The sequence below is a fragment of the Coloeus monedula genome (genome assembly GCF_965178545.1).
Source record: "Coloeus monedula genome assembly, chromosome: 4".
NCBI classification, from domain to species: Eukaryota; Metazoa; Chordata; class Aves; order Passeriformes; family Corvidae; genus Coloeus; species Coloeus monedula.
Window position 1 is genome coordinate 27213701 of NC_138784.1, and position 102162 is coordinate 27315862.

At 39.1% G+C, this 102162-nt stretch overlaps 2 protein-coding genes across 2 annotated transcripts; one reads left to right on the forward strand and one right to left on the reverse strand.

Moving 5' to 3' along the window:
- Positions 1–454: 454 nt before the first annotated feature.
- IFT56 (intraflagellar transport 56) lies at positions 455–46711 on the reverse strand (the record flags this gene model as incomplete). The annotated part of the gene is made up of 17 exons (XM_082280855.1): positions 455–720; positions 2126–2259; positions 4445–4551; positions 7004–7073; positions 9233–9316; positions 13167–13255; positions 20264–20327; positions 20750–20803; positions 22618–22673; positions 25743–25845; positions 27042–27116; positions 27522–27693; positions 28948–29093; positions 30735–30784; positions 40136–40250; positions 46145–46237; positions 46574–46711. 17 exons carry the CDS (start codon positions 46709–46711, stop codon positions 609–611), a joined length of 1662 nt encoding a protein of 553 aa, XP_082136981.1. The 3' UTR covers positions 455–608.
- A 10772-nt stretch (positions 46712–57483) lies between these two features.
- GUCY2C (guanylate cyclase 2C) lies at positions 57484–101118 on the forward strand (the record flags this gene model as incomplete). Its single annotated transcript, XM_082280630.1, has 27 exons — positions 57484–57694; positions 58612–58724; positions 59927–59994; positions 61881–62096; positions 64496–64617; positions 65486–65582; positions 68272–68401; positions 69601–69736; positions 71451–71536; positions 71963–72074; positions 75467–75548; positions 77856–77961; positions 78477–78539; positions 79092–79163; positions 80110–80214; positions 81346–81432; positions 85537–85669; positions 87451–87588; positions 91826–91914; positions 92633–92724; positions 94278–94436; positions 95815–96007; positions 96397–96571; positions 97484–97582; positions 98361–98455; positions 99053–99129; positions 100944–101118. 27 exons carry the CDS (start codon positions 57484–57486, stop codon positions 101116–101118), a joined length of 3231 nt encoding a protein of 1076 aa, XP_082136756.1.
- Positions 101119–102162: the final 1044 nt, after the last annotated feature.

Below are 102162 nucleotides of genomic sequence, written 5' to 3' on the forward strand. Positions count from 1 at the left end.
AGCAACCTGAGCAGATCTGAGTGTACCTGCCCATGGCAGATTGGAACTAGATGATCTTTAAAGTCCCTTCCAACCCAAGCCATTTTATGATTACATGATTTTATGTTACATATTTTGTATTATCTGGTACCATAGTGCCTAGCAGTATCACTGTCACCATCTCTATTTGCCACATTTCATCACTTGCTGAAGTAGGCTTGTCTCAGTCACGTAATAAATGATTCTTCTCCAGAGGCCAGAAGGCTTGCTGGAAAAAAGCCCCCACCATGCAGTTCAGTAACTCTTGTGGAGGAATCTGGGGAACATTTGAGGAGCACTTTAATTTTGTGGTCAGTTGAAATTACTATTGAAAAAATGAAACTTTGAGGAACAGAGTAGTGCAACAGAAAAAGCACCAATAAAGTTTTAACTAAAAAACCAAAACCCACCAACTTGCTGAATGTTTTGAATCTCACTGCAAGACACTCTTCCTCAGCTGGGTCAACCTGCTTGAATGTCTAAAGTCCTGCAAGGAAGGAGATACCCAGAAGGCATAGGAGAAACCAAGACACTTGTCTTGCAGCCAGACATACAGTAGCAACTGACCTGGTTCATTTTGTGACACTGACTTAAACAGGGACTCTGTTCTCCTTGGCCCACTTTTTCATGATGCGAACAATGTATTCTACTTGAGAATTACCAGTGCTCTTCAGAAGGTCCAGTACTTCCCGTAGAGTATCTCTACAAAGGTGAAAAGCAAAGATTTAAGTGAGGGTTAGACCCAATTGATACCAAAAAGTGCTCACATCAAACTATTTCACAAAACGTGGTCCTCTGAGACAGAGAGGTCCATTCATCTGCAGGGCCGGAACTGGTTAAAATGCACACTAGATGCAATCCCAGAGACAAAAAAACAGCCAATGAAAATGTCTTGTGTACAGCTGTAAAGAAATTATAAGTTAAAAAAACCCCAAACCAGCAAAATGTAATTAGTTTTGTGTATGCATATGTGTGTATTTATATATATAACCTCACTCTTGCAAAATAGTTCCCCAGAACAACCAAAACTTAAAAAAAAATCTTTAATGTTATTTGCTAGTCTTTAGTATGGCAACATCTAGCTTAATGCTGCAAAAGCACGTTACACATAACACAATACACAAATACAATACACATATACACAAATAACATGGAAATCAACATTTCTAATGGGATAAACCTATTATTATTAAACCTATATAAATCCTGCCGCTGTTTGCCAGCTAGTTTACAGTAAGAGCTTAATTGTACATTTTGAAAAACAGGCAAGCTATGTGTATTTTACTGCATCTGCTGCAGTGATTGCTAAAAGGACGCTTGAAAGTTATAGTAGTTAATGAGATTATTCCAGCAGAGAAGTGAATAGAAGGAAGGTGTAAAAGCCAAGATACACACCTACCAGTCATGTAGGAAACAGCAACTCTGGCCAGAGGACAACGGCCATCTGGCATCACAGCAGAATATTCACAAGCGAGCAGTTCTTAAATACAGCTTCACTACTCTCTCTCATTCCCCCATCCAGTGAAATGGGCCGAAAACAAAACTATCAGTAACACAGATGATTTCCTTTAAGCTTTCACCAAATAAGTGTATTTGTCTGAGATGGTCAGTGTCTTCAGAAGGCAAATTTTAATGAAAACACAGTCTCGTCTACTCACTGTTTAGAGAAATCATGTCCTCTCTACAGTGTTGAGTAAATGTTTTCTTAGTTCTGTTCTATGCACCTTAAAATGTCATGTGATAATTTTCCACTCTTACACCATCCACATGAAACGAGGTTGTTTTCCCCCAGTTCATGAACATACTACTACATTTATAACCTAGCTTTTCCTAGTATGATGACTAATGTATTTCGGTATTTTATAGTCCATAGCACTTGCTGGTAAGTTATTCTCCACCATATATTCTATAACTGTTGGTGTGGAAGATACACTTCAAGTTGAAGACTGCATATGGAGCCTCTGGACAGAGTGTCTATTCTCTGAAAGGCCAATAAAAAAATGGAAGATGATATGTAGTCCTAAAGCTGAGATTATGATTCTGGCTTACAGCTAGCTGAAAATAGGAAAAGAGCAGAATAAATTCAGATACAACACAGAATACTCACTTTGCTTCTCGGCCAGCTAGGATCATTTGAAATACACCCACACAAGCACCTCTCTTGCCTTCCCAGTATTCAGGATTATTGTCCAGTCTCTCCAGAATATCAAATGCTTTGGCCGAATAGTAAAACTGACGCATCTGCACAGAAAGTGAAACATTATTCCTGACCACCTTTCAGAAGGGGATTAAAAACACTGAGCTCAGTTTTCTGAAATCAGCAGCAGGTTGTAGAAGCAATGTGCATTTTCCTGTTTTTCTGCAGGCAGCAAGTGACACAGAACAGGGACATTTCAGCTGGGGAAATGGGGAAACAGGTGGTATTATAACACCTTTTTTTTGAGTTGCCCTTATCTAGTGTCGTACCAACTATACCAAAGCCCTTGACAGAGTATCAACCTCAAGCTAGTCCAGACGTTTGAAAATGAAACCACATTTCCTCATGCAGACATGGTCACATATTTGTTTATGTTATGGGTTCAACTTTTTTTTTTTTCCTTCACTGTTACAGTACAGTACAGTACAAAAGAAGATTCAGTGACTCTATAACCCAAAATTTTCCTTAGCATAGGAAAATCCAGTGTGTACCTTATCTTTTCTGCCTTAGGTTCTCTACTTGTAATCGGGAACCAGAAGCAAGTTGCTTGGCAACAGTCAATGCAAAAGGAGTGACCAGATTAACTGTGGCTTTTGAAGTCAGTATATCTCATGTGGGCTGTATGAGTGTTCTCCACTTGAGCAAGCCTGAATAACAATGTTGTTTGTAACTAGCATCTTCCCACGAGAGAGGACAGAAGGTAGACTGAGCACAACCTCCCATCCTTTGGTAGCTGGAAGCCTGCAGAGAAAAAAGTGCAGCCTGTGGGAGCTACATTTGGAAACTTTAGTCAGAGAAACACTGGTACTACAGGATGAGTAATAATTCTCTTTTTTTCACATAAATGTTGATTTTAACCACTGGTGACTAACAAACACTTAAATGGATGGGAATAAGGATAGTGAGTAAGAACAGTATCAGATGTGTCAGCTAAAAGGAAAAATTTGAACACTGATCTATCCAAATTAGTATCTGATCTAGTTCCATTAAGCAGGTACAGGTTTAATATTCTTCTATCTGACATAAAAGTAGGAAATGCTTCACCCCAAGTCATGTGCTGCTCCCCATATGGACAAGATGGGCAACTGCATAAAAAGGATCAAGAAATTAGGATGAAATCCTGCATGCCAGCTTCCTCACTGAACAGCTTGTATCAGCACAGCAATGAGGCATCCAGCTACACCAAGTCTCAGGACACTGTTGACCTTGTTCCATCCATGCTCATTGTGTTTTCTGTTGAGCAAAGCCTAATGCAACTGCTTCCTTAAGCTACATCTCTGGTGCTGTCTGTGGACCTCCAATATAATGTAATGTTTCAGAAACAATTGAAGAATGCTACATAAAATCAAACAACATGGACCTTGCCATTTCGTGCAAGAGGTATGAACAGCTGCTAGTGTAGAAAGACAAATTATAATACTAAAGTAACAATTTTGGAGCAGTCATTTATGACCATATGTAGACACATAATTAGGCTGCAAAATTCAGTTCTATAAATCCAGTTTTTAAGAGCTCTAGATAAATCCAAAATGTGGTGCTGCTTCTCCTCATCAGGACAAGAAGGTTTTGAGAAGAATTTAGACAAAGCAATCAACTGATTTAAGTGAGATTTTAAATGATCTAGAGAGAGATTTTACATGAGGTCTGATTGTCAAGTTGTTTTCACAAATTGCATCTATGGGAAACACCAGAGGCATAGCCACTTGCTTGAGCAACTAGACTTTTAGGGTGAGATGGTAACTGAGTACTTGAAAGATGTACAAGAGATAATTCTTTCAGTTTTAGAATAATGCTTTTGAGATCACAAGGAGTATCTCCCATTCCCATTACAAGCTTTAAGGAAAACATAATACTGTCCCGACTTTAAAAAAAAATAGCGGCACGAGGCATCTTGCTGAATCTATGCTAGATTTTTTTCCTTACAAGTTTTTTGTCATTTCTACCCATAATGAATCCCTAGTAGGAGAAGAAACTGTTATCATTCTTGATAGCTCAAGCATGCAGTAATTTACCAATGTTTTAATCGATGGGTTCTCTACCAAAAAGGCCTGTAGGTTAAAATACTGACTAATCCTTGCCCACTCATTCATATTATTAGACATCCTGCTGTTATAAAAGAAGTTCACTAGTCATGACAATGATAAAAGTATCCAAAGTATCCAAAAAATGACTGTTGGTACAATCACTGAATTAACAAGTCATACACCAAGCTCTAAAGAGAAAACTCACTTTGTAACAATCATTTGCAATGAGCTGCAAAAGGTTAAAGGAGTCCCCTGAGGTCTCCATCTTCAGATAGAGCTTCCAGGCCAGCTGTGGTTTCTTATTCATAATATCTGCAATAACAAGAAAAAGCTGGAATTGTGAAAAGAATATGCCACACACAATATTCAGTGGCAGGTGGAACAGATATTCCTGTATTTCTTTGTTTAATGCAAATGCATGCCTCAGCCATGAGCATGAGGCTGGGAAGGGAAACTTCTCCTTATCTTCTGTCTTACTAGTGGTAACAGCCAATTCAGCAGAGAATACCAATGTCAAAAGGAATAATTATGGTGTTTACATCTTAATTTATATTTCACAGATAAGCAATAAGAGCAACTCTCATGATTTCAGATGTGATTAAGGAACAGAATGGAAAGCATCAGAGGAGCTTTTTATGCAGGACAATTAACTATGGCAATCCATTTAGATGGTAAGATTTAGGACTGTGTGTTCTTACACACAAAAAAACTTAATTGGCACCAAACTTAGGTCTTTAATACTTGGTGCCCATGTCAGTCTAAACACTCAATTCCCATGATTCATAACAAATCAAAAGGAGAGGGCAGAGGTTGAAGCCCCTCCAATCATAACAAAACTTATCATTACACATTTAGTAGAAAAAATGTTTCTAAATTCCTGAGATCCTGTGCTGGTTTTAAATTTGCATATATGACTAGAATTTTTCATCGGTCTTTAACCATCTGGTTAACCATTGGTCTTTAAACATCATTGCTACACACAATTAGAAATAAATGAATCTGAATCTTCCATCTCGATGAGTAGAAATTCTACTAGGGTGTTTAAACACAAAGGTTCTATTTCCTGGCGATAAGAAGCCATTCTCTTGAATCTGAGGTTGGTATTTGTAATTCCAGGCTCATTCAAACAGTGGGAGAGAAGAAAATTAAATTAAGTTTTCCTTTCTTTTTCAAGTCTTAACAGCTGTTCAGAGAGTACCTGGCTATTCACACATGGATGAGTCTTGTGCTTTTTCAAAAGAGGGACTGTTTAGCTTGTTATATTTGTGCCCACTGTGTCTATACTTATGTTGCAGGTAGAATGGGTGGTAATCAACAATAAACATGTAACACCAAATCACAGAATTTATAGATACTTCTCATTTAGGAGGCAGCAAGACATCAAATTGGATTTATCTCTCATCAGCTTGAGATACCGTAAACAGTGGTAAACAGCCAGTTCTCAATTTCCAACACCAATCTATCTACCTAGAGCAATGCAGTTCTGTACTAATCCAATGGTTTTTTACCTTCTCTTTGGTAGAAATAGTACTATAATACTAAACAAAAAATTACATTCTGTCATGCAGAAAAAGATGCACCTCTGGTACTTTTTGCCCCTCGGAAATATGTCAGCATTGAATTGTTTATGACTCAATCCCTAATTGTACTCTGACATTAATGTATCATAATGTGATCTGTTAGTAATTTACATACTTGACACAAAAAGATAACTATATTCATCATTCCCATAAAAAATTCAAATAAAACATTCATATCTAAACCACTCAGAATCAGGTACTGCAGCTTAAAGAAAAAGGAAATAAACTGACACATCCTAAACCAGAGTCATAGATAGGCATCCCTATGTGTGATGTGCCTGTCTGGAAAGACCATGTTAGGAGATGTTTACTATATCTGCAATATGGCATAACATCCCAAAGCATACATATTTGCATTCCAGGTATAACTGCTGAAAATGGTTTGATAAGAAAACACTTTTGCATAGAGGCACTGTAAGGAAAACGAATTAGCCTAGGGAGTCTCAGACTTGAGTCCTTAGAAAAGCCCACTTCTATACTATTTTGTATGTGGCACTGCAGCTGTCTCTGTACTGAGGTGTACTCTGCAGTGTTTTAAAAACTGGTTCAGAAAAAGTAAATAAGATTTGCTAGAGAGCACAAAACACAGCAAACGTTTCCCGGCTTCAAGGAAATTCAAGGAAAGAACTCTTCTAAGAGTTTTCAGAAGAAAAAAACATGCTGGAGATTATAAAGGATATCCCTCAGACACAGGAGTTTGGACAACATGTAGAGTAACATGGTAGGAAGAAAAATACCATGTATGCTTGCCTGATTCTTCTCTTCCCTAGACATCTGACATTGGCTAACCTTGGAGGCAGACAGACCCTTGAGCCTGACCCAGTATGAATGCTTCTATTTTGTGTTTTACTCTGAACATTTTAGAGTTGTAACTCAGTCTTTTAAAACAGAAAGTCTTCACTCAAGCAATTGAGCAGACAATTGAGAAGAAAAAGGGTCACTGGTCAGGACAAAGCTGCATTGACAATACTGTAAAGCAGTGCACTGAAGCAGTAATTGCTTATAAAAGCCAGATGTATGAAAGGTGCAATAACCACCCACACTATAACTAGTGCCATCAGCTTTTCACTTTCATAGTCCTGAATCCACCTACAACATTAAATTCAATTAGGAAAGTGGATTGCCAAGACTGACGCAATAGAGGAAGATCTGTATTCTGCAATGTTGAGAGTAAAGTGACTCACAGCAGCGAGCCAGCCAGCTAAGGTAAACAAAATCACTTTTTATCTTCTCGCTCTGGATCAAAAGGAACACCTGCAGGAAGAAGGAAAAGAAAAGATTATACATGCATGTACTTTTAAACAAACAGAAGGCAAACGTTCCTCATTTCAACACACAGATAAGGTTTAAGTCACACAAACAACTGTTCATGAGAAGAGTTTGGGTATGCAAGTGCAGTGTAGGGGCATCCCTCTGTGTGGAGTAGGTGGAGGATTCACACAGTGCCCTGTTTGTCAAGGGACTTGTGCAGCTTCAGAACACCAAGCTGAGCAGAGGGTGCGGCCTGCCCTGAACAAGCGCCAGTGGGCGGCCATGCAACACAAACAGCACAAAGGAACACTGGGCCTGTGGGAAAAGCTATTTGGAATGTGTTTGTTTAGAAAGCAATGCAAGCAATTACATTAGCATCTTCTTGAAATACCAGAAGTTTCACATACAGATGAGACTTTCCTCCCATACATGTCAGAGATCATTCCAGGTGTGCAATAAGCCATTTCTAACCATTTCAGTTTCAGTAAGGTTCTGAGGCAAAGCACTCATCTTTTGTACCTTACTGTACAAATACAGGTTTGCTCCATTCTACATAAAAAGGGTTGTGTGTGGGAAGTTATACATTTTAAAATGTACTCTGGCTTTGCTCAAAGAAAAAAAGCTATTTATGCCTCTCTCAAGTATATTTGTAACTATATGGGATGCTACTGGCAAAAATCAAAATACCTTTATAGGAATAGATGTATGTACTGGAACAGTGAGTTACACAAATTACAGACATTTGTACTGCTTAAACATTGCTGATCCCCTAATTTAGGGGGGGGGGGGAGAAGAAGGAGTAATAGGGAAGAAACAAAAAGAAAGCAGTGTTATCACTGTAAGTAGCACTTTATCATACATTTTATTTTATTATGTCCAGGGAGGTGTGCTTTAAAATAACTTAGCAAGTGCTGTATGTAGATGTTTTACACGTTTATGAGACACTGGGGAAGGCTGATCTTTATATGGAATTGTCATCACAACCCAAGATCAGACACGAGGCCAGATAAATCAATGTAATGACATAATTCTGGTATTTAAATGCATCACCTATATAACACAAGTTTCTATAGAACAACTTCTAAAAACTAAGAGGAAAAATGTAGATTAACAGCAGTTTACAGCTTTGTGTTTCTTTGTTGCCTAGTTGCTGCTAAACTTACAGAATTATCATTTTTATGGAATTTCAGGAATCAGCATAGCCTGCTAGCATAGTCTTGAAAGATTTTCATGAGGCTAAGTGAATTGAAAGCTTGTTGAATTGAAATATATATCCATTTTTCTTCAGTCTTGGATGTTTTTCTTAAAGAGAGATGCAATTTTGGGTCACAGAAATTAAGGGGTAAGGGTGCTGGATGGGAGGGTTGGGATGCGGGGGGAGATGAGTTGTAAAACCAGGGGAGCTCTGTTATTGACAAACCTGGTTAGTTAAAAAGTTGGAAAGACTGGAAAAACAAAACAAAACATAAACCCCAAACCAACCAAACCTATATGATCCACTTTAGACTATGTGGTGTGGGATTTTCTTTGTGGCTTGTCTTCTTTTCTGGTCTTGTGGAAAATGTTGCTTCCATCTTCATAATAGCTATTTGCTTTTGCATATTTTAGTTGTAATTAAGTTTCTGCTGCACACAGACATAAAAAGTACTGGGTGTAGAAGTTAATCACTTCCAGCTGCATCTGAATGCTGCTGAATAAGATAGTGAGCACTTCCTCTTTTCCGCCCACATATCCCAGAGGAAGAGGGTTTTTTTTAAACACAAATTTCTAGGGACACTTAGAAGCTCTTAAGTATTCAGGGTCTTTTACTTAGCATGCCCTACTCAGTCTGAACAAAAAGAGTGCCTGGGATCCCAGACAAAGCGTAGAAAATCTGATTAAGAGGCCATTCTTTGATCAATTAGAGGTAGCTGCAAGCACTCTTGTGATGCACCACAAGCAGCATGACTCCCTGTATACCTCACATTACAAGATTAGCAAGATAATCTTTTCTGAATAGTGTTCACTGAGAGTTTCAGTTCCTCTAAGAAGGGGAAGAAGATGTTCCACAGAACCTGCTTATTTTCAACCAACATGAAGGTCTGGGTGAAGAAAAGGAAGGAAAGCGGGGGATATGAGGGAAAAGTTTCCATTGCTGTTTTTCAAAGAAAATAAATACATACCTCTTCAGCTTCACTAAAATTGCCCATTGCAGCTTTGGCTTGGGCATAGTTGAAGTTAAAAGTGTCATTGTTGTAGAAGTAACTCTGAAAAATATGGACAACCCCCAAATAAATACAACAAAAAAACCTCCTCCCATGATATAATAACATTAAAAATACCACCCCCTCCCAACCCCAGTCTGAGTCAGACCATATAAAGACAATGGGAAGGAAAAAGAAAATCCCACATTAGGAACATATGGTATTTATAAACAGTGGGCAGAAAAATTATGGACTAGATTTTCCATCCTACATTTGTGACTACAAGCACCGCTGAAACATTCCACAACATTAGCTATGAGAGATCTGGAAAATGTTCCAAGCTCAAAATTGCAGTGGCAGCTTTTGTGGGTATAATTTTCACTTGGGGCATGTGAAGACATGCTGTGCTGCCATGGTCTCTTTCCCCTCCCAAGCACTTAGTTCACCACTAGGGTGGGTAAATAGGCAATTGACTTCCTTGAGTCTTTAAGGGGAAGAACAGTTTGTTTTTCCAAGACTTGTCAAGGTTTATCAAGAGATCCTGGGCATCTGGTTATGTGATGGATACTAATCTGACAAAATGGATCTCATGATGCAGGTGGAGCCACAGTACTGGGCTGTAGCAGGCAGCACACCAGGTAACAGGACTTCTTTAAGCAAGCCTTGCTTACCGGTATCCTTCTCACTAGTTGAAGTGCAACACTAAGTTTTTCTCTCCCATAACACTAGACATGACACATCTGGTTTAGGACACACCAGACTGAACTAGCTGTTATCTTTTCTGAAAAGCTACATGGGTCAAAGCAGGAAATGTAACTCTAGGTACAGGTTAGGTTGATATTTGGGGTTGACCTGATCACAGTCAGACTGAAGTATAACTCAGATGACCAAAAGTCAGCTGTGTTCTACATTCAGCACCATCCCACACTGCTGGACCAGTAGAGCTGGCAGAGGTAAGATAGAACACAGTATCAGATGCAAGCACAAATGGGATTGAGGATTCCTGACCTGTGGATCATGCTTATGAAAGAGCATGGGAAAAAAGGAGGGTGGTTTATCCAATACCGTTACTGCAGGAAAGCCTCCCGGGGTGCCTAACAGCAAGGTGTAGGGAAGAAGAAATGTTTTTCCTTATCCAGCATTTATAAAGGAAACAAAACTTGTGTAGGAAGATCAAACTTTTGGTTTTTTCCCTCTTTTGAGTGAAGAGGAGGTAAAAAGCATAGTTGGGACTGTACTAAACATACAGGAAGCAGCGGACAAATCCCTTTCCCAGTAGTATCTTCTTTCATGATGTAGGGACACTGAGGAACCTCTTCCTTTCACTGTCACAGGCAGTCTACAAAGGGTACTGATTTAGTCCACCCACATAAATCAATCTAGTGCCTTGAAAGGAAAGGTGAGGGACTGCCACTTTGCCAAATGTCCAGGTTTCACCCCAACAGTCTATGTTAGGGTGCACAAGCCAGTAAATACAGCAAGCTGTGTGACAGCATGAGGATGAACCAATTGGGGTGAACCTTAAGCTCAGTTTGTAAAAACATTTCAGTATCCTTAGGGTGAACTAACGGGTTTCACCAGATGAGGATTACGACACTTTACTGCATTCTTTCTCAATAGTAGTTTCATGTGAATCAGCACAAGTCCCAGGTTAAGTAAAGCTGGTGAGCCAGATGCTAGTTTTACTATGTGAATGCTTTCTTCTGTTCAAATAGTCCCCATTGTATCTTTTAATTAAAATGGAGAAGCACCTCTGTCAGGAACCAAACTCAAAAAATGTGTCATTCTGTCCTGGCCATATAAGTACTAGAGACCAGACCTACGACAAAATCAAAACCAGGAGAAATGAACAAGTTCCCCTGATAGTACAACACATTCACAGCAGCTAGACAGTTTATCTCTTTTTTTTTTTTAAACCACATTATATGTACCGGACTTTACTCTCTTGTGGTCTTTTTAGAGTTATTCAATCTTTTAATAAAACCAACTGTCCTCTGAGTGATGTCCATTTCAATGAGATGCTCAGATACCCAGCTTAAAAATGAAGAATTCCCATTGTGGCCACAACTCAGCTGAGCCTGAATCAGGTTGTTTTTTACTCAGTTGATCCCTGACAGTGTTATAATGTCACTCTTGGGGCAGCTGGCAATACATTTATAATAAGGTGTCCCCTGAGACATTCTTATGCCTAAAGCAGTTTTAACTGCTCATGGATGAAGGTGGTGTTATCTTGAGAGAATATCAAGCAAATCATCTTCACAGAGGACAGCTCCATTTTAAGAGCTGCAGAGATTCTACTGAAGTTTATTCCTGTGAATGAAACACAAAGGTAAAGCCATGTAAACCTTGCCTGTAACATGGTACAGAAAGAACCATTTGCACCCCTGTGACCTTAAGAGAAGGGAAATGACTTAAGTAAATCTGAGCATGGCTAGTCTCAGCTGAAAAATTATGAGAAAGATCAATTATTTCAAAAGGAACAAGCAAAAAAAGTTTAGTAGGCAGTGAACTTTTGTCCCATATACCTTGGAGGTGATTTGTAATCACATTTAACTTTGACCTTTTCAGGTTAGAACTGGTTGTTTAAGAACCTTTTCAAGGAAATGGAAAGAGCTGAGCATATCTGTGGAGTAATTCATTGCAGTATAAATGTAAGAAATACACAGGATGAATTCTCTGGAAATTACCATCTATACCAGTCGGCAATAAACTGAGACCAGATGACCAGTTCTAACTAGAAATTCAACTTTTAGATGGCTCAAGTTAGGCAAAGCAATTCTTACTGTTAATTTCCTTTTCTTCAATTACACACACTCTCCAGTTTGGGGTGGTGGTGGTAGTGTATCTCTTCATTCCACTACACTGGAGCCACTCCAGTGGCTAAAGCCACTGGGATGTCTTCAAAGGTCTCTTTCCAGACAAAGTTTAAAAACACTACGCCTTCACCATTTTTCACTCATCAGCTGCTTTTGGGCACCATTACAGCCACATGTTTTTCTTTAGATCTCATTTTCCTTAGAACATTGTAATTATGCTCATCTTGTATCTCTCCCAATTCTTTTAATAATTTCTTTTGAGATTCTCATTCCTCTTCCCACCAAATACAGAGTTGTTTCAAGTCAAGTTTCAAACCCCTGGAACAAGACTGCAATCATTTAATCCATAATCACAGTCCAGCTTCCCTCTTTCCTCACATCTGACTTTAACTGTGTATCTGTAAGTTATACCCATTCTATCCATTGAATACTGGTGATCTGATAATGTTGCATGATGGTGATTTAAAGCTTCTCTTATTTTGAAAAATGCAACATTGTCTGCAGGGTACTCAGATACTTCTGCAAAAATAACATTCCTAACTTACTGCTTTGGTAATACTACCCTATTTCAGCCCTTCAGTGACTGCTTTCTCTGTAACATGTAAGTCTTATTTCTTTCAGAGTCCTTCACGTCCTATCTTCCTTATGCACTCTCGTTCACTAAAATGTTGTCCCCAATTATTAACCTGTGTCAATAATCGCCATCACTCACTTGGTAAGTCTTAAAAAAACGTGGATTTTTTTTCCTCCATGCTGCCCACCCCCTAAATACACACTTTTTTTCACTGTCTTCCTTTAATTATATTCTTTATCTTCCGTGATGCCACCAGCAAGCCTGATAATGGTTAGATTGCAAGTGCAATGAGTCCATCATGCCCATCATGCTGCATGGGACCATTTTCTAAATTGCTTCTTTACATTTTAATCCATTTATTGTACTGACCACTTACGTCCCACTATCACTCCTGTGTTTTATTTTTACTATAAAAAAGGATAAATTTCTGTATCTTTTTATGTTTCCATTGTGTCTCACATAGTACAGTCTAAAAGTAGTGATTCTGTGCATTACAGTACTACCAATAATAAATAGTACTAACCTTGATTGAGTTGAGGTAAATTAGGACATTAGGAAACTGTCTAAGAAGAAAGAAGCAGGAGGACATGCACTGTCTCCCTGGAATGGTATCTAAAATTCAAAAGAGAAATGCAAATTTGTAGAATTTAAAAACACATGGTAATGGAAATCACTGCCAAGACTGCTGGCACCTATGAAAGCAGCTAGTTTCTAAAAATAGTGTAGCTTGCCTTTTCAGGCAAAGGACCATACTGGACATTAGAAAAAACCATTAGTTCATCTTGTCAACTCTCTCTACAGCATCCAATAACTATTGCAAGACTTTATTCAATAGCAACAAGTCTTTTCTGTGACACAATTTATGTAGTATAATTTTACCATTAATTATTCTTACTCTTAGGAAATGACACTTTATACAAAGCCTGAGTTTGCTATTCTAATGCCATTAGCCCTATTTCTTCAAAATTATGCTTTTCAGTTATCCTGGACAAAGAAACTCTACTTATTTTAATTTTAGTTTGAGCAAGAGAGTAAACTTGATATATTGAAAATATTGTTATAAAAAAGAATTAATACAGGAACAGGTAAAATACTCAGCGATATCAGACAGTATGGAAATTATGTCCATGCATTTGGGATTGCCACATTGCTCATAAGAGGTAAAGCCATAAACAAGTTAGACATATCAGTTCAAATGAGTGTCACTAAAGTTTGCTGCTATGTCATCATAAACTTTGTTGCAACCATATTATGCTGTCACCTACTCTGACATTGCAAGCTGTGTTAGTGAAAACTATTTCAAAGCTTTTTTAAAGATTCTGAAGTAAGATTACTAGGACTGATTTTTGTTAGGCCCAGCCAGCAGACACGGATGAACCCAAGCAGCAGGGTTCATCAGGGTTCATTATGCAAGTGATGTCAAATCTCTACTATTTCACTACACCAAGTGATCATCAGAGAGGATGCTGCTCTGCGCAGTTTGGAAAGGTGACAAAAGGTAAGATCCTAAGGTTACCAACATCCCTGAAGTAATCTGCTCCTGAATGTTAGTTACCATCAATCCATCCTCACCAGAAAATTAAAATAACTTTTCTGTATATAGAAATTTCATGTAACTAAAGACCAGTCTTTTGACTCCATACCGCCACACAAAATTGAGCGTTCAACCAGAAACTGTATATTCTCCTTTAAACATAGTAGGTAGTAATTATTACTGGAAAGCACTATATAAGATGTCAAAATATGTTTCAAAGGAAAGCACAATATTCTCATTTTTTATCTTTTACCATTAGGAGATACTGAGCTTGGATGTCCTGTCTTTTCCATATAGAGACAATCAATCCTTATCTATGTCTGAAAGAGACAATCAATCCTTATCTATGTCTGAACCACACCATTCAGTTCTCCAGCTTCAGAACATTATTTGGTTATTTATGAAGTGTTCACTTGGGAGGAGAAACTGGCCTAAATATTCATCTGTTATTTTTTACATGCAGGCATAGTTTTCATGACAAATATATGCCTTTACAGAACAATAACAGGAACAGTTTTATAAAAAGGAGCCAAGAAACACTGAGTAACAAAACTACAGATAACTCAAAAACGTCCCTTTTCTCTGATGTTTGATTTTTGAAGTTCATAAATTCATGATTTATTTTGAACAAAATTTTAAAACATGCAAAGAAAATTAAAACTGACGACGCATTTTTAGTAAAAATGAATCACAGTAACAAAATATTAGAAACACAATACTCCCCTAAATGATTCGAATGTTTCTAAATTTTAGTATTTATTCTTATGTCCACATTTTGGCAGAAAGTTTTATTATCCCAGCACACAATCCCCCACATATTTATTGAAAGATTTCATTAAAAAAACCAAACAAGTAAAACATCCGTGTATCTCATACAACTCAGCAATGAATGCTACCAGTGACAGAAAAACTAGAATTTTCTAATTCATCCCATGTGACTCATGCAGAAACAGGAAAAATTTGTCATTTCAAAAAATTACTTAGGGTGACCTAAGAGAACCTCAAAGAAAAAACTGCATGAAGTTCGGAAGAAATGTTCCATTCCTCCCATCCAACATCAAATTTGCCTGAGTTGGTCCTTAAAGAGGACCACTGAAAACAAAAGGGTGCTCTTTTTCATTATGCTTGCAGTGTTTCTGGGTAGTTTGTAAGACTTACACTAAGCACCAGAAGAACTGCATTTAATGGAAATGTTAATGTTAATTTGTTTTTACTGATGTTCCTCTTGCCCCATTTCCTCCTTAAAAGAAATCTGATCTGTTTAATTTTCCACCCAGTTGAGACCCTAGTAGAAGAGAATGAGAACTAAGTATAAAAATCTAGTTATATCCTCCTTCGTAATGTCTGTTCCATTTCAAGTCATTAGGATTAACAATTTTTATTAAGCTTAAAAAACCCCCAGTAACCAAGCTGCTGTTTGGGTGTTATTTATTGCTGCTAGAGAATGAATGTTGAATCCTACACTCTAAGTGCTTCCTGTATTTTTTTTAGTTTTTGTTTTGTCTGTCCCCTGTTAAAGTGCACAACATCCAACACGAGATAAAATGTGTACGTTTAATGGAAATGACTTGCACATTAACTTGGTTTTCTCCATGTTCCTTGAACATCCAAGGCAGAGATCTAATTAAAAAAAAGCAAAGGGCTTAGCTGATGACTCCAAATGACTTTACAAATAAATGACACTGTATTCTTCCTAAACTCCTATTGCTGCTTTTTCTTAATGCAGTCATGGGATTTCTACAGTTAACAAAAGCAAGTCAGAAAAAATATTCCACATCTTCATTTTGATCCATTATTTTTTGATAACCCACATTAAAATAAGACGCCTTGTAGACTGTTGTGGTTTAACCCCAGCTGGCAACTAAGTACCACTCAGCTGTTTGTTCACTCCACCCTTCTCACCCCGACAAAAAAAAGTAAAACTTGCGGGTTGAGATAAGAAGACTTTGATAATTGAAATAAAATATTATTAGTAATAATAATAATGAAAAGGGGAGAGAGAGAGGAATAAAACTCAAAGAGAAACAAATGACCCAGAATACAATTGCTCACCACCAACTGACGCATGCCCAGCCCCTCCCCAAACCACAACAAGCCCCTCCCAGCCAACTCCCTCCAGTTTATGTACTGGGCATGGTGTTCTACAGCATGAAATAACCCTTTGGCTCATTCAGATCAGCTGTCCTGGCCGTGCTCCCTCCCAACATCTCATGCAGTTCCTCACTGGCACAGCATGGGAAACGGAAAAGTCCTTGACTTTGCAACAACTAAAACATCAGTGTGCTATCAACATTATTCCCATACTAAATTCAAAATGCAGCACTGTACCATTCTCTAAGAAGAAAATTAACTCTATCCCAGGCAAAACTGGGACATAGGCCCAGTTGCAAGCAAAGACACAGCAAAGGATGTCCTCACTCTAGCAAGCAACAACCTAATTCTGTATTACAATCTGCAAAGCAGCTAAGTAACTCGATAAAGACCTTAAAGGTGTTGGCAAGGACTGGCCGGGTGGGAAGTGCTGAAGCATGATGTACACGCTTGAACAGCATGGCTGGCTACTTAGGGAAAGCCCAAGTATACAAACAGCAAGAATTCTGTTCTCCATTCTAAATCCAGCAAAACAAAGGGAGCAGATCAAAAATGACCACAAGTATACTACATAGTGGCTAATATGCTAAGTTACCTAAGAACATATAAACTAAGAACATATAAACATTGGATCCAAGGTTTGCCTAGTTCAGAGTTTGCTGAGTAAGAATATACAGCTATAGAAAGAAGATATTCTGATTTCACATATAATCCACACTGTGGTATGTAATGGCACTTCTGCTGAAGTTTATCCCAGCTTTCAACAATCTGCACTGAAGACTTCTTAATCGTTGCTGAAAAATTTGTGTTAAACAGCCAATGGACGTTTCATCTACAAATTTCTTTATACACTGTGGTTCTCACAAAGTTTCTCTATCAAATAAACTGTGTTATGTGAAAAAGTAATTATTGCTGTTTGTTTTAATCGTCTTGAGTGATAATTTATGTCCATGTTCCTTGATTTTTGTATTGTGCAGTAAACAATTCTTCTCTATTCCTCTTTTCCTTGTCATTTATGATGTACATAATCAAACTCAGTATTCATTTTTCAGCCCATGTATTTTCCTTTATTTAATCTCTCCTTCTCTCCTACTTCAAGAATCTATCCCCTTTCTCTGGTCATCCTTGCTGTACTTATTGCATCCTTTCTTGACCTACCATGTTTTTAAAGAAATGTAAGAACTGGAACTGTAGACAGTATTCAAGGAAAAAAATCACACCTGTATACAATGACCCAGTAATTATTTTTGTTTTCTCTTTCCTCACTGATTCTTAAGATCCTCTTCAATTTTTCTCATAATTTTGCTAAATTTAATTTGCATATTATTACCCAGTCTTATATAGTCTTTCGCATCTTTCATCATTATGGAAGCTTTTATTTTTACTACTATGGGTAATTTTGTACCATTGGTAAACGTAGTCATGTCATTATTTGTCTCCTATAGCTCATTAATTATGAATACAAGCCCTTTCTTTAGAGAAACAAAAGGTTCTTTCAAGTGTTCAAATCAGGTGCATTTTATCCTTTTCACTGCTATTTCACTGTAAATTTTCTGCTAGAAATGAGAAAGGTTATTATGTAGCTTCTCAGGGTTGGTTTTTTGAGGTATTTGCTAACACACGGATTTTGAATTTGATTATACTCAGATGACTGTAGTGGAATTGTAGTTGCATAATAAAATTTCAACTCAGGTGCTACATAATTCAATATTGGTCCAGAGTTACCTGTTCACTTGTGCTTTCTCTAAGGAAGATAGAAACAAAAAGTTCATGCTGTTTATTATGCCATGTAATTGCATTTACTAGGTCAATATGGGCAGAACAGAAGCCTCCAACTATTATTTATCTTTCTATATAAAATCTGTAACCTGTTTAATATGCCACTCACTGTTCCCATCCAGGCTGGCTGGTGAATGATTTGGCTTCAATACGGTGAGTTGCCTATCTAAACATGTAATTGAAAACAACATCATTTTACTCACTGATAAAGGAAAGATACTTATTTTGAGAGAAGTTTTCTATAATTTCTCAATTTTAGATAATTTCTACCATTTCTCCAGTGGCATCCTCTATTATCTATGCTTATTTATGTACAAGCTATGTCTATTTAATGTACAATCCCCATTGTACATTAAATAGGAACAATATCCTACATGTCACCTTCCTCCTATCACATAAAAAAACTATTTTAGTTTTTAACTGCCTCTTCTAAAACCAGGCGTTCCACTTTATCCATCTTCTTTAAAAACATCTAATAAAAACACTTACATTCTTGGGCTTCATGTGTTTGGTTTTTTGTTCTATCCTACCTAAATAGAACTGTTTGCCTCTTCTATTTCCTATCTACAGTTTGCTGACCTCCATCTGTTCTTCATTTGAGGTTCAGCAAAACCCGTCACACTATTTTACCTTTAGAGGAGTTACCCTGAACTGTGTGCTCTTCTGTATGGCAGTTTCCTCCCATAAGCTTTTAAGAAGATGACAAAGCAGTTTTTACATGGAAGTACCAAGAGGGCAAGATGCTCACAGTACTGACGTTTCCTTTTACCTCTGGAACCAATCCTTACCACAAGCTCATTTTTTTCAAGTAATCCACCTTCCTAATTGTACTACATTTCTGTTGCCATTTTTCTCCCCCTCAGCCATAGAAAGGTTGAAGTCTCAGCCTCTCTATTTTTATTTTGCATATGAGTTTAAAAATATTTCACAGTAAAATTCAGACTTCTGGGTTCCTAACAATTTCAGTTTTGGTTTTGAGCTATTATCTTCACAAGAAATCCTTTCAGGCTATCTTTTCCCTGACTATCTCTGTATTAATTTTATCCATGTGTGCTCTGGTCACTCGTCACACCTGCATGACTGTTATAGGCATTAAGATATTCCCACAAACCGAGTCCTCCACTGCTATAGTTCACAATGTTTCTTCCCATTTTCTGGGATCCCAGCTCTGAAGGGATAGCTTCAATGCAAAAAGGAATGAGTTAGGGAAATCTCATCTATGGAACCACTTTCAGCCTTCCAACATGAAATTCTCTGCTGCATGACCTCAATAGTACCAGGGCTGCGAGGGGAACAGAATAGAATGGCTCAACAGTATTTCTGAAACTTTCATCAGTGATGCCACTCTGTCTCTGGAGCTCCTTCTCTTTAGTCACCATGGACACAGGAGACAGCATTCTGTCTCTGAGGGCCATGAGCTGTCTGCACCATTAACACGCACAAGTTACCCACCTAAAGAAACTGTACTAAGTGACAGTGCCTACAGAGGAAACTGGTAAACTCCATTTAGTCCAAATTTCTATGTTACAACTACTGACTTTTTTTAATTCGGGATTTTTAGTTTTGGCAAAGAGAAGGGAAGAGAAGATCTTGGTTTGGTCTATCATTGAGTCAGTAAAACTAAATATTGAAAATATACTGATTTTGGGGGGTGGCGGTGGGTGGGTTATAATACCTCCTTTTATTTTTTTCTCTTATTCAAGCAAGAAGTTAGTCCCAGAGCTTCCATTCCTCCCTGTATCCAAATTCCTCTTTACATTTTTATGACCCTCAGTTTCAGGGCATGCTCCATGCTAGGACTGTGTGTACTTGAGGGGATTTCATTAGTGGTCCTTGATTTGTACCTGTGTATCTCTGCCTGTGAGGTTTCAGCCACTCACTCAATCTAATTAATTAGGTTGCTGTCTTCTGTTTCTATAATGGGGATTACTAGGCAAAGGCAAGCTGCCACTGAGTCTCTCACTGAAGACTTGGAGTTTGCAGTACAGCCTCTTTTCCAGGCAAAGTCATATAGTAAGGTTTGGAATTAAGACTTCTAATTTAAACTTGCAAATTTGTTTTAGATAACAATTTTGACTTTCTGAAACTCATCCTATAGCAACAAAATGCCTAGCAACATTCCTGCTAACAGTCAGCAGCTAGACACAGATATGGTGGTACATATTTGGATATTTTAAAATGGGTTACTTAATGGAAAAAAACCATTTCAAACATACCACATTCACTGGCTGATTCCCCCACCAACTGGAAGAACTGTTGAGCAATTTTCAGATGATCTCTCTGGAAGAAGAATAAAAAAGCAATCCAAGATGAGTTCTAGGGTTAGTGCTACAATACACTGTGACAATATGTTCTGAGGAACACTTGGGGAACAACTAACAGAAAAACTGCGGCTGAAGCAAAAACAGAAAAGGTAAACGTGCCACTCTATGTGCCTAGATAAAGAAGGACACTGTACAAAGCAAACAGGGTTTTTGGAAACAGGACAGAGAAATCAAATTCATCTTGATTTACTATCAAGGCCAGCAACAGAAGTATGCATTTCACTCATTCTGGACCAACTGTTGTACAGAACGAGGTTAAGAGACTCAGAGATCCTGCAATCTAAGAAATGACTGCCTCTTTCACTCCATTTCAGTTCCTACAGATCTGTTCACATTCTATTGTTGGAGAAGCTGGAGAACCTCATGGGCTTTACTCACCGAGCCCATTTCTTGTCCAAGTGCTGCATTTACCACCCCTTTGAGAATGTACTCCTGGGAAAAAAAAAAGTTAAAGGGGATCAGAGAAGACACAGTGAAGATTTCAGAAGACACACAAAAGCCTATGTGTACATTATTTTCTTCATAAATTGAACTCTTTCACAACTGAGTTCAGTAGGTAGCTGATTACTGTGGTAGTGCTTAAGCACAGCACAAATTTAGGCCCCCAAAATACATTCTACCTGCTATGCAGTCACTTCTACTAAATATGCAAAGATGCTACTAAAGATGCAAAGGGGTGCTGTGTTTTCTGATAAGTCTTACAGTCAAAGACAATGCACCAAAAGGAACATGGTAACATCCTTTTATGCCTTCTTCACCATCATATCACCAATAAGTCCACTACTGTTACACTAAAGCACAGATCCCCTTTCAAATATGCACACTGATTAACCATAACCACTGACATCCTTGCTGCAAAATTCAGTGTTTCTCATCAGGACAAAAATGTCAAGAAGTTTGTGCTCTGTGTCCACGTTACTCTAGTGAAATTAGGAACAGAAGCTGAGTACCCTGTAACCTCTAGTATGAGAAACAACTACAGTTTAATTCTTCTCTGAACAAATTTTTCTCGGCATGTAACAGACTCTTTTGTCTTACCCAAATCTTATAATTTAAGACTTGTATCTATGAACCTGTTGTAGGAGGTACTCCTGACAAACCAGGAGGTAAACACAGAAGGAGAGACTTCTTTCAAGAGACCAAGAGACTAATGACAGAATGTAAAGAAACAATCTGAGAGTACTAGCCAGGATAGTAAGTAATCGTTTTAGCACACCAACTGTTTTACAGATGCCAAATTACTATCCTATGGGCATTGTGACAAAAAAGAAATTTAAGAAGTACTCAAGGAGATTTTACAAGTAGTTTTGCAAGTCTTAGCAGGGAGTTCCTTACAAGTGTGAGTGAGAAATGGAAAAAAAAAAGCACAAAGATTCTCATTTCAAAATGTGATCAAGAATTATTAGCCAAGTATATTGGGACAACAAAGGCTACAATAGGACCAATAGCTGCAGAAAACTGTTCAAGTAAGTTTTGCTATACTGAAAAATGCAAGAAGTGTAAAGCAACAGCAGAAGACACTCCTCACTCCTCAGCACAGAATCACCGGATCTGTGTTTTTGAGGTTTTCCTTTTCCCTGTCTCCCTCCCTCCCTCCATCTAATTCCTCCCTCCATCTAATTCCTCACACAGACTCATGAAAGGTCCCTTTTATGCACAGCTATGTAACCTTTGGAAAATAAACAGTAAAGAGGAATAAATCAGAGACTAAAGATGCTGGAACAGCCACAGAAGAAAATTACAGTAGCAGCTAAGGGACACTGAAGTTTTCACTCATGGCAGCCAAAGTGTGATGGGATTAGAAAATACCATTTATTTAAGGTGTTTAATCTAATCTAGCTCATTTTTATTGAAATGGCTTCAGGACAAACTATATGAGCATCTGAGCTAGCAAATCTGAGGGATGAAAAGCCACCACCAGGCAGACAACTAGCTATAGTCGGAAGAGGGCTTTTACCTATGCAATAATGGTCCATTCCCCAAAATCAAGGCTGCACACAACAGAGCTGTGTTCTTAGTTGAACCCAGGTGGTACAGTAATAAACAGGCTAAGTACTCATATATGCACATATATAATACTTTATGCATGCACATTAAATTTATTGTTGGTGAAGGGATCAAAACACAAGAGTTTTAAGAGTGGGAATGGGGCAAGCTGTCCTCAGGATACCAGTTTTGTATGTGGCAGATTTCATAACAGTTTATAACCTCTGTCTTTATGTGTCATGACATCATTTTCCAATTACCTGTGGAGCTGTAGGTTCCAGGTCCTTAATCAGGTTATAAGCCTCCTGCACATCATCTGAAATGCCAGACATTAGAATGCATGACAACCCATAGCACACTGTATTAGAACAAGTCACTCATCCTCTACAACATTCCCCAAAAGACTAAGAAATAAACCATTTAGACAGGAGGAGAAAGGTAACTATAAATCATTGTGAATTTCTATCACAATGGTGATCGTTTTCTAGAACTCAAATAACAAACGCAGAGTGAGTAATAGCTTCTTTATTACTACAGTTTTCCTAGCAGAGATGGTTTGGCCCCTTTGCTCATAATCCAGTGGCTGCCTTCTCAACAGCATAAGGTCAAAATAATAAATCCATCATCTTCCTGTATTTTGTTTTCTCATATTTGTTTAGCCCTCAAAGAGAGTAGGGTAGCATGATGCTGTAGGGAAACTTCATCTTTTCCCTAGCAATATTTCAGCAGATCCTAATTAACAAGGAAAAAGCACTACTAGTATAGATGCTTAAATGGGAAGTTTGAAATCTATAAACAACTTCCTTTCCACACAAGAATTAGATAAACTGAATAGATCCTAAACTTTACCTAAATTAAAAAAGATGTTGGCACTATGGTTGGCTTTGTGAACCAACCTAGTGAAGATCCTCTGTTACTGGCAAAGTTTTGTTAATATAGCATTATACCAACTGCCCACACAAATAAGCCTTATCAAACAAAAATTTTTTTCACTAGAACATACAATCCATGCAGCCATTTAAGGCAATATACATTGGAGCTGCTAGGCTCCCACCCATCACCTCTGCTTTCTTATCTATTCCTTTGAACAGTCACACAGTAAGGCAGCACAATGTACTAGCCAAAAGTCATTACATTTTCTTCCTTTTTTTTTTTTTGTCATATTTTTGGCTAGCTCAGACCACCACCACCACAAAATGACAGTAACCCTTATTTTTATAAACACAATGTAGACCATCAACACAGAACTATGCTTTTCAGGCTCCAACAGAAGCGACTAGCAAATCTTACAGGAGCAGATTACAGCAGGACACCAACTGACCTCAAACTCTGTTGGGAGTCACTACTCCGAAGAGTTGAAAAAACCAGGATGCATGTTTATACTTCAGTCATTCCAGTTCAGAGCATGTATTAGGACAAGCCTAGCTTTATCAGAGACCTTTTCAGTTTTGGAGAGACATCTGTAGTCACTAGAAGTAAGAATTTCTCACTTTCCTAACCAATGCTGCTACCCTAGCAAGACTTAAAAATGGAAACTTAGCCAAACCAGAAAAGAGGTTTTAGTTCAAATTGCCCTTGACCTTCTTTGTCAGTATGCAAGTCATTAGTATATCATAGTGAAGAGCAGAACCTAACTCATGAAAATTACTGCAAGGTTAACAGCATACGAGTAAACAAGACTGATTTTTAACTGATGCATGAGATGCACTTTGTTTCCATTGAAGTAGAACTTAATTTGAAACATCTGTAATTATCAACAATATTACTGTGCAAAATAATTGGTAATAGTACCAATATTGCCTATAGTGACATTAGCAACAATAACACTGGACAGAAAGGTGGCTGGGGACAGCAGACAGATTTACCACTGCCAAAATGTACTCACTAATTCAAGGTGTGACTGGTTGTGTGAATAAGGGGATAATAGTTGATGCTGTATACCTTGACTTTAGCAATGTCTTTGACACGGTCTCTCATACAAACTTGAAAGACAGAACTGGCTAAGTAAGACTATAAGAGTATGGAAAACTGGCTGGACTACCAAAGGACAGTGATCAGTCGTACAAAATCCAACACGTGGCTCATTACTAATCGAATGCCCGAGGGACTGATACTGTTGAATAGCTTACTTTTATTACTGATCCAGATGATAAGATAGAGTACTCTGAGCAAGTCTGCAAATGATAAAAGATTGTGAAGAAAGCTCCCGGACACTGAGAAGCAGCTCCGTAGGCTGAAAAAAATGGGCTGAAAGAAATCTGATGAAGTTCAGTGGAGGCAAAATGCAAGTCTTGCATCTTGCTTGGTTCGAAACATGCCTGAGCAAGTCAGGTGGGGAGCTGACTGGCTAAAGGCAATCTGGCAGACAGTGCAGCCTTGTAGCAAAGGAGGCCAACTGCACACTGGATCATATTAGCATGAATGGAGCCATCGCAGCAAGGCAAGGAATTCTTTATTTGGCACTTGTAAGGTTGCACATGAGTCTTGTGTCCAGTTTTGGGATCCTTCAATCAAGACAGACATCGAAACACTGGAGTGAGCCCACCTGAGGGCTCCCAAGGCAGTAAGAGGGCTAAGGAGAAACTGAGAGAACTGCATTTGCTTAGCTTTCAGAGGAGAAAGGATCTCAAGGGAGATCTTATCACTGTCTACAATTAACTGATAGGAGGGTACAGAGTAGATGGAGACAGGTTCCACAGAGTGAGAGAAAGGCAGTGGACATCAGGTAGAACAGAGGAAGTTCTGACTGGATGCTTGTCTGGACAAGGCTTTAAGTGACCTGATCTAATTCGACCTGCCTTGAATCACACAGCCAGTCAACCCACTGTAGAATAAAAGAACACAATGGGAGAATATGAATAGCTCTGAAAAACTCAGATATAATTCAAAGAAGCTGGCAAACAAAGGAGAGATACAAGAAGAAAACTCTTACCAACTGATTCTGGCTACCTCCCTGCACTCTTTAAGAACTGTAAAGTAGATTTTAATGAAATATCTTGTTCACAGTCACTTTGGTATATATTTTGTTTGTACTGTATTTACAGAAATGGTTGTCCTTGCCTTCACAGTACATACGCCTACCATTCTCACATATTCAGGCAGAGGAGAGGCCCCCTCACTAGGAACAAATAAACACCACCATCCCCAATGCCATCTGCAACCCAAGAACCTCCAATACTCTGCTGAAGTAGGCTTTTTTTGACTGCACAGTATTAAAGATCCTCTCTGCAAGCCATGGGAACTTTCACTTCACTATTTTCCAGAGGAACAGAAAGTGAAATAAATTACATTTTACTGCAAAGAAAAAAAGCATTGAGTAAGTTGAGGTAAGATGAATTAATGTCATCCCTGAAGGTATGAAAGAGCCAGGGGAAGGTGTATTTACCTTGCTGGAGATAGTAAATCACAAGATTCAGTCTTGCCTCAGGAATAACATCAACCAGAGGAGGTAGGACCTGCAAAGCCCCTTCTCCTCCTCGGAAAACCACCTGCAGAGAAAAGAAGCATATTGATAACCATGTATCAGAATCTTTCCTATGATAAGTTAATTCAAGGAAATTAATCCTTAAATTCCTATATAAACAGTAGGAAAAGGTCAGTGGCTCTGGTATTAGCATAATTCCTGCTTTAATACAGCTATAGAATTATACAGTGTGACAATCTTTATACTGAAGAATACAAGGATTTAATCCATATGTAAAGATTAACTTATTTCAGCTTTTAGCAGCTCAAAAGAGCGACACATTATATATAAAAGATTTTAAAGAATAACATAGTCTGAGAGAAGGGAACACACACAAAATTACAAACTGCTTATGATGTTTTCATGTGAAAAAACTTAGGCTAATGATTCTACATTTATTTAGAATGACACAGGATCCTAAAATGATCAGGAGCAGTCGATTATACTCCAGTTTCACATGACCATTCCTCCAACAAGATCTAATGTACTTATACAATAAAGCACTGGTAAAATTGCCAATTTACAAAATAAACAATACTAACTTACAAAAGTCCAGTTTGAAAGCAGTTTTAACTCTCAGGGAAAGAAGTGTTAGCTTGTGACGACTGTTCTTGAAAAACGACAAAGCAAGCAACTGCCCATCATTAAATATGAGCAATCTACTGTTACCAGCTGTTCAGCAAAATAATAATACCACTGAAGAGTAACCATTAGTTACTCTTAGTGACTCTTACTGCAGAACACAAAAGTATTCTGGTTTTATAAGCATCTTTTTTTCTAGAACTCCTTGCTTAGTACTTTTCGGATGAAGGCCATTTTCATGAGCTATCTTTATTCCACTTAAATTGTTCTGGTGCTAAATAGAGTCCAAGGTCACCCTGACTTTTTTCTACTGTGTCTTTACTGAGTGGGCTCCACAAAACATCTTGCAAAGGTATTCTTACACAACATACATTATTTTAATACGCCTTCATGGCTAAAAGCAACAGTATTATTATTTTCTTGACACAGTCTGAAACTGTCAGGGAAAAATTCCAGGAAAAAAAAAATACACTTGATGGCACATTCATTATACTGGTAGGATTCCTAGAATGGGACTTATATGGCAGCAGAGACTCAATTAAGTCTACAATTTTTCAAAATATACCATTTCATGAATCATCATGAAAAGCTCTACAAATGAATGCAGTCCACATTAAATCCCAGAAATGCATTACTTACCAGATTGTGCTTAATGAGTTCCTTGCCAAACTCAAAAGATGATGAGGCACTGTCTGTCAAGTTCTTGAGTTCTGCCTGGAATTACATACATTCCAAAATTTTAACATAAAACCAAAAAAGCACAGAAGCCTAAGTGGAGCTTCAAATGAGCTTCAAAGCTGCCAGCAAGACACCTCCACTGATGCTGGATGACGAAAAGATTTTGCCTTTCCACTTCTATCTAACTGTTTTAGCAACTGATTAATACGTATAAACATAAGATCAAAAGGATACTGGGAAAATGGTTAGGCCACTGTGCACGTATGTGGACAGATGAGTAAATACCAGGGAAACTGAAATAGGTGACATTCCTAAAAGGACACAGTGACAAGGTAAAGGCCATTATCAACATTACTGATTAAGACAGATACAAAGGAAAAGAAACATGCATGGAATCTTAAACTAAAATAAAGGTGAGTTGAAGGACTGTCCAATAGATACCTCTGCAGCTTTCCCATTGAAAAGTCGGAAATGGTTACAAGCCTTAAGGTTAAGAGCAATGGTGCTGTCAGGAACTTGCTGAAGATAAACAGCTAGCACTTCCTGGGATACATCATAGTAATCCAGTTTGTAATAGCACAGGGCCACATATACATTCAGAGCCAGGTACTCCCTGCAGGAAAGAGGATTAAAGAGAACCTTTAAATCCCACCAGATAGTTTAACATTTCCCACTGCAGTGCATTAAAATCAGGAAATAAAAAGAAAGCTCTCACTTCTATACCTATTTTACAAGCACATCAAAACTGGGGTTTCTGAGAAATGCTTAGAGCTTCTCTAGTTTGTTTGCTAAGACAGATTCACAGTATTTTTTTCCACAGCAGCTAGTGCAGCTTTTAAGAATTACCAATCAAACTTTTGGTTTGCAAATCTGGGAAATGGTGGCAACTTCACATCGAGGAAATGTGCAGAACATGAGCACCGTAATTAGCCTGGCAAGAACATGATTTTCTGAGCAATACACTCAAAAACATTTAATATGTAAATAAAAGTTTGTACTGAGCACAATTATTTCAAAAAGTCCTTGTCATTACAAGCAGTCAAGCCAGAAGAACTAGACACAGAGAAGAGACAAGCACTTGTGAAAACTCTAACTAAAAGGGTAATTGTTATGAAGGTTACTCATTTAGCTTTGAGTGATTGTTTCTGCAGGACTTGGAGGTTAAAATCTCTTCCCCAAGCATTACATCGTGTACGCATTATGATGGATTTCTCTGAAACATTGAGGAGCAGATAGTACCAAAAGATAGCTGTATTCTGGGAAAGCAGTTTCTATTTTATTAAAAATACTTCCAGCCACTTAAGAATTCAGTTTGTTCCTTGTTAAATTCTGAACTAAAAATTTGCAGAACGTAACAGAAAAACCCACTGACAAGTGTCATAGAGGATAAACAGAAAAGGAAAGAATTTCAGTCTTAAAGGAATGCAAGGAACTCTACATAAAACCCCTGAACCCTTCTTAGAAAGGCTACGAGGTGAAGGAGGAGACAGTCATTCAAGCAAGGTCACAAGATTGGACATCAGAGGGGAAAAAAAAAAAGACAAAGCATATATCCATTACCTTATATATATCTATAACCATATATCATTTCAGAAGAAACAAGTAACAAAATAAAAAATATATCAGAATGAATTAACCAACAATTTCACTGAAAGAAAACAACAGAGAGCAGACTTATTTTTAAACATGGGGTTTTCCATAATACTTTGAATGAACAAAATTGAGGAGTTTCAACTGGTGCATATTCTGTGATGGGAAAGGGACATAGTAGTTGTGAAAAATGCCTACTTTCAGAAACCAACCAACTACTTGGAATTTAAATACCACCAATAACCTAGATGCTCCAATAGGGTCTAGAGGTGCGCACCGATTATCCAGCAGAATGCGCTTGTAGATATCAATAGCTTCTTGGTAGTGGGACCGCATGTAGTGGATAGATGCCAGGCTAAGCTGATCTTCTGTAACATCTTGCAGATTCTGGTGAGAGCTCATCAGTTTCTTTTCATCACTGAACTAAAAAGAGTGTGACACATTCTCAGAAGAGTTCAGCAAGAAAAACATTTTAATTAACCAGGTTAGTTTTGTTCTTGCTGGTAAACAGCAGGATTAATATTAAACATCTGGAAAACCTCTGTTACTTTAAAGTTAATTTGACCAGTGGAGAAAGACAAACATTAAAGAGGCAGATGAGTTCAAACTGGATAAATGTTCGGCTAAAACTAAGCACACATTTTCCTTTAAGGTGTGATTTAGATACAATTACATGTCATGTGCTTTGATGGATAAGAGGGAAAGAGCTGAATGAATTATTTCACAAACAGAATTTCACAACACAAAATTTCACTGTAATTATTCAAACCAGAAAAAATTTTGCTGTTTGTACATCCAAATCTAATGCCTCATGGATAGCAGAAAAACATGAGACTTGCAATACGCAAGCCCTAATTTTCGCAAGTCTTCTTTGCAGCACTAACAAATTCACCAGTCTCCAGTTTCCAGTTTAAGTAAATTATTTATTTTTAAAAGCATTGATGAATAGCACATAAAACACACACAGAGAAGGCTAAAAATAAGGAACAGAGTTAAACCTACACATTATATTTGTATTACAATAGTGAAGTTGAGGCTGTTTACCTAATCAATCTACTCAAATCACTTATTCCACTGCTTCCTTTTGCTGGTTTTCCTGATTCAATAGTAATTATGAATTTCTCTTAGACACAAATTCTAATATTATGTATTTGTTTTTCCACCTATCTGCTAGTTTTCTTCAAATCCTTCTCCTCCCTCTTTCAGCCAGTCACAAAATGATACTCAAGTTAAAAAGCAAGATAAGTTGCTTAACAGAACTAAAGGCAATGGGCTTCAAAGTTTTGGTAAAACCCTTTCTTTCCAGTGACTAACTAGATAAAGAGAAGTTGTGTAATTCCTAGTTCATCACAGACATCTGTAAGTGCCAATGCCACTGTAAAAATGGTTTAAGATTTCTCTCTTAAAACTAACATACATTTAAGCAAAGAGAATCTGACATCAAAGCTAACATTCAGGATTTATACTTCCTTTTAAGTCAGTGTCTTTAGTAGCAGAATACTTGTCAAGTCTTCTGTACAGGATAGTACAAAGAACTAATTTAGGGAAGATAGCTATGTGTGGTAAGTGAAATAAGTACTTAATTGTTGTTGAAATTAAAGTACATTTCATGCTATTAACAATATGACTTCCTGGATACTGAACTACTGAGGATCAGTAATAGCATATACACCATTTTGGTCAAATTGCTAAGTATAAGAGAGCTGCAAGTTAGGAAAACTTGGTACATTTAGGAAAAAAAAGTAAAATAGTGGCTTCTACATTTTTGATTCTATTAAGGTTTCATGCTACTTGTGACCAAAAATGCCATTACATTCCTATTGTATGAGTTACGTGAACTGTATTGGTAAGACTTTCCTTAGAAACATGTTGAGGGGATCTATTCTGAGATCAAGTTTTCACACTTGCTTTCTCCTCCACATTTTTATACAATAGGGTGGTTACGAAAAGTATTTGTTCTTCTGCCACCATAGGCATTTTAATTGCTCTGCCTGGTTGCCAGCATAAATGACACATTATGAAATTGAAAACAAAAAAAGCAGGAGTGAGGAAAAGACATCATACCTTATGTGCCAGGTGAAAGAGTAAACGGTTCTGGAGACCACTCTTAGGTGCTGAAAGGGAAATTCAGTACATATTACTGTAATGAACTACTCAGGGTATGTCTTTATATTTTTTACTCTCTCAACAGACATGAATGCATCCATATTCTTTCATTAACTAGGCCAAATACAGTTCTTCACTGAGAGCCCTTTGCAGAGTATGCCTCAGGGGAGGTTCTACCAATTTTAGAGTGGTTTAGAGGTCTTCCTCATTCCTATCTTCATTCCTTGACTATTTCTTTTGAAATCCCTGTTGAAAATAATTGTTCATTGGCCTCTACCTTCCCTAAGCCTTAAAACTCCTATGAATTGCACTATCATTTCCCTGCAGCGATTTCTGGGTAATTCTCTGGGGGTTTTTTTGTGACATACAAGCATAGCAGCTTTTCAAAATAAAAAGTAGCAACACATAAACTCAAAGCTCCTTCTGTGATGCGTCACATATGAAGTAAGTTGTGATCTATAATTCCAGGAATCTTGTCAACTTCTAGTGTATTGAAAAACCCAGTGCTTGCTACCGTTTTGTTAGATACACACATTACATTATACATTTAATATTTCTTCTGTCCTTAGGAACTAAAGGCACACCAAAGAATTCTACAGCCAGAGCAGGTAAGATTCAAACTAAGATATGGCAAGAGATTTAAGGGGGATATCTTCTTACTAGAGCCAGTAAAGTTAATGAAATTTCTTGCTCTAGCAGGATTAGGAATTCCACTGAACTCACTCCGTATGACACAAATTGTTAACTGCATAGTTTTAAGTCACTAGAGCCTTTTGCTTCACCAAGAGCGACAAATGTCCTTGTCAAAAAGAGCTATTAATTTCTTTTGCAAGCAATCTTCCAAAAAGCCTTCCCTTGTTTCCTGTACTTTTCCTAGCCTAATGAGCACTCTCATTCTTGCTCAGACCAACCAGCTGGCAAACCATGTTCCACAGAAGGGGAGTACATGGAATCTTTACAAAAAGCAGAATTACTTACTGTGTTTATAAGGCCACAAAAGTGCAGAGTTAGCACAGCAATAGCCTGTAACACAAGGCTGTAATTCTTCTGACGTTCTAAACCATGAAAGAGGGCTCAAACCACCAATCCCTCTTCCCCACCATTCCCTGAAGATGGAATTTATTTTTTTAAGCAATTTAGGGAGAGATTTCCAAATTTCTTACTCTTTGTCTGCATAGTAAGTAAACTTCATAACACAGTGGACAGTGCCAAAACCCAGGCCATTCTGAACAGACTGGCAGTGCAAGGCTGCCCACCTACTTCTAACAAGTACAGGAGCTATTTCTTCCTTTTTATCCTTAGCAAGCTGTATTATTTCACCATGTTCCTAGAAAAATAAGGACAGTGAATTGTATCTTTAAAGAACTGCTAGAACAGAAGTCCAAAATACATAGGTGCTATGAGAGTACTCACAAAACCACATCTTGTAAGACACTTCTAACAGAGCATCAAGTTGTTAAGAAGCTAAATGGTCTTCAGTCTGGGATATATGTGGGAAATCTCATTAGCCTAATTATTAAAGAACAGGAAGTTTTTCTGATCTACAATAAATATTGTATAGGCAACTGTAGTAGTATAACTGACATGATAGTATGGTTATTTCATCCACTGAGTCAGAAAGTGAGAGTACCTTAACTTAAATCCATGCTCTTCACTCTACATGTTCCCCAGCATTAATTGATAGGTTTTAATATCAAAGTTTAGAAGGGTTGCACATGGAGCCCACATGTGCTTTTGTGAGAAACTTCGACCACAACCACCCTTCACAATTCAAAACATTTGGTCATCAAAGACTCCAAAAATACAAGCAGGACACATTGTGGGATTTATACTGAAAATAACATATCATATAATCACAGTACTATGGGTAAAGACACCAATGTTCCTTTTTTGAGTAGGTTTTCCTTATTTTTTTTCCTTTTTGAGTGTGTTTTAGCATTAATTTCACTGTGAAAATTGACTTGCAAGCAGTACTGTCAAGAACCTAAACCAAGGATTTCTTGTTTCACTGGTCAACCAGTAAGTGCATGCTACCCTTGCAAACCTGGCATTTGATCTGACATCAAAAATATTATTTACTTCTTGGCAAAAGCTGGAGAGTTAGCACACATTATTTAACACCTAAAAACAGGCAAAAGATGAAATCTGAGTTTTGATGGTATGCATGGGTACATGGAGGGTGGAAAAATGTTCTGCTTTGTAAGATATTATATGATACTAGCTATCTGATATTCTTTTTAATAAGTTGCTTAAAACCCTACACATATATAACCCTCTCGATATAGTAAGCAGAAATATGGAAACATTCAGTATCTACAGTTTCTTTTCTCTTGGTGCCAAATGCATTCTTTGAGGAAGACAAGGAAACATATGAACAAGGTCAGATTAGTTTTCAGAAAGAATGGAGTTATGAATATTGGATAAAGATGTGTCAATCACTGGAGCAGGAAGTGATACAACTGCCTCATCAGAGATAATGATTTTTAAGGGACATTTAAGGGACATTAGGGTTATTCTTTTATTATTCTCTGCTGCTACTGAATTTCATTGTCATTGATCTATTAATGCTACAACGAAGCACAATCTTCTTTTCCTGTTCCACTTTTTCAAGACAATGACTACTTTTTTTTTTTTTAAATCAGCACTAAGCAATCTTGGGATCACAACAAACATGATGACAATGCTGCACGGCAACAAATTGGACCTTGCTTTAGGTCTAGTATTGGCCTTGTATTCAAGCACTGAAATAGCTGGATAGGATATATCTCTTTCCACCTATGAAACGCACTGATATTCCTTTGCTAGAATTTTTGTCGTGATCAGTGCTGTTTTTCCAAGCACTAAAGTCATAGCTGTCATGGATCTGAAAAAGTGTTCTGTGTATTTTCATGTGCTGACACTGACAGGCACCTAGTGAAGTATTTGCTAAAATATATAATAAGCAGCTACAGTAGGAATGAAGACAGTTGTCTTCACTAATTATTTGTACCGGTTTGGCCAAATTTAGAAATATATCCTCTGAGAGAAAGCAGGTTACCACCCCTCCCCCTCCAGGTTTGGGGAAAATAAATTTTCCTCAAAGGAAAGTGAAAGAGATAAAAATTATTTATTTAACAAACACACGGGAAAAGGAAAATAATGCTAAATAATAAAATCCCTCGCTATGGAGAAAAAACCTGGGAAAGTGTTCGAGTCCTCCCTTTGGTCTCCTCGGAGCTGGGGCTTGGCCCAGGGCCAGGCCCTCTGTGCCCGGTGGAAAGTCCTCCTGATGTGTTCTAATATTGAAGCAGTCCAGCAGAAAAGGGAGAAAATCCGAAATTGCAGGGAAGGAAAAGAAATCCAACTCTCAGTCTCTCTCTGGAGAAAAAGAAGCTGAACCACTGGCCAAAAGCTGACTGGAAAGCAGCAAACCGGCTGCTTCCTCCCTCCCCTGCCGTGGCTGGAAAAAAAAGCGCTATCTCTGTGTGACCTTGAACAAGCTGCAAACTGCTTTGAAAAAGTTTTGCTCAGTTTTTTCCTTCCCCCTCCCAGGCTCAGTTTAAAGGCATAGAAAGGCACAAAGTTAATTTCTGGGCATAGGGCAGCAACATGGGATACACATCATAAAGTCACCGCAAGACATTATTACACAAAAAGTTAAACTCACTAGAAATGGCAGCTGAGACTCTTGGTGGGTTCCATATTGCTGTCTCAGGCAGTAAAAAGATGATGAAATAGAGTCATGGGCAATCTGGCATTTGTGCCCTCTTATAAGAGTTCAAGGCACGGCTGGTTATGCATCCAGCATTAACAAATCCCATCTAGCACATAATGCATATGCTATAGCAGCCCTTCACACATCAACAGGCATAGAACACACCTTAAACACACATAGCAGGAGCTGGTAGGAATGAAGCATGGCTGAGAAGGCTCCATCCTGACGGCAGAAAATATGACCAGAGGAAATCTTACTCTCCTTGTCCCTGAGAGACAACACACTGCTCACCTGAACACAGTAGCTGAATGAAGCCCTCTGTGCCTCAAAACCAAAGTTTTACTGGTGGAGGGGAAAATGAAAGGGAATGGGAAAAATGTTAAAAAAACCCCATGGTCCAGCAGTGAAGTTTACACTTACACTCACTTGAATAGCTCAACTGTTCAGAATTTTCTTGAATGAAATTTACAGAGGATATTCTGAAATTTTCCTATTCCCGCAAAACTTAAATGGCAGTTCGGCTATGTTCAGTTACTTGCAACACACACACATTTCATTTCAGTCATACTAAGCACAATAAATTAAAGATCATCAAATTAATTGTTCCTGGGCTGTAGCTTCCACTATACTTCTAAAAACAAAACAAGAAAATAAGGTTATTAGCTTTTAAACATGATATTTTCACTTGTGTACTCTCAAAGTTCCATATATGAAATGGCTGGTTTGAAACCTCAGCTAAAACGCACCAAAAATAACTACTGTTCTCAAGAAACACAGTAAAACAACAGGCAGATAGTTTTTCATGTAGGTGAACATGCAATCCTAAGGGAAAAAAACCCAGTAACTGTTCCATGCCTGCTTGTAACTGCACATTTTAACTGGTGACAACTATTTCACACCGGAGAAACATCACTTCATGAATAAGCAAAACCGGTTTGGAAAATGCCATTGTTCTTCCTAACCCATCTCTGTTCTGCTCTTGTACAATATTGCTCCTTGAATATAGGCTGTAAAATGAGTTCTCTATTCAGTTAAACCACATTCAGATCTGACACATACAGAGATGTGAAGAAGCAAAGAAATTACAAAGCTTTTCCCATCAAAAATTGGAAGGGATGAAAAAAACCCCCAACTTTAATGAATGGTTCAGCAATACAACCCTGTCTGTGCATGAATCTTAAATTTAATTCTAAGATTCCATTTATCCTAAAAAGACTGTTTTTCATAACAGACTTAACTGCAGCCCCACTTATGTGCACATTTTGTGGTTTAAAAGAACAATTTTAGTTCTTATGTTTTAGTTCTTAGTTTCTTTCTTAATGTAAGCCAACAGCTTCTGAGAGCACTATGCAGGCTTCTAAACACTCAAATCAGTTGCCAGGATCACAGTCCAAGTGTGCCAGGCTGAGAGTCTGTTCTTTGGCCTTTGCAAGGCACAGGAACTGTGAATGCAACATGAGAGTATTAGTTCTTATAATGAAAAAAATAATAATTTGCTATTATTATATATTAAACCAAGATCAGTACTTTAAACCTCATTCTCTCAAGACAAGATTGGCTACACACAGCACAGAAAACGTATGTTCAGCCAATGTATGAGAACACAGATGCAGAAGGAGTAAACAAAACATCACTTGGCAGCTTCACTATGGGATGACTACAAAACAACAGTAGCTGACTTGGAAGTAACTCTACCTTCACCTCAGAACCAGGAACATTAGTAACTGCAATGTAAGCGGACAACAGGGAAAAAGGAGAAGCCAGAAATATCTGAAAGGAATTTGGAAGAAAGCCCAGAGGAGGTAAAATACAACTGTAATGAAAAACCTTCAAGGAAGGATTTTTCTTTATTGCCTTTTTGCTCTACTTCTTAGGTTATATTTGCAGTAATTCTTTCTTATACGACTTTTGATATTCAGATTTATTCTTTCCTGAGAGAATCATAGAATCACAGAATGACTTAGGTTGGAAGGAACCTTAAAGACATCTAATTCCAACCCCCCTGCCATAGACATGAACACCTTCCACTAGACCAGGTTGCTCAAGGCCCTGTTCAGCCTGGCTTTGAACATTTTGAACTTCTCTGGGCAACCCCTCACCACCCTCACAATAAAAGAATTTCTTCCTTGTATCTAATCTAAACCTACTCTCTTTCAGTTAAAAGCCATTCCTCCTTGTCCTATCACTACATGCCTGTGCTAACGGTCCTTGTTCAGCTCTCTTGTAAACCTTGTCTAGGTACTGGAAGGCCTCAATGAGGTTTCCCTGAAGCCTTCTGTTCTCCAGGCTAAAAAATCCAATTCCCTTTGCCTTTCCTTAAAGGTGCTCCATCCTTCTCATCATCTTGGTGGCCTCTGGACTCGCTCGAACAGGTTCATGTCCTTCCTATGCTGGGGACCCCAGAGCTGGATTCACCACTCCAGATGGGGTTTCACCAGAGCAGAAGTGAGCAGAGGGGCAGAATCCCCTCCCTCACCCTGCTGTCCAGCTGCTTTGGATGCATCCCAGGATACAATTGGCTTTCTGGGCTGTGAATTCACATTGCTGGGTTATGTCCAGCCTCTTGTCCACCTGCACTCCCAAGTCCTTCTTGGCAGGGCTGCTCTCGACCTGTGCATCCCCAGCCTGTGTTGATACCAGGGGTTGCCCCAACCCAGGTGCAGCACCTTGCACTTGGTCTTGTTGAACGTCTTGAGGTTCTCACAGATCCTCCTCTCAAGCCTGTCCAGATCCCTATGGAGGGCATCCCATCCTTCAAGTGTGTGAACACCCCTACTCAGCTTGGTGTTATCTGCAAACTTGCTCAGGGTGCACTTGATTCCTTTGTCTGTGTCATTAATGAAGATATTAGATAACATTGATCCTAATATGGACCCGAGGGATGCCACTGGTCACTGATGCCCATTGGGACTCTGAGCTGTTGATCTCTACCCTCTGGATCTGACTGTCTGACCAATTCCTAATCTGCCTAACAGTCTACCCATCAAATCCATATCTGTACAATTTAGAGAGAAGAATGTTGTGGGGAACCATGTCAAAGAAGGTAAATGACATCTGTAGCCCTTCCCTTGCCCACTGATGGAGTCACTCCATCACAGAAAGCCACTAGGTTGGTCAGGCAGAACTTCCCCTTGGTGAAGCTGTGCTGGCTGTCCTGAATCACCTCCCCATCCTCTCTATACCATAAAGTTTAAATTAAGTAACAACAAGCTAAGAGATCAATTCACATCTATTATAAAATAAAGATAAAACCTTCCTCCACAAGAGATTGTGGACTATATATCTTGTAAGAATACATTAATTACCTCATGGCTTTTTATGATAATTTCCTAATTTTTAAGTATCCTGCATATTTTTCTGCATTAATGGAACGATGGTTAACAATAATTTCCTTAAGCAACAGCAACAGTACATGGCAAGAAGGAACTTGATTTGATTTATAGATATTTACATGTTTGTGTGGAAAACCTATTCCAGAAAGCTTGCTGATATTTATGTTCCCTTTCATACAGAGATTCTGTCACTGTAGAAATTTAGAATTATAGCTGAAACTAAATTAGTTCTCCTTAATTTGTTTTAGCACTATGCTACTTTCAGGAGCTTAACAAAGGTGTAGCAATAAACAGTGTGCACTATGCAAGAATTTAGGCAAAATAATCCCAAAATAGCAATGGTAAGTAGCCTAACATTAACACTACCTGTCATCTTTTCTGTGGTATTCAAGGCAGTATTGGATAAATGGTGTTCTTCTAAAGCCTTTACCTGTTCAAAGGAAGTATTTTGCTTCTTCAAGGTATTTGCAAAACCATGGAAGAGACCACAAGATGATATGGGCTCAGCAGTCAATACTATATTGCCAACAGCCATCACTGATGCAGTCCTAAGTTGTTAAAAAAAACCTAAAAGAGGATCTGACTTAAGCAAAAATAAAAAGGTTTAAACTCAATATAGGAAAGATTGAAAGGGGAGTATACCACACTTGGAAGCTTTCAGTGGAGAACAGACAACTGTTACAAATCTACAGCTGTGACTGCTTCCCCACTAAGCTTAAGTAGCCAGAAATCACCAGTATTACAGTACCCACAAGAAAGGTTTAGCACCTCATTATAAAAACTGGCATGCTGTCCTTCTTAAACAATTACATAAAATCAGGAACTGATGAGGAACTGAACTAATGTGACCACTCAGTTATTTTCTGTTCCCTCCCTCAGCTACGCTCCCTCCCACTCTTGCTTTCTTAATATTCCTACCCTTGCCTCCAGCACCCAAGTACCACTAACTGCACCCCCTACTCTGCTACTCACCATACTACTATTAACTAATCTGAAGGGGCATGACAAACATTAACCTTCCCTCACCCCCAGCTCATAGATAATAAATGTGCATGCCCAGCTGTGTATATGTCATCTCTAGAACGGATCACTGTAATTCACAAGATGTGAAGCGGATGACAGTGGCTCCAGCTGGTACAGGATGCAGCTGCTTGCTTCCTCCGTGGTTTAGGTCACAGTGACACCTCAAGCTCTATTGCCCATTTATTTTTAGACTCACTTCAAGTCCTATATTGCAATCTCCAAAGCTCAAATTTGTGGTACATTAAAGATTAAATTACTTGTGAATATTACAAATTTACACACCTCTTTAACAATACAAATCACAAAGCTCTGCGTGAGATTTTTTTTTATAATTGAAAACAAAAAACTTTTCCAGTTGTGGGATTCAAACTCAGCATGATCTTTCTGAGGATTTTAAAGGGATATAAGAACCTAATTATTTTTTTAAAATGCTACAAAGCTGTCCTTTTGGAAGGCACTACTTCACATCACAAGAAAAGTACACAATTATTTTCTTCCTACCCTATTTTCAGCACAAGACAAGAAGACTAATGAAAGAAAGAAGAAAACCCATCCTTCAACAGGAGTTTTATCCTAAGAAGGCAAGAGTCAGAGGTTGACTGAGATACCATTACTATTAATTCTACTTAAAAAGCACTGAGATACTATGGTTATAGAAAACAATATAAATCCCTAAGATACATAGGAAGTGATGGGCAACAAAATTAAACTATAGAAACATTTTTAGGCAGTAAAAATTGCCTTGGAATCTAATTCCCATTTCTCCTCTTTAAATGATCCCATGCTTGTTCAGATTAAAGTAGAACTGTAATAATGTGACTGTTGAACTTCATCCCTTGAAGAATCAGATACCTAACATCTGACTTACAAGGCAATGAGACCACCTACTAAGTCATTCAAACTATGTAAACAGAACTCTTGTCTTCATCAGGGAGAATGCTGAATTCTCTCAGATGCTTATTTTTTTATAATTTCTCTAGCCTAATTTGCTTCATCTGCACTGGCTCAGAGACATGGAATCAGTCAAAAGAAAAGTAACCTTTTGTTGCTGCTTGGCATATGCTGGGTTTTTAGAAATTAATAAAAGAAATTATTTTCCAGATGCTTCTTTTAGTTCCAGCTGCTCCACATGCCCAAGGTATTTCTAGGAAGGAAACTGCATCATAATTCTCCTGTTAAATGAAAGCTAACAAAACCCCAACCCCAAAAAACTTTGGTCAAAAGTATCCTTTATTGCATACTTTTGCTGGAAATGACTTTAAGTGTTCAAACCAATAAGCAGTCTTTTCCAACAGAGTGATACAGCTCACCTTTCAAAGCTGCTTGTTCTGCTTGTGTGTACATCCCCAGAAAGAAGTACGTACAGGCAAGGTTCACCCAAACATCTGGACTGCAAGTTGGTTGCTTGGTTAAGGCCTCATATTCCTGTAACAGAACAAAAGTTGATTTTTAAAAAATGCGTGAGAGCACATACATGTATTAAATACCATTCTTTCTTCCACGATTTTACAATGTATCATTAAATTACTGAGATCAAACAATTTATTCTGAAGTTCACTGCAGTCCTTACAACAAAATGATTATGTTTTAAGCTATGTCCCTACTTCTTTGTTTACAGCAATATAACAGACCACAGGGACAAGCAGTGCCATAAATCATCACGTATGAGCACAACTTCTGTCAATATTGAAGTTACAGAGATATAAAACATATTTATATTGTAAATATATTATTAGAAAAATATTATTTACATATATAAACCCCAATATATGTAAGTTATAAAGGCATCAATATAACCGACTTCTGTTGCTTTCCTAAGTTTTCCTCCAGTCAAAGCCTGGGAGCCATAAACACCAGGGAAATCTCTTTGTGAATACTTACTGAAGCAAGTGCTAAATGTGTTTCTGTAAACTTGTAGGTAGTGTCTTAGTGTATATTAAACCTGTGCAAGTATGTTTTAAGTCTGAGGTTATGCAATATAATAATAACATCAAGTGCAGGAAGAAAAATTTTTGTACTATTAATAACTAAAATAAATATTTTTAAATAGTGCTTAATTTTATCACATCCTTTTTTAGCTCCTATTTTTGTGTATGTTTTAAGATTACATATTAGTACAGTGGTACATGTATATAATTTATAAATGTATAGGTGTGTGTATATACATTGGGGGTGCGTACTCGAAAATTTTTTACTGATGGGGTACAGCAAAAATTGTTTGGAGACCACTGCATTAAAATACAAGCCTATAAGTCGGTATTGCGCAAATTCAAGATTTCCTTATAGATAAAGATTAATAATTTGTAGTAAATATTAATAACCTGTTCCTAACTTTACCATTTCCCATTTTAAGATTTACAGCCAACAGCTATAGAAAGGCACTAGACACTGGATTCTGGTATTTCTTACACATTCACATTCATTACATATCCTTTAATTCTGCCACATAAACTGCTTCATTTCTTGTTATTTGTGAAACAGCAAAAACTTAACACTTTAATCTTTCAATCTACCTTTTTTAAACAAAACAAACTTTGCAGCCACTAAACAATTATATTACTGAAGATAAACTTCTTTTCTCACAGTAACAACGGAGTATTAAACAGGTACTAAAAACAGAGGCAGGGAGATCTCTCAATGCCATTTTTTTCCCTATGTCACATTTCTAATAAATTACTAGGAAGGACCATCCCAATGGAAGTGCCTACTGCTGGTACTCCTGCTCTTCATCCAGTCATGGAGACAGGCAGCATAAGGCAAAGCAGGCAGAGTCACGCAAAGTACTCACAAGACCTGCTGAAGGAATGTCATCCATATACTCCAGATCACCACAAGTCACTCATTCCTCCCAGCAAAACAACCCCTTGCTGACTCTGTACTTGTTCTCCAAACATAGGAATTGGAAGTCCCCTCTACCTAGGGAGAGTTTAGCAGACTGAGCCACTGTGGGTGGGAGACTTCTTACCTCTGAGGAGAAGGACAGATATATATACTGCACAAGATAAAATAAGCCATGCCCAAAGGACAGCAAATTTCAAGAACAGAAATATGCTGACAACAATAAAGTTTAGAGTTTTCAAGCATAAAGAATTTTTTTGTTGTTGCCAAGTAAAAGTAAACTGCACTCCCAGAGAAGATACTGGTAAGGAGCACCCTTAAAAGCCAGCTCAGTCTTGCTAGTACTTCAGGGACTAGCTTTCCAACAATATTTACAATAAATAAACATATATATAATAAAAATCATCATAATAATGATTAATATAATAAAAAAGAAAACATTCACGTAGAGGCCAACCTTTCCTACTGAGGTCAGTTTACGTAGGCCTGTCACGGAGCTCTGAGAGATAGGCCAGTGCTGTTTATTGGGACCATCTGGAATCTTTCAAAATTCATTCAGATTAAACACACCCAAAGGTCTCTTTCGGATAGGGCTTCAGGCAGATAAATTAGAAAAGACAAAGTGCATAAACACAAGTCATGTTCTGGCTTGGCCATTCAAAGCAAGCAATATATAAAGAGTGTTCTAGAAGAACCAACATGAATCTATGGAAACACAGAAAATAAAAATTAGGACTATTAGTGCTCCTTATCCTGTAGTTCTGGGCCATATGCCCAGACTATGCTGTTGCCCCTCTCCTCACTGAAAGCCATTCAACATCAGCCTCTCAAAGACTACGTCACAAAAACTTTCCCCCCTCCTCTCTAAGTAAGTCAACAAACCCAAACAAACTAAATACTCTCAAACCTGTCCTAACAGTCAAACTGTGGCATACTTTTGCCATCCAGGAGCATTAACAACTCCTTGCTATTTCACTCTCCTCCTCCTCATGCCCGTATCATAAGACACATGCAATTTTCCTCAAAAGCAGGCTGCCAGGTTGGTTGCCTACAACTATGGGCATGTACTGACAATGTGGAGGGCCAGCTCAATGCCTGTATTATTTATCTGGATTCTCCAAGCCCATAAACACAGATGCTCAAGAGCCAATAAACAAGCCAACATATATGGCTGCTCCACACGTGCTCAAATGAGATACTTATCATAACCTGGCTACAGCGATGAGAGAGAAGCCTAGAGAACTCCCAGAGCTAAAAAATCTGTTTTTTACTTTCTATCTTCAGCTATCAGGAACTGGAGTGTACCTGTATTCTCACATTTCCCACAGAATTACTCAAGCATGACCAGATACTGCTCATGGATGAACAATTACTCTACTACAGCCCTGTTCCTTCCATGATTTACTATTTGACTAAAATTACCCTGAGCCAAGCCAGCAGGAGGTCTTGTTCAGCGAAGTGGTGGAATGGCTCCTACTACTCTGCCAGGAGGGAAGTGGCAGATTGGAGAGACTGTCGCTGGCTGTATGCAGTTTGTAGGATTTTCACAGAACAATGCATTGAAGGCTCTGGCCCAGAGAACATTCTTTGCTCTCATGTATGCAGCTGATGGGCCAAAATGGCATTACCACGTCCACCAGCTGCACCACGCCAGTATTCTGTGTGCCTAGAGGCAGAGGGTGCAGACTGCAAGTGTGAAACTTGTTCTTGAATCCAACCAAGACATGCGCCTGCCCTTGCCAATTCATCTCGTACATTTTTTAAAATACCTCTAATATATATATACACACACGCACAAACATATATATAAATAATAATAAATCCTCACTTTCTTAAGGCCCCAGCTGATTCAATTTATAAGATTAGGCATCTCAGAAACAGAATCATTGACCTGATGCTCTAGTTCTGGTATGTGGGTGACACTGGGAAATTTCTCAGAAAAGCTTTAAGATTAGAGCTATGAACAAGTGGCAGCTGCTGAAGAAAGACAGATGTTTTCTTCTTCATTACAGACAGTAGATGTGGAAGATTCCAGAAAACTAATTAGATGCCACCATCTACTAGGGAAGCTCTGGTTGTCATATGATGCCAGGAAGACCCAAGCTACCCAGTAAAAATAAGTTTGTCCATGAAGGAAGCTAGTCAGTCCCCAAGGAAGCATTGCATGACTGCCAAGCCCATTGCTGTACCATTTATAAAGTGGGGTACAGCAGTAGGGATGATCCCACCAGACCAGTGTCAGTGGCATAACCTTTGAGAAAGGCATCTGCTGTTAAGAAAGGGGAAAGTGTAACCCTAGTGAAGCTGAGGTTAGTGCTCTACCTAGAGGATACCTAACTGTTGTTGTGTTTTGTTGTGCCTGTGATAAGAGAATGTGAATTCTCTCACATGAATGTGACAGAGATTTTGCTGTCATTCCCTCTGAAGATATTCCTGGAACCGGATGCCTGTGTGTTTTTCACTTCTTCCCCATTTCTCCCATGACAGCCACCTCACCGCAATTCCCAAGTTTCTCCAAAAGTTGCTATGCAACCAATACGCCTGGCTCGCTAGGAAAGTATCATCATTAATAAAAGCATTGAACAGCGTGATTTCTGGAGACCCTCATCAGGGACACGGAATACAAACCATGAACTGTGAATACAGTGACACAGACTACGTGTTGCCACTTGCAAGAACACACAGGAGTGTGAATCATTTAGATTGTGTGCAATGTCATTCTGGAGAATTCTGCAGAATCTTTGACCCATAATATTTTATTTACAGTGCTGTTGGCACTCCCAGAAGAGTGCTCCAAGATCTCAAGGGTATAGATTATCGAGGAATTTGTCCTTGAGAATACAGCAACAATACCTCTGTAACATAGGAGAAGAGATAACAGCATTTTACACTTCAACATGGAAGCTGATAAATGAAAGGCAGTTCAGTCTCCACAGTGCAATGAGACCTACAGCCTTAGAAACTAAAACTAGAGTGTTCTGTCCCCGAAGAAACTAGGTTGGGATGCATAGGCTCATTTCCCACATCACCACAAAATGACAAAGCTATCAGGACTCATCACTGTGCAAAAAACCAGTATTACATCTGAAAAGACAGGCCCTGTGATCTCTCACTTAAAACAGACACAAACAATCAAACTACAGATCGCTCATACAAACCTTTCATTGTCCTTTCTTGGGTAGAAAAACGTGAAAAAGACTATGTTGCAGTTTTTAAAGGCCTGAATCAACAGCATCACCTAGTGGTGACTCAAACACCACATGCAAAAACTAATTAGAAAAAAAAGGCAGTTGCCTTTTTGTTGAAAGAAATGTACAGTCTGCTCTGGCTATGAAAGCATCTACTGGGTATTTCAAAAAGCAGAATTTATTTCAAATGTATTTTCAATTTACTTCTTATTTCAAAGAAATTGCAAGTTATTTTTCATTTGTACATGAACACTTTTTTTTTTCTAAACTTCCACTTGCTATTAACACCTAATGCCTAGATGTAAATTAACTACAGCAACTGATTGTTCTATTCATAATATTTAAATTCCATAAGTCTACACATGAATATTAATTGACCATGATGTCCTGTACTACTATTCTACATTCTATACTGTGCATACTGTCAATTTGATTCACTGAGCATTTCTAGTATCTCCAACAGATGTTTTTCTCTTCAGTTTTTTAAAGGGCAGAGTGCTTTGTGCCTTTCTTACTTGGAAGCTTTAGAGTTTTCACCTCATGGATGCATCTTGTGCATGTGACCATTTATCTAAGAGAGAAAATATCATCATTGTTCTATAATCCATTTATTTTCTTTTTATTATTTTTTCTAATACTTTAACATCTGTTTTTAATATTGATTCTGGGGAAAGCAAGTTCAAAGACTGCAAAACAAGTTATACTTCATTTATACATCATAGTAAAGAGACACAACAGAACTCTAAGATGCAAATATTAAAAGGTACATATTTGAACAATTAACATATATTTTAGTGACTTAAAGCTTTTGGAAAATAAGACTATCTCATTTAGTTGAATTACCTAATACAAGAAAATGCAGAGAAGAGCAATAAAGTACATTAAATGGCCAGGGGCATCAACGTCTAAAGAAAGAATTTTATCATGCATATCACAGATAAGCTACACAGTGAAGACAAAAGCATTATCAAACCTGAAAATCGAAACTGTGGAAACCTAGATGCAAAAAGGGAATGATGGATTTAGGACATGAACTCTGACATTCAAGAGAACAAATTAAGTTACTGAACCTAGTATCAATTCAGTAGATAACATTAAAAAAGTTCTATTTTCATAAGCAAACAGCACTTTCTTTTCCAATCCAAACTGCTTTCCACAGCATCTGCCTTATTGCTGTACATTTGTACCTTAACTGGCTAGCAGGGCTGTTCCGTGTTACAGACCATCTTCCTCCAGTTGTCATTGCTCTACCACAACATCCCAGCCTCGGGAAGCACGATTTCTCCAGCTTACCTCCAGAGCTCTCTTGTAGTCACCCAAATGAAACGCACAGTATCCGATCCAAAGGTTGCCATCCTCCTCCTCCTCACCCACGTGCTGTTTAAACTTTGTAGGGAATAAAGAATGTAAGAATTTTGTCAGCTGCCACAGTTTCTAAAGCCCCACAGATAACCAAAGCAATACTAGGCCATCACATATCGCAGATGATTTGACAGCTGTGGATGCTACTGGGGTGGAGCTGCTTTCACATTTCGGAGGGCAGCAGCAGGCAGCCCTCACAGGCCAACCCGGCTCTGTGAAGCGGGGAGCAACAGATGCCGCTGCAGGGCCCCCAAGGGTGCGAGAGGGACACAAGGAAGGGGAACGAGTCCTCTCGCCCCGCAGCCCTGAGGGCACAGGGCTGGAAGCGACGACACCGCTCTACCGAGGAAAGCCCGTCACCTCCAGCAAGGCGATCGCGCCGGTGAAGTCCCTCTGGGCCAAGAGTTCCTCCAGCTGTGGCACCTCCTTCCCTTTCTTCTTCCGCCTGTCTCCCGCCGGCGGGGTACCCCCCACGGCCGGCTTGGCCCGGGAGAGCATCTGGGCAGAGAGCGAAGAGGAGCCGGGGTCAGAGCGGGCCCTCCCTCGGCGGTGCCTCCCGCGCCGCGTCCCCCGCCCCGCCGCCCCTCACCATCCTGCGATCCCTCACCGCCCCGCCGCCCCTCACCATCCTGCGATCCCTCACCGCCCCGCCGCCCCTCACCATCCTGCGATCCCTCACCGCCCCGCCGCCCCTCACCATCCTGCGGCCGGGCCCGGGCTCCGCGCTGCGCTGGCGGCGCCGTTGCCGGGGTAACGGCGGGACGGCGGAAAGCCGCGGCGAACGGGCGCCGGCTGACGACCGGGCCCGTCCCCAGGGTTCCGCCTCCGCTGCGGCGGACGGCGATCTCCGCGGCGGCTCTGTCGGTCCGAACCGCGCTGGTTCCTCCCCCAAACCCCATGGCTCTTCCTCTCCTCGCCTTTGGCCCTTGGCCTGAACATCCGGGTCCCGCTCTTGGCTCGCAACAGCCTCATGCAGCGCTACGGATTTGGGACAGAGTGGCTGGAGAGCGGCCACGTGGAAAAGGACCTGGGGGTGCTGGTTGACAGCGGCTGAACATGAGCCAGCGTGTGTCCAGGTGGCCAAGAAGGCCAGTGGCATCTTGGCTTCTGTCAGATAAAATGTGGCCAGCCCCTGTACACTCGTGAGGCCACATTTCGAATCCTGTGTCCAGTTTTGAGCTCCTCACGACAAGAACGACATTGAGGGGCTGGAGCGTGTCCAAAGGAGGGCAGCAAAGCTGCTGAGCACAAGTCTGGTTGTCCCAAAAAGGCTTTTTTTACCCTCTGTTCAAAACAGAGGCCAAACCACACAGAGTCAAGGTATTTAATGTATTTACAGTTCTGCATAGAAAGGATGCTGGGTGACAAGTCCACAAAGCCAGCATAACAACTACCAAAACTTTTCATTGTTTATACATTTTAGCAAACAAAGGCATTAAGGTCCATTGTCTGCAAGTTACATAGTTCTCTTAAAAATCAGTATTCTGTCTTCTATTAATTAATGATTCTCTAGCTTTTCATGCTAATTAGTACACATACTCAGCCTTTCTCTTCTTCTGGGTCGGTGTCAGTGAGTCAGTCGTGATTTACCCACTGCCAATTACCTTTTACCCAGCTGGGGCTGATTCAGCACAGTTGCTGAGTTATCTTTATTAGTTTCTTCCTTATTTTGGGGGTTCTGCCAAATGTTCTTGTGGCCTGTAAATTCTACATTTTTTTGTGCCCACTATCAGTGGTACATCCTTATTCCCAAGCTTTGTTAACCTCCCTTTAGGTCTGAGATCATTGAAACATGTCAAGCCCTAAACCTTAAGAAGGCAGTTCTACCACCGAGTCATTTGTCTTTATAACACCTGGACATCACTTAGAGCTTGCTTGTTAGCTGCCCTCTTGTTTCACAGATTAAATCGCTTTTTGATTAGTCTTGAAAATATACAAAGATCAAACATCAAAGAACATATTTTCTTAAGAAAATCTTTACATATTTCACATTTTGCAACATAACGATGAGTGGCTGAAGGAGTCTGGAGAAAAGAAGGCTCAGGATAGATCTTATTGCTCTCTGCAATTACCTGAAAGGGGGTTTTAGCAAGGTGAGGGTTGGTCTCTTCTCCCAAGTGACAAGTGGAAACAGCTTCAAGTTATGTCATTGGACGTTTAGATTGGGTATTAGGAAAAAATTCTTCATTGAAAGGATGGTTAAGCATTGGAACAGGTTCCCCAGGGCAGTGGTGGAATCACCATCCCTGGAGTGTTCAAAAGACGTGCAGGTGTGGCACTTAGGGACATGGGGAACTGACAGACCTGCAGTGTTAGCTTGATGGCTGGACTCGATGACCATAGAGATCTTTTCCAACCTTCTATGATTAGAAATGTCAGTGCAGAGGACTAAAACATTACACTACTGCTGACAGCTCAACTAACTAAAAAACACATATCCATGGACAGGACTAATGAACTATCTGTATTTCCACCTTTTTGCCTTCCTTGAGAAGAAAAATTATTTGAACTTTATCAGGAAAATAAAAAGCAGCTTTTTTTTTTTTTTTTTTGTATGAATAAATATATCCTGTCATCTTCCAATCATCTGTAACATAGACCAGCAGTAAAGAACTGTGTGTTGCTTCTTTAGAGTATGGGTTCCATATTCACTGTGTCCCAATCACTTCAAGATGGCTTTACCCAGGAATGATACACCCAGCTTGCAACTCCATCTGAGAGGCTGCTTTGCAACCAGGAACCACTGGAGCTAAACAGCACCGTGATGGTGTCCCTTGTTGATGAATGTGCTTTCAAATCACAGGCCACAAAGAAGGAAGGCGGATAATCCACTCTCCCACAAAGGATTTCTCTGCAAGAAATTAATTTTTAATTAGTCAAAGTGATAAAGAATGTTTGCCAGTGATTTTGTCTTCCTTTACAGCTCTTGTCTATTATGTAAGGTATTATTTCTGTCAGGAGAAAACTAATTTTCTGTAAATAATTCTGAAATTATTTGCCCTTTCAGAGATTTGATTTCAAGTGGTTGTGGTTTTTTTTAATATTGTGTGTATGGACTAATTCATATAATACAGATATCTATCCTCTTACCACTTTTCTAGGGTTTTCTATTATCTAATAGAAAAATAATTCCAGCAGGATAGAAGAGTGAAGTCTTCTCTGTAAGAACCTTGTGAAATCAAGAAAAACATCTAGATTGACAAGGATATTGTAAGATGCATTTTCCCTTTCGTATCTTTAACAATGCCTCAGAAGTACTTCAGTTCAAACTGAAAGAAAATAATAGTGGTTGTAAATACCTCAAAGTAATTTTCAGTAGTGTCATAGAATATTCTGGCTCTGTACAATAAACTAGGAAAACTGAAGATTTTGGGTTGAGACTCTTTTTTTACCATGCAAGTGCCAAAGTCTGTTGGGTAAAGAAGGAGAAACAGAAAAAGCACAAGGTGTCATTGATAAAGGAGTTATATTTTTGACTGAAATGCAAGCAAACAGACAGTACAATTAGGCAAGATTCTTTCGTTTTTTAAAGAAAAAGTAACTGAAAATTGCTTTCTTCTAGTTTTTTTACAGAGATTCTTTCAGAAGATCCTGTTGTTCTAAGGATCAACATAAATACAGCTAAGGTATTGACTCAAATGAAAGAGCTCTCAGCTGCTCCATTGGTTTCTTCAATTTCCAAGTGGCTCCTGAATTTGTATGTCGTGGATCTGAAGCTGGGGAATGCACAAGAGCTAACAGGTACGCAGTGCCAGTGGGTTAGCTGTGGGCACAAGAAAGACACTGTCAAACTGAGATAAAAAGTGATAGCAGCATCAAATTGACCAAAATATTTTTAACATGTCTGGTGTAGAAATTTTTACAAAGATTTAATACAAAGTAGGTGGAGATGTTATAATCATTTCTTCATATGAAACACTAAGATGACAATTCATAAAGACAAATCAAAAAGTTTGTCTATTCTAGAATAACACTGGAAAACTGCTGCAGTTCTTACCTTCACTATTCTTTTAGCCAGTGCCATTATCCTGAGTCTGTGAGCTGTAAAATGATTAATGACCATGTTTATTTCCACACAGAATTGCTGGGAGAATGGGAATTGACTTACACTGATGGCAGCAAAAGGGAAGTCAGACACCCTTGACTAAACACCAAGATAAGCATCAGAGAATGCAATAAGTGTTTAAATAAAAAATCAGAGCATGGAAAGTGAGGTCTAAGAAAAGAAGAGGAAGGAGGGGAAGGAAATAAAAAAAGGTAGAGAAAGCAAAAGAAAGAAGTGGAAAAAAAATCATCATCATATAACCAAAGCAAGAGGTTAGGACATGACCTTTGCATCAGCAACAATCATGTGCTTCAATTCCCACAATATCTGGGTAAGATCATGTTTTTTCAGTAATGATGCTTCACCATGTTCTGCATCTTGTACCTTTGAAAATGCATCTGACAACATCTGACTTCTCAAGATAAATGATACGCAAAAGTGAGAGCAATGAAATGCTCCCCTGCTACAGCTACAAAGGCAATCCCTCGAGAAGGGAAAAGGGGAAGTGATCCCTTTAAAAGCAAGGAACTTGAAGAATACTTGCTTCCTTTTTTATAGTGTCAGCAACTTCTGAGTCTTAATCTACCCTGGATAGACCACCCACGACGAGAGAAGCTGAAACACGTAAGTAAGCATGGATCATGTGTGCCTTTATGAACAAACATGCTTTTCTTCAGCCTCTATTGCCCAGCTCAGGAAGGCAAACAACAGCCATGTCGGTTAAAGACCTCCAAATGGTGACATGAAAATTCATCATTTTTATCTTTATTTGGGAAAGGCAAACTCGCTTTAGTTTTCACTTACGTTTATGTCTGTGATTTTTATGGGTCCACAGGAAACGCACCTTCAGAATTTTTCTGATATTTCCAGCACCCACCTGTCATCAAGATTCAATCAAGTTAATAAAAAAGCTGTCCTTGTATTTGATTTTAGCATTACATTTCGGTAAGTTTTTAGAAGTTTATGTATGTAGGACCAAAGGAGGGGAGGCAAGACAATCCACTGATCCAGTGTGAGTCAGTCAGAACTGAAAATGCAGCATGGTTAGCTGTGTCCCCACAAACTTATCCAAGCCAGAGAGCTACATCACTACAAGTGCTATGTCCCAAAGAATGCAGTTGTACTGGTTCAGGACGTGTGCTGATATATTTGCACAGTGTTCCACTACCATCTGGATTTACAGGATCAAGCGTGCACTAGCTTGAAAATCTCATAACTCCATCCCATCACATAGTATAAACATGTGTAATGTTTAACAAAAAGAGTTTAAAGAAACTGAAGTATATGTCCAAGACAAAAATTATTACATACTCAAGCCATTTACCTTTGTCAAGATAAACAGAACAGATGTTTGCCCATTAAGGATAGCTTACATTTGTCTCTTGACAGGGGTGTATCCTGCTGAGTGTAGAATAGAGGCAAACCGGTACGCTGAAAAGATAAATATGTCCTGTCACTCTGGAAACAAAGTCCTTCAGAGAAAGGAAAGACTTCCTACTATTTATTTTTGTAGTATACAAGTTAGGTGGATAAATAATATTCACATCAGAATGTCTATGTGTTGGGAAAGGGTTAACAGGAAGAAGACTTTCTTAATTGAGCTAGATATTTATGACACAACATATATTAGCTTCATCTTCTGGTATGTGGCAACATAATAGATCAATGGGAAGATGGGGCCACCACCCAAGCTGCTGGTAATATGATGCAATTGCACTTTTCTTATCGTTGTCTGTAGTGTTCCTCTTACTAGATTGGTAACTTCTGATGAGAACAGTCAGTGCTTTGCAGTGTAATTTCATTCTAATCTGTGTCAGCAACTAAATTATGGTAGCAACCTGAACTCTCAATAACCCATGGGAATGGCAGTATTATCATGCTGTACTATCAGGATCATGCATCACGTGACCCACGTGTTTTTATGTTGGTTTACTGCCTTGTTGCTTATCAGTTGCTGGTTCCAAGGAATAGTGTTTGCAAAATCTTTATATTCTTCTGTAGTAAATGAGAAAGAAAAAAAGATCAGTTCTGAAAAGTCAGTATAGCTGCTATGCAGCTGCTATACATGTTTACTATATCCATGTATCCATGTATACAACTGCTACATAGGTATAATATACAGCTAAGTTCATAATAATTATTGTCTTCTAAGTCTAGATAGTAGAAGTATTGTAAAAATAATTTAAAAGATGGAAAAACATTATTTCATGTCCCTGGTCTCCTCTCTAATATTGAAAGTTAAAGAAGACATCTTTATACTCTCCAGTTGAGACCTATAAGTTACTGACATTAAATAAACGCAGACATTACAGAGCTGTATTTTTTTCTTTTCTGTCTGTAACCGTATTTGTGATTCCAGCCTCTAACAAAACTGAGAAAAGGGAAACTGAAACATTTCTATTTTACTTTTCTTCAATCTGATTTTCTAAATCTTTTTAAAGACAGGGTAAAAGCTGTTAAAGCCCCGGACAATCAAAATAATTTGGAATCAGACTGAGTAATAGGGGGTAGAACTTGAAAACGACATAGATGTTTTTCAGCATTTATCCTGTTGGCTAAATATGAAGAATTACTACAACATATAATGTCTCATGCATATTTATTATTAAAAATTCTGTATTTTATGGAAACAATGTTGACAGCCTCACTTATTCAAAAACATAGACATGATAGATTTCAGGCCACCGAAATCAAGGAAATTTGTTTTCTAAGTAAGTGAGAATTAAGAACATAAATGCATCTACTGTTCTTTTTATTTATAATATTGTCAGACTTTTTTGTCTCTCCCTTTTTCACATTCCTCAGTTCTGCAATTCTGGAGACTTGCAGCATCTCTTTTATTTTAATGGAACCTCATATTCTTGTGTACTGTCAAAGTTCCTGGCTCTGATGAAAATAAAAAATAATGTGGAACTGTGAAAAACATAAGCTGATAGTAACAATAGTAATTAAATGACACTGAGAAGTAATTGTAGCAAATATTCAGGGAAAAATTCCATTTTAAAGGACGCTGTCAAAATACATTATTCTGCAAAATAAGACGAATGTATCACAATGCATGTTTCTTTACAAAATAGTGGCTTGAAAAATGCCATATTGGTTGTCTTTGGTACCAAAGAAATTGAAGACAAGCTGACAATATGTTTGTGTTATCTTCAGACTTATTAGGACTATTGGTACCAACTACTACAAGTAGCAGCTGGACTGACTGCAGGCGCTTGATACATTCACCCACTTCTTTGGCTCTTCTGAGATTTCTGGAATTTTCATTCCCTATATTCTCTCTATTTTCTCCTCTGTGAGTGGTCAAGTGGAAATAATGATTTGTAACTAAGTAAAAAATAAATTAGGCTGCATGCCAGTAATAAGATCCTAAAAACGAATGTGGTAAAGGTGTTGGAGATAGACAGTGCATCATTCAGTTGCAATACAATACGAGCTGATAGGCAGAGGGACTCTGTGGTGCCCAGGCTGGCCTATCATTCCCATTTTTCAGGACTTTCAGACTCTGCACAAAAGAAGAGAAGCCACTGAAATTAGAAAAACCCTGTCACATGCAGCATTAAAAAAGGAGTGGAAAATGTTCTATAGACCATAATCTTACATAGGCTGAGAGAGGAACAAGTCTTTGGTATTTTTTGCTCTTCTTTTTCTCTGAGTGTCCTTGAGTTTTCCAGAAGACTGAGAGAACTTCTCAGAGTAGTTTTAGATCAGGAAGTCAGTGCTGATTATCAGTTGTGAATACACCCTATAGTATATGGTTGTTTATTATCCAATAAATCCTAGGGCAGAACAAATACAGTGCTTTAAAGTGCTGTAGAACCAGGCACTAAAAGTCACTTTTCACTAAAACCAGTGATACAGTTCTCTGGTGAGTTAATTTGAGGTGGTATTTCTAATCTAACACAGAACTATAAGAATACCTAAAGAGAACTACTATGATGTTTTGTAGCTATGCAGTATATGGACAGGTAATGTTGGTGGTGAGGAACTGAATTTTTTTCTTCAGACAAATAAATACAGGGCCTTCCTATCCGAATCTAAATCATCCCTGTGCTGCTGAAGCCAAAATAAGTAAGAAACTACAGTGATTCAAGGGGAGACCTCCATGAGCTGTTAATCCTGCTAGGATTAAAAAAATGAGGGTCTTAAGTTGAAGTTCACCTAAGAACTGACTTCTTGGATAGACACTTACACGTAGTGAAGATATGTAATGCTGAGATCTTTTTTACCTTTCTGCCAAGATTATAGCAGTAGCTGATGCCTAGAAGCCACAGCTAAAAAGAATGCACTGGGGATGTCAGATGAAGATTTTTAGCACTTCATTCCTTAGACAGTGATTAAATCTCAGCCCTTTTAAGAGAGATTAAATAGTTCTAGAAGATGTGCTTTAAAGATGTTTTTGCATTTGCCTTTGGGATGCTCCCATTACCTGTAGTTCTGTTGTAAGCCAGTATTTCTAGTTAAAGCTGCAGTCACCTATAAGAGTCAAAAAGCTTTCTTTTTCCCTCCAACACACAGTTTGTCTTCTGAGTTTCTGAACTGGATCCTTGGCTGACTAATCTTGGAATTGTGAGAGCTGGCTCACGGTTGGAGAGAAGTTACTGAGATAGTGGAGAGAGTGTCCTAGAGAGATATGGAAGATTTCTTTGGGTAGCTGTCTGTTTTGTATCACTGTTAACCTCTTGGGTTTATAAACTGCTAAATCGGACATTATGAAAGAATTAGATGAGGTTGGCTGGGACCCTTGGGAGCTTAAGCGTTGTTCTGCAGCCAGGACACTGTGAATAGACTGGCATTTGTGTCTCGTCTCTTCTGTTCCTCAGGGACTAACAATGCCTTAAGCAGAGGCAGCAACAAACACAAACTTACAGAAGCTTTTGCTTTTGGCAAGCCTATCAAATTTTGTGCTTTACACATCCGACTCATTTATTTACTTTTTCTTCTCACCACCCTCATGAACATCTATAGTATCAGTAGCTATCATATTTACAGTACAACGACACAGCTTTTCTTTGTGTCTCTTACGCCATTAGGCAGATGTTACTGATCAGTCTGCCAGGCAACCGTGTTTGATGTCCAAAGCCTCAAGGGTCAAGGGAAAGTGTGGTGTTTGGCAGGTTTCATGGAGAGCTTGCTTCATCCTGGCTGCTGCTTCCTGCCACATTCCCTGCTGCTCCACGTCAGTGGCTGCTCCTATCATGGGAATTGGTATTGAGAGCTACACCTACCAGGCAGTTAAAAAGTTGAGCAGTCAACAATTAATTTATACCGTATTCTGGCTGGGGCTGTGGCATTGTGATGGTGTGGGACAAGAGAGAGAGTAAAAAGAAATGCTGTGATAAGACTATAGTTGATTTTACCTTGTTTTTAAAGGACAGTTTTAAGCTGCTATGAAAACCAAATAAATACATTAATAGATATGAAGCCAGGAAGACCTCAGTGCCATTACATACTCCCTGTGTGACCAGCTGTGTAAAATACTCAGTTCTAGTTGCATTATCCATGCTGTCTGTTTCTCCCAGATAGGCTAAGAAGAATATAAAAATGCAAATCCTGCTCTGCTGAAGTTAATGATAAATCTCTTATTGACTTATATGGGATAAGTTTCAAGGACACTGGAAATACCTATAAAATGAGCCAGTGATGAGCAGATGATCTCTGCATGAAAAACTGTGTTCCATTCTCAGTCTGTAGCTCTAGCCAGCCATACTAGTCCACATGTTTACATGACAGACTGCTAATTTAGAATTACTGTATTATTAAGTAAAAATGCTAGATTAAATATGTGGAGGTGTTTAAAGATTACTTTTAAATGCTGGGTCATGGTCTTCTCTGGGTATTAGAAAGATTCAAGTGATAGTAATTTGGTATTAAGATAGAATCACATAAAAAGATCTGTGCAAATATATCTGAGGTGTATTCAATACCTTTTAAATATAGGCTTTGAAAGAAACCATGAAATTGCAGCCTTGTTTTATACCAAAAGCCCTGTTACTTACATTGGTACATTGTTTCTGATTATTTTCCTTATTTGTCTTAAAATTATTTCAGGAAGGTAATAAAAGTTAACTGATTTATTATCTGACAGCCTCACTGTAGGTTTCAGTAGAAAAACAGAAGCTGTTGTATGTGTGAATAAACACCCCATATTCAGCAAAAGCACGCTCAATACTTTATTTAAATTTGTTTCCCTTGTGCCTAGAGCTTTCCATAAGGCTTGTGGGTTAGTGGGGGGTGGTTTTTTTGTTTGTTTGTGCGTGTGTTCGTGCTTGTTGTTGTTGTTGGGGGAGGGGGGGTTAGTGATGCCATTTAGAATTTAGCTTTGATCCTGCAGGTCAGAGATGTGGCCTTCAGCTTTGCTAATCCTTACCTGATGCAAGAGGTTCATCACACGAAGTGTGACTATCTAGGGCCCCCATTTGAGGAGGTGGGAATGGGTGCTGAGAGCTGTGCTGGCTGGGAGCAGATCTGTCTGGGGCAGACCTGGGGTGCTTTGGTGCACAGTGCTGGGTGACAATGAGTGGACTGAGCCTTGTACTGAGTCTGGAAGCAGAAACAAAGGCTTTGGTCTGAGGGACTGCAAGTGGGACATTTTTGCCAACACAAAAGGTATTTCAATGTTATAAGCTAAAGGAATGAAATTGGCAACTTACCACAGAAGAAAATACACCATTGACGAATGAGCTCAATCAGCAGAGTTGGTGTGGCAGTGCAATCAGAGATGTAGGGCAATGCAAACATGAAGTAACCATCTGTTTTCCTCTAGGCTTTAACAGACCTTATATTTTATTTCCATTTTGAAGAGTTGTCTTTATGGTTCATTTGTCCCCTCCCCTTTCTTCTCTCAGTTTATGCCTGTGATGAAGAGTTAGTGCACTTATCAGGCAAGGTTTCTGGTAATGTTTTAGTTTATAGCCTCAGCCTTTCCATAAGCAAACATTCTCAGCAACCTTTAGCCTCTCTTTTCCTGAGTTTTGCTGCTGCTAGTTTTTCACCTTGAAGTGCCAGCTAGTATACTGGAGGGACGGGCAGAGGTGAAGGCAGGGAAGGGGATAGGGAAGTGCAGGAGAGAAGGATTGCACAGCCTGCCTTTGAATCTACAGAGTGGAAATCTCTTTCATTCTATCCAGGAACAAAACCAATGTAGCATATCTGCAAGAAAGAGAGTTAGAGGATAAAAAGAAATGGGAGAGCACACACAATGGGTCTAAACTGAGTGATAATGAAGCAACGGGTGTTGGTGCTGGCCATTTGGCCTTTGTTTTCCGCACTGCAGCTGCTGAAGCAAGTGGATTCAAATCGGTGTAGCAACAGCAGTTACGTGATCAATGTGATGCTCATGAATTACTCGGATTTCCCATCAAGTACTGATAGTTTGAAGTTAGCTGTGAAACAAGCCTTGGAAAGGGTACAAAAGGAACTCCAGATGACAGGTAAGCCAACGGGTGTTGGTTACCCTCCTCTTGCTGTGGTTTCTTTGTGTCACAGTGTTATACTCATCTGACCTTTAGCAAGCTGCTTCTCGGACAGGCTGCTTGCCTGCCCATCTTATGTAGATCTTATGGAAATAATGACCTCTCTTTGTATAAATAGAAGTGCTCTACAAATGGGCAGAACCATATATGTTTTCAAGGTGTTTGGGCAGACTCTTCCTGCATGCTTCACTGGAGATGTTCAGCTGGGTTTGGTAACGCGGAAATTCTTGAACAGGATCAGACAAAACCAGTTATCCATCTAGTTCAGTAGTTGGGATGCCCTTGCTTTCTCTCCTGACTGGATTAGCCTCTATTTTGAAAATAATTTTCCTCTTGACCCGATCTGTTGATCACATCATGATCTGAAGTGTGAAGAATCTGCAGTCCATATTTTTCCTTCATTTAGAGTCATGTTGCTTTCATTTATTTTGATATCTTACCTCTCCTTTCAACATCCCCAATCTACTGTCACTCTCTAGAATATCATGGGAAAAAGAGGTTACAAAGAAATAATTAAAAAAATAGTATCTATTCCCTTTCTGCCCTCTAGTTTAAGGGATTTTGTCCAATTTTATTGGAAAGTGGTCTCTTAGTTACTTCCTACAGAGCCTTAAAAAATTTGTCTAGTAATGGCCAACACTAGAAGTACTTTGTACTGAAAGTACTAACACTCAACAGAAATCAGCAGTCCACACTGGAGCAGATTTCACAGTCACATCCATAGTGTGGGGGTTAGGTTGTAGGTAGACTTTGCAGAAGCAGGGAGACCTCTAAGTGTAAGACTGCTCACACCTGTGTCAGAAGAAGAGGGACAACAGTGTGTTAGTGGTTACCTGCAATTCATGACACTGTTTGCTTTTACGTTTGTGTTACAGGAGAAAATGTTACAGTGGATGCCATCTTTCACCCCTTTGCTTCATCACTCTATGTCTCACAAGGCTGCCGTACTAGCACCTGTGAAGGTGTGGAGCTCATCAAAAGCATTTATGTGAGTAGCAGACTTCCTTCATTCTGCCTGGGTGCACATGTATGTCTCTGTCTTTCCTTATTAACTTTTGGTCCTGTTACTCAGTTCCCAAGAAATTTGACAGGGAAGTGAAGTTTCCAAAGAGGAGATGTTCCTGTATGTTTTGTGAAAAGAAGTAGGCAAATACTGGAGATTCTGTGAATGCTTCCCAGAGACTGCCTTCAGCTTCTGGCTCCTTTTCCTATGCTTAAGTTGTCCTCCTTTTTATATTTGCACAACTCTTTGTGTCGTCACACAGCCAAAGCAATCCATTAAAAAAAACCCCAAATAACAATTAAAAACTGAAAAAACCAAACTAACAACTCAAACACTCAAAACAGCCCAAGCAGAGCGAAAAGGTCCATTTCCAACTGGATCAGATCCTGATCTGGTTCACCATCAGTTTACACAATACACAAAACAAAGAGCTGTGGTGAGGATGAGGACATGTGGGCAGAGAAATCATTAGGCTGGCACTGTTACCAATGAAATGGTTATGTGAACTATGCCCAAAGGGCAAAGATGAAGTGCTCGCTCCTCACTAGAAATCACAGAAGTCATGTGAGAGAAGCTATGTGAATACTTTAATATGAGGAAAAGCTTCAATTAAAATTGGTGCATTACAAGAAGCCGTGTTTCTGAAGATTTTCACACCTCTGAGTGAAACTTTGTCAATCCAATGTGAATTTTCAAGTCACTAATCTATGACTGTGCTCTAGTCTTTGCTAAGAAATTGTCCCTCATGACACACAAAGATACAGGTCAGGCCTCATTTGATGGTCACAGAAGGATTTTTTTAAGTACTAGTTTCATATGCACTTAACTAATAATTTTTCTGATATACGGGACCTTGTAATTCCAACCACCCTGTCTCCTGCAAATGCAAACTCTTCTGGGGTGTGTAATTTCAAATGTGCAATTTTAACAATATTTTAATCCTTGCTTGCTGTCTGTGTCTTAACAAATATTATACTCTATCTTTTTTTGGCTTTCTGTGATTTTTTTCCTGTTCCCCCTTATGTTTGTTCTTTTAAACTTTCTGTAGCTCCTTTCCTACTCTTTTCTTGCTTTGGCTAGGTAAATTCTGTGACTCCTCAAATCCTACAATTTTCTTCATTCCGTCATCCTCCTCTCTCTGCCAGACCTCCGCCCTACCCCAAATGACCCTTTTTGATCCCTTGCAGGATAATGGCACACTTGGCTGTGCTGTCATAGGACCCGCTTGCACTTATGCCACCTACCAAATGGTCTCGTAAGTACCAATTCCTTCCACTTATATTGTGATGTTAAAGATGTCAGCTGCTGAACAGAATTGTTTTGTGAACAACAAACCTGCAGAGGCATTGGTGTTTAGAATAAGTAAGACACCTTGAGTCAAGGCAGTAAGACTTTTATGCATAGCCACTCTGTTGGGTAGGTGGAAGAAAATCCCCTTCCAAAGCCCATTGAGAGAATCCCAGCTTTAGTAGGGAAACTTCTAATTCCTGACAGTAAGGTGAATGATTGATTGAGGAGTGGTTGGAGAGTAGCCCTGCAGGAAGGGATCTGGGGGTGCTGGTTGGCAGCAGTCTCGACAGGAGTCAGCAGTGTGCCCAGGCAGCCCAGAGGGCAAACCCTATGTGCATCAGACACAGCTGGTCAGGAGAGGTGATTATCCAGCTGTACTCAGCAGTGGTGTGGCCTTACCTTGAGCACCGTGTGTAGTTCTGGGCCCCACAATTTCAGAAAGATGTAAAGGTCCTTGAATGCTTACAAAAGTGGTGAAAGGGCTGGAAGGCATGTCCTGTGAGGAGCTGAGAGCACTGAGTTTGTCTAGTTTGGAGAAAAGGAGGCTGAGGGGAGACCTTGTTGCTTTCTACAGCTTCCTGAGAAGGGCAAGTGTAGAGGGAGGTCCTGATCTCTTCTCCCTGGGATCCAGCAACAGGACAAGTGGGAATGATTCAAAGCTGTGTATGGAAAGGTTTAGTTTGGACATTAGGAAGCATGTTTTTAGTGAGAGCATGGCCAAACACTGGAACAGGCTGCCTAGACAGATAGTTGATGCCTTAAGATTGTCATGTTTAAAAGGCATTTGGACAATGCAGTTCATAAGTGGTCTAGTGGAAGGTGTCCCTGTCCATGGCAGGGGGTTTGGTACTAGGATGTTTAAGGACTCTTCCACCCCAAACTATTCAATGATTCTATGAATAACATCCTTTAGTTTTTGGTCAGTCCTGAAGTAGTCAGGCAGTTGGACTGTGTGATTTTTGTAGGTCCTTTTAACTGAAATAATCTATTCTATTCTAAGTCTGTCAGAAAAAAACCCCTCACCTGTTTAATTAGTGAAATACTCTCACTGTCATTATTTATTACATCATCTATGTCTGTTTCTGTTGCAATAAGTAAAAACCCTGTAATTGGGTAAGTGGACTTTACCTGGAAAATGAAGTTTTGTCACAATAATGCCAACAACTCTTACAGTCATGGTTTTTGCAGGCAAAATTCCCTGTTATTAAAAAACACCATACAAGAACTGAAATCTTTTGAGTTTAGTCTGATAAAATCGCAGCATCCAGGAATATACTTTTGTCCTTAAAAGCTTACTGTCTCTGTGTATAAAATGATCTTTGTTTCACAAATTCCTTGTCAGCAGAGGGTTGCCTTAGTTTTTTCCTCCCTGACTGCTGCTGTTGTACAGCTCTGCTAAAATACACCTTTGTGAAACTAAAAGATTTTTCCTTTGAATTGTAGGAGTAAAGCTTTTTTTTTGATGGCAAAAAGCTGTCACCCTACAGCACTGTCCCAATAAGGAGATTAAATCCATCCCATGGTAATGGCAGCCAGGGAGCAGAAGCCTGTCTTGAGCCTTTGGACTCCTGTCACAACTCTTGGGGCTGAAATGGTGTGTGGTACCCAAAAAGGCAGGGGTAACTGGGGACAGTGAGAGAAGCTGCCTAGAGCAGTTCAACAGGGCTTTTTGGTGCCCATACAGACTTGAAATCTGCTTGTGTTCTTGAGGAGCCTTCTGGTTCAGGTTCAAATTGCTGCAAAACTAATTCAGGGCACAAGAGGAGAGGGAGGTGAGGATGGAAATCAGGTAGTAGCTGCCTTGGTGCAACAACAGTCTGTTCAGACTTGTCCTCTTATCTCTTCCTTTAGACTTGAAACAATACTGAGCCTGCCTCTGATCTCTGTAGGGAGTTTTGGACTATCCTGTGACTACAAAGTAAACCTAACCCGCCTTCTGACCCCAGCCAGGAAAGTGAACCAATTCTTCTATTATTTTTGGAAAGCTTCTAAGCTGCCGTTCAAAACCACGACCTGGGAATCTGTCTACATTTACAAGAGGACTGAAACCTCAGAGGCATGCCTCTGGTAAGATCTGGATCCACCTCTGACCCAACTGGTGATAAATGCTGTCTCCATCCTCAGACATGGTTTCTGCAAACTCTTCTTTCAGTCCTACACTTTGGGAGGTGCCTTACTACTACCAAGGAATGAGAGAAGGAAAAGATGAATTGTACCTTTTAGTTGTAGCACTTACCTGAATGTTTCTCTCAGCCTGTTTTAAATATTTGCAAGCCTTTGCTTTTCGTTTGGACAAGGTAGCTCACATGTTGTCTCTGATGAAAATACTTGTTTACAGCATCCTTGATATAAATAGTGTGACATGAGAGGTTCCTCCACAAGCTCCCCATAGATGCCTTTTTAGGTCAGGGGTCTTACCAAGCTCTTAAAATGTTCAATCTGTAGGCACTATTGTTACTCCAAAACATTTCCAAAATTCAAACTGTATCTTTCTTCAAACAGAATTACCCCAGTGATTGCAGAGTTTAAGCTATACGCTCATCAGTTTGGAGCAAAGGAGACAGCTTTCACTTTGTGACCTGAAACATCATGCTGTGCTTGATTCTCAGAAATGCTGGGTTTTCTGCTTGCCTGAAAACAAAGCCTCCTTTTAGACAAATAGACTCATTAATATGCCAATATTTATAATTATTTTTCAATTAATTAAATTAAATAAAGAGTTCAATTATTCAATTAAATAAAGAGTCTTATTTAACTTTCAGCTCATGTGAGTGTTTCTATGCTCCTTTGATTTTTTTTTCCCAATTTTGGGATATAAAAAGCTGAATAATTAAAAAAAAAAATCTAATATCTCCTACTAATTTTATAAACATAGCTGAAAGGTAGCAATGAGTTCATGGAAATAACTATTATATATATATTTAATTCATAACCTGAGGAACTTGCAGAATTCTAAGCAAAATTTGACTATGTTTGCTTCAGAGTGATAGAAGCAAATACTTATGCAATATTTTGGATACAGAATTAAAAGGGGTTTTTTTTCTGAATTAAGAGACCTAAAACCTGATCTCCATTTAACTCTTTTGTAAGTATTTATGGACTTTTATTGTTTTCTTCTTCTTTCTTAGTATAGATAGCAATTTGCTCGCATGCTGTAATTGCTATGGTTACCTCTCTTTGATGTTTTGAAATATCAGTGCACTTTGCTCATCTCTTACTACAATCCCATTCCTCCATGTTTGCAGCTGTAATTGCCAATGCACTATAAACACTTTAGCTAAATCCCTTTAATTCTGCAGGTTTCGTACCTTGCAGTGAAATAATTGCATGGAAGTTATTTCTGACCTTTCCAAGTGTTTCTTATTTCACCTTTTTTAATGCTTCTGATCAGGACCTTCTTTATGACTTCAGAATTGTTCAAGCCCTTTTATTGCTGAATTAACAAAAAAAATATTAATTTTGTATCTCTGCCCACCTTTCATCCTAATTTAGTTGTAAAAATGCATCTCATTCTGCCGTAATAGAAACTGTCAATGTGAAGGTTTTTGAACAGTCTAATTTAGGAAGATCCATTTTCTCTAAAGCACAAGTATTACTGCATGAACTAATTGTTTTTCCTATATACATATAAAAATAAGTGAATACCCACACTGATAGCAAAATCAGGTTATGTTTCAACTATGCAAATGTTTCTGAAAATTAATGGTTAATCATTCTGTTCCTGAAAAAAAAAGAAAAAAAAGGAAGCAGAAGGTATTTAGTAACTCATATGACTGAGATCTCAGTGCTGGTAGATCAAAGGTTATGTAGTTTGAAAACAAAGAGAGTTCTTTTGGTTTTCCCTCTGCATTAACTTTATTTCAGATAGAATATCTCTTCTCAGAAACAACATATTGAAGCAATAGTAGGATTCAGGAGTTGGCTGTTTTTCCTTAATCTTTTAGCAAACTTTTACTTGCTTGCTTTTTTGTCTGAGCTCATTTTTCCCTTCGAGTTTTAACTGATTCTATATAGGTTTTTTGTTATTACTTTTCTTACTTTGCTTCTCTCACAGTCAGGGTACGTGTGGTTTTTATCTCCGTTCTTTCTAGTTCCTGTTTAGTCCTTTGAACCTTCACATGTGCTTTCTAACATTACCACTGATGTCTTAAATAGCAGAGCTTCCTGGAATTTCCCCATATCTCTGATTTTTTTCCCTTAATTTTTAATGTCTTATTACATCATTGCATTTTCCAAATCCATCCTTTGTACAACCATGCTCAAATACCTCTGGTTGACTTTCCAAGCATTTCTGCATCTTTCATGCCAGGTATTGATTTTCTCACTTTTATTGCTGCAGAAAAGATTTCATACCAGCTTATAAACATTCTTGTGTGCTCTGAACAGCCTCTCTTGCACTGTGGCTGATTTAGGAAAATGTGAGGAGTTAGCAATTTCCTGACAATATCTCTGCTCCCTTGTGCCAGGTATATGAATGCTTTAGATGCTGGAATCACAGAGTTCTCTGAAAAACTGAAGTTCAAGGATATTTTAAGAACTCCAGAGCTGCTTAAAAAGACTGTGAAAAATCCAAATCGGAAAAGCAATGGTAAGGAGGGGTTGAGGCTGCACTGTCCCTGCAAGTGAGTTGCATTTCCAAGGAAATCAAACCCACCCCTTAGTTAGGTTATAGGGAAAGCCTTTCACCAGAAATGGTGGAAACAAAGATATACCATTTTACATGGATGTAAAGATAAAATGGCGCAAAGTTCCTAGATTCCTCTCTTCATCCTCATAAAATATAGGGGAATATCCTGGTTCCAGGGAGATTTTGCGGTAAATTATCCCATCTAGGCAAAAGCTCCATTTTGTAAGAGATTCAGAAATCCAGGGATCACAATTTCTCCTAAGAAGGGCTTTAAATACTACAAGAATATAGATACTGCAAGCTCTTTATCATTCATGTGTTTGCAGCCCTGGTACATCTATGGACCTCATTTTGCCATCAAGGGGCACTTCTGGAAATGATTCATCTAAACTAGAAAAATGAATGAATAAATACTTTATCTTCTCCTAAGACTAAGCACCTGGCATCAGCAGGCCAAATGAGTGCAAGAGTAAGCAAGCTAATGAAACCATTACTTGAAGGCTATTTAACCTGGAAGTGTTCATAGTGAGTAGCTGTTATGGCACCACAACTCCTAATGCTTATTTGAGTGAGATAATGGTAGTGCTCTGGTGCAATCAGACAGAAAATGGTGCAGGTGTTGAAGAACTTTTTACCACTTCCCCTCAGACATCCTGGTTTCACTGCAGAGAGGCTGTAGCTCTGTGCATGGGCCCCAGTACAGCACAGATAATGTGCCTTAGCCTGGAGTTGCTCTATTGCCTGCTACTCAAATATGGGGGAGGAGGCAAGCATCCTCTTCTTGTCGGTAAATCTCACCAATCTGTCTCCATTTTTGCCCATTCTGTAGTGATCATCATGTGTGGCTCTCCAGAGGACCTCAGCAGAGACCTAGGGACGGAAAAAGTGGATAATGACATCATTATCATCCTGATAGATCTCTTCAAGTAAAGTATCACCTTCACTTTTCTTCTTTTCTCTGCAGTTTGCTGATGGATACAGATAATGGAAATAGTCTGAGTCGAACTGTTTTGTTGAAGAAATGCTCTTTCACAGAATGTTTTCTATTGCCATCTTTCCTCATGTCTTTCCATTTTTGTAAGGTGCTTAGTGTTTAATTCACTGCAAATCCTCTACAAAATCCCATTTGGTTCATATAATAGTTTTCTAAGGCAGTGGCAGAGCAGGTAGCTTTAACATCCTCCTGTGGGCTCCTCAGTGCAGGAAACCATGAGAGAAGCACAAAGTCAGAATGGTCATGAGATATGGTTCATTTGAGATATGGTACATTTTTCATACACTCTGCCCAACCAGACAATTATGTAAATATGACTTACAGTATATTTTTCTAGACTCCATTTATTCAATCTTTAAATTAATTAGGTGATACAACTATTCTCCCACTTTATAACTCTTGCACTTTACAGCCATCTTTTTGGCATCTTTATAACCACAGAAATATAACTTCTCAGAGAAGTTTCTTAGTATACAACCCAAGTTTTCTGTTGTTTAATTTCCTCTTAATATTGCTAATTACAAAAATCTTTATAGAAGATGTCTGACATAAACTGGCCTTACCAATGGTATCCTCAAAAGCCTTCGCTGTATGTGAGGACTGAGAGCTGATCCCTGGCCCTACACCTAAGTGACACAGCAGAGATCACATTTGTACAACTAAGCATAGATACGTAAACCAGGTGGTTTTTTGGTATAGCCCCAGTTACCATGGCATGTCGCAGTCTGGAAGAAAGTTAATCACCTGGGACAGCGCTGGTGGTGCAATTGGATGGCTGGATGGATGGCTGGATCAAGGATGGAACAAGGCAAATGTGTGTGCCCATGTTTTGATGTTACTTACTTCACTGTTGATGTAGCAAAAAGATTCCATGACCTTCTAGGGCCAGTTGGACTTCCCAGCTCTTGTGTCTAAAGCTGTCTGTAACAAGTCAGTTCTGAGAAACTCTGGGTTAATGACTTCAGAGATTTAACCTTTGGTTCCAAACTGAATTCTGTGGTTCAGGTTCTAACAGGATCTTCTCTATCCTGTACACTTTCAGGTTCACCATATCTATTTTTCAGAAGTGCTTCTAAGAGCTTCTGACATTCCACAATTTTATTCAGGCACTAGGAATCCCCAGTTGCTTTACCTGAGGCAACTGGCCTCAACTCCTGTTTCTTTGCAAATGCACAATGGGAACTGTGTATATGAGTGCTTTAACACTGGTGTTGTATGTAGAATTGTTGTATTACAATAGGTGAGGGTGATTAGGGGATTCTTTGCTGTGATGTGCATCCTTCTGATATACCCAGCTGCCTCTGGCTGTTTTATATGCTGCCCTTCTTAAACTTTCTACATACCCCTTATTTTGCTGAGTATCTCAATCACATTTGCTTCTTAAAACAAACAAAATACAGACAGATGTATTAGATGAAAACTCAAGCTGTAGGAGGGAGAGTAGGCAAAGTCCCGTGCTTCTCCAGGAGTGAAGTGCCTCTGAAACAGTGATAGATTTAAACTTTCTTCAGCTCTAAGCTGTCTGGCAGGCAGGACACAAACACAGTCTTTAAGCCTCCCTCAAGAAAGGTGGGATGCTGGAGGATTATCCAGTCTGGTGGAATCTAATGAGGTTTCCTTTTCAACTGGCTAGTTCAGTCCAAGCCTGGATGAAAAACATTTTGAAATTCTTGAGGGTGAAAAGTGCTGTGTAAAAGTCAGAAGGTTCAGGGAAAGGCAGGGACAGGGCTCTGGTGTCAGAATCCAATCAGATGGCCATGGAGCAGAGCCCATGGTTTCCAAAAAAGTCTTAATACAGTACTGACTGACAAAATAAAACGATGATCAAACATGAATAATGAGAGAAGGCTCCTACAATTATTTTCTTTCTATCCATCTAGCCACAGCAATGACAGATGCTGACAGTTGACACTAATATCTATTGCTAAATTCCTCTTTAGCATGTGAATCTGGTGGTGGCCAGTCTGTGAAGCACTTCCAGATGGCCTGTCAGGGTGATGAAACCAAAGATACCTGAAAGCTACATCTTCTGCTTGTTTTAGCTGAGATTTCAAGTTGACAGTTTCCTCTGATCTTCCTATCTCACTGAATTAAACAAATGAATCAATAATCTGCTCTCTGCACCTCTGTGATTGTTTCACTCCTTCCTGTTAAATGCTTTTAGTGCAACTCCTGCTGTGCTCAATTCTAGCAGAAAATACCAAAATTAGAGGAACAAGCAAAAAGAGTGCAGAAGAGTTCAGAAACAGGCAGAGTAACATGAAGGAACTATGATTGCAGTATTGTGGATTCCAAGGAGAAACTGAGTTTTAATAAATATAAACTTTGCTTGAAAAAAAAGAGGAAATAAACAGGACAGCAAACAGTTACAATAATAACAGTAGTTCACAACAACCTTTGAGTGTCAGATTGGCAGACTGCCTTGGTATTACCTTTTAATATATTTAAGCACAAAAGTGGGCATCAGGGAATGAATGATATAAAGAGCTGTGCATGATGAAATTTTATTTTTAGAACTAGTTTTAACCTGTTAAAAAACAGTGGTCTTGGGAACAGAGGAGTGATTCTGTCATGGATACCACTGTTCAATGTCCATGGGTTTCTTGTGCTTTGCTTTGCAGTAACGTGTACTTCAGGAAGAACATCTCAGCTGACTACATGCACAATGTACTTGTTCTGACTCTGCCACCAGCTAATTACAGCTACAATACTGTAATTAGAGACTACAGTGAGACTGAGGAAAACATCCTGGTAAGAACACTATTTTATATCTGATTATTGCATTCAGTTCATTCATGTTCATGTACTAGGAAATGAAAACTAAAAATGCAGCTGTAATCATCCCCTGTCATGCTTCTAAGCTGATACTTCCTTATATTATTGCAGGATGAAATTTTGCCCTGCTGTAATGATGTAAAAATATAGTATCATAAGGCAAATCTGCAGCCTGTCATATTCCTGCTTTGTGAAGTTCAACTCAGACTTCTAATTTGTTCTGCAAGTGTCATGTTCACGGGGCATGAGGGAGACTTACACATGGTATTCCAGCTCCACATCTGAGTGGCTGAAAATCTTACACATAACTGCAAGGCATCACTCAAGAAAGATCTATATGTGTGACTGAGATGTGAGCATGGAAAGTTCAGAAGTAATAATTGTTGACTAATTTTTCTGTGCAGATATGTCTAAGAGATGACGACCAGTTCTGTCCAGCGGCTTTCCAGATAAACTTCAAAAACAGGAACCTTTTTTTTCTGTAGGAAATAAGTATTTTGATTATTTTCCAGAAAAGCAGAAACTATGAATATGCTGCATCTGTTTAGTGAAACTGATACTCCTGCCGTCTGCCCAGGAACCAGGTCCTTCATGTAGAGTTCCTCCCAAGATTTCTGGCTTCGAGCTTCAGCTCTCCAGCAGGCAGCCTGAAGCTTCTGGCTGGATTTACAGGGCTTCTAGATCCCCCAGCCTGGGCTCAATGGTTTTTTTGGGTGCCAGCTCTATGGCAGGCTGCTGGAAATTCTGGCACAGCTCCTTGCCCTTTAGCTGTGGCCACCTGGAAGCCCAAACTTGCTGGCAGCACACTGAATTATCTGCACAGAAACTTTAATCCAAAGCCAGGGTCTTTGGGACACACTGAGCAAGTTGGAAGTGCCAAGAACCTACAGTGTAGGATTTCTTGAATCCTTTGCACGAGGATCAGCATGACAGACCTTTACATTGGCCTCTTTCAGCACCTCCCTGTCTTCATACATCAAAAATATATTTTGTTTACCTTTATTTTTTGAAGTGACAATGCTGATGTAGTATTGACCATCTACTCACTCAGTGTTCAGCAGATTCTGGTCTTCCATGCTGGAGTTTCTGCCAAATGGAGCCAATCAAAGTTATTGTAGCTTTATGGCAGAAACATGAACTCTCAAACAGCCATTTTTTATTTTCTTTTGTTCTAGATGGAAGATGACTTTCTTGCTGGCTATTTTAATGCAGTGTTGCTGTTTGGACATAGTCTCAAGAAATTTGTCGTCTCCCAGAGCCCAGTGTCATCTCTCAGTTTAATCACTGAATTCCGAAATACCACTTTTGAAGGTAAAAAAAGTACAGTCCTGTGCAGGGTTCACTAAATTGATGAGGGGAAACAAATTTGATTTTAAACACTCTTAAGATAAGTCACTTCTACACTAAACAAGTCTGAGCCTTTCAATGAGTTTTATTCCCAGTCTTTTTTCTTTTTATATAATTTTTACAAGGATGTTATCTTCAGTATTTGATGTTCAAAATGACTCTGAAATCACTTGGCTAAGCTTTAATGAAGTAGTTTCAACCTTTTTCAGTTTACAAAACCATGTAGACCTGGGTGCCTGCAGTGTGGGTTTAGGCCAGCTGGCAGTCAGTTGCTCTTTTTAGTCAACTTTCTTGTTCCTCTCACAGGTTTTCTAGCACTGGTGGGCTTTTGTTTTGTAGGCCATGGGCTTAAAATAACAGAATTCAATCATTAGGAAAAGGCAGAGGCAAAACTTACACAAAGAAGTGAAAACATTACCTCTCTGGGAGTATAGTCCCAGTTTCAGTCACCAAAATGATGACTGAAAGTTTTGTGTATATATCCCACCTATATTCAGCAAATATGTGGGTAGAAGTTTCCCAGATTTTCCTAAGATAGAAAAGGTTCCAGGCTTATTTTTGCTTTAACCATGGTATCCCATACCTAGCAAAATACGGTTTACTAATTCCTCCTGGAGACAGCATCCCTTTCTGAATATCAGTAAACTCATCTCTTTAGTTTAAGTTTGAAAGTTAAGTTGCACAAACTTTTAGTCATCCAGAATACAGCACTGTAATGCTTGTCATAATTTATAGGTTTAGTTAAAAAAAAAAAAAAATCCTAAAAGTGATAGGTGTTGAATCACCTTCATTCTTTCTTGTGATGGAGTCTGGTACAGTAGGGATTTCTTACAGTAATTATTTTGATATTAAGAAGGTGGACCATGAAAAAGTTAGCATCAGTTTTTGATGTGAAAAGGGAGAAGGTAATTGGCCTTTTGTTGCTGTTGATGATGACTTGTTCTATTTCTCCTAAGTTCAGTATCAGCATTATTTTGGTTCAGCAATCTGAAGCTGATCAAAAAACCCTCCTGTGAAAAAAGAAGGGAAAAATGAAGGTGAGACTTTCAGGAATAGTGGATATTGGCTAAGCTTGTGCTTATGTTGAGGCAGCTGACTTCATGGGAGTGAAGTCAAGCTGTGCTGAGGGATTTGGGAAGTTCAACCTTAAAATCCTTGTAATGTGCTACACAGGCAATTTCTCAATGTGCAGATTTGCTGACATACAGAGGTAGGAGGCTAAAGGCAAAAAGGACATGGTTAAAACATTATTATTAGAGCTTTCAAAAGAGTAAAGGGAATGAAAGTATCCTTGTCTTTCCTTTATTGCTGATAGATTCAAACTGCAGGTGGAAACAGACTATTTTGCTTCTCACTTCTAAAGTGGTCTCTTCAAGGGTGGTGGCTCTGACATTCTTGGTATGCTGAAGAAATCTGACAAATATATTTTCCTATAGCTAAAGGGAGACTTTTTTCTTCAGTGCAATCAGGGCAACACATTTTATTGGATTTTGTAGAGAAAATGCAGTGTGGGATTAAAGGAGAAGTAGTGCCACATTGAGCTGATATGTATCTAGCACATACATGAAGAAGAAAAGTATCCTAAGTATCAGAAATCCTTTTATTTATCCCATCCTTCCTGCCCTGTATTTGTGTTTCTGAAAATGCAAGCCTTCTGACTAATTCCTCGTGTCTGCAGGTGTAGTGGGTCCTGTAACTCTAGATGAATTTGGAGACATTGATACCAATCTGACCCTGCTGTACACGTCACAGGCTGCAAATCATGTATGTATGTCTAGAGTGCAACTGTTTGACCTTATGTGTGAAAGGAGAAACAAAATGCCCTGCACTATTGCATAAGAATGATGAAAATAACTACAGCAGGAGTGGTAGGGTGCCAAGGCATGCTGTGCGTGCCAGAAGGGGGTCATGTGAGGTGTGCTGGAGACTGACAGGATTGATGTAATCTGGTGATTCAGTAAGTGAAGTGCAGCTGGTATTTCGTGGGATTGGTAAATTTATTTTCAGAGAGAGGGGATGAATGAGAAAGAATATGGCAGCCGAACATATGGCTACACTGAGAAATGCACCACTGTAGCAGGAAAATTACTTTGAGTTTGGGCAATACATTTATTAAGGGTAGTCTGAAGCACAGGACAAAAGAGAGAGAGCATGGCTGCTGACTGCATTTCTTCCCTCCTACATCTGTAGTTCAAACCTCTTCTGTATTTCAACACTCAAACCAACAAGACACATGAGGCAACTAACAGTCCGGATTTCATCTGGAAGAACCACAAGCTGCCCAGTGATACTCCAGGCACTGGTGAGACACCCATTAAACCTACCACCTACCTCTTTGAAGACAAGTCACACAGTCCTGAGATCCACCTGCTGTGTGATCCAGCATGCTACCATCACACTGCTCCCAGCCAGTGATGCCAGGAGCTGGGTGCAGAACAGGATCTTTCCTTCTCCTGCCTCATCCCTCCATGTTCTCTGCCTCCAGTCCAGTTCGAAACCTTTATTTTGTTTAGGTGGTGGTACTAAGTCTCTTGTAAACTTGATACTGTACCAGTGATTAAGGGGAATACCACGGGATGTTTCAGAAGAAGTCACCCCCAAACAAATAATCTTCACTAGAAGATGGTGGTGGTGTGAATTGCTTGAAAGACTCTTCAGGAAAGGCAGCAGAATTAAGATTATAATGAGTTATCTGACTCTGCATTTCTGTATCTCTGATGGAGCATGGTGGCTTCTGCTTGCCTCTTTATCCTTGTTGTAGGGAGCTGGGGAGAAGACACAGCACTGTGCAGATTCAGGGTTCTTCTCTGGAGAAGTCTCTGAGAAGAGCTGACTCTCTGAAGAAGGACCAGGGGAAACTAGGTTATGGCTCTTTTTACACCCAAATTTTAAATTTAAAATCCCAGAAATCACCACCTCCTTTTGAGTTTTTGGTGACTCCTGGATAGAATGGATGAAGCCCCTTGTCATTCAGCATAGCAGAGTACAGCCTTGTCAGTCTGATCAGACTGAGATTGTTTCCCCCTTTAAGACTGCTGCCACATGGTGCTTGGCAAGCAAGGGAAGGGCATATGCTTCAGGGTGTGATATGCAGAATAAAAATTATTGCAGTGGCAGTAATTGCAAGGGTTAGTGCACAGTGGGTTAGTGTTCACCTGAGTCATTCCATCAGTGAGAATGCAGAGATGCTGCTGTTAAAAGTCTCCGCTAAAGGCTTCCCATTAATTTGCTGTACTGCTTGCCTCCGTTAGGGAATAGGTAAAGCATAACTGGAGAGATAAACACCTTCTGCTAACTAAGGGTCCTTTCACAGTAAGGTGGTAAAATGGATTAAAACATTTTTATTCTTCAGTAAAGTAAATCAGATGCACTCAAATTAGGCCTTATCTCTCATAAGAGAGGCAGGAGTAGTGTGGTTCATTGCCAGGTACCCATGGGAGCTACCAGGAGGAGGCAGCAGCTTTGATAAGACTCCAGTTAGTTCTGGGAAGAGCAGAGGGATTTCAGTGAAGCTTTCGTTTTTCATCTCTGGTCAAATCTCTGGTCTCTCTTGGTATGACTGTGAGTCCTGTCTGTGCAGAGATTGCAACACTGCACACATCAGCCACAGGGTCTCCCTGTACCAGCTCCATGAGCTCTGTGCTTTCTGGCTCCTGTCTTTTTGGTGTTGTTCCAGTCCCATTCTCATCCATCCCTTGGGCCCCACAACATGCTGTGTTTTCGGTGGATCCGAAATATCTTTCAGATATTCCCTTCAGTATGTCCTTGTTTGAAGCTGCTGCACAAGGGGGGGGGGAGGGGAGGGAGGGGGAGAGAATGGCAGAAAACCAATGTCTACAAATGTCAGTAGCTTAACACCAAGTGCTTAGCTGAAGCCTGACACTGTGGCCAAGCCATACTAAACTAAACTGCCTCCCAAAGGCACTTGATTATTTTAAACATTTTTAAAAAATAAACCTTCCTTCAGTGTGATTCTAAATAAATATATCCCCCCCAAAAGGAGAATGGTCAAAGTTTAAGTAACCACTGTGCCTTTTTTAAGCCAGTCAAAACTTTCCAACCTGGAATATCTTTTTTCCTCCAGGTAGGTGAACAGAGCAGACAACCCGAGCCCTATTCCTTCCCAAGCCGTAACTGAGAACAGCTTGACCCAGTTCTGCTGCCTGTCTTCCTCCTAGTATTCTGTGAAAAAAAAAGGGGGTTCATTCATATTTCCCCCTTATTCATAAAGTTTTAATCCTCATTCTAAACATGGATAAGATCAATCTTCAATACACAAACGTTTCTGGTTCCAGAGGACCAGTTAATTTGTGATGCACTCTCCCTCTGCCTGTTGTAAGACTAAGAGCCAGAAGGTGGTAGCAGAACCTCAGGAAAGGGAAATTACGGTCCCACAGCGCTTTCATGGGAAACTATAATCTGTTCACTGTTAAGATGCAAGCCACAATTCACAAACCTGAAGTTTCAGAGAATTTTCATGCAAAATTTCTTTGCACATTCTCATTTTTATCTCTCACTTTATAGTGGTGACTTAACTTGTGGAGGGAAACTATAGTACTGATGGTTTTCATCAGAGAGCATCAGATTAATACTAAATTACCATGAAGCCCTTAGACTGATGAACATACTGAGAGAAGGCGGGTAGATGTGATACCCAAAACAAGAAAAATCAAAGGAGAAATCTGGGTCCAAAATCCGGAGGAGTTCATAAACTGAATCCTATGTCAGATGCAGGCACAAAAATTGGTATGTTGAAAATCCCTCCTCAACTGGCTGCTTGATTCTGAAGGCAGCTACTGTGCATAAATTTGCTTTTTATTTATTTACTAATTTTTACACTTGATCATTTTTTTCTGTGTGCCTTCATTTCTGTTTCTGGGCACAGACAGAAGTATATTAGCCTCAGTAAATCTGAATAACTCAGCTCTTCTACTGTCCTTAATCAAGATGGCAATCTGCAAAACTGGATTCTTCCCTCCTTTTTTTGCCTGAGACACTTGGTCATTAAAGTAGGTACACTCTAGACATGTGACCACCAGCTGAAGCTCTGTGATAATGGCCTGTTATTCTTCAAAGGAAGTTGGTGGCCACCAACTTTCCTTCCCAGTACCCCCGAGTTCCAAGAACAGATACAAGACAGGCTTCAGTTTGCTTTTCCACAGTAAGGCAATCAAAATTAAAACCTTAGTCAGTTCCCAGCCTTGTTCATCCTGTCTGCCTGCTCAGGATTAGAACCTTTGTGTGCTCTGTGGCTTTTGGGTCTAAGTCCTCAGATGCCTGAACAACATGATTTTCAAACCGTTTGGCACCTGGCAGCTTCCAAGGACACTTTACTGGCTTTGTGCTGCCACCAGATTAATTTCCCTCTATAGCATTTATAATTTCCTACTGAAGAGTACAGTCCACTCAGTAGCACCACTGCCTGGGTGTCCCTACAGATTGCCTGTGCCTCAGGTGGGGATGTAAGACTGCACTGCTCTGGGTCATGCTTCATGTGGCATTGAAAGAGGCAAGTGTGTGTCATCCCAAGGCAGTGCTGGACTTTACCAAAACCTCTCAATTTGGATGTGACCAAAAAGTATCCTTGGTCAGCTACTGTGATTTGCACATGTGTGAAGGTAATTTCTTAAATACAGTGTTGCTTTTCAGCATCGTCCATGAAGTAATTTATATTTAATTTTTTCTTTTCTGCAGGCCCACACGTATTGACTATTGCTGTCTTTACACTCACGGGAATTGTGATTCTGGTTCTGATCATCTCTTTGCTGATTCTAAGGTACCAAAGCCTTTGGCTTTCTGTTCGTTTGTCCTTGAACAGTTTTCCAACTAGGACAATGCCTCTGATCTCTCCTTGAAGAGCCATTCATTAGCTTACCTTACATACCTATGAGGTTGGCCCTGGTGTGAACTCTTTGGTATATGCCAAGTAGTGCTTGCATCCATAGTGTTGTTATGATGGGTTAATAAGGGAGAAGATGCAGCAAGGCTCAGTGTTCCTGCATCTGCTAAAAAGCTCTGTTTCCTATATATACACAGAAACAGAAGTCTCAGACCAATCTTCAGAATTTTTCTACTTTACTACACATCTTTGGCTTTCTTGGGATTCACTTATATTTCTTTAATGTATTGGTGACATAAAAGTTCAATCTAGAAGGTGGTATTTCTCTTGAGTCACTGTAGGAGTCAAAACACCATGAGGTTTTGGTGTTTGCATTGCATGGATCTATTCCTTCAACACAGTCCATAACAATTTTTAACCCTACATAACAATTTTTCTAACAGCTTGGAATTTCATGCATATAACACAGTCCAGCTTTATCATTATGGAAAGAGAAGAAATAGAAATCATTGATGCCTCCTTTTGATGGAAGAAATTCCACCACAGTTCCAAAGTATATGATTTTCTTTAATCTTTAAAAAAATTATCTTACCATTTTCATTGTGCATCCATTTTCATTCTGTATCTTTGTTACATATCGGAGAACTTCAGAAAAAGCAAGAAAATCAGATCTTAAGAAAAGTTTATTAGAAACAGATGCTGCTCAGGCTTTCTTATTTTGAGTAGACCAATCTGCCTTGCTAACTAAAGCGAGAGAAAAATCAAAGATAAGGATACACAATTCTTATACATCCAGTTGTACTCAAAATATGTAGGAGCTAATCATTGCCACGTCTAAGCACTAACATATAAACAGACAGTAAAGTTTGCAATGCCTATGAAAATTAATAAACAAAAAGTATGGACTTGTAAAAGATTCTATATTTTTCCATATTTGCAGATGCATAAAATCTAAAGATTCTGTTTAGGTGATTAGATTATTATTGTATACATATCATTGTGATATTCTCAAGCATCAAATATAGAAGAGATTTCTGAGCATTTTTAGAATAAAACTTGTACTTTTAGTGTCAAAATAATAGCAAACTTCTCAAATATAATTCCTGCCAAAGATTATCCCCTAACAAGCAAAGGAGAAGAGAAACTCCTACAAAAATCAACAAAATGCCTCATTATTCCTTCTTTATCTCCTAAGTTTCTAGGACACTTGAACCATTCCACAGCTACCTGTGTAGTTCTGACTGCAAAGTGAAAAGTCCAAATCCTGAAAAACATATAACTAAATATTAGACCTAGTAGATTCTAATTCAGTTTGAAATGTTCTTAATCACCAGCTGACACCACTTTGAACTGTAGTGCATCCTAATCCTTTCTACAAGTTAGAACGGAGAAAAACAGTTCTTACTGCAATTGTTGCTCTACCTTTTCTTATGCAAATAGATGCTAAAAGTGTATCAAAAAAGGGAATATTTGTGTTATTAGTCAATAGTATGGGTTCTGCCCATATTTTTTTTTTGCCAGCAGTCATCAGTGTGTTAGGATTCTCCTGCAAACTCTCCAGTCAGGCCTGAGGGTTTTTTTAGTAGAGGAAGGACTTGCACAAGTTAGGAGGTAAGTTGATGAGCAGTAGCTGTCTTGTAGCTTTTCTCTAAGACAAGACAGTGCTCGCTCTGAATTTTTGCAGGGGAGACAGCAGTTTCTTTCTCCCGTTTCCAAGGACTCTTCCCTCATTTTTACAAAATGTGCAGAATACAAGAGACACCCACAAAGAGGCACCTCATCTCAACACTGTTGTTACCTCCTCTCCTGGCATTGCATTCACACCATTTCTAACTATCCACTGTTGATGGCAGGACTTCCTTTGGCTTGCATTTGTTTGTGGGACCTCTCTTCCAAGTACATTCAATAACATGGAGGAGAAAACTATATAAAATCCAGGTGGCCCTTTATGCTTTGAATTCTTCTGATCACCCCGAGACTCTGGCAGTTGCCTAGCAGTTGTTCTGCTAAATCTGTTCTGTTCTGCTATAGAACTGAATGAGCATTTAGGCTTTCCCAAAGCTAGGGGAATTAAAGTGTATCAAATCAAACTGGATGAGAGCCACAGGGCTTGTGCTCAAGTCTCATCAGCCTGACACACCATCCTTGTGTCATCCTGACACTAGATGCTTCCCTGTCCTAATCTCCTGTTGTGGGTTTCGGTTCACTGGGAGGATATTCCAAAACACTTCTCTTGTTCTTCAGGAAGTACAGGAGAGATAATGAGCGCCGGTGGAAGAAATGGTCCCATATACCACCTGAGGAAATCTTGCCTCTGGAGACCAGTGAGACAAGTCATGTTAGTTTGAAGGTAAGAGAAGCACAATGCCCAAAGCTGGGTCTTGGATTCTGTCTCCTAAAGACCATCAATGCTGGGGTTTTGACATGTTCTGACTACAGCACCCTATGGCTCTGGTAGGACTAGGATCTGTTAACTTTTTTTTTTTTTTTAAACATACTTGCTATATTGAAGAAAATGAGAGTATTCCACATCTATTGCTCACTAATAGAATATACCTCTTCCCATCAGGAAAGCTCATTTTGTGATGGAGGAATGGGCTGGGTATTGACTTCCAGTCTCTGTTACAAATGATTTCCCAGTGCTTTGTTATGCCTCTGTAATGCCCAAGAGCATGAAAACAGCAGGTGGAGGGCCTGGGAGTGGCATGGATGTCCCACACTTTCTGTGGCGTGTAGTGACCCTCCTTAGAGAGAGAGAGGCTTAAGCTTCTCTGTGTGGTACACAAAGACATTACTAATCTCTCTGGACCTGTCAAGTGGGGAGTACGTGATAATTGCAAGTTAATTATTCTTCTTTGTTCTCAGATTGATGAAGATAAGAGACGTGACACCACCCAGAGACTGCGCCAGGGCAAGTATGACAAGAAGGTAACCTGACTGCAGTGTCCATGCTTCCTTCCTCACCTTTAGGAGGGCACTTTTTGGGAGGTCATTCCACCTCCCCTGACCTTGCAAAATGGTTTGTTCTTACGGAAGGAGTAAGGCATTTGTTCCCTGTCAGCTGCTTTGTATTTTGTTTACTGACAGAAGGCTAAATATTAGACTCCATGAACCTCTAGCCTAGGAGCACAGAAGCATAAACATAGGGACCAGAAATGTGATACATTTTGGTACTGAAGAGATGAACAGGTTAATGGAGGACAGGCCATTTACATGGCAATTCTTGTGCATTCAGTAGAGCTGTCTGCCTGACTGAAGAATATTCTTGTTGAGTTAAAATCTGCACAGTTATTAGATCTAAATCCTTTGAAGAAAGTATAGCTCCAGTACTTACTAGCTGATTAACTGAAACTCCAACAGTGAAGCAGTAGGCAGGTGTTTCTGAAGTATTTCTTTGTATGGACATTTCTTGGAAAAGAAACATGAATTGCTGTTGTACTAAACCTATGATTTTTTTCTGCACTGGTATTTTTCCTTCAGGTGGTGATCCTAAAGGATCTCAAAAACAGTGATGGTAATTTCTCAGAGAAGCAAAAAATAGAACTAAACAAGGTAACTGTTGCACATAGGAACTGCACACAGCAGGGTGGGATGGAGTCTATGAGTGAAGTCATTGCTTTCCACTGTCAACTCCAACAGCCATATGTTTGTGCATGTTTGTGAGGTGGACAGGTAATGAGTTCCTCAAAGGATATTGCTTGATGAACTTTATCTTTGTTATGTGATCTCATCACCACTTCAGAGTCTGAACTGTGTGCCAGTCAAGCTGAGGATGAATGAAGTAATTCATGTGCTGTCATATGGCCTTACTAAATCAATTTTTATAGCTGATGCTAAAAAGCACTGGACTCTTTTGGCTCATATCATGCTAATTCATCAGTAGCAGAATGCTGTAGTTAAATCTTATTATTGAATGCCAAGTGCCGCTCTTTAAATATAAGTTACTCTCTGCTGACTTCTGCATACATACTCTTTCAACACAGGAGATTAATTTGGCTGCAGTACTGCATCTTGTTTTGAATGGCTTTCCTTTTACACAGCACTGCTATATTGTGAATTCAATAAACTCTAAAAATACCTCAAAGTAAACTACAGTTGTCTATTTAAATGGACGAAGTCCATAATATCATGCAGCATCATTAAATTTTTATTATTTGCTCATTTACTGACTGATTCACAACATTCTGTCACTCACAATGGCTATTCTGGTCAGCTGGGAGGTTTGATAGAGAGGCAATAATAGATACTATAATGGGCTCTGGAATTAGCTTGCAGTATCCAACAGCAGCCATTCTTATCTCCCTAATCCAGAAGGCTCTGGAATGACAAATGTCTTGAAGTACTTCACTCAGTGCCTTAATACACTCTGGTTTAAGGGAAACTCATACATCTTATCAGGGCCTGAGATAAAAAAACCATGTCACACAAATATCCATGAACTGTGTTTCTGTATGAAAAATGATTGCTTTTAAAAACAGATGAACTGTTTCTGCTCTAGCTCCTACAGATTGATTATTACAACCTGACGAAGTTCTATGGCACCGTGAAGATAGACACCATGATCTTTGGGGTGATTGAGTACTGCGAAAGAGGTTCTCTGCGGGTAAAGAGTTTTAAAGGTCTCCTTCTACCCCAAAATTATCATATTTCAAAGGAAAGAAATCCCCATCTCGCCCTCATGCAGCAGTCATGGACTGAGCAAGTGGTGGTTTCCTCTCCCTTGCTTGGTTCTCTCCGTCCCTCCCCAGGTGCTGCTGTGTCACTTTAATGGTTCTCAGCAGCAAGAGGATGAGGTGAGGTGGAGCCAAGGAAAAGTACAGGCCCAGGACACAACAACACCCAGTATTTGATTGTCTCCCCTATTGGAAGCATATGGGATATAACTTTTTCTTTATTTTCCAAGCTGTAGCTGTTGTCTCTGCTGATGTGCTTATGTACCACAGAGTGTGTGAGGACAGAAAAAAGTATATATTCCGTATTAGTAAGGGAGAAAAATGGCAAGTTCTGCATTATATGGGACAACAACCCTTAATTTTTGTTTATAAAAAGAAACTGATAAATTGTAGTAAATTGATGCTGGCAAAATTATGGAAAGACTTATTGTTTATTACTACCAATATTATTTCAGTGCTAATAATGAAGTGATAATCATCAGCTCTTCTGTGGGTGTATATTGTCTCTGCTTCTGTGATCATACAAAGACTGTCATCAGTAGCAGTGGTCTCTGGAACAAACTCACAGCAAGGCAGCAAAATAATTGTTCTCTCTAAGTTATTTTCTGGTAAACTGGCATACTCATGGAAGTTTACTTCTGGCAATGGATGTCATCCTGGCTGAAAGAACTGTAAATGACTGGCAGGCATAGATAAAGCAACAGTTTACTTTGAACTTGTAAGGCTAGGAGTAAATTGGTGGGAAATGGACTGTGAGCACAAAACATGGAAAATCCTCTCCCTTCCTCTTGCACAACTTGACCATTTGTTTCTCAGCTATTTTGTGTTATTAAAGACTTGTTTTCAAGACCAAATTCACAACCTATTCTTAATTGCACAAAACCCTCTTTCCTAGCTCTGTGTAAACTTAATATATATTTAATATTCCCTGTTTTTTTGATTCAACTTCTGTTCTAGTGCATGTACTCTCTATAAAAAACAAAGTTGCTGGTTGAAAGGTGTGCAACTTGGATACCCATATCTCATCTTCTGCTTTTTCCCTGAAAAACTTCTCTTCACAGGATGTTTTAAATGATAAAATATCCTACCCTGATGGCACGTTCATGGACTGGGAATTTAAAATCTCCGTCATGTATGATATTGCCAAGGTAAGTGGACTGCTGATGGTGCAATGTTAATCAACCTGTCCTGTCTTACAAAGCTGATCCTCAGAGGAGTGTCGCTCTCAAGGTCTTCTTCTTTCTTAGAGCTGTATGCCTTTCCAGTCTTTTCTCCTCTGGGGACAGGTATCTGAGGCAGGAGAAGCCACTGGCTTTCAGACTGAAGGAGGAAATAGGGACCAGAACTGGCTTTGGGCTATTTATAAATAAACAAATAAAGTATACCCCAAAGAAATGTGGCCCAAAGATCAGAGGGTTACAATCTGCTGACCAATGGTTTTAATAACTAGGGCTTATGCAGTCACAAGCTCCTCAAAACACACTGCTTTGTGGCCTCAGGTAAAGCATACAAAGCAAAACTGTATTTTTTCAAATCATGGAATTATTCTAATATGTATCCAGAGATGGGATCAACTTTTTCTAAACAATCTGTTTATGTACCATCCTGATTTTCTCACTAGAGTGAGGAAGTCTAGTTTCTCACTACAGCTATCCATTTCAAGCAGTTTGAGAGGGAAGAAATTAATCTTGTACAGAAACCAAGCTGGTTTTCAGTAGCTTTCAACAGATCTTTGCCTTTTAGGTCCTTGTGGTAGGAAAAATCAATATGCATAGTAAAGGAAATTCTATTCTACATTAGAGACTTGTAACTGTTCAGTTAGTAGTTAAGGAGCCTTTGTAATTCACTGGTGTAATAATTCATTATACCTCTACAGATAATGTAGAGAATCACTTCTTTTTGCTAGTGCTTGGCTGCTCTTCTTTTCCTATTGCTGGTTTGCAGTTGGATGGTCCTCCTATTTCCCTACATGCACCAGTTCAGATTTGGTCTCCACAATGAATGACTCCACTGTGTCTGTTCTAAAGAGATATTGAAAATCTTGTGCTTTATTAAAGCCCCCTTAATCCAAATTGTCACAGTTTGTTGGCCTTGTTAATGACTTTCAAGTTCAGTTAATGTTCAGCATGAAGTTTCATTTTAAATAGCAGCAGAGGAGTTTCCCTTCCTCCTTAAAACATATCAAAACCCAGGGTATTTAACTATTTGCAGTTCACCTTCAGATGTTTCTTTAGAAAATAAGGATTAGTACTGTCTCTGTTTATGAGGAGAGAGAAATCCCAGTCCCTCTGAAAAAGTGACCAAATGCCCAATGACTGCACTCGTACTGAGAATTCACAGCCAGTCATTTGCTGCACCATTGGTAAAGGGGATGTGGCACTTGAGGCTGGATTGGCACACAGCATCCATTATGTGGAATGGCTCCTCAGCATTATTAGCTAGTTAGTAGAGATGGTTCACAAACTCTTCATGAAAACTTGTATGTACCTAGGAATATGAGGAAAATTACTGTCATTTGGATGATCTGCCAACCTCTCCTATTCCTTGATTTGATACTGTGGTGAAGCTTCTGGGACCTAGACATTTCCATGAAATTCTTGTATTGCTTTTTCCAAACCATATGTTCTAAACCTCCAAGCATCCTGTCTATATTTACTTGAATTGCTTTTCTTTTTAAAGAAGTCATTTCATGGCCTCTCAGCTCCAATTCCTCTCTCAGTATCTACCCTTTTCAAGACCAGCCACAGCTCTCCAGGCTGTTAAAATACCTATGACCAGGTGCAGCAGTTTCTTTGCCTTCCTTTTGAGATGCGTCTCCCTCTCCATGCCACCATTTTCATACACTCTGCTTTTACTATGGCCCAAACAGTCCTCATACTATGCCTGCTCTTCATCTGGCACAAGAAGCTGCTGCATCTTTTTCTGAACAAAGGTTGGATCACTTGTATTCCCTGGTACAAGCAGCAAAGTGATGACTATTCTTGGAGCGGTCTCTAGTTCAATAGAGAAGGTGGGGTGGCCAAAGAGGAAGCCCTAAATCTACTCCATTTACTTCCCCCTCCCCCTTTTTTTTTTGCTATCATAGCTGCCTCTAGGATTGATAGGACCAGCTTGTAGCTACACGGATTTGGCTACATGTGACCAAAGAACTCTGATGAAAGGTCTGCTGAGAGGGAATTGCAGTAATCAAGCCTTGTAGTTACTAGTGCATACACTGTAGTTGCAATGCTATTTATTAAATAAGTGGCTGCTGCAGGATATTGTGCAAGGGATTGTAATATTCTTGCATTGTGCCAGAAAAAGGATTGTCAGTCAGAACTAAAGGTTCAGAGCTCCAGAGCAGAGATTACAAGAATCCTCAAGTATTTGAAACTATTGTACTGAAAGTCATTATAAATTTTGAAAATCACATTGTGGGTTCTTAATAGGTTCTGTGTTTTCAGGTAGGTGCATAGGATAATGGGAAGGAAAGAGGAAAATTTTATCAGGTATGTCTATAAGACCTTTGCCTCCAGAAATTGTTAACAAGAAAGCCTTGGGATAAGGAAATCTAAATTACCTTTGCCTGTCATTTGATCCTGATACTAACTGGGAATTCTGCAATGGGAATATTTTGTGGCCAATGAAAACAGGAGCTGGAAGAAGATGCTGCTGGAGGAAATAGGGCCTAAAACAAAAATAGGGCCTAAACAGGCAAAACATCCTGGGTAGCGTCATGAGGGCTGCATGCTAAAATCTGCCTAATCAAGAAATGCATTCCTTGGGTATAGTGTGCGCACACTCTGTAAATTTGGCATGGTCTAGATAGGTACAGGATAACCAGTCCAACAACATTCTTCAGAGATTGCATCTTTTGCAGGCTGCTTGTGTCTCAGACATACATCTGCTCTGCCTAAAACTCAGCTCATGTCTCAGTGATCTCTTGTGATCTCTCAGTGATCTCAGCATTTGCTGATCCATTCCCAATTATGGGTAACCCAGTATTTGAAAAGAAAACCCAGCATGGCATACAGTGTATTTATGACCACATGAGCTGTAACACTGATTAAATTCTATCTACCAGTTACACAAAAGGATGAGCTATACATGTAGGAGTCTAAGTGGGAGATCATTCAGAGAAGAAACTAAACAGATATTACATACCTGTTCTGGCTTCCACAGGATATAGATTGCACTTCATATACTGAGCACAAAGAGGACTATAGGAAGAAGAACAACCATCAGTAGGCTATAAGTAGGTGTGAGTTTAAGTAGTTCAGAAGAGTGAGATGAAACAGAATAAATAATAGCAAGAGGGTACAAATTAGCATACCTACTCCCTTCTTGAGCTGATGCCCACTTAATGTTCTTGTCCTGCTGTGCCTCAGTGCTAGCCCCTTCTTATGTATTGCACCATATTTAAGTGTCTTAGACTAAATCAGATCATTTCAGAGGCCATGAGTAAAAAGGGGCAAGCTACACATCTCTGTATGCCTGTGTGTGTTGCGAGTCAAGAGTCTGAATCTCAGGAAATAAAGATGAAACTGCATTGGCCAGGCCTCATTCTCGCTTCAAGTTTAGCTCATGGATAGCTGGTATGTATTGACTTGTACAGAGAAAACCATAAACAGTCAGGTCAGCAGAGACCTTTATGACTGTCTAGTCTGATCCCCTGTCTGACCTAAGCCCTAGTACATCATCTAACACTCTGCTCTTGAGCCCTCTGCTTTGCAGTTAGAGGATCTGCTGCAATGTTTCAAATAACGTCTCTGGTGTATGGCGATCTTCACAGACATAAGGAGCAATTCCTCTCACACCTATTGTGTCTGTTGGATGAACATGTAGTTGGAAGCACTTCTTTGTGTGACATTCCAAGAAATCTATATTTAATTTACCAGAAAACATTTATAGCAAGTGAAATTAAAACTTTTGTGGGAGGAAATACATTTCCTTAATTGCGTAATTGTGTTCTAATGTTGACAAAACCCAAGATGCCATGTCAGACTGTTGTTAACTAAAAGGAAGGATGGCCTTCCATGACAGGATCCATCTCCTTATTTTGTAATATTGACTGTTCCTAATGTCTTGGAAAGTCTCCTTTGTAAAATAATAATATGAAAGGGAAATATGATTTATGCATATACACTGCAGATGAAGTCCATTTAATTACTTGCACAGATATTATGCTAATATTCACATTCTTGTTGAGTCTGGTAACGTCTGAGTGTCTCACATGTAGTTGTGCTTTCTTTGTCTTTTATTGTCAACCACAGGGGATGTCTTACCTGCACTCAAGCAAAACTGAAGTCCATGGTCGACTCAAATCCACAAACTGTGTAGTAGACAATCGCATGGTAGTGAAGATCACTGATTTTGGCTGTAATTCAATTCTGCCTCCAAGGAAAGGTAAAAAATGCCTAACTGGACTCTCCTTCATGATTTTCAACTCAATGGAATTTTCTTGTCTTCAAAGACCAGTAGGGTCTAATTACATCTTCTACACAGTACAAAACAATGTGACTTTGATTCATATTATAGCAGCCATTATATTGTTTTAACTTAAATAACACAACAAAAGAATTACTAGCAGGTAGAGAAAGAAATTAGTGTGAGAAGGAAGGAAAGATGAATATTCAACTTTTAGTTTAGAAAACAGAGATTTCACCTGTGACTGCAGTGTAAGAAACATTTTCAGTATCCAAGTCCTTCATGCAAACAGCTCTCTTCAGCAGTAATACTGAAATTGTGTGAAGAAAAAAAGCAGTTAATTTACCATAAATCTCGTAATTGATTAGATACATGTGTTACCATGGTGCTCTGTGGTATCATTTAAACATTAACAAGCATGACTCTGATAACTCTTGAAGAAATCTGTATTGATATGCAATGATAAGTCGCTTTTCTTTCCTTAGGTAGGAATCTAGTAATATATGCTCAAGCAGATTGGAATAATATTAATAGCTTTTCTTTACATTTTTTATTCACCTCACATTCATAGAATATTTCTGTAAAATAGAACACTCCTTTCTACTCATCTTTTCCTTCTTACTTGATCTGGAGTGAAAAGATGAGCCCATCTGAAATTATGTCATATGAATCTGTAGAGTAGAGCTTGGGGTACAATAAGCACGACACTGTGCTGTAACTGCAGCGTATGACCTGAGAAGAAACTGGTTGCAACTGGTTTGGAGAAAGTTTTTACGTTCAGACACAAACATACTCAAGAGGAGCAATAAGAACATAAAAAAGGACTAAGAAAAGTGCACTGAACATAAATGTTCTATTCATTCTTAATTTTAAAAGTTTCTTATTTAATTTTATATTATTATTACACTGTAATGTATTTATCTTCTTCTATGGCTTATAAGCAGCCTCAGAATTTCTGGTTACTCAGTCTATGTCCTTGAAACTCACTGTTTCACAAGAGATCTACAGATTCATTGTGGCTGGATGTTACAGCCTGATATCATAACACTGTCTTCAGGGTCACTGTGTTCAGGTCACTGTTATGGTACGTCACCAGCATGTCACAGCTGTTGTACCATGGCAGCATTCTGGTTTTGAGGTACAATGGTGCTCATTGCACTAGAAATACAGATTAATAATTTCTGTAGAAAGCAAGTAGTTATGAGCAGGTAATATTATGTCAGGCTCAAAAGCACTTGAGAATTATTTCAATAGCTTCATGATATCAAGGCCATTGGGAAATATGGCAGTCTTTTCATCAGACACTGTGCATAAAAAACTCCTTGCATCTCCTAGCTCAATAGTTTATGGCTCAGGGTTTTTTTATTATAGCACTGGCATTCCTTGGTCTTATACAGATGCATCGTCTATTTCTAAGAAGCCTGTGAAATGTAGCTAAGAAAAGCAAGTTCATTGCCAATAGACATAACTTTTCTGAAGGTGTAAGAGTCTGCATCTACAGTGGAAAGTAGCAGGGTCAGCAAATCCCAGAAAATGGAAAACTACATCAGAGGTTTATCTAACCTGTACTGATGTCAGCTTCTCAAGAAAAATGCTAAAGTAGGAAATACACAATACCAGTGGGCCCTGGATTGGATATGAAAAGAGTAAAAGGAAATATCATTAGAGCCAGTGGATGCTCTGAGAAGGATCACCCTTTTTTCAATTACTTCTCTCCCTTTCCCCTTTACATCATCCCCCATTGCCATCTGGATCTTCAGACCTGTGGACAGCTCCTGAGCATCTCCGTCACGCTGATGTATCTCAGAAGGGTGATGTATACAGCTATGGGATCATTGCCCAAGAAATCATCCTACGCAAAGAGACATTCTACACCAGACATTGCCAGAACAACAGAGGTAATTCCACAGATTTCTCCTCTACTGCAGCCTTCTGGGACGGTTGGAGCTGTAAGTGACCTATTCTCCATGTTTTGTGAAAGGCACTGTCTCTCATAACTGTTTGAACAGCTGCTCCTTTCCCTGCATAGTGAATGAAGAGCCTGTTTGAAGGATCTCACTGTGGGGGCAAGTGTCCCTACTTTTTCTGTAAATAAAGTTTGCATTGAGTTTTCTTGCCCTTTCTCTTCCCTTCTCACCTGGAGCACAGCATTACAGACGTTAACATTATACAATGTTGTCCAGACTTACTGTAACATTTAAAGGCCTCAAAGGTTTTTCTATTTTGACTTGTAAACAACATGTAATATGCCACTCATTTTAGGCAGCATAAATCAGCATTGTCAACACAGAATAACAAAAACTCAGTTGCATGACATAAGAACAGCTGGCGTTTAAAAACTGGCAATTCAGACTTTATTCAAGCTGGTTATAATTAACTTTAGCAATTTAACTTCTGTCACAAAAATCATCTCCTCCTGTAGTGCATCCATTACACCCTGTATTGTGCATTTTTTGACATTGTTTTTGAGTGGCTGTTCTGGTTTTAAGCCCAGCTGGGAATTAAGCACCATGCAGTCGCTTGCTCAACCCCGCCTCTCTACCCTCCTTCCCCCTGGTGGAACGAGGAGGAGAATCAAAGTAAGACTAATAGGTTGAGATAATAACAGTTTAATAATTGAAAATAAAGTAAAATACAATATTAATGATAAATGATAGTGATAATGATAATAAAAAGGGAAAAACAAGCGACGAACAATGAAATTGCTCACTATCAGCTAACCAATACCCAACCCCCCTTCCTGAACCCAGATAATCTTCCCTTTCAGGTAACTCCCCCCAGTTTATATGCCAGGCACGACATTCTTTGGTATGGAATATCCCTTTGGTCAGTGTCCCAGCTATGCTCTCTCCCAGTTTCTTTTGTGTACCCCCTCACTGGCAAGAGCCTGAGACAAGTTAAAAAAAAGTCCTTGACTTAGGAGAAACATAGCTTAGCAAAAAACCAAAACATTAGTGTGTTATCAACACCATTCTTACTCCAAACCCAAAACACAACACTGTAACCGTTTCTGAGAAGAAATTAACTACCCTAGCTAAAACCAGGACAATATCCAGCCCAGTCAATCCCAATTCCCAGAATCCAGACATTATTATATACTAGAACTGACACAGAAACATGTGTGGGTTTGGGATTTTCCTAGTGACTAACAATAGTTACTAACAACAAATTTAGACGTTGCCTTTATCTCTGAGTCATTCTGTTGGATCCGCCTCACATTTGTTAAAACATCTAGAGCAGAAGCTTGACAGCCTAATAGCTCTTTTACTGAGTTACATTCGAGAATAATTTCTGGGGCATGTTCATCATCCTACATTATCACAAATCTGTTCATATTTCAGGAAACACAGTTTTTCACATCACCAACTCTATAACATAAATGTAGATTTAAAAGAGATTAGAAATGCCTGTTCCCCTTACAAGAAACTCTTCAAGATTCCATGCTTAATAAAAGGTAGAGAAAATAAGGCCTTTCTATTCCTTTTTCTTGGGAAGAGGCAGACACAATCCTCATGAATGCAAGAATTTTACAAATATTGCCAGCATGGAGAAAGGAAGGTGCAATGCCCTACCTTGCTCATTTTGACTTGTGAAGCAAAACCATAGCAAACTACATTCTTTTAACTGCTTTTTGAGCAGTTACAGTCTTTTTGTGTTGTGTTAATGGTTATTAAGTTAGCCTCAGACATAGTGTTTCTTGGCTTTTCTGAGATGTGGTGGCATCCTCATTGCTCTGTGTTTGACCCTGGCTGTCACAGTGAGAACCTGGTTCCTTGTTTTATCTTTTACCTGTTTCTTAACACTGTATTCTGTCCTTTTGGAAAGACTGTCCTTTTCAAATGGCGTTAGGTTAATCCATGCAACTCAAAGAATTTGTAGCACCTAAGCTAGGTACCTAACAGCATCTAAGTGCTGAAGTTGGAGATGGTCACATACCAGCATGTGAGGTAAGACAATAAATTAACTAGGTGTGAAACCTAGTAAGTCTGGGTCCACTGTAACTTAAAAAAATAATCTGCTTTGTAAATTTCAGCTGAAATTTAAAATTTTCCATTCAGTGAGGAGATTGTTTTCTCCACAAAACTTTTTTTTTCCATAAAAGCATTAGTAGATGTCTAAGATATATATTGCTGATCTAATGGCTTCTGGTATTATTCTTGACTTTTGATTACGCAAGTTGAGTAAAATGTGTTCATCAGTTCATCAAATTTCATGTAACAGAAAGGAATTAATTTTATTACATGTTTCTGAAGTGGCTCTTCATTTAAATGCCTGATTCATTCATTAGCCAAGATGAGCAAGACAGTGAACCATACTTATTCAAACACCTCTGCATTTTGTTTGTGGCATCATCTAACTTTGGAAGACAGTAGCTCAAACTCGGGGTGACCATTAATTTACAAACATCCAAGATAAAAAGAGAGAAAAAATTACCAAATTAGAGTTAATGGTAATGGACAAAGAAATGTCCCTGTTGTCTGTTACATTAATTTTGTTTTTAAGTCACCAGAGAAACTCCTTCAGTGGCTAGGCTATCAGAAGTTAGTCTCTGCAAATTAGAAGACTTGATATTGATATTTCAGGACAGCTGATATAACTGCTTCTCCAGGCTTAAATGACAGCAGCAAGGACTGTGTTCAGATTTTAAAAGGCTTTTTTAAAAACCCCACACCTGAGCTCCATCCACCAACTTAGAAAAACTAAACTCTACTTTCAGTTACTCAGTGAGCCAATTTACTCAACGTGAAAATATGTATCAATCAACTTAATGTACAATAATTTTGCTGCTAATGAGAGAAAAGAAGTCCCATGACAGGTATACAGAACTGGATTTCTAATGTGTAGAAGTAACTAGGTCATCATCTGCTTCACTGACATCCCTGCAAGAAGCTGTTCTCCGTCTGGTTACTCCACTCTTCTGCAGAAACAACTCATTCACTGCTCAAGACTGTGAAACCTTGCCACGTACCAATGCTCAATTCAGGCTGCCTCCTTGTTCCACTACTTTCTGCTACTGACTAATTGCAGTATTGCTAATAGGTGCTGTTACTTCCTCTCTCAGTTTTGTGTCCAGCATGGAAATCCAGAACATTCCTCCTGCGTACGTGAGCCCTACACAGACTTTCCTGTCTCTTAGCCCACAGAAGACTTCTCAGCAGTCTCTCCACTCTATTGCATTTGGGAGACTCAACTTTTCTGCTCCATCTCTAGTCTGTAATTTCTGTACCAAAAAGTTGGATGCTGCTGCATCATTTTAAGGTGATCATGCACATTGGGCATGTTTAGGCATCTGTAGCTGCTCTAGACCAGTGCAATTACAAACCTTCCTCATATAATTACACATGAATGATGTATACTTCCTTCAGTAAAATTGTATCCCAAATATAATCAGACATTATTAATAAATAATCTGTTCTGATCCACAGATCCCTTTCAATTTCCTTTTACTCCAGAGGTAAAAAATTGCTTCTTTTTTTTACCACCCCCCACCCCTTCCCCCAGAATTCTTGAAGTCTGCAGGAGAAAGACAAAGGAAGATGTTTTTGCTTTAGTGCTCTCTTACTGTGCTTAAATTGAGTTGTGCAAATGCAGCCTGATTTTGATGTGTTCAGAGTCCAAATAACTTTCATAGAATGCATTTAATGACTAAGAGTACAAATGAGCTAACAAATGCAATGCTTTTAACCCATTTATATTAATAGCTTCATTTTAAGGAAGTTAAGCATCTGCAGGATGATTTGAACTGCTCTAATGAGCGGTGTATGTCTCCACACTTTTGATCAAGTTGCAATGGGCTTTTCACATTGTTTGTTACTATAATTATACTTCACGCTGAGAGGCACACTAGTAATGCCCAACATTCATTTGGGAAGATGCCATAACCATGTCTACCGTAACCAATAAATACTCATGTACATTTCTACTCATTTTGCTTTCAGGGGCCTTCAAGCCAGCCTGTTTCGGTCTTGTCCCATACATTAAGAAAAGCTCCAAAGCTGAAATTCTAACAAAATGAGGGGACTGTCTTCAAGACTTCTGTTTGTACAGTGCCTTGTAACATCAGAGACTGCTATACACAATCAATGTCCTTCTTATGCTTTTTTGTTTAAAGCTTTGTTGTTTTTCGTGTATTAGAGAAACTTTACAGAGTGGAGAGAGGCAAAGAAGTGAAGCCTTTCCGACCAGACCTGACCTTGGAAACAGTGGGAGAAAGACAGCTGGAAGTAAGCTAATAATTAACTAAGCCATTTTCTGGGTGAAGGGTGGAAGTCCTGGCCAAACTAGAGCCCATGATCATGGGAAGGTGAAAGCTATGTGTTTTATGCCAAATGCCCTACCTTTGCGGGAAGAAATTGCATTCTATAGTTGTTACCAGCAATGTGAAATATGACTCATGGAAATTATTTCACTGGAAAGAAACAGAGACTTATATGGTGTCACTCTTCTCACCTATTTTAGATATCCTTGAGATGGGATGAATTACACCTCAAGTATACCCCTCTCCACTAATATAGCCCCTATGGCTTCTTGCTCAGGTGAAAATGTCTGTATTGTAGATATTCACATATCCAGCAATGAATCCCATTCTTTTTGGCTGAATCACCAGTTTCAGAAAAATCCCAAACTCAGGATATTGGAAATATAATTAACACAGCATTTACCACCATGTCAGTAACTGTGTCTGACACCAGTCTGCAAGACTGGATCCATTTACTTGCCTTTCATTTGTGTATTGCAAATTCAAGTTAAGATCATGTCACTAGTCATCACAGAGTTAAGATGCCTGCAATGAGTGTTCTAACCATAGGTTCAAGACAATTAGTCACACAATTTAGTATGTTGCTGGTCAAGAGTAACTGGAAATTCTGTAACGAACTAGTGTAGTTTAGCACTACTCTCTGTCTATATCTCAGGTGGACTTTTCCTTAAATTTTTTTGAAGGTATATACACTAGTGAAGAGCTGCTGGGAGGAAGATCCAGAGAAAAGGCCTGACTTTAAGAAAATTGAGAGTACTCTGGCTAAAATATTCAGGTGAGAAGCAGGGGCTTTGTTTTTTAAGATGCTCCAAACTCCTCCTGTATTAGAAAGCTCATATTTTTAAGTGTGTAAATTGATGTGATTATGATTCAGTCAGTGGCAAACCCTAGTGTCTTCACTTAGATCCTGTTTTATTCTTTGGCAGAAAAGTAGGTGAGCATGTGCATATGTATACATACACCTGTGTACAATGTACTGAGTGAGGGTGAGATGATCACCTTACCTCAAATTGGTACATTATGGAACTAGCAAGCTGGATAATTAGGGATTTAAACCAATCAAGTAATTCACTCCCTCTCTCTAGTCAAGAGTTGTATAGTGACTCATGTAATCTACATTTTGGTAAATGAATGCGCATAGATGTTTGAAGGATGATTTGAAAGTTTGGATGGTCCCAAATTAAGCTGACTAGAAATTTTGAGTTGTAACTCACAAGAAGTATTAATTACAGGGCTTTGGTAGTACAAAGTTCTGGGAAAATAATAAGGGTCATAGCTGGATAAACCCTGTGGGGTTACACAGGCCTTTCACCTGCACAATGCTGCATTGTTCCTGCAGAATTTGGTCTGAATTAATTATTTCAATGACCAAACAGTGAGCTTTTAATCACTTCTCCTAGGAAATTGCTCCCCAGTTTTTAATGTTCTCCCCATGAACAAACCCCAACATCATCATTTTACACTTTACGTGGGCAAGACAACTCTAGTATGCATAACTGAATGTATCAGCTGAATAACCTTTCTGCAGCTGAATAGAGAGGCCTCCTGGTTCAGCTCCTAAACCTCCATCCTACAAAAGCAAAAAGGTTGCCTCTTGTCACACACAATATGGTGTTCTTTTCATGTAGGTCTAAGATGATGCATCCCTGACATAAAATTTGTTTAAAGAGTAATTTTGAAGGCCAGTTGGATACAATACTAATCTGACTCTTCCAGTCAGCCTGGTCCCAATTACTTTCAGACTGCTTTGGCGAGTGCAGGCTGCCCGGACAAACAAGTTTGAGCAGCTCATGTTACCACACTTCTGCTTCCAGGCGTTAGTAGGCTTTAGTCTGCAGGATTTTGTGAGTAAAACTAGCCACGGGGCTGTCCATTGTTCCACTGTATTCTTCAGTCTTCTAATCAGACAGCCTCAAATGGTCTTAATTCTTCTGGCTGAAGTCCCCATCTAAACATTATATGCAATTTTCTACCTACTATTTTTAGCTTCCTCTCAGAATTTGAGCTTGTCAGTTACTTTTTACAAATGAATGTTCCTGGATTACCCAAGGTAATCTGGAATTGACAATATTAGCAGGGTTAGGTGATTGAAGGCTGCCTTAAGAATTACCAGCTCCAACTGACAAGTGTGGATTACAGACTTTCAATTCATCACCATAAGGCCTCCAAGCAAGCAAAAGAATGATGCACTTGAGGCACTTTGCATTCTAACTATAGGGAAGTCAAACACTGAAGAAGTTTTCTGTTGCTGCTTTTTTGCCTCCTTTTAGCTGCTCTCAACAATGTACATCTTTCTTCTTGATTCCTGTGTAATTCTGTTATTTGCAGTAATTTCCATGGCCAGACCAATGAAAGCTACATGGATACCCTGATCCGGCGTCTACAGCTGTACTCGCGGAACTTGGAACACCTGGTGGAGGAAAGGACAGAGCTGTACAAAGCAGAGCGAGACAGAGCAGACAGGCTTAATTTCATGTTACTTCCAAGGTAACTGGCCAGGAGGATTTTCGCTGCCATTTTATTTACATACACCCGATTCTTGCAGAGTAGGGGATAGCATTAATGTTTATGTTCTATTTTCTTTCCATCTAATCTAATCCTGCCAGAAAGGAAATAAGAAGCAGCTGTCCCTGAGCTCTCCACCCTATGGTGGAGTGTCATGCCAAGATGGTATTTGGACCCATTATCTTCCTCAACATTTCTTCATGCACAGGTTTCCCCCTTTCCAGCACAAGCCTCTCTTTCACTGCCTTCCTGGGAACACAGACCTACAGTGATCCCACATCACAGAGCTCTGCTCTGCTCCAGCACCTTGCTAGGTAGAAGGAGTGTCTTCAGCTGAAGAGCAGGAGTGCAGTCCAACTTCAGGCTGGAGCTTAGCAGTGCAACAGAGGGGCTGAGGTTGGCTGGGTCATACTGGGTTAGATGGATTCTTCAGAGCATGCTATAGGACAAGTATTATTGGTATTATAATATTGGTAATACCAGTAATTTCGGTATTGCACATATTTGGAATAATAGAACTATCCTGCTATGTCATTACTAGCTTCAAGGATATTTCAGTAGTCAGGGTATTGATTTTATGACTCATCACAAAAAACAAAGTGCTTGTTCAATCCAGTTTTGGGGAAAATCAGGAATGATCTGGCTGTATAGACAGTGCGACAAGGAATTCACGTCTCCTTCCACTCTTTGTTGTTCCTATTGCTCTATTACTGTTTCATTGCAGATGGAACACAGCATTGTGCAAAACCTATAATTTTCTGGGTCTCTTTCAGTTATTCTCTTCTAATACCACCACTAGGAACAGGTACTTTTCTGGATTTAGAATTGCAAGAAAATGAAGGTACCTCTTGAATAGGCATTGACTGTCATGGTATTGAATTTTTCTTCCATAAAATTATCAGACTATGATACCTCATCTGAAATTAAGATGAGTTGATGTAATTATTATAATGAAATTACTTCTATGCTGAGAAAACAGAAAAAACTGTCTGGTCTTATTGTATGGATAGAATTTAGGTCTACATGTCAGGAAGTTCAGAATTTCAGTTTTAAATTTTACTCAATATCCCTGTTTCTGACCTTAACCAAGAAGCTCAGTTGCCTGTGTCTCAGTTTCCTCATGGTTATTCACACACTTGGATTTTGAAAGTCTGTAGTGCATTAATTACCATTAGTAAGTGCTTTGAGGTCCCTGACTGAAAAGCATTATGGGCATCTAAAATGTGATTGCAATGGCAGTTTTCAGCAAACTATTTGATGTTTCTTACACAGAAAGCAGTACTGTGATTGGGTTGCATGAAAAAATACCTTTAATAGTAAACACTACTCCTCTGTCTTCCTGCCTTCTCTATTTCCACAGGCCAGTAGTAAAATCTTTGAAGGAGACTGGCCTGGTAGAGCCAGAGCTGTTTGAAGAAGTCACTATCTACTTCAGTGACATTGTTGGCTTCACCACGCTCTGCAAATACAGCACCCCTATGGAGGTGGTAGATATGCTCAACGATATCTACAAGAACTTTGACCACATTCTTGACCATCATGATGTGTACAAGGTGATTATCTCTGTACTTTTGCTCATTTACACCCAGTGGACACACAAACCGAATTGCATGATGTGGTGGCTAAGGAAATCTGCCTTCTAAGCAAAGCAAAAGAGAGAAAAACAGGTCAGGATTACTTTGTTTCAGTATGCTTTCACTGTGCCTACTTATACCAAATTTCCTACGGTAGGTGGTCACACATTCATTAACTGGAATTCTGGGTATAGTTATAAACACTCATATACCCAAATGGTGTCAGCTACCTTAAACGAATCAATCCTGCTCTCTGGGGGAGAAATATTTAGTCATGAACAAAAGGATCTGATAAAATCTTTCTGCTTTTAACTGAAGATGTACTTTTCTATGTCTGCAAATAGTGAGTTCTGATTTTATTTCCACAGGTGGAGACCATTGGTGATGCTTACATGGTGGTGAGTGGTTTACCGAACAGGAATGGCAACCGGCACGCAGTGGACATCTCCATGATGGCTCTGGACATCCTCAGCTTCATGGGATCTTTTGAACTAAGACATCTGCCAGGGCTGCCTGTTTGGATTCGCATTGGAATTCACTCTGGTACACAGTAGTGCTAGATCAACAGTGACAATGTTGTTGCCTGGTTTTGAACAGAATTAACACCTATACAAGATCTGGGATATATGCCATAGACAACTGCTCTCCTCATGAAGAATCAGGTTGAAAAAAAATGTTCATAGAGGAAGAGTAACAGAAGTAAATAAGTCACTGTTTTGCTCCTGCTGTAGTGAAATAGCCCATAGCCATTAATTCAGAGCTTAAGTCAGTAGCTAGGATGAGCAACAGCTACTGTTCCTGGTGTGATTAAACCAGTTGTATCAAATAAGCCTTCACAGATTATTTCTCTCTGACTGAAGCAGAGATCAGTCATGGCCAGCTATGCTTATCTAGACAAAAAATGCAAGCCTGTATTTTGTGCTTTTGGAGGCAAAAAGTTTTGTTGAGTCTGTGTAGGACTTAATGTTTTAATTTATCTGTAAAAATACTTTTTGTCAAAGGGGAACTCCAGATAGCTCAACAACTTTGGGAAGTTCCTCAACACCAGCTGCCAGGGGAGGAACATATCCGAGAAAGTGACTGAGGCACTGGGAAGCCTCTTGAGGCACCACTATGCACCCTTGCATAATGAAGCTTATTCTATTTTTCTCTTGCTTCCTGACAGTTAATAAATGTACTTCTTTTTTTCTGCACAGAAATCATGCTTAAATACAATTAACACTGTGCAGCTGTGTCCTTTTTATACTCTTATTGGATTATGCAAGAATAACGGAGCTAGGCTTGGTTTGTAGTGGGAGACCACAAGATACTGTGGGAAGTGAGGTAGAAAGTATTGCCGTTGGTGAGGAATGCAGAGTTCCCCCAGGAATTGCACTGCTCTGCAACGTGAGACACCTGCCAAATAAATCAAGTCTCTTGATTCACCCTTTTTATCTCTCTGCATCCCATTTCTAGGTCCATGTGCGGCTGGTGTGGTTGGAATAAAAATGCCTCGTTACTGTTTGTTTGGAGATACAGTAAACACAGCTTCGCGGATGGAATCCACAGGCTTGCGTAAGGATTTAATTTTAGCTCTCAGTGTAACAGGACCAAAGGCTATTGGTTAGTTTGTGACCAAAGTGTCTGTTTTCAGCCGAGAACAATTTATTATCAGCTTGCAGAAGTTTTAAAGATAAAGAAGCCCTCTTTGTTTTGATTACCAATTATTTAATTGTCCAAAGTGACAGTGGGCACTTCACTGGGCAATGAATAGTTGTTCCTTGTTTATGCTTCAGTGCTGGTAACAGGGAGTTTGTAGGCTGGCTCACTGCCTGAGTTCCTGTGGAAGATATGATACTTATGTGTCTGGAATTTAATTTTACTCTATGAACCACAGATTTCAGTTTGACCTAGAATTGTATTACAGCTTTGTTGTGTAAATATACTGACTGCGTATTTTAAGTTAAAGCAATTATGTTATCAACTTCACCATTAGGGAACTGTGGCAAGAGCCAGTTTTTCTTCCTGCTGCCCGGTGTCTTCATGTGAGCATTCTCTATATAGGTCACTCACAATTACTCTTTTCTGTTTTGACCTCTAACTACTACAGATACCACTGTCACCTGTATTTCAGATGAATGGCTGTACCACCTATACCTGCCTGGATATGCTCTGTAGTGGAGTCCAATTTTTCATACAGCAGTGTAATTGCTTCTCATTGAATTTGGCTCTCAGAATTTATGATGATAACAATTGAAGGAGCTTCTGCTATTGCACCAGTTTTCACATATACCTAATACGAGTATGTGATGTGTTTCCAGGCTGAGCTTTCATTGTCTCTTCATTTTTTTAGCTTTAAGGATTCATGTAAGCGGTTCCACAATTAACATCCTGAAAAGAACAGACTGCCAATTCCAGTACGAAGAGAGAGGAGAAACATACTTGAAGGTAACCTTTACCATGTGCATGCATGAACACAGAGAAGAGGTATAGTAAAAAGTATTGTATAGCTGAGAGTACCCCAGAACCTAATTAAGAGCTGGGGAACAAGGATTACTGATCAGTTGGTATCACAGTCTCTGGTGGCTGAGGATGAAGAGCTCCCTAACTCATAAATTAAAGCAACATAAAGATGTGGAGAATAAATGAAACATACCATTTGGAACAGAAGATTGTAAAGTCATCTGCTGAAAGGGAAGCTGAACCTAGTGTTGATTTGTTAATGCTCCAGTATCTACCAATCCATTTATTTCTATCTATTCCACTTTTCTGTCCTTGGGAGTTGATGGCAGGCAGCACAGCTCACCTCTCCCACAACTTGTGTTTCAGGTCATGGAACAAAGAAGTGAGTGTGCAGCTTCATGTCCCCCATTCTTCTCCTTCTCACTTCTGATTTGTAATCCTTTGCTGTCAGCATCAGTTACTGAAAATAGGCAAAGGCAAACATGGCAATGTGCAATAGAGTATTACTTAAGTAAATTAACTACAGGAAATTGCATGCTAATCCCAACACTGTGCTTTCTCTTCTTTGTCATACATATTTAGGGCAGAGGAACAGAAATTACCTACTGGTTGACGGGTACTGAGGACAAGAAATACCATCTCCCAACACCTCCTTCTGTGTAAGATGGTCTTTATATGTGAAAAGGGAGGAGAAGTTCCCATTCTTTGTGCTTTAGCCTTTAGTGTTCCTCCTTAGCACTTGTGGATTTTTTATACCATTGAACTTGTCTCCAGTAGTTAGAGACTTAATAGCGTATGTGCATATAAACACATAAATATTCATTACATGGGACTATGTGTGTGCTGAAGGTTATTTGTCTATATAAATGTTTAGCAGGTTCTTTGCCTTGGAAGCGGTGTAAGACTTACAGGAGAAGTTGTGGTAAGAGCAACAGATGGACAGGAAAATGTAAAACATTAATATTCCCCCAAATTTAGTCCTAGTGGCACCTGTCACTGAGGATAACCACAACTGAATGTGCAGCTCTCTGTAATACCATGTTATGCCTGTAAGCTCTTGTGGAGGAATTTGTGAGAGAAATGAAACTTGCAGGATTTCAACTACTATTCTGCTAAAAGAGGACAAAGTTACTGTAGTACTGCACAGGAATAAAATCTTTAAAAATTAAACAAGAGCTTCCTTTCCAACACTTAGAGAAGTTATCAGTAAAAAAAATATGAAGTTGATGTTCTGGAACAGAGCCATCATTTTCCATTAGAATTGAATAAAATACAGCAATAGTGGAAGTGGTGTTTTTGAGCAACTATGCAAAATTGAAGTCAGGATAACTTGTTACATTTTTTTAGTGTATATTTTGTATATGAGTACCTCTTTATTTCCTGCAAACTCACTAAATGTGGAAGTTCCTCACTTTCTGCTCTAAACACCTTTGTACAGTCACTCTTCACTAAGTGGGAATTTGCTGCCATCTACTCTGAAAGGACATTGTTTCATTACAAATTGAAGTGATAATATTGCAAATTGGTGTTTGCCAGATACATTGGGATCCCTTGTCCTGAAATGCATGAGTAAATGTTACAGATTGCTTCTACTGTATGTTTTGAGTCTTACACAACGTGTCCTTTGCACAAATAAAATTCCCTGTCCATTTATTCCTACTGTGTAAGAGAAAAGAGGAGATAAGGTGGAATATGAGGGTTTTCTCAGGGCATTTGCAAAACAAACATAATCAAATTTTTAATCTGCTACAGAATCTCATGAACTTTGTTATTTTTTAAATGGAAAGTACAAGTGATTGGGTTGAGCTGGAAATACTATCAAGACTACCTCTTATGGTACCTCTCCCTTGTAAACTTAGAACTCCTTTTTTAAAATTAATATGATCTGTCGAGACTATCAGAGTTATTGAATTGTTAGTGTTCTGGAATTCAGCTATGGAAAGTACCTCTTGAGCTGGATCACAGTGATGTTTTTGTTTTCACTTCCTCATAAAAGATTGCCCCTTAAAAATTGTCATATGTGGGGTACTCCAGCAAAACCCAAATACACTGAAGAAATTTCTGAAACAATGGCAACTCTATTACTGAAGGCAACCTGAAGTTGAATAGTTCAAGTCCTGGTGTCAGTAATGGTGTTGAGAGCTAAAAACTATTTTGATTGGGATTGAATCTAATTCATGTCTTCCTTTTTGTGCAAGTGATCATGACTTTTTAAGGTCAATAATGACACACTTACAGAGCTCTTGTGCAAAGACACTGATCCATACTATCTGGAAAACTCACATGAAAATCCTGACTTCTCTTCCCAAATTCAGGATCTGAATTTGGTCCTGCCCACACTTTTTATCAGTAGTGTGTGAATGTCATTAAGATAAAGACGGATTAAAATGTTTAAAAATCTCTGGGGACCTGGGGGACCACTAAAAACGTGTGAATCAATGATTTTTTTTTTTTCCCATCCTGTTGGTTTTAGGGAGAATCAGCAGCGGTTGCAAGATGACTTAGCAGAGATGATAACCAATAGTCTTCAGAAAAGGGAAAATGAAGGATCCAAGGTGCAGGAGCTTTCGCGGGTAGCCAGCTACCGATCAGGTACCCTGGAATACCTGCAACTGGTCAGCAAAGAGAATTTTACCACATATATTTAAAACTGGATGTCTAGTATGACTCAAAAAGCTGAAGCAACTCTCTGGACAACTTCATGTGGAGGCTGGCGGCTTATAATCTCAACTAGAGGAGAAAGAAAACACCTTTTCAAGCGTCCTTTCTACTGTCCGACCTGCTATCAGTAAATCGAACCTCTCTTCACTGTAACATTGAAATTGCTGGATGACTGTTAGGACACATGCAGCATGATTTGAGGTAAATGAAAATGTTTGCCCTTGAGTCTGGAAAATAGTGTGGGCGGGTTTGTTTTAGTTAGGTTTTTTTTAACTGTGATAGCCTGTTCAATAATCCACTTCTGAAAATATTCACAGCAAAACCTTAATTTGTTATGATTTTTAGATGTTGTATTTAATTTGTAACTTTTATCTCAAGAAAGATTTGGTGTAATATATTTGAAAATATAATTAAATATATCATATGTAAAACCTGGATATGTTGCTATTTTGTTTCTTCTGCTGTTTTCCTCTGTTTCATGTATTTTCTTTAATCAAGCTGACTTTGTTCAAGAGACGACACTTCTGTTATTTACATTGGGAGGTTATTCCAGAAGTATGGTTTCTAAAGCTTATCTGAATCTCCTGGGCCTAAAAAAGGAAACTGCCATTCTTGCAAAACAAGACATTTTCATATCTTTTCACCACTTCTGCTTCTGCACCCAAACCAGAAGTGAAAAAGAAATTAAGGAAATAAAATTATCTGAACTTCTTAACCTCAGACCTTTTCAATTCAACTTTTGGAAGCAGTTTTACAGTCAAGCAGGTTTTACTCCGATGACTTGTTCTTCAACTGACACCATGGCACTGATATTAATAAACAGTTTTAAAAAGCAACAAAAGCACAGGGGCCGCATGTAAAAGAAAATCAGCATTCACATGAAGAAATAACGTGTACTGAGTGAATAACATCTACTTTTGCAAGGGCCTTTTGTGCATTGTTGGCTTTCAAAGCAGAACTACTTCCACCATTGTCAAATATTGGTCAGTATTCAAACCATTAACATTGGTGCAAAATCATTCTTTTATAGT